This window comes from Ostrea edulis, chromosome 3 (genome assembly GCF_947568905.1).
Source record: "Ostrea edulis chromosome 3, xbOstEdul1.1, whole genome shotgun sequence".
NCBI classification, from domain to species: domain Eukaryota; kingdom Metazoa; phylum Mollusca; class Bivalvia; order Ostreida; family Ostreidae; genus Ostrea; species Ostrea edulis.
This window is the reverse complement of record NC_079166.1, coordinates 60385158-60521783: the sequence shown is the minus strand read 5'-3', so window position 1 is coordinate 60521783 and position 136626 is coordinate 60385158. Positions and strand designations below refer to the sequence as shown.

The 136626-nt window shown below is 35.4% G+C and overlaps 11 protein-coding genes across 15 annotated transcripts in view; 2 read left to right on the top strand and 9 right to left on the bottom strand.

Moving 5' to 3' along the window:
• Window positions 1-9296: 9296 nt before the first annotated feature.
• On the bottom strand, window positions 9297-19861 carry LOC125674040 (metalloproteinase inhibitor 3-like). Its single transcript, XM_048911064.2, has 6 exons — window positions 19704-19861; window positions 16971-17079; window positions 16515-16609; window positions 15246-15339; window positions 13378-13486; window positions 9297-9464 (listed from the first exon to the last, which is right to left on the bottom strand). Exons 1-6 carry the CDS (start codon window positions 19707-19709, stop codon window positions 9428-9430), a joined length of 450 nt encoding a protein of 149 aa, XP_048767021.2. The 5' UTR covers window positions 19710-19861; the 3' UTR covers window positions 9297-9427.
• Window positions 10264-27056, top strand: LOC125674041 (uncharacterized). 2 transcript variants are annotated; one of them, XM_048911066.2, is made up of 4 exons: window positions 10264-10374; window positions 23753-23893; window positions 25546-25650; window positions 26872-27056. In XM_048911066.2, exons 1-4 carry the CDS (start codon window positions 10270-10272, stop codon window positions 26998-27000), a joined length of 480 nt encoding a protein of 159 aa, XP_048767023.2. In that variant the 5' UTR covers window positions 10264-10269; the 3' UTR covers window positions 27001-27056. The 2 variants fall into 2 exon arrangements, with proteins under 2 accessions (XP_048767023.2, XP_048767022.1); XM_048911065.2 differs by lacking the exon at window positions 10264-10374 and adding an exon at window positions 21957-22112.
• A 17111-nt stretch (window positions 27057-44167) lies between these two features.
• LOC125677401 (uncharacterized) lies at window positions 44168-48935 on the bottom strand. Its single transcript, XM_048915444.2, has 4 exons — window positions 48805-48935; window positions 48030-48158; window positions 46150-46251; window positions 44168-44369 (listed from the first exon to the last, which is right to left on the bottom strand). The coding sequence occupies exons 1-4, from the start codon at window positions 48844-48846 to the stop codon at window positions 44241-44243; spliced, it is 402 nt and encodes a 133-aa protein (XP_048771401.1). The 5' UTR covers window positions 48847-48935; the 3' UTR covers window positions 44168-44240.
• Window positions 48936-58083: 9148 nt separating this feature from the next.
• LOC125677047 (uncharacterized) lies at window positions 58084-61866 on the bottom strand. Its single transcript, XM_048914955.2, has 4 exons — window positions 61583-61866; window positions 60988-61110; window positions 59443-59547; window positions 58084-58279 (listed from the first exon to the last, which is right to left on the bottom strand). Exons 1-4 carry the CDS (start codon window positions 61622-61624, stop codon window positions 58151-58153), a joined length of 399 nt encoding a protein of 132 aa, XP_048770912.2. The 5' UTR covers window positions 61625-61866; the 3' UTR covers window positions 58084-58150.
• Window positions 61867-67681: 5815 nt separating this feature from the next.
• LOC130052690 (P2X purinoceptor 7-like) lies at window positions 67682-68968 on the top strand. The gene is made up of 3 exons (XM_056158405.1): window positions 67682-68006; window positions 68376-68597; window positions 68740-68968. The coding sequence occupies exons 1-3, from the start codon at window positions 67783-67785 to the stop codon at window positions 68891-68893; spliced, it is 600 nt and encodes a 199-aa protein (XP_056014380.1). The 5' UTR covers window positions 67682-67782; the 3' UTR covers window positions 68894-68968.
• A 3340-nt stretch (window positions 68969-72308) lies between these two features.
• LOC130052689 (uncharacterized) lies at window positions 72309-78590 on the bottom strand. Of its 3 annotated transcripts, none has more exons than XR_008801070.1 (2): window positions 72999-76596; window positions 72309-72957 (listed from the first exon to the last, which is right to left on the bottom strand). XR_008801070.1 is itself a non-coding variant. In XM_056158402.1 (2 exons), exon 2 carries the CDS (start codon window positions 76555-76557, stop codon window positions 75547-75549), a length of 1011 nt encoding a protein of 336 aa, XP_056014377.1. In that variant the 5' UTR covers window positions 76558-76562; window positions 78490-78590; the 3' UTR covers window positions 72309-75546. The 3 variants fall into 3 exon arrangements, 2 of the variants coding, with proteins under 2 accessions (XP_056014377.1, XP_056014378.1); XM_056158402.1 differs by adding an exon at window positions 78490-78590 and having other exon boundaries at window positions 72309-76562; XM_056158403.1 differs by adding an exon at window positions 77788-77921 and having other exon boundaries at window positions 72309-76562.
• On the bottom strand, window positions 72309-80590 carry LOC125647123 (uncharacterized). Of its 2 annotated transcripts, XR_008801071.1 has the most exons (5): window positions 80497-80590; window positions 80056-80152; window positions 79590-79803; window positions 76239-79301; window positions 72309-74117 (listed from the first exon to the last, which is right to left on the bottom strand). XR_008801071.1 is itself a non-coding variant. In XM_056158404.1 (4 exons), the coding sequence occupies exons 1-4, from the start codon at window positions 80563-80565 to the stop codon at window positions 78755-78757; spliced, it is 927 nt and encodes a 308-aa protein (XP_056014379.1). In that variant the 5' UTR covers window positions 80566-80590; the 3' UTR covers window positions 72309-78754. The 2 variants fall into 2 exon arrangements, 1 of the variants encoding a protein (XP_056014379.1); XM_056158404.1 differs by having other exon boundaries at window positions 72309-79301.
• Window positions 80591-98064: 17474 nt separating this feature from the next.
• On the bottom strand, window positions 98065-104979 carry LOC130052688 (uncharacterized). Its single transcript, XM_056158401.1, has 4 exons — window positions 104893-104979; window positions 104116-104244; window positions 100005-100106; window positions 98065-98266 (listed from the first exon to the last, which is right to left on the bottom strand). Exons 1-4 carry the CDS (start codon window positions 104932-104934, stop codon window positions 98138-98140), a joined length of 402 nt encoding a protein of 133 aa, XP_056014376.1. The 5' UTR covers window positions 104935-104979; the 3' UTR covers window positions 98065-98137.
• A 3371-nt stretch (window positions 104980-108350) lies between these two features.
• LOC130052687 (uncharacterized) lies at window positions 108351-111990 on the bottom strand. Its single transcript, XM_056158400.1, has 4 exons — window positions 111889-111990; window positions 111297-111419; window positions 109630-109734; window positions 108351-108500 (listed from the first exon to the last, which is right to left on the bottom strand). The coding sequence occupies exons 1-4, from the start codon at window positions 111928-111930 to the stop codon at window positions 108372-108374; spliced, it is 399 nt and encodes a 132-aa protein (XP_056014375.1). The 5' UTR covers window positions 111931-111990; the 3' UTR covers window positions 108351-108371.
• Window positions 111991-119144: 7154 nt separating this feature from the next.
• Window positions 119145-123840, bottom strand: LOC125665758 (uncharacterized). The gene is made up of 5 exons (XM_056158399.1): window positions 123485-123840; window positions 123161-123227; window positions 122707-122940; window positions 122035-122179; window positions 119145-120185 (listed from the first exon to the last, which is right to left on the bottom strand). The coding sequence occupies exons 3-5, from the start codon at window positions 122901-122903 to the stop codon at window positions 119379-119381; spliced, it is 1149 nt and encodes a 382-aa protein (XP_056014374.1). The 5' UTR covers window positions 122904-122940; window positions 123161-123227; window positions 123485-123840; the 3' UTR covers window positions 119145-119378.
• Window positions 123841-135886: 12046 nt separating this feature from the next.
• Window positions 135887-136626, bottom strand: part of LOC125676097 (fibrinolytic enzyme, isozyme C-like) — a 5398-nt gene continuing 4658 nt past the window's right edge. Inside the window, exon 7 of the mRNA XM_048913992.2 lies at window positions 135887-136076. Within this exon, the coding sequence (XP_048769949.2) occupies window positions 135924-136076 (153 nt within the window). The 3' untranslated portion in view covers window positions 135887-135923. The remainder of the gene's footprint in view (window positions 136077-136626) is intronic.

Sequence of the window (136626 nt, the reverse complement as noted above, 5' to 3'; positions counted from 1 at the left end):
ATTGAGAGTTTTACATACGTTATTTGAAGAAGCCAAAGCTAGTCTATACTTGGATTTTTCAACATCTCAACATAGACTGAACTCTATGATTATGTATATTATCAATCACAGGCTCTTTAAACCAGCACGGGTCATGGATGATATTCCTTTTAAATCATGCCGCCAGTTCCCTAAACTCAAATGTACAAACAAAGGAATATATGCCGTCAACATAAGCAACATTCTTTGTCATAAAAGGGTTCAGTCGTGTATTCCAAATTATTTCAAGTTCAAGTCGACACCCTGTATTTCCTACAACTATACTTCTACTATCGCATCCAAACTTTTCAAATATCATCAAACTTTGCAGTGCCTAGATATAGACCATTTTATACGTAATCCACCAACGTGTTTTTGTTCTTCATCTTCCTTCAGCTATAGTCCAACTGGACACCTCTTACTGATGATGTTAATATAGTTGAAATTGAGGACCCCAGATCATTTATTCTAAAACGTCCTAAATACAGAGAACCTCAGTCTTTGAATTGGCGACATAACTTCATCTCTATTATAAATTATGTCGAATATTATGCCAGGCGATGGGCTATATATGAAAAAGAACTTGATACATTGTCGGAATGGGTTAAAAGCATAAGAGGAATATTAAAATCCCGCATTAGACATCTTAAAACAGACGTACGTACCATCTATTCTTCTGTGTAAAGTAAACCAAAAGTGATAAAAGAATGAGATACATGTAGGTTACATGAGGAATATGTTTTGGTTCCAGTTGACAAAGCTTGTAACAACATTGTCGTTGTTTGTAAGGCTCATTATTACAACTGTATTTAAACGATTTTGGCATTAAGTCCACTTTTGGAAATCGTACTTATACTCTAACTAAACTTTGAAAAGATGACATTCTTCTAAACCATGCTTCTGTTTTAGACACATTTAATATCCCAGCCAATGGGTCGAATGAATATTAGTTATCCTATACAGGATTCCTAAACTACATAAAAACCCTTACAAAGATACATTGCTGGATCCGTTAAGTGCTCTACGAAGCCCCTATCTTTGTTCCTCACGAAAATATTAACAGCTGTGAAGGAGAAACTTCAAACGTACTGTACGGCTACATATACCAGAAGTGGCGTAAATCAAATGTGGAATCTAAAAAAAACTTGAAATCGCAAAAATTCCCAAATCAATAACATCAAAAGCTATGACTTCACAAAACTTTACACGATCATTCCTCACGATAAATTAAAGACTAGACTTGTTGACATCATAGACTGTTGCTTCTTCAACGAAAATGGAAAACAAAAAAATTATATCTACTGATCAGTCATCCAAAAATTACTTTGTTAAACACCACTCTGATTACTCGCACAAGTACTCTGAAGTTGAAATAAAAACTATGCTAGAGTTCCTCATTGACAATATTTTCGTGGTCTTTGGTGATCAGATCTTCCAACAGTCTGTTTGAAAAATCATGGATACGAATTGTGCTCCTTTGTAAGTTTACCTGTTTCTATATTCATATGAAGCAGAATCTATTCAAACACTTCTACGTGAGAAGAATGTAAAACTTATACGGTACCAATTTTGATGCACCAGATGCGCATTTCGACAAATAATGTCTCTTCAGTGATGCTCAACCGAAATGTTTGAAATCCGAAAAAACTATGAAGTTTTAGAGCTAAATATAGTAAAAAACAGCGTGACAAAAAAGTGGAGCCAAATTCGTCCAAGGATAAGAGCTATGCATGAGGGAGATAATCCTTAATTTTGAAATGAATTTCTAAATTTTGTAACAGCAATTAAATATACATCCGTATTTTCAAGCTAGTAAAAAATCTCTTATGCAGCCTTCAATTCGACATTTAGATATATTGACGACGTTTTGTCTATTATCAATAATAACTCATTCGTACGTCGATTCGATATATCCCTGCGAGCTCGTAATAAAAGATACCACAAAGTCGTCCACTTCTGCTTCATACTTAGATATCTTATTGAACGTAAACATTACGGACAAACTGACAGCTCAACTATATGACAAACGGAATTATTTCAGCTTCTCCATCGTCAACTTTCCATATTTATGTAGCAATATTCCATTAACACCTTCATATGGTGTTTATATTTCTCAACTGATTCAATACGCATAAACTTGTTCTGCGTATGGTCAGTTTGTAGATCAAGACAAGCTAGTGACAAACAAGTTGATGGTACAGGGGTTTCAACAGTCTCGATTAAAGTAAGTATTTCCCAAATGCTATGGTCGTTATAACGATCTAGTTCGTCAATAAAACCTATCACTGGGTCAAATGCTGTCTGTCGTGTTTCATACCAATTGTTATGCCGTTCTTGGCACACTAATATTTGCCACGGATAAATCCGTTTATTTGATCAAGATATAGGCTCACGGCGGGTATAACTGGTCGACAGGGAATGCTTACTCCTCCTAGGCACCTGATCCCATATCTGGTGTGTCCAGGGGCCTGTGTCTATTTTGCATTGATTATATGAGTTCTGAGATTGATCAGGTAAACATGTCAGCACCCATGTTTACACGGGCAGCTCAAAGACGTTGGGTCCGTATAAGTTTTACATTCTTCTCACGTAGAAGTGTTTGAACAGGTACTAGTCACCGTAGGACCTATACATGAACATTGCACACTTAATACACAATGCAGATTTAGCACTGGTGTTTATACACCAAAACGTAACTTTGTTAACATACAAATACATGTAACGGTACTTAAATCCTCGTTATATCAGAATTACTAAGTCTAATGTACAGACTCAACAGCGTCATTTGTAGACAGACTATTACTTTAGGACCATAACTGAACACCATACTAAACAGATATCTAAATATAGACCATTACGAGTACTCATAGAAATTTACAGATTAAAAGAAGTTACGTAAATGAACGATTTTAGGACTAAACATTCAAATTGAAATTTATAGTAAAAACAATAAACAAATGCATAGAGGCTTGTATAGGCCTTTATCGTACTGTATGAAATAAGGTTTCAAATCTTTTAATACTCGAAAGAGATGTTTATAAACGTCAATGATATAACTCAAAGCATAACACAAACTCGAATTAACTGGTTTTAATGAGACAGTAGGGTCAGGTACCTAGGAGGAGTAAACATTCCTCTCGACCGTTCACACCCGCCGTGCGACATATATCTTGATCAGGAAAACGGAGTAATTATGGTCAAAATTAATGTGCTAAGAACGGTCTGACAGTCGGTATGGAACACGTCAAACAGCATTTGACACAATGATAGGAGATTTTGTATGATAGGTCGACAGGGGATGCTTACTCCTCCTAGGCAGCTCATCCCACCTATGGTAAATCCAGGGGTCCATGTTTGCCAAACTCTCTATTTTATATTGGTTATAAGAGTTATGAGATTGATCACTGTTCGTTATCTTCGGCTTTAATGCAATTAGAAAAACTGAAGAAACAAATCATAGAATGTGCTTTCGAACTATTAAATTATATAAGTATGCATTTATTTGATGCAGTATTTGATTTGTATTACTTATATATGTATTGTGTTGACACGAATAAGCACAACTAGTTGATGCAACTAAATCGTAAGTAAATATCAAGTTAAAAAAGGTCAAGGTATATAATCATGGCACCTTCCTAACAAGCACTAGGACCTCATTCTGTATTTTAAGTGTCATAAACCCTATTCCATGTACAAAATGAAATATACTTTTAAAACATTCATAACATTACAAAAGTTAAGTGTGAAACTTTTTAAGTCTTTACGCCGTGCCTTTTAGTTGTTTCATTTGTGAGCTGTCGTCAACTTCTGCTTCATGCTTAGATATGTTATTAAAAATAGAAATTAACGGCAAACTAACAACTCAACTTTATGACATGAGGGATGATTGCAGTTTCTCCATCATCAACTTCCCATATTTACGTAACAATATTCCATGATCACCTGCATATGGTGTTTAAACATTATCTCTCAACTGATTCGATACGTATGGGCTTGTTCTGCGTATAATCAGTTTGCAAATCGAGGCAGTATACTGACAAACAAGTTGAAGGTGCAGAGGTCTCATTAGTCTCGTTTAAAGTCAGCATTTCGCAAATTCGTTATAACAATTTAGTTTGCCAATACACCCTAACATTGGTATGAAATGCTGTCTGGCTAGTTTCATACCGATTGTTAGGCCGTTCTTGGCACACTGATTTTGACTACTAATGGCTCAGTTTACCTTGGCAAAATATAGGGCTTACGGCGGGTGTGACCGGTCGACAGGGGATGCTTATCCCTCCTACACACCTGATACCACCTCTGGTACATCCATGGGTCCGTCTTTGTTAGATTCTTTATTTTGTATTGCTAATAGGAGTTGTGAGATATATCACTATTCGTTATATTTACATTTCATGCACAACACAAGAAAAATGGATACTTCTTTTAATGAATATTGGTATTAGCTCACAGGATTAATATTTCTATGAATCTATCATGTAAAATAATTTTATTTTACTCACTTGATTTCATTATATAACCCATACACACAGTCAATAAACACTACACACCTCTCGCACGTTTCGTATACAATTTATCCAGGGTGAAAAAGGCTTTATACACGCTTTATGGAATGATGCGAAGAAACAGACGAAATGCTTTGTTATCTTTATCAATATTTTACTCTTCAGCTATATCAAAGCGTGAAAAGAAATGGTTTGCTAATCTTCAGATACGATAAATTGAGATCACATTTTTTGAAATGTGTAAAAGTGTTGAAAAACATCTCAAATCACAACGATTCGTGCCAAAGCATTAACAAATCCAATAAACAGGAGTATAAATTTCGACATACCTTAGCTTTCTATTTAATGTTTAAAATCGTATTTATGGAGGGATGATATATACATGTATACATGGGATTGACCACTGTTCGTTATCTTCACCTTTTTATGTATAAATGGAATATAACCTGACTAAACATACCCGCAAAAGACCATTGTACATGTATACTTTTATAAAGCTCATTATTACAGCTGTATTTTGAAAGACCATGGATTAAATTTCCCATTTCGTAATTTGGTAATATCCACACTGGGAATTCTTTGGTAAGCACTATTCTGTAAAATTTAATTTAACTTTGAAATGTGAGTTCAAGTCTCCTAAAACTCATGTAATCAATGAACAGACGTGTGGTGTGACCTGATAATTTAAACAATATAACCGATTTTCTTGAAACTAGATATGCAACCATCTTCAACTGTACTAATGTTGCAGTAAACTTCACTTCCTCTAGACAGATCTGGAGTTATGTCCTTTACAGAGATCGAGTGGAAGACTTGATATTGTATGACTGAAATATAGTACACATAGGACACACTTAGGTCTAGTACAAAACTTCGATTTCTGAGATGAAAACGCATAGAACGATGTTATATCCGGTTAAAGAGAGAGAAAAAGAGAAAGACAGAGACATATTGAGATAAACAGATATACATGCGGAGAGAGAGAGAGAGAGAGAGAGAGAGAGAGAGAGACAGAGAGAGTCCATGTATTTCCAGTGAATTTCCACCAAAGCCGATAATATGGTGATGTAACCCTAGCATGGTATATTACTTACACTCTGATCAATTCAAACAACTTGTCTTTCGAAAAATCAAGGAACAGTCGTGGCATACTAACTTTCATAAAGTCAACCCTAACGCAAAGCCCCGTACTGAGTGTGTAGAGCATATCTCCCATTTCTCTGCTCTGTTAGGAAAATGAAGAACATTTCTCTTCAATCATTTTTCAAATCCGCATGAAATGTGGAGAAAGTTAGCTTTCTTCCAAATTAAAAGGGAAACTGCTTTATTACAAAATATGTTAATTCATACAATACTTCCATGAGTGTGATGTTAAAACACGATATTGAAAGCAATACATTGCTAAAATATGTCAGTTACTAAGAGGAATTCATCAAACTTTAGAAAGCCTGATCAGATTCGAAATAATTTTTGGAACACTTTTCCAGTTTGTAAAATGTGTGATTTTGATTTATTTTACTGTACAGATTAGCAAATCGCCTTTTATTGCTGAAAAATATAGTGTAGTGCTTAGTGTTATATACTATCCCCATGATTTTGATTTTGTCATGCATATTGACAGCAAGTGAGTAAATTAACAGTTAGAACCGACAAAGCATCATACATCCTCTCCCAGATAGAATTAAAATGGCTTAAATTGACGTACACTGGTGGCGTGATCATGTTGACAAGGTGTGAAGATTTGCTTGCCCAGAATAAATCCTAATAACAAGTGAGAGAAGGGTGTGTGTGTCTTAAGACACTTGGAGGTCACAATAAAGTAATCAAGCTTCGTATCGTCATATAATGTTTTAATGTTGTTCGCTGTTGATGTCCATTTTAGTTGTGTTGATGTGTATTACAAGGGAAAGAACTAAAAGACATGACATGAAGACATAGTTACTATTAACATGTCAGTAAAATTGTGAATTGTGACTATGAAATTCCCAGGTGTTATTTGCATTGTTTATAAGGACTGTTCGATGTCAAATACTACAGTAAATTTACTTTTCCACGTCTATGATTGCAGTTAATTTACTACTCTACAGTTATTTTACCGTGTCCTATTCTTTTGCTATCGTAATGGTCCAGATAGCCAGTAAATAGCTATTTGAGTACACGCTATGCTTTTACAAAAAGCAGAAATAAAACTTTTAATGTTTTACTGGAAACTGAAACTTCACAAAAAGGCTTACAAACAGTAACAATTCCCATTATCCATATAATTCCTTATGAAAATATTAGCTTCTGTGAAGGAGAAACTTCATATGATTGTGACGCAACATATGTGAGAAGTAGCATAAATCAGCTGTGGGTTCCTTTAGTAAATTCCAAATCACAACACTTTTTTTCAAATCAATAGCATGGAAACATGCGACGTTTCAAAACTTCACACCACCATTTCTCACGATAAAGTGAAGACTGTGCAGTTTTTAAAAATGAAAATGGAACTCGGAATTATTCAAGTATTTAGGGCTTCTCTGGAAAAATCGCAATGTTGTATAGATATTTCACAATATGTGACGTCACAAGGAAAAAGTACGACACGACGTACAAGTATTTACTTGTATAATAGGGATTTTGTCTCTATTTACTACTGCTATTAAGTGTTCAAGCTGTATGTGTGTCAAATTATTTTCAAACGATATTTTTGGTGTTTTTTGTTGTTGTTGTGATTATGTAAGTTTCTTACTTTTATGCATAGTATGTACACGTGTTATTGGCAATTACAACAAATAAATGCGGTGTAAGCGAAATTATATTCGAAAATCACGCGATGTAACGGAGGTTGAGAATTTTTTTATTTGGTGAATGTTTTTGTCCGACGTCAAGATTTTGAATATCCTTAATTAATCATGTGTTGCATTGTTTAAATAGAAATCCTTTCTATTGAAAAAAACTCTCAGGTGATATCAATAGATACAAGAATCATGAACACTTTCAAAAACATAATTGATAAATATATTAAAATTGAATTTTGAAAATCATTTTACCTAAAAGCAGACACAAACAATCTTTACATTAATATTTCATTGGATAGCTGATTTTATATGATTGAAAAAAATATAGGTTGACCATAAAGTCTTAAACTCTTTGTGTCTGAGATCATATATTTTGTGACGGAGGTTATTGATCAAAAAAGCAACTTAATCCACGAACATTTAAGAATTGTAATAAGCTTTTAAAGCATATAAACACAAAATATAAGAAGGTATACATGAAAATAGCAATTTTTGTGTTTCAGGGGATGGCGCAAGACAATATTTTATGTTGTTAGTAACGTCCGAATTAACAACACTTAAAATATCAAAGTTGACAAAATATTTCAAACCGTTACAACTAGTTATTTTGACATTTCGTTTATGATATGTTTCCTTACCGGTTTAGTGTGAAAGATTTAGAAAATGAATAAATTTAATGCCAAGTATTCATTTGCAAAAAAGTGATTATTTCAGGCAACAAAACTATACAAATTTCTTTTAATAAATATTGCATCAATATAACTTTTATTCGAATTGGAATTATCAACAACGTTGTTTGACAGTATGTTGAAAGAAATGAGAAGATACGGAACAATGATCAATCTCATAACTCCTATAATCAATGCAAAAATAGAGCGATAGGATATACGAGAGGCGCCTAGGAGGAGTAAATATCCCCTGTCGACCAGTATGTTAAACAAAGTTTCTTTAAGGATAAATATTAGATAACACAAATACTTCCTATATTTCTCATGACCGTTTGTTTGATGTTGTAACCTCCATTATGGAGATGTTACCACAGATGATTTTGAATTTTCATAATGAACAACTGATGATTATTTCACGTGTGATATTCTATTTTCTGTTTCATTGATGATTGGAGACGGAAATTGTTATATTCTTTTGTCCTAACTCGTAAGTTCATTTTTCAATAACGTGTATTTTGCAGCTAGTTGAATCATACGGGAATCAATGATCAAGATATAGGGTTCATTCCAAGTGTGACCGGTCTACAGGGGTTGCTTACTCCTTCTAGGCGCCTGATATCATCTCTGGTGTGTCCAGGGGTCAATGTTTGTCCAACTCTTTATTTGGAATTGCTTATACGAGTTATGAGATTGATAACCATTCGATATATTCACGTTTCACTAATATATATAAAAGGTGTAGGTAACGAACAGTGATCAATCTCATAACTCCTAAAACAATACAAAATAAAGAATTGGACAAACACGGACCCATGAATATACCAGAAGTGGGATCGGGTGTCTAGGAGGAGTAAGCATCTCCTGGTGGCAGGTCACACCCGTCGTGAACCCTATATTCTGAACAGTGATTCCCGTATAATACCTTCATTTTGTTGAAGTGTCTTGTAGAATTGATCGTTTTTGAACTGATCCACCACTTTATTTGTAATATTATATTTAATGTACATGACTGCAATAAGTCCTCCTTTACCCGCTTCTTTAATGACGATTGATCCCCTATGAAATTTTGTACTGATTTTTGTTGATGGATAGGAATATTTAATTTCACATTTTATCAACTACATTGGAATATAGCTCAGACAACAGAAAAAACACCTTCTACTATTAATAAGTATGTAGCTTAACTTTCATCACCCCCCCCCCCCCCCAAAGTATTTAACGAGCTTGGTATTATTAATAAAAATCAAATTGGGAAAAATTTAAAACACGGTTACAAAAGCAACAAAGGCTAATACAATGAGCTGGTAAGATCCGAGACAAAATGTAATTCAAAGTATTTTTCTTTAACTATAGAAATATCAATACACTGTATATTATGGAAAGTTCACAGGCTTTCAGTTTTAATAGAATGCAGCCATATTTGTTTCTCCTTTTCTGTAAGACTTCGTAGAATCTAAAACCTCAGAGGTTTAGGGTATGGTTGCGTTAACCTGTAAATAAATAAATGTTTCATCATTGATAATGTGCACTTTGTAAGTTACATCTAAGTTAAGGAGGTGTGCTACACCAGAGAAATTTGATGTAGATGAAAAGTGGAGGACATTTACAACAACATTTTGAAGTTGAATTTATTCAAATTTACTTTATTTTGTCAAAAAATACAGTTTTAGTAGTAAATAATGTGAAAAATATTTAAAACCCCTGTTGGACTCGAACTTGCGACCTACAGTTCAGTCGGTATGCTAACCTACTAAGCTACTCGTCTAGGTATTTAAATTGAAAAGGAAAAGTCAAATATTGCTGATATTGATTTTTCCTCCATGTTTTTAAAGGAAGTCAGCAATTATGATGATGTAGAGTATCTCCTTAAATTTTAACGCGTACCCAAATCACATGTTCAGGTTTATTTTACAGCTTACCTGGGTTTTTTTTCTATATACATTTGTACACAACTCTCATCTCATGTTCTGTTCATTTTCCTATTTGACATCGATTGATGTGGGTATAAAATCTGTAAAATTTATACTTCCCATTACTTGGGAAGAAGACATTGTGTCGTGTTAGCTACCGTACATTAGTATGCACCATTTATTTTTTTGTCGCTTCATTCTCCACTGTGGGTTTTTTATATAAGGAACTTATGTCTTTATTAATAATAAAATTCAAATTTACCCGTTTTGAATCATGTTTAATTTCTTTTAAATTATAAGTCATGTTCATGTCGATGAAGTTTGATCATTGTTGAAAGAAATTCATCAATATATTTGTTTTGTAAATTTTCATAGGATAAAGAGGATGAGAAAAGTAAAGATAATGAGCGGTGATCAATCTCATAAAGTTCTCCTATCAGGAATACAAAAGAGAAAGTTTGACAAACACGAACTCATGGATATACCAGAGGTTAGACCAGTTTCAAATTCTAAATTGTAATGAAAAAAAAATATTTTGGTCAAAACTTATTGTTTCAAATTTAAGTTTTAACGTATACCAATTTTGTTAAAGTACAACTATTAAGGCAATGCAGTTGTAAAACAAAAGTAAAGTGAAAGGTGAAGATAACCAACAGTAAAGTGGTGCGTTATTTGCATTTCATTCCTCTGCTTCTCGTCGTCTGCATTCTGAATCAAATCACGATCTTCGATTGTCAATATTATTCAATACATCTTTGTGAACATGTGCAACAAACTACCACAACAAACCATACTTTCTTACATAGTCTCAACACATTCTTTTAAGGAAATGTAAAGACATGCATCTTCAGCTTCTGTACCACTATTTAAGCATGTTTGTTTTTCTTTTCGAATAAAAAATCTCTGCCCTTATGTCTTTTAAATTATTTAACTGATTATTACTGATATTTATTTATATCAAGTGAAAGTCAAAATGTTTAGAGACTGTTTAAGGGATTTTTTCTTGTATATAATTGAAAGCACCACATGTACATAAACGGAAGAAATATATTGCAGTCCAACTGAACATGTGTATCTAGTTGATGTACAAACTGTATCAACTTTTAAAATTCTCGTTTCAATAAACTGTCAGAATTCTGAAATAGAAATGGTAAAATATACATAATTACATAATTTTCCTTTGGTCAGAACAGAGGTGATATTTTTAGCAAAATTATTGCAGATCACTATCCAACGAGAAGCCCCCGAAAAACATATTTGATATTGATATTAGAGTACATTAATACACAAAAAATATTTAGTTGATCCGGTATCATAGCTTATGCCACATTTTATGTGGTATTCTCGTAGATAAACTCTTTTTAAAAAATTAACCAGAGAGCGGGGGTTGTGGATTACCATGATTAAACAGAGCGTGAGTTTATTTTACACTAGAAACGAATCACTGTATGCTTCGCCACCTGTTCATTTAAAAATGATATGTCGAAAATTGAGGTTTACATTGAAGTAATATGAACATTTTGCAGTCTATTGAAAGAACCAGACAAACAGCTGTTGGACAACGTAGTATAGGAATAGGTTAAAGATCTGTTGGACACGGCCTAAAATGAAAACTGGTTGCAGCTATTGGAGTTAGCTTCGCATACTGAAAAGAATATAGGACACAGCTTAATAGGATCCGCTTAAACAGCTATAGGATATTTCCTTGATACAAGAACATGTTAAGGTTGATCGATCCTCATGTGATGTCATAGGTTTTTGCAAAATCTTCATTTAATTAATTTTGCGCATGATAGAAATATATCTTTCAGAGGAATTTTATTCACTGAATAAAATAAAAAATCTGGTAAACTTTTGATACTGAAAAAGTTTTTTTTATTTTCCATAGATAATCATTATTTATAATTTAAACAATGTTGTCAAGGGCAATAACTCCTATGCTCGAATTTCCTCTACTGCATGTCTATGACACAATGATTTCCTTAATATCCACAATTGATTTTTATATATCTATGAATTAGCAGTTTTCTCAAACTGTTGACATTTAAAATTTGTCATTTCAACAAGTTTTTATTAATTTTCATTATTCTGTTTACCGAAAATGTGTGGCTTTTTATGTTGATATATATATCTGTTTTTGTATGTCTGACATCTTTAAAAAGGTGGCAACATACACATTTTCTTTGGTTATTGATTAAATTAAACTATATTGAGTGGAAATTAATACAGTTTTTCCACTTTTAACCATTCATATTGATAAGTCACATGAGGATCGATCCACCTTAAACACCTAAATAGACATTGAATTAGAGAAATACAGGGTACAACCTAACATAAAAACCAGTATATCAGCTAAAGGACACAACCTATTACACAGCTATAGCACATTCCCGGTGACAGTTTTTATCAGAATTTCTATTTACTTAAATGAGTGATGAATATCAAATTACTAGTACAGTCTATTAAGCACGCTAGAGTAGTGATGATTAACCAATCGAAAGATTGATTAAATATATATATATAAATATATATATATATATATATATATATAAAGCACAAACAAACAATTATAACACCCAACCTTACGTTTACCCCTTGGATCTAAACGATACATGTGATAATCAATTAATTAATATATAAAGCACTAACTAATCACAATTAGGTACTGAAAATGTTCGCCCCAGCCCGGGGTCGAACCAGCGACGTATGGCACCCACCGCCTAGCAAGATTGTCAAACCAGTGCGTAAGTCCACTCGGCCACAACGATTTCCCTTGAGACCGCCTAGCAAGATTGTCAAACCAGTGCATAAGTCCACTCGGCCATAACGCCTTTCCTTGTGGCCGAGTGGACTTACGCACTGGTTCGACCCCGGGCTGGGGCGAAAATTTTCAGTACCTAGTTGTGATTATTTAGTGCTTTATATATATATATATATATATATATATATATATATATATATATAATCAATCCTTCGATTGGGTGTTTTATAACCATGATATAAATTATAGTTTGATATGATACACACTTAGATTATAGGCTTAGATTTTTTTTTATTTTACAATATTAGAAAAATGTTTTTCTATAGTGAAAACATTGACAATTTAACAAAATGCACATCTTTGTAAAAACAAAGATTTAAATATAAAAAGAGAGTAAAAGAAATAGTCAGCAAAATGATTTACAACAGTGATTTGATACCACAACAAAACCAATATTTGATTATTTGGCTTACGTATACGTTTGAATTTTTGTGTTTTTAAGTGATTGAAATGGAAATTTCATACTTTGAATGGGTTTCCGTATATGATATGATTTTAATAACATTTAAAATTTTACAAGAATATGTTTGGCATTTATTATACTTGTACAAATAGTTCACAAAAATACCGACAAGTCTGTGACTCACTTTAGTTTGATTTTATAGAAACCCCGCTAAAATAGTGTAAAAAGGTTAGCTATCATGGTATCTCGAATCGTGTGTGTTTGTTTACCATGGACCGCAGTTGCTTGTAAGTGTGGGGAAATCTGCACTCTCGTCTCTCAATGGCAACACTCGTATCATGTGACAGGAGTCTATCTTTAGCTCCCCGTTGTAATTACCTGAATAAATACAATGCCATCAACATGTAGTATTATACTATTTCAAACCTAATCCATCAAACAATAAGTTGGATTATTATACAAAAATCAAAACAATACTCTTTAAATAAAAAAAAATGAAATTTCTCGTTCATGCATATGATTAAGGGACCTGTGGGTCACAAAGCTCACATGGACCATCTCACTGACACAGAAATCAGACACTTTAAGTTTGATTTGGAACAGTAAATATAACAATAGAAATAACCCAAGACTTGACATAAGACAGAGGGAATGCTTACTCCTCCTAGGCACCTGATCCTACCTCTGGTGTGTCCAGGGGTCCGTGTTTGCCCAACTATCTATTTTGTATTGCTTGTAGGAGTTATGATGATTGATCACTGTTCGTTATCTTCACCTTGCACACAACGCAGGCATGTTAATGCAAGATATATCCCGATTATGCATGTAATTTGAACAATCTACAAAATTTGTGCTAAACAAAAGGAGGGAGATGCTAAGCATTTAAAATTTTATTGTGTGTATACATGAGAGTATTCTGTATCGCACAAACATGACAAAATTAATATGCGCCTCCGTCTGACGTTATTACATTGCTACTATGAATAAATCACGAATGTACCTTGATAAAAGTAAAAAGAGTATAACACTAACCAAGAGCTTAAATATTCATGTAACTAGCGATAAAACACCCAAACTTGATCTAAAGTGCTGCTAGAGTCCTACCATTTTCATGAAGAAATTATTATCAAACATTTAAACACGAAATCATCTCCATGGTTTACATTTTACAATGATTGATTGATTGAATATTGTTTAACGTCCCCCTCGAGTATATTTCACCCGTGTGGAGATGTCGCCACTGCCGGTGAAGGGCTGCAAAATTTAGGCATATGCTCGGCGCTAATGGCCAATGACCAGGGAGAGATCTTTATCGTGCCACACCTGCTGTGACACGGGACCTCGAGTTTTGCGGTCTCATTCGAAGGACCGCCCCATTTAGTCGCCTCTTACGACAAGCAAGGGGGTACTGAGGATCTATTCTATCCCGGATCCCCACGGGATCATTTTACACTGATGTTTGCTTTGAACTTTTTCTTAAAATACGATTCTAGCAGCAATTTTTGGTGTATGTGGAATGTGAAAATAACGAACAGTGATCAATCTCATAACGCCTATAAGCAAAAAAAAAAAAAAAAAAAAAAAATTAAAAAAAATGAGAGTTGCGCAAACACGATCCCCTGGACATACCAGAGGTGGGATTAGGTGTCTAGGGGTTATTTTGAAGTCAGAATCAGTTAAAAGTGTCCATGATGTCAACAGACTTAAAATTGTACTGTATAAATATGCTCTGACATCAATGAAATAATCAATATCCTTGATGACTTTAATATTTGTATTTGATTATCAGTGTTATCATATATTCTTATGTAATCTAGTATCTCAAAATTATCCGGGGACTACGATTCAAAGAAATCGGAAGGTCCATTCAGTCTTCTGAGGCCGTTCTTTATACACTGATTTTGAATATGGATAACTCCGTTTACCCGATATAGATATATAACCCACGGTGTATGTGACTGATCGAAGAGTGATGTTTACTTCTCCTAGGTACATGGACCCAGATCTGGTATATCCAGGAATCAGTGTTTGTCCTACTCTAATTTGTATTCTTTATAGGAATGATGAGATTGATCACTGTTCATTATCTTCACCTAGTCATATTACAAAGAAAAAACACATTATATAATATTCTCACCATTAATCAGGTAGACATCGCCAATATTTAAATTTACGCTGCAGAAGGGGGAAACATGAGTGTGAATTTCAGCAGACCCTCTGTTGGCTGGACCCTACAAAATAAATTACAGCAGACAAGTCGAGTTGCGAACAGTTCCCTGCGAGCTAATCGAATTGATGGATTTTGGAAAATGGTAATCTTTCATTTGTGTTCTCAAGCAAAAGTAACGAGACAACATCAAGTTACACTGTATAAGCAGTTTTTCAATGAAATATTTCACTTTTTCAAAATGATCGCACGATTTTAACATTTTAAGGAAAGGGGTAATTATGAAAGTTCGTTGTTAGTAAAACTGATATAGGGCTCACGGCGGGTGTGACCGGTCGACAGGGGATGTTCACTCCTCCTAAGCACCTGATCCCACCTCTGGTATATTCTGGGACCGTGTTTGCCCAGCTCTGTTTTGTATTTCTTATAGGAGTTATGAGATTGATTACTGTTCGTTATGCCGCCTTTCATTTAAGATACGCAAATATCTACATATAATAGACTTAATCATTTCTCGGTTACTCTATGATGATTTGATTTTGGCACTGATTATTTGCGAACTCCGTTTTTTGTGCTTGATCCCTTTGTAGATTGTAATGGTATTACAATAAAATGCATTCAAACCAAATCAAATAAAATCCAATTTTATATCAAATAAGTTAAAGGAGCCCGTGCTCGCCTTTAGTCCTAATATCCACTTCTTATACCAAATATTTTTCATTCGAATGGCACAGAGAGGTGTTAAGCGTCATGATTTGATTTGATGAAGTTAATGATTGATTGTCTTACGTCATGTCGAGAATTTTTCACTCATATTGACCCAGCAGCTGTAGGTGAATTACTACAAATTTAAACCTATACTTAGAACTCAGGGTCCTAACAGGGGGTGTCTTTAACGTGTCAACGCTTGTTGCGACACGTTATCTCCGTTTTTAATTAAAGGTAAAATAGAATTAATTGTAATTCACGTAACATAAGTTTAATCCAGCACTGTAATCAAATATAAACATTCAACCATATCATGGATGTGGATAATGTACTGATCGGGCACTAGCTTATTGATTTACCTTCAATATATCTGATAACAGTTTCAGATTTGGTGCGTTTAAGTCATAAAAACTGTTCTGTAATTTTGCCAGCTGAATTGCCTGTGATAGTGTGTACATTGTATGCAATATTAAATACTTATATCAAGAGTTAGAACTCAGCATAAGAATTGATGGATTGTTACATTAGTACCCCTTTGTAAACTCTTCGGACATCCACACTATAAGTGATATGTTGTGATCCACTGGGTAACGGGTCTCTCCTTCCGGTAACTTTAGCAAGGATGGCTATAATTGAATAAAACATTCCCTGAAATTTAGAATATATTTCTACGTCCGAAATACCTCGTGTATACGTGAGAGAGAGAGAGAGAGAGAGAGAGAGAGAGAGAGAGAGAGAGAGGGGGAGAGATTATTTTTCTACAACACTAATTTTGACTACGGATTACTCCGTTTATATGATCAAGATGTAGGGCTCAAGGCAGGTGTGACCGATGGACAGGGATGATTACTCTTCCTGGACACCTGATCCCACCTGGGTCCATGTTTGCCCAACTCTTTATTTTGTATTCCTTGTAGGAGTTATGAGATTGATCACTGTTCGTTATCTTCATCTTTCTTTATAAGGTCAACGTAATATTTTGCTTACCAAAGTCAGATCGACAGTACTTTTCTTGTGGTGATTGTTTCCTGGGGCATCTGCATCCATAGATACGTAGTGCGTTGATTAACATGATACTCATTGTCAAATAAAATAGCTGAAATACAATGGTAATCCTTAAAGGGACATTAGCTGTGAAACTGATGGCAACCATTTTTTCTAAAAGTCTCTCAATGGCATAGAAATATATATTAATGACTGATAAACATTTATTTTGTACATGAACAAAAGGAACCTAATAAAAATACGTTAGAAAACCGCTTCTAGCGTAATGAAATACATAAGGAAGAATTAATTGCTTGCAAGACAATAATCATTTAATCACCAAAATAAAACATTCATGTTCCTGCTTTGAGGTTAAAAAGTGTTCGAAATAATGAAATACTGATAATAATAATGATGATAATAATAGCCTTTATTTATCGAGGATAAGACAAATTAGCATATAGCTAATTTCCATTGTGGTCCTGCATTAAAACAAACATAAAATTAACATCTAAAGATAGTATCTAAATATGAATAAGATATAAAAGGAAAGGGGGAAAACATAGCATAAGATACATCTAATTAGTGGTAAAATTATTATCTAAATATGAATACATGACGTAAAATTAAAGAACAAAATAGCATAAGACACACACACAGTGTCATATCACAACTACATTTGGCACACCTGAATAAAAAGAGGAAAGCACGATGTTTAAGTGCTACTTCTATGAAATTATTCAATCAAATACACAGCTTAAAAATGATAAAAATGACAACTGAACCAGAGTTTCGAACATTTTGATACAGTTTGTTCCAAAGGAATGCAGAAGAGTAGCTGTATGAACGTTTATAATTTTCAGTTTTAGCTCTTGGTAAATATAATAAATTAGACATATAATCATTCGACCTGGTTTGGAGGCAACTCACATCTCTTGTATATTTAAACACGTTTAGGTAATTTGGCATTTGATTGTTTAAAACTTTGAACAGAATGACAATCTTTCTAAACATAAAGTAATCCTTAATTGGCATCCAGTTCAAACAAGAAAATGAAAAGCCAATAGAGGTCCTGATATCTCGAATATTTAAAACTATCCTTGCTGCCCTCTTTTGGAGCTTGAATTTTTTTTTTCTAAATATAGTTGATTTTGAACGTTACATCAGACAGTACAGCAGTAAATAAAATGTGGAAAAAGAATACTATTAAAAACTTTTATAAGTGTATTTGGTGGCATGGAAAACTCACTCTCTTAAGTACAGCAAGTGTTCTTACAATTTTCTTTGAAATAAACTCTACGTGTGCATCCCATGATAAAGTACTATCTATATAAACACCTAATAGTTTAGCCTGTTTCACAAATTCAATTTGTACACCATTAAAATCTATATTTAACATTCGACATTCCTGTAACCTTTAAGACCAATAAGCATACATTGTGATTTTTGAAGATTTATACTGAGTTTATTTTTAAGCATCCATTCTGCACGCAACTTAAGGTCTTCTTGCAATTTTGATTCAATTACATCAACAGCTTTATCACTCACGTCCTGTGAAGTGTCATCTGCATACATTGTAACTGAAAAGTGTTCAAGACATTTTGGATATTCGTTAATGTACAAAATAAAAATTAATGGTCCTAAAATTGACCCCTGAGGAACTCCTAAGGGTATACTTTTTTCTCTATATAACACATCTCTCCAACTGACACATTGCTTACGATTTGTAAGATATGATTGAAATCATTTAAAAGATTCGTGACAATTTCCAAAAGACATAAGTTTATGCAAAAGTACTTCATGGTTGACTGTATCAAAGGCCTTACGCAAGTCAATAACCAGAACCCCTGTAAGCTTCCCAGCGTTCATGTTTTTGAACCATTTATCAGTAACACCATTCAACGCTGTCTCACATGAATGATTTGGCTTAAATCCAGACTGGCTATCTATAATTCACTTGTGGATAAATATTCATGAAAGGAATTTAAGACATGTCGTTCAATAATCTTACCGACAACTTGTAAAATAGAAACTGGTCTGCAATTATTTACCAACTGTTCATCACCTGTTTTGTACAACAGGACTATCCAAGCTCTTTTCCAAGCATCAACATATGTACATGAGGATACGGATTTGTTAAAGATAAAATGTAAAATATCACCAATATGATTAAATGACAACTTTAAGAGTTTTACAGAGAAACCATGAATACCTACCGCAATATATATGTAAAACTTATACGGTACCACCTATAAATTATATACATACATATATATTCTATATGTATGTATTCTAAATATATCTGTAATATTTAACCCAATTGCAGAGATGTATATAAACAACTATATTCCTGGATGCGTTCTCAAATTTCATTCAATCATCTTATTTTTCTATTGTTGAAAATGTTCTTATATTTTGAAGAATATGATTGTATCTATTAGATATATTTCACCTCAACGGATACCCATAATCACATTAACTACGGATAATTCCGTTACCTGGTTAACATATAGATCTCACGGCGGGTGTGACCGGTTGACAGGGGATGCTTACTCCTCCTAAACACATTATCCCACCGTTGGTTTATCCAGGGGGTCTGTGTTTGCCCAACTCTCTATTTCATATTCGTATAGGAGTTGTGAGATTGATCACTGTTCTTTATTTTCGCTGTTCAAGTATCATAAATAAACATACTAAATAGGACCAAAATGTATGACAAGAAACCCATGCGCTTACCTTCATTTTGTATTTAGATATAACATCTATTCTCCACTGTGCACGGAACAAGGTAGTAGTTATCTATATGACACTTGCACGTGTTTATATACAAGTATAATTTAACATGGTTATAGTAATTTTGTAATTTGACATAAGCATTAAAATGCTTTGAAACTGCGCATTATGAATGTCATCATGTGTTGAAGTCCTGTGGCTCATGAAATAACACATATTCAAATTCCAGTGCACTTTTACAAATTGTTTATTCTATGAGTGTACCATTTTTTGTTTACGATATAGATTACCAATGGTTGTCGTTTTTTCGTAATGTGTAGTATCTGATATTTTTTTGTGCAATATGTGTCTCTTGATAAAAATAAATGTAACATAAACAACCGTCAAAAGGTTGGGTTTTTTTTAATCCTTTACGGGTTTTTTTTCTTTATAAACCGTGGTGATGTGTATTCTCTTGGCATCGCCATGATGTTACCTATTTCAAAAACGATAGTTAAACTTTGAATTCTATTAGGAAAAAAAAAAAAACCCAATATATTCTACTATCTCGAAAACAAATGGGAAATCCAATAAATTGTCTTAGTTAAAATATTTTCGAAATAAATTTTACAAATAAAATATGAAAATAAATATTTCATAACACTTCACAATTACAGTGTAATGATATTGATTTCTGATAAACTGAACATAATTATGATAATAGTCATTAATTTGTATTTTGTATTCATTATAAGAGTTAGGATCACTTTTGGTTAACTTTACTTTTTACTGTTGGTTATCTTTACTTGTCCGCTTGTATGACAGAATTGAGAGTTATGAAGAAGGCCTTCGATATACATCACACATCTCAAATTTTTGCAAAAGCTTCCATACTTAATTGATAAATTTTCAAGGACGTCTGACGCTGACATGATTATATAGTGTTCACTGTATCTTCGCCATGCAAAAGGGTTTTATTCGCGGTCTTACAATTTTCTACTTTTTGTTATTTTACGTCACGGAATTTACAGCTACGGGGATTATTAAGGGATATGAATAAATATCATGATATTGATGTTTACTCCTCCTAGGCACCTGATCCCACTTTCGGTATATCCAGGGATCTGTGTTTGCCCAACTCTCTATTTTGTATTGCTTATAGGAGCTATGGGATTGATCAGCGTTCGTTATATTCGCATTTCATCAATACATAAACCTACGTAAAATGGGAAAATGTGCAAAACATGAAAATTGAATAAAGTTAATTCTAGAATTCAAAATAAATTATTGGTTTTGCTCATTAGCATTACAGGTGCCCGGTGGCGTTCTCAGTGATGTAGAACCTGCGTAATATTATCAGACATAAAGGCACGAGGTAGCTCTACTCAATTCGTTCAAAGAGGTGGAATTGACAGTGAGATTTGATTGTCTGTCAACACATAAAGGTCAAATCTCTTTAGAGGAATCAAAATAATGATTTCCCACGACCTATGTATTTCAAATGTTGCCCTGTTTCTATTATCTACTATTTATAGGTTGATGATAGAACAACAGTTCTAATACGTATTTTTTGGGGGGTTATGATTGATACGTATTTACAGGAAAATTAACATATCACATTTCAAGTGTCATAAGCTTCCACGGTGAAAACAGCTAACAAAAGGAAATTTTAAGAAAATATGTCATCTGCACCACTCCACTTTTGCCGTGATGTTTGAATATAGATTGAACATATTTTTCTAGATACCCTTTATTTATTAGGCAGATGGGATTTAACTACATGTACAATTATAATCGGATAGTGCTCCTGTAGAACATCACTAAAAGTGATATGAGGTTCATAGCTAGCATTTCCAATTTATGATTATTCTTTTAAATATATTAAAGATTTACCTTTAGATACCTGACCTTAGATTGTAACCAAATCCAAATTTTTGTAAATATCTGCCATGAAAAAATAAAACATACCCGATCAAGATATAGGACCCACGGCGGGTGTGATCGGTCGATAGGGAATGCTTACTCCTCCTAGACACCTGATCCCACCTCTGGTGTGTCCAGGGGTCTGTGTTTGCCATACGCTGAATTTTGTTTTTTATAGGAGTTGTAGGAGTTATGAGATTAATCACCGTTCGTTATCTTTCCCTTTTCATTTTGCAGTGTACTTCAATTTCTGACGAAGATTTGAATTTGTGGGTACGTCCAAACCAATATATCAACTAAAATTATATGATTTTACAAAAGTACGATGGTTCTAAATTGCTCACGTTCTAACAAGATATGATATCCTCTGATAAGTGACCAAGTCTCGCCAGAATAGGTTGCCGAGACACGAAAGGCAGATTAATTGCATACGGGATTTATAAATTGGTAATACATTATACAAACGACACCATGTTTTCTTTCCTGGTCTTGACCTTTCTCACAGGATACGTAAGTATGCATTTAGATTTATTTAGAGTGAGGCCATCTCAAAACATTTTGTGCTTACAAAATAAAAATAAAATCTCACAACAGATCCGTTCATATTTGTCAACAAAATCCAAACTCACATAAGTAATGAGTAGTGACGAAAAATTCTAATTCCAGAAACTTTAGTTACTATAAGTGGAACGTTTAATACATGATGCATGTTTCAATTCCTAAATCGGACAAGGTCTTTACAATGTCAGAGTCCTTATTACAGAAATAGACATTGATAACTCTAATCCAGCACGATTGAACTATGTGTAGATAGTACTTGATTTTCGTCATCTTTAGCTGATTTAAGCTGTAAGATGTTATATACGTTTTACAGATGCTATGTCAAATATAATTGCGTACTTTGTTCATCAGATGCACATCGTTGATATCCAACATATTCATTCGGCTAACAAAAATTGTAGAAGTAAAGAGATTAATATATATATATATATATATATATATATATATATATATATATATATATATATATTTCTCTGTGTAGACATACAGAGATAACTCGAAATGCAAAGAACCATAATATGATTTCGAAAAATCAGGAGTTGGAGAGATCAAATATGATATTGAATCCCCAAATTAAAAGTCAGGCCGCTATCAGATTTTAAGGTAATCGGAAGTGTATATTGACAAAAATCTGATATTGTTTTGACATGTCTCCAAATCGTTTTCTCAAAATCACTGTATCTTTGTAAAATCAAAAAATACTTCATATTTACACAGGGCTGTAATAGTACACAGCGATGTGATCGTCGTCAAAATTGTATATTTAAGCACTTAATTATTTATCATCAAATCGAAGAATGCACGTGCGTAAAATTGGTCTGTTAAAATAGTATCCATCTTTAAAAATACAAAAGGGGTTATTTCTTGTATGGTAGTCCATAAATAAGCCTGTGGTAACCCTGTCTTAAATAGTATGACGAGGAACATCAATATTGTAACGACACAAAGTAGATACATACACTGTCGTTTAATGTTTCTGTACCTCTTCATAAAAAGTTGATATAACCAAAAGTGATCAATCTCATAATTCTATAAAGAATAAAAAACAGAGTATGGCAAACAATGATTCCTGGGAACACCAAAGGATATAACGAATGTTTCCCCTGTTGGTCTGTCCCATTGGCCGTGAGCCCTATATCTTAATCAGGTAAACGAAGTAATCAAATAGTCAAATCAGTATTAAGTATAAGAACAGTTTAGCAATTGGTATCAACAGCAAACCACCTAATGACACATCGTATGAAAAGGTGAAGATAACGAACATGTAAAGATAAACAAAGAGATATTGTTTTCTCTGACATAGTTTTCATTTTGAACATGTTTTTATCACAGGCTTTACAGTCAAGGTAGAAGTTTATTTGCGGGTTTAAAATTATTCCCCCTCTTACTACAGATGTGCTATGCAGAGTTTCGAATTAGACACATCTCTTAGAAAACTTTTGTAAATATTTTCACCACCCGTTACTTTGAAGACATTCTTGTCAAAATCAGACACCGCGTGCAAAGCGATTTATTTGTGAATACTTCAATATTAGTGACTGTTGTAAATGTCCCCAGAAATATATAAGATGTATATTTTTCCTTTGTAGATGATACAGCCTGGGGATGGTACGACAACTGAATCCATGATTCAAACCACACACAGTAATCACCATCACGGACACCACCCTAAACCAACACACGAACCATCGGAACTGGAATCCTTTACTTTCTATTACGACTATAACACGGTAAGAGTTTACATCACCGATACAACAAAATTATGTAAATTATTTTCCATGAAACAAAAACACTACTTAGAATAAAACAAAACACAGTACAAAAAAGCATTACATCATGTCTAGTAGTATTTTGGGTCTATGTCATCTCATATTTCAGCGCAAATTTATTTCCTTTAGAGGAAATTAGCTTCTTGGATTTTGAATTGAAAAAAAAAAAATATGTCGTTTCAAATTTTGATTGACTACATTTTGTGGCGGAAGGAATTAATAATCAAAGTTTTTGAATTATCCAATGTGTTGTCAAATCTATACCAATAGGTGTGTATTTCAACTTAGTAATTTATGATACAGGTAGTAAAACCTGGGCCCAACGCAAATATTGTAAATCCATTACTTTCCGTGATATATATTTGCATATAATAGATTGGTCACTGTTCGTTATCTTCACCTTTCATATAGAACATCGATTCTTAAAAATGTCTATTTTGATTTACCCGATAATTTGTACAAATATTTAGCATTGTGGCTAATAATTCATAGATTTGATCTATAACTCCCACTCTTGAAGTTCCATTTTAAATGTCAAGGCAATAGTTTGTAGATTGTGGGCGATCGAAAAATTTGATAACACTTTTAATATGTTGTTTAAACATTCACATTCTATATGACCACCTTCTGTATGTCAGCTGCCAAATTGTTATCATTTTTTCTTATATACTTGCATTAAAATCCTGAAAATCTATACGGTTAGAAAACATGAATACAATATGTATTTATCTGACGTAATGATTGATTTTGATTGCCTATAGTTTATTGACATCAACAGAGAAATGAAACTTATGCATGTAAATTCAAAAGTGGGAAAAGTAGAGATTTCACACACTGTACTTCAATAGAAAGCACTCTTTTATTTCATAATTCTTCTGTAATGCATAATTTACAAACATACTTCCAAAATGACAAAACATTTTAAAAGAATTTTTTCTTCAAAATATGAAGATAACGTGCAGTGATAAATCCCATAACTCCTATAAGGAATACAAAATTAAGAGTTGGGAAACACAGACCACTTGACACACAAAATGTGGGATCAGGTGCCTAGAATGAATTAGCAGCACTTGCCGTGAACCATTTATATTTTAGTCAGTAAACGGAGTAATACGTAGCAAACATCAGTTGGAAAAGAACATCTGACGATTGGTATGAAACACGTCAAATATCATTTGACCCAATGGCAGTTTGTATTAGCAAACTAGATCGTTATAACAACCATACACTTTGGGAATATTTCAAACGATACTGTGCAAACTCTTGTAACATCAATTCGTTTGTTAGTAGCCTGTCTCGATTTAAAAAAGACCTTATGATACCCAGAACAAGTTCTTGTGTATTGAATCACTTGAGAGATATAAGCACCATATGCAGGTGATAATGGAATATTGCTTCATAGATATAGAAAGTTTACGATGGAGAAGCTGAAATCATCCCGTTTGTCTTAAAGCTAAGTTATTAGTATGTCATTAACCTTTATGTTCAATGAGATGTCTAGGCACAAAACAGTTGCGGAAAATGCTGTTGTGTCTCTTATTTCCAGTTCACTGGGATACAGCGAATCGACATATGAATGAAATTATAATATACATGCACGTTTTCTATTTCAGCACATTATTGCAGTGAAATCATCATTGCATATATGTTATTTGTACACTACGAATGGACAGGAACAGATGGACGTTCACACCCCACATGGACTACACACAATTGAGGTGGTGTAAAAATTTATGTATATTCTGAAAAAGGTATTCCTATTCCATAATCTTCAATATGCTGCTGAGCGTAAGTGTATGTCAAACGTGAACATTTCATTGAAAACGTCTCTCAACTTCATTTCAAGAGGGAACAACAGTGAAAATCCTGGGTCGAGGCCTCTGCTGGTGGACTGTTAGTCTCCTAGGGTCTCTACAACCCAGTAGCTAAGTACTTCGCTACTAGCTTGAAAATACGGATGCATATTTAATTGTTGTTATAAAATTTAGAAATTCATTTCAAAATTAAGAATTATCTCCCTCACGCATAGCTCTTATTCTTAGACGAATTTGACTCCACATTTTTGACACACTGTTTCCCTCTATAATAGCTCTAAAACTTCATTGTTATTTCGGATTTCAAAGATTTCGGTTGAGCATCACTGAAGAGACATTATTTGTCGAAATGCGCATCTGGTGCATCAAAATTGGTACCGTAAAAGTTTTTACATTTAATGACCAAATCAACTTATTCAATATGCAGTCCGTGCTATAGGTCGCAGTCCTTTGTGGCGCATTTGTCTTTTAATTTTGACTACAATGTCGAAATCGCCAACTTTCTTTTGAACCATAAATAAAAGATACTGTAAATACATATATACCAGTAGCATATTTCGTGTCCTTTCCTATATGCTGTACGGTTGTAGCTCCGTGCGTTAATAGATACTCACTGATCTGTACATTGCGGGTTAGTATCTTACATGGTTTGTTTTCCATGATTGATTCCTATCAAAACCTTCTACCTTTCACAATATAATCGAAAGTTCAAAGATTTCGAAATACCATTGTCTGTATCCATCACTATCTATTTATCACATTCTGGAGTGATATACATTCTTTAAAAAGGTACTCTTGTGGGTCACCACGGATAAGTTTCACGTAGCTTTACCAGTTTTAGTTGAAATACCACCAGCTGTGCGTGAAACAATCATATTCATGAATTGATGACGAAGCCGATTATGTCAACATCTCCTCTGTTTCCATAACCCATTTAAGCAAAAAACTTTGACATTCATTTCTTATAGCTATATTTTAATGCATACTTTTTTCATCTCAAGCTGAAAAGTCAGTACTTTAATAGAAATAGAATACATCAAGCAGCACATGTTTTAGCACACATTACTTATAAGCCACTGGTAATTTAGATTTCCCTAAGTATTTTCAAATACATTTCTTCTGTAGAGGAACCTGATTGCCATGATTGACGCTGGCTCTGCCATGCAGCCGATATCTAGGGACGATGCAACGACTATGGGAAAAGCCTTGGCACATTTCTGCAACCACATTCAGGTCTTCATGAAACTGAACTAGAATATGCTTAACTGGATACATTGTATCAAAATAATAAAGGTACAAATACGGTAAAATGAAAACTTTTATTTTATGTTCACGTTACACTGTCGTAAACATATATTAGTGTAACAGCTCGATAACAAAATATTTTATGCTCACACAGACAAAAATGATAGATCGACATATAGATACTATCAGCGGGCGACAACGTTCAGCCTTTCCCCCAGGAGTTAAACTTCCATTGTGTTATGGCAGCTGTCGCATCTGTCTAGTCAGAAACCATATATTTTCGAATAATTGTTCATTTGTGGTAAATCAATATGTAGTTTTCACAGACTTGTCGTGGCTGCTCAGTGGTTAGAGCGTTCGCTTCGTGGCCGGGAGGTTGTGAATTCGAGCCCCACTAGTGTCATGGCCTCGTCTAACCTTAAACGTGAACAGAAGTAGCGATTGCTTCTTCTCCAAAATTATCAGCATTTAAAGAGAAAATCACTTTGAATATGACCTTGAAATCGTTTCCCTTTCGTGACAGGCGACCAGGTGACAGACTGTTAAAGACCCCTCACTGATTTAGCACTAAGCATAGGCCTAAATCTGTAGTACTTCACCTATATCTGATGTATGTATCAATATTCATTGAAAAAAGGTACAAAACAGTTTTCGCACACTTAAAAATACATTCAAATATTTGAATTTGTCTATCTCAGCAACTTGTGCATATATACACGTGTTCGAAAGGTGTATCCGCACATGCCACAGTACATCCCTGTCACGGCGGTCTACCTCCGACTGGATTCCAGAGGGTACGCTTCGGAAAAATTTCTATGACACGGAGCATGACTACAGGTAAGACACACCTGACAGGAATAAGTGTGGAAAAACCTCGCAACTAGATTATACAACGTATTCGAAGTTCCATGTTCTGTATGCGTGAACTTGTAGATAACTGTGGCTCTAACAACACACCATGCACACAAAAAACTTAACAACACACCATGAAATAAGCATTCTCAAAGTATTGCAGAATTGCATAAGAAATGCATGTCCCCTACCGGCGGGGCATTAATTGGCGAATGTACTCAATATTCGAGGAAATGTACATTTAAAGTGGATTGACTTTGAACTGTGATGCGATACATTGATACAAAGTCACCATGTTTACCAGTGTCGAATTAAGTTAACCGATCGATAGGAGAAGCTTACTCCTCCTAGGAATCCGATCCCACCTGTAGTATATCCAGAGTTCCGTGTTTGCCAAACTCTCTATTTTCTTTTGCTTATAGAAGTTATGATATTGATCACTGTTCATTATCTTCACCTCTCAAAATAACTTAAAGTTCTTTAGAATATTGGCGAATCCATATTTGATTTACATCACTTCTGAAATTTTCATTTCACAGTAGTTAACTGATAATTTCGTTGAGAAATTAACAGATCATTTAGTGTATCCCGTGAAATAATTTTCTTTGTATCGGTATAAATTTCAATATCTAACTAGAAATGTATTTACACCAAAAACTTCAGGTTTATTGAATTTCACCGGACATTCAACACGATTATTCGTGAACATATTATAGTATATTATATTCCAGCGATGAGTCGATCCACATTGAGCGATATAATGAATGGCTTTACGAATATTTCAGGAAGACATCAATGATATTTAAGAGTAAAAATATACATTTTCTCTTGAAAACCCAGTTACAAGGCAATGAGGTTTAACCATGTAGGTATGTAGCAGATTAGTTGAGTTGATGAATCGTGTAGCGGGTTCCACACATCTTACTCAGTCTAGCACTCGTAGCATTCAGATTATCATGTGTTACAGTAATCGTGGGTGGATTGGAGTCAATGATGTCAATGACGTTTTTCTGGCAATTAAAAAAAGTTATTTAAAAACAATTACACAAACACACTTGATTTATATACATGTGTACCTGAATTTCACACAAGACCTGTTCTGTCATATTTTCTTTTGCATGAATCATATCATGACATATGATAACGTCATTATTGTTATAATTAAAAATCTGCACATCGTTCATTTGTACTCTATATAATCATTGAGGCAGGTCATATATAAATTCAATGCAACTATATCAGCTGCATTTCTGATAGTCTGTTATTTATGACGAAACTTCTTTGGTAAGATTAGAAGTGATAAAAGGTCAACCCGTTCATTTTAGGATTAATAATACGTCGAACCGTCTATTTCAGAATTGATAATGCGTCGACCCGTCAGTTGTGGAATTGATAATCCGTTGACCTGATTATTTTCCACGAATTTGTATACATACATTGCATGAATGTACAATTCAAGTCGTTATATGATTATTGGCCACCAGGAGGCGGTGGATTATATAATACGGTTTTAGAAAGACGTCCATAATTTACTGTGGACCTACAATACAAACCTATTTATACATCTATATATATATATAGCCCTCATTGTTATATGATTATATCAAATCGCAGTAGTTACATATATTCAATTACGATTTTGATAAATGATAATAATAGTGTTCGGGTATACGGATTCCATTAACTCGTTCTATTTATTTTCGCACTGCAAGATAATTCAACTTTATAGTTTTATATCAAGTAATCAATAGTCTGTAGTATTTAGTTTCTTCTTGTTGTGTGCTGTATTGTATACACTTTTTTCTATATCCATACGTTACTTTTAAGAATGCATCCATAAAAAAAAAATGAAATGACCATTCTTATAGCTAAATACATTCTACATGTGAGCATTGTTTTAAATGATGAAAATTAATGCATTGGGACTTTGTCAAATGAAATGATATCTGAAATGTGAACAAAGAACCCATATACGTAATTTTACGCTTTATGAATGAATAAATTAATAATAATGAACAAATACTTAGTCGGCCAGAATTAACTATATATTGAAGGACTAATGCAGGAGCAAATAAGCTTCGATATAAAACATGAAGGTTTCTAAATGGCTTGATTGATACAATTGTGATAGTCAACAGAGTATGCTTACTCCCGGGCACCTGCTCCCACCTGATATTTCTAAGGGTCCGTATTTGCCGTACTCTTAATTTCGTTTACCTTATAGTATTTTTATAATCTATTCGTTATCTAAGTTTTCACTTTGCATGGTTTTGATAGTTACCACGTAATTGCATGCCTAAATTTACACTTGCGTCAATATGTTTTCTTGTTGAATATGTAACAGCTATGCTATTGAATATGGACCACAGCATTTTCAAATGTTGTGTCCTTTTATTCACTTAATGTTTTGGAACTATTAAATGTAGATACATGCATATCATTGTAAATCAAACACACTTTGTTACTTACTTCAATCGTATGGAGTCCATGTGAAGAATGAACGTCCATTTGTTCCTGGGTATTTGTGTTGTACAGATAGCAGATACGATTATTTTTCACCAGTAAAATATGTTGTCAAAATATGTTTTTAAAAAACATTATGACAGGAAATTCCACGGAGCATTAGAATGCGTTTATCATAAGTCAACTGATCTCGATACACAATTTCCAGATATACTAGTACATATTTTAAAGAAATAGATTTTCTTTCTAAAATAGTACTGCAACTTATACAATGAATAATTGAGATTATGCAAAACATTAACTAGCATAGTGACATGCGACTCCAGCCGGAATGTGACTTGTGTAAATAGACTTTAATGAAGTGATAAAAAAATTACCTTGGTAAGTCTTACCAATATTCTAGATACAATCTATTAAGTTATCATTATCTAGATCACATTAATAATTTTTGGATCTATCGATGGCTAAGTCAAGCACCCTTACCGCTACCCAACCCCGACCGGTACATACATAATGACGTTTTACGTATAACACCATATACAACGCCACAATCGAGAAGTCGTCACTGGATCACGAGATCTTGACTCCGAATTACTCTCAATCAAACAAATCAAGTAGACAAAGTGATGAAAAGGCCGACAACTATGGGTTCAATTCGTTAATTGCAGCATTGTAGACCTACTCGTAAATAGGAAATGAAATGTTTGAGGTAAGTACGGGTTTTCTGAAATTCGGTGAGAAATTTGATTGATCAAGATTTATCTACGACACTTAATACAATATGGTGTTTGTAGAACTATTGTGTATTTTATGATAAAATCGATTCTCTACTCAGCGATTCTGCATTTGCTTTGCCTCGGAGCCGAGCCCTCGTGGTCCGCAATGACGACTCCTCGATTGTGACGTTGTATACAGTGGTATAGTGTAGTTTGTGTTTGCAAACATATATTTCAATCTAGAATATTTTGTCATGTCATTCTATTAATATGCATAAAATAGAGTCCAGATAAAAAGGAACCTTCTTAATTATTCACCTTTTCTTATTGTTACCGTCTGCAATTTCTGTCAATAGACAATTCTGTAGCGTGCAGCGGTCACCCATCCAAGAGCTGACCACGCTCACCGTTGCTTAACTTGCGTGATCAAGAGAGACTCAACCACATTACTAGAAAAGCTAGCTTTCTAGCGAGGCAGTATAAGTTCTCTTTATATTGCCCACTACACCCCCCCCCCTTTCGCTCGAAAAGCTTCATCCATGAAGCCTAGCGCGAGTTTTCTCTGAATGTATGGCACTTCTTCACCAACGACGGTCGTCGTTTCCAACGACAATCACCGTCGTCCCCGGACTAAACCACATCCGTACATGGACACAAAGTCCAAGAGCTCTGAAGACACACTACATGTACCTGAAAAAGGCCCACCAAACGTCAGAGTCGTTACGCTCCCACCACTTTGTAACGTGTAGCGGTCGCCCAATTAAGTGCTGATCACATTCGCTGTTGCTTCACTTGCATGATCAGAAGAGAGATTTCTAGCACATGAACAGAAAAGCTAGATCGCTAGCGAAGCAGTATAAGTTCCCTCCATACCGTCTTCTACTCAGTTACGTTCTAGAGCATGCCTGCTTTATGATACTAACTCAATGATCAAGCATGGCATAAGCTCTCTAAGTTGAACATCAAGAGAAATCTGTTTATATGTCACCATGCTGTCAACAAATTGTACGCGATTTCGTCGTTTTCCAAATTATATTGATCAAATGAGATGGATGATGATTGATATTTGATGAGTAGAAATATACCGTTTGGTAGTCATAGTAGAATGAGAAGCCTTCCGCTTCTGATGGCTCATGCGTGGGATGTGTAGCCTTAGAGTGATGATGACCGTGATGATGCGTAGAATGTGGCTGCATTGTGGTGGATGCCAAGGCCTGTAAGTGATGACAGTTTTAGAGTTACATGAAATTAATGTTTCATTTCATAATCCTATATATTCCCTCTGGTGTGGCCGGGGATCCATATTTGTCCAACTCTCTATTTTGTATTGCTTATAGGAGTTATGAAATTTATCGCTGTTCCTTATCTTCACCTTTCATATATAGACAGTCTATGGCCTTTAATGTTCCTTCGATTGGTTGGTTGGATATTGTTTAACACCCATATAGAGACGTTACCATTGCCGGTGAAGAGCTGCAAATCCAGGCCTATACTTGACGCTTATGGCCTTTAAGCAGATAGAGGGATCTTTACCACACCTGCAGTGACACGGGACTTCGGTTTTTGCCGTCTCATCCGAAGAACCGCCTTATTTCGGAAGAGAGAGAAACTTTTACAAGTGTGTGTATTATCTTATCTAAATGTACTCATACTGGCAATTCGGTGAGGTTGGTTGCATTTTTTACGTCCCGTCGAGAATTTTGATTGTTTTATCAATCTAATTAAAATCAGATCCTAAGACACGCTCACAATTGCTACAATAGGATCTGACATAACCCTTTGGGAGTCATGTCCATAGGACCTTCCGATTGGAATATTCATGAGAACTATCAGTCAATCAGATTGCGCCATAAATGGTGGTTACTTAGGCGATTCCCGACAATTCGCAAACAAGTTGCAATAATCTTTCTCCCACGAAGTTTATTCCACACTATAAAATTGTATATTTTTAAACTTTCGCAATAATGCCTAATCTATTCCGATCATACAAACAACAAAACGTATGATACAAAATTCACCCAAATTAAATTAATTGCGATTTGTGTATGAATTAGGATAGGTACGATTTGAATAGTTTTCAAGATGGTTTACTTAATTAATGCGAATAAAATAACGCTAGTCGACGTAAACGGTGCATTGTGATATCACATCTAGCTGCGATGTGCTTTCTTGCAAACCAAACAATCGCAGTCATTTTCCTTGAATTGAGAACACCGACGATTTCATAGGCGACGCACAAATTGGCTAACATAAAGTTCACATGAACATGGCCCCTAGTCGGGTTATGTCAGTTCTTCTCCCACAGAGTATACGGTGTGGATCTGAAAAGTCTGATTTTAAATTTTAGTTAGATTGATTGTTTTACGTCAGGTCGATAATTTTCAGTCATTTGGAGATGTCATCAGCTGTAGGTTAAGTGGCCAACATTTAGACTTTACGGCCGTAACAACGAATGTTTTTAAGAAGTTAAGTCTGCGACACAGAACATCCGTCTTTAAGATCAAATCCGAAAGACCCATATTCTCCCTTCCAAATTCTGAGAGTCATACTCGTACTTACCATGTAAATAAAGCTCGCGTATACGACAACTCTCAGCATTATCTTCATTTAGAACTTTGTGGAGAAATGTGAATCGTTGTTCACCAACCCTTCGTGATTATATATATAAAATCTTATCAGAATCCTCTTATCAGGATTTGTTGATGCGTGATTTTCCTTTCTTACAAAACGTACTCCATGATCCTTCACATAAGAGTACCTTTAGTCTGTGTCCGCAGTTCGTTCCGTACAAAAAAAAAAACCTCTACGATTGTGCAAACACAAAACCAAAAGCCTTTTCTGGTGGTCTACATTCATCAATATCACACGAATAGAACAAAATTATATTCTTAAAAATGAAAATTTGCGACATGTTATCATCGAAGCAATGTTACCTTTACTCAAATTAAGTAAAGTTGGTAAAAATGAAACTTCACAATCATTTATGTCACCATAATTCATATTGATATTAGATGATCATTAGTTAGATGAAATTAGATGCATGCAATATAATGTAGCAGATTGCCGTTTTCCTTGTTACATGATCGTAATAGTCACATGACCCGATGATACCAACTGTAAGAAGAAAGTATTGGTGGAAGCAACAATTTCATAGGCGGAAAAAATCGCCCACACTATGATTGTTTGCATAAACGTACACTCTGACACGTTGATTTAAATAGTACTATCTACCTTGGATTTTTTTTAAATATATATATATATATATATATATATATATATATATATATATATATATATGATTAAGCCATCATTAAAAATATTTTTCTTTGATATACTCCGACCCACATTTTTCAATTCGGGTAGGTAGGTCGGTATTTTTTTTTCTTTCTTTTTTTCTTCTGAAAATCAGATTTACCAATGTTCTTATGTTTTCATTAAACACATAAAGCTGCCAGACAGAATAGAGTTTAGAACAATCATTTTGTACACATTGTATATAATATACGTAAATCTTCCAATGTCTCCTTAAATTTACTCGGGACGTTTGGCATTTGACACGGATGAGGACCTCTACAGTTGTTAATAAATATATAAATTATTAAACGCCCATTTTTATTACCACTGGTCGATTATGACATTCATAATAGCAATCACTTTAATGTGATCCATGAATATCCAAGTGATTTGCATGATGACAGCAATTTACAAAAAGTCTTAATATTACCCAATATAATTTTAATGCCGATTTCTCCGCACCGTTCAAATTGTTGTGACGATCGTGTTCCATTCGTGTGTCTCAGTTTAAGATAAAAGTAAAAGTGCTGTTCACCTATTAAATCGTCATAACATTTAAATAATCCCATATCAAAATAATATGCGTGCCTTTTCAGAAATATAGACCAACATAAACGCCGACTCGTGGTCCGCCATAATTTTGGTGCGCTATCCCACGTGATTTTTTTTATTTAAATAACATTAACTTTCAAACTTTTGCACATAAATACGACCAGGCCTCGACGGGGGAGTTCGTAGCTCCTTGTTCTATCTTGTTGGTAGATAATGTGGTAATTTGGAGCTGTGATGCGGTATATTTGATCGTTCACATAGAAAAGTGTTTAAAAATTCCCGGATTAAGAAATGGTCATTATCAAAGTGAAAGTAGAACCGAAAGACGCCCTAAGGACATTTTGATAACAAGAATTCTGTAAAACAATTAGTCCAAATAAAAAAATAGCATCAAGTTTAATACTAATTCGAAGAATGTTTATTTTCCAGGGAGCAAATAAATAAAAATTAAAATTTCCAAGTGCGGAAAAAATGATCGGGTCGGGGTAAATTTCACGGGTCGGTCGGAGTACATCAAACAAATCAATTTTTAATTTAAGCCTATAGATATGCCAATTTTCTACGGATGTCAGGTACATTTATATTGAAGTTGGGCTTGTAAAGACTACAAATATTTTAGACAAGTTCAAGTTCAGTTTACTTGGAGTTTATAAAAGTATTGGTACATGAGGTACAAAACAAACATGTGTTTATCAATGTGGTGTAAATTTATCAAGAGGCTACAACTCAACTAGTGTTTATCATTTCGTTTAGTTTTTTCTAAGTTTTTATTACAATTTGCATTGAGTATACTTATTTCATTTTTTTGCATTACATGTACGTATACATTGGATGAAAGGTGACGATAACGAACAGTGATCAATCTCATAACTCCTATAAGCAATACAAAATAGAACGTTGGGCAAACACGGACCCCGGGATACACCAGTGGTCGGATTAGGTACCTAGGAGGAGTAAGCATTCCCTGTCGACCGGTCACACCCGCCGTGAGCCCTATATCCTGATCAGGTAAACGGAGTTATCCGTAGACAAAACCAGTGTGCCAAGAACAGCCTAACAATCGGTATGAAACACGTCAGACAGCATATGACCCAATGATAGGTTGTATTGATGAACTAGATCGTTATAATGGCCATAGAATTTGCGAAATGCTGACTTCAATCGAGACTGTTGAAATCCCTGTACCATCAACTTGCTTGTCAGTAGCTTGCCTCGATTTAACAAACTGACCACACGCAGAACAAGCTCTTGTGTATCGAATCAGTTGAGAGACATAAACACCATATGTAGGTGATAATGGAATATTGCTACATAAATATGGGAAGTTGACGATGGAGAAGCTGAAATCATCCCGTTTGTCATACAGTTGAGTTGTCAAATATGTATAATCTATCAAGGGCAGTTTATATCTGCAATGCTTTAGGTCCATTCAATATCTTTGAGTTGTTACTGTTCATTTAATAAATTGGATAGGTTAGCTCATTATATGATGTTACAAAGGCTAATCCAGGAATTTTTGAAAGGGGGGTTCTTTCGTGAAAGGTGAAGATAACGAAAAGTGATCAATCTCATAATTCATATAACCAATACAAAATAGATAGTTGGGCATACACGGACCCCTGGACACACCAGAGTCTTTATATTCCACCTTACACTTTTTGTAACTTAACTTTGTCCCCCTATGATTATGGTAATCACAAGGGTTAGAAAGATCTCACTGAGATCTATTTACAAAAGTTTGAAATTCCCACTAGAAACCCTAACCCCAGTCGATGGCAAAAACCAAAAGTGTACAATGTAACTTAACCCATTTGATCTACCATTTGAAAGGGGTTAGGGACCAAACGCAAAGGGTTGGGATGGTAGCAACATTGTCTATCTACCCCCTCCCCCTAACACCCTGCAAGGAAAACGTGGACGGGTTTCGAACTTTCGGTAAATATTGTCTTATCCAGGGGTATATCTGAATCTTCATTTTTCCCAGTCCACCTCTATTTTACCAAGTCCAGCTACACTAAAATGCTTAAAAACCGGGGGTTTCGATGATTTTTGGAGAGGCGTTGCATTTTACCATGAGATGCGTGGTGCATGTACATTTGTAGCAACGTAATAAAGTTTTTTGAATTTTACTCCTAAAAATGTTTAAAGTTGGGGCTGTGGTTACATATACATGTATTTAGGAATATTGGATTAAGTTACATTTTACACTTTTGAGCCCATCATAACTTTCTTATTACTTGAAATATTTTTGAAAACTTTATAGCCATGAACTCCATTTTTAAGGGTGTTTCAGCGCCCACAAATTTGAATTTCTAGGACGTCGTTTTTTGAAAAATAAAAAAGTGTAAAATGTAACTTAACTATTATATCATAAATGTATATCGATAAATATAAACTAAGCAGAGGTGCAGTTTTTAATAGGATTGTTTTCTGAAGGATTCTTTGCTTTTACAATAATAGGGAAATGATCGCTTCCACGCAAATCATCATGTACAGACCAGTTCAAATCCAATAGTAAATAGGGTTAAACTATACTAATATCAATAGAAGAATATGAACCATTCCCTGGATAAAGATACGTGTTAGAACCGTCGTTTAAAATACAGAGATTGTGGTGAGATATTGCATCTTCCGGGTTTTTTTTATATTTATTTTTATCACTATTTTGGCGTTGAAATCGCACATTTAAGTAAGAAAGTGGCTAGAAGTTGTTGTATTAAATCTATAAGTTCCCGAGATTGTAGTTAATAGTTTGGAGGAATACGTACAGAACAAAGGGTAATTGTTTTAACATGAAAAAGACAAATTGCAACTGCTTGAATATTTGTTTTCAAATTAATTTGGCTATGAATGTAGTTGTTATGGACTGCTATTGACGAACCACCAGATGCTCTGTCTGTTTGAGCGTAATGGTTTTACATAGTATGTTTTTTTAATATATTTATCTTATCTGTATCCGCGGGTAGGTTATGTATTCCCTTATAGAATATCACAGTGCACTTTATGCATTTACTTCTCTGAACTACCAATATATGACGTCATAATGGCAAACTTGACCTGTTATGACGGGGAGCATGTCGAAAACTTTAGACCTTATTTCAAACTGCCTATAAGAACACTATTGCAAAATTCACGTGTCTGAATTGTATTTTAATATCTTAAATGTCCGGATATTTTAAAATAGTTTGTTTAAATACCCTTGATTGAAATTCAGCGTGTTTACACTGCTTTCGAAAAATATACTTTTGAAATGTACTCTGTTTTATACCAGTGATAAGAGGTAGAATTTATGATGTGTTTATAAAAGAGTCTAGCGCAGGCAATTTATGAGGATTCATTTGAGATCTTTTACGGAAATCGTAAGAGGAGTTTGTTCTCTGTAAAGGATATAAGCCTCAAACTGTCCATTCTGTGAGAGAAAGAACTGATCGAGGCCCGTAGGGCCGAGATCAGTTCTTTCTCTCACAGAATGGACAGTTTGAGGCTTATATCCTACTTAAAATATTACATATTTTGTTCTAAGAATGGACAGTCTCAGGTAAACCCATTGACAATGATAATTATGAATAAAGCTATTTTGAATAGTCTGCCAATATAACCAGTCTTGCGTAGAAGTCTGTTTCTTTTGTTCACTTATTGGACAGTGTCAGGTTAGTAGTCTTCTACTGCAGGTTTTATATTCACTCACTCTATAGTACTGAGCAATATCAACATGTCTTCCTCTGATGGGGAGAGCATTTTCATTGCACAGTCAAAATTTAAGGATTTTAGTGAAAGTATTGCAAATATTCTGGATATGGAGGGTGAAAAAGTTATGAAGGCAAATTTTGTTCTGAAAAGCATTGTGTTTTTTAATATTTGGATGAGGAAATAATTAACGCCAGCCAAAAGAACCCAATACACCTATGTCGTGAAGTGGAATTATTGATGAAAGCGAAAATAATAATTCAGAATTAGGATATGCTAATAAAGAAAACATGAAAAAGCGTTGTGAAGAAGTTTCGGACTGTGCCTCTGAATCCAGCGAAATTCAAATACAGTATGGAAATATGTCTTTCAAATTTAAGTTTTGATGCGATATAGTAATGGCCAATAGAATTAAAAAATTGTGAATCTTACGAGTTGAAGTAGAGAATTCTACTAAAGGGAAATATCATTTTTAAGTGTTTTAGTGATTTTTCCGATATCTGTGTTGATTCTTACTTGTAGGGAATTTAATATTAAATTTGTATCTCTTTGACAAATGTATTGTCTTTTTCTTATTTTCAACCTACCAGTAGATGTCTAATAAGTTATTGGGTTTACCTGTAGGTGTCCAATAAGTTGACAATTAATGTCCATTATTTTTAAGAACGAACAGTATCTGTCCATTCTTAAAAATAATGGACAGCAATTGTCAACTTATTGGACACCTACAGGTAACCTTTTCACTACAAGTAAATTTCTTCTATATAAAAGCCTAAAAAGACAAAGGATTGCGTAACAAAAATGTTTTAAACCCGAATCTTGCCTGGTTAAATGAGTGGTGGCTTTGTTTGAATACAGATTACCCTCAAATGTGTAGGTAAGTGTGTCGGTAAGTTGAACTCTTCATGAAATACGTCAATTTTGTATGCAAGGTGAAGATAACGAACAGTGATCAATCTCATAACTCCTATAAGCAATACAAAAATAGATAGTTGGGCAAACACGGACCATTGGACACACCAGAGGTGGGATCAGGTGCCTAGGAGGAGTAAGCATCCCCTGTTGACCGGTCACACCCGCCGTAAGCCCTATATCCTGATCAGGTAAACGGAGTTATCCGTAGTCAAAATCAGTGTGCCAAGAACGGCTTAACAATCGGTATGAAACAGTCAGACAGCATTTGACCCAATGCGAGGTTGTATTGACGAACTAGATCGTTATAACGATAATAGAATTTGCGAAATGCTGACTTCAATCGAGACTGTTGAAATCCCTGTACCATCAAATTGTTTGTCAGTAGCTTACTTCGAATTAAAAACTGACTATACGCAGAACAAGCTCTTGCATATCGAATAAGTTGAGATATATTATCTACCATTTTTCCCAAGCACTTTTCGGATACACAAGGTGAGTTCATTTATCAAACAAAAAGTTTAAAATAATTGTTAAATGAGCTGCGCCGAAGCAATTTATGTGAAACACTTGAAACAATGATAAATGACCGTCACGTGATCAACGAAGTCATGTGATATCATAACATATATGCTAATATATAGCCGAGCGAACCTTCTATATAAATTGTCTGTACTTAAGTATATAAATTACAAGTGAAAACCAAAAACTGACCTCGCAATCCAATGAATGTTTTGAACGCATTCCAAACTCCGGGAAGCCTTAACATAGCTGCGTCTTTCAGATGTGTTTCTTGTAAACATATGGCTACCGGATGATGGTTCTGAATGAGTAACGATAGTTCATTGAAATTTACTTTAAAACCTCGACAATTCCATTGAATAAATGTTGGATGATTCATGATTTCTTATGTGTTAACGGAGATATCCTCTCTTTGTTATTTTTTGGAGAAAGACTACGGGTTCGTGATGAGGAATGTGATGGTGTATACTCCATTTCCTCCAAGACTCAAAATTTATTATGTATAACGATGGGATTGTCCACCCCCTTGGGCACCCAATCGCTATACTGTTTCATTGGTTTATTTTTAGGAGATGAGTAACATCTTGTAGATGGTTTGGCAGCATCTGCAGCTACGGGCTCCGCAGAGATTGCAGCTACAAACTTTGCGTTGATCGCAGCTACATTCTTAGCTGAAGGCCCTGATGAAGCAGATGTTGAATGCGTTGTGCCTTTGTCCTTGGACAACAAAGAAATTGTTTTTAATGACAGAGGTTTGTGGGAATGAATCATTCTCACAGACTTGAGTCGACATAACCTTCACTGAGGATGATTTTAACACTGTTGCATACATGTATGATGGCAGATTTGGTTTATGGACAGTGTACACATTGAAACGTTTTTTGACCTCGTGGTAAGTTAAGCGTTTGTTTGCCTTAATTTCCTGTATCTCTTTTTTCCAGATTGGACATTGTTTAGAGGAGGCCATGTGGTCACCTTTGCAGTTTTGGCATTTAAGTTCATTGTGACACCTTTCTCCATCATCCCCCATATCACCACACCTGACGCAGGCTTCGGAGACTTTACAATTTGATTGGCCATAGCCAAATCGCTGACATTTAAAACAAAGCAGCGGATTTGGTACAAACATTTTATTTTCATCTGGTAAAACCCGACTCTGATATTTGTTGGGAGTATTGGCATTCCAAAAGTTAATAAATAAATATTTGTTGATTCAATGTTCTCATTCCTTTTTTGTTTTGACAAACCTTTTGGTATTGTTCTCTAAATGATGTTCCAATTCTTTTTGGATTTCCTGTTCAGGAATGTCATCCAGGTCATGATCTCTGTCAAAAAAGATGCCTTTACTCTGATTTAATCTATCGTGGGTTTTACTAATGACACGTATACCAGCTAGATCTTTCAAGCTTAGCAAGAAAGTATGATATTGTTTTTTTAAACGTCTATAAGAAGAGCTCCATATTTCAACTTTTTGATGGATTTTGGAGTTCCAATTATTCCTTGTAGACCTTTTTTGAAGGGTTTGTCTCCTGTTTCCTGTTTGATATTTCTGCTTCAAGTGTGATGAGACGGGGCCAGTGCTCGGTAACAGGAGTAATCTGCTCCATATTTAGAGTGGTTTTTAAAGCTGTTCAGAAACAACGTTTTTTTTAAGTAGCCATAGTAGAATGAATAATATTTCAGATTCCTTCCTCCCCGCCCGCATCTCAGCGCCAACAAGGGCGATGTCAAGTCAAACGGACTTCCTGTAAGACTGACACCAAGAGGATAGAAGGAATATATACTCAGACAAAATTTACCCGATTGACCCTAAGGATACGAAGAATCTATACTCAGATAAATGTCCCTGACTGATCACCACTTGATATATGGATATCAACATAAAATTGTTGGCGTATTGGAAAATTGCAAAAACAGAAAAGTTTATTATAAGGGTATTGCACGTACATCAATACTATATCATGAAGATATCAGCTCGGCATGACCATCCGATTGATCAAGTCGGGTCAAACCTGACTTCCCGTCTAGCAGAAGTCGGGGCCAAAGTGGAGTGTTGGACAACAGACAATATAAACCAGAGTGTATGTAACCCATAGCGACCATGATCCCTCTCTTCGTCCCTTCAGGTTACAACCCACGGTAAACTGGTTGCCCCTATTTTATCGCCTCTTACGACAGGCAAAGTGGGTGCTGATGACCTATTCTTTGCACGCCAGGGTCGACACGGGGTACACAGACAGCAGAAACTGTGCAAAACTAAGAGATATTTGTAAAAGTGATACCGTTGTAATGAAAAGAGAAAACCACAAAGACATGTTACAACCAAAGATGGAACCAGGAATTGTGACGAACAAGAGAAGACTAATGATCACCATCGATGGACAGGGAACGCGAAACGTTTCACAATTCAGGAAAGTTAGTCCAGAAGCCAGAACAGATTTGTTTGAGAAGTCTAGGAAAAGAGACAATAGTGAAATAGAGATTGACTTACTGGTGCTACCCAAAGCTAGTCAAACCGTGCCCAGACACTCTCAGCAAAGTACATTGCCCAAGACACCGCCACGACGTAGTCAGAGGAACCGAGAGATGCCCAAGGAGTTGAAGGACTATATGTATGTGTTGTGCGGAAAGTGAATAATCTACTTTGTCTTGATTGTTTAAGCATGTTTTGCAGTGAATAGGGGCACAATAATCCACTGCAAGTACATAAGACCAGTAAGTCCTTATTATCATTTAATTTTGCATGGTTCATTGTAATTGTTAAAAAAATTCATGTATTCAGTGTGATAATTTGTCTTTTTTGCCTGGATTATCTCTATCGATTGAAACTCTAGTGACTTTGGTGAACTGACAGTGGATTCAAAATTTAATTGTGTCAAGTAACTAAAAAGGGGAGAGGTGTTGTATCTGGAAATATTTTTTCCTATTAGGTGTACTCAGGTTTTAGATTGGTACCGGAATTATTTTTTAATAAACGGGGCATGGCGCGAATTGTCATCTCTACCCAGAGTTCCGTGCACTCCTCGCACTAAACCTCTGTCAACGGCTTTCTACAGATATCTTGTAAAAGTTTCTAATATTCAACATGTTTTCGACTAAATACTTAGTCATACTATGAAATGTTTTTGGTGCAATTAAATTGATAATTACTGTAAATTGTTTAAAATCGCCGTTTTCTGATCCTGGAACTACTTCGTAACTGCGTATGAATGTAGGACATCCACGTAAAGATTTGAATGTAAACGTGGAAATGAAAATTAAGAAAGGCTGTAAAAATATGATAAAACTTGTGAAATAAGAGACAAACCGCCAAATGGTAAGTGTGTACTTAATCAAGTGTCAGTGGGCTATGAAAAGAGCCTGATACCATCATCTCCTACCAGAACTTTTAAATGGAAAGGAAACCGAGAATTATTGTTCCTATCATGTGATTATATTGTCACGTGATTCCAAGCGTTGACAGAGGTGTATGTGAAGCTTGCGTAACACACCCTCTGGTGAGAGAATGGCAAATTGTGTGTTGATAGCTATTCTGCATTCAAAATAATTCCAACGTCAAAAACAATTTCGATCTTATCAATGAAAAGCAAAGATGAAATTGGATATAAAACTCACGCCCCCACACGGGTTTAAGTTATGACCTGCGAAACCAAATTTCCTATAACATCATGTGACCAGCATGCTAGTGCACCCGAACATCTAGGCAATTTATAAAAAAATGTTTTTAATGACAACGTGGCGAGAATTCCATCATGTTTTAATCGGGATCGGAATTCTTCAGATTCGTATTGGTTTCATATTCAGGTTCGATTCATTTTCAGAGACACCTTTACTAAGGCCGGTATTTTGATTTATGTCCTGGCTAACCATAAAAGTACAAAACGTTACCACTGAATACATATTTACACCGGAAACTAAATTGTTATTGTTCTGACCGGCTATTCAAAATGTTTACTATGAAGAAATTGAGTACCCCATATTCCACCGATGAACTAATTGACATTGTGTAATGCATTAAAGATTGATTTAATTAATTTTGAAAATTAATTGATGATATCATTAAGTAAACAGACATTTTTCTTTGAACTAAGCAAAACGTACGTTACTTTTTTATAAATCAAAATAAACCTCTGATAAAACAGTTTCACATTTTCAATCAATTGGCTCTAACTCACATAGGAAGATTAAGATGTTTATTTCATAAAACCAAGTTACAACTCAAAGGAATCTAACAGTATAATGTGTAGGAGACTAGTTGAGTTGATGAATCGTGTAGTGGGCACCACACATCTTACCCAGTCTAGCACTCGTAGCATTCAGATTATCATGTGTCACGGTAGTCGTGGTTGGATTGGAGTCAATTATGTCGATGACGTTTTTCTGGCAATCAAAGTAAACAAAAGTCAATTAAAATCAAACCACAAATAAAAAACTTTATGAAGATGCCTATCGAATTTACACAGAACTTGTCCTGTCACATGCTATTTTTCCATGACACAAATCAGGAAACATCGTAATGTCATTATTGTCACTACGCACAGATCTGAGTTTCGTTCATCCTTACTCTCTTATCGTGGAGGTAATTCATATCTGAATTGAAAGTAACGATAAACTCCGTATTTCTAGTATTTCTAATACCACTATCATTTACGACTTTTAAGATCTTGCATATCGAATCAGTTGAGATATATAAACACCATATGCAGGTGATAATGGAATATTGCTATATATATAGATATGGGAAGTTGACGATGGAGAAGCTGAAATCATTCCGTTTGTCATACAGTTGAGTTGTCAATTTGTCGTTAATGTCTACTTTCAATAAAATATCTAAGTATGAAGCAGAAGTGGACGACTCTGTGGTGTCCTTTATTTCGAGCTCACAGGGATATATCAAATCGACATATGAATGAAAGTTATTATTGTTAATGAACAAAACGCCATCGATATATCGAAATTTCGAATTGAAGGCCACAGCGAGAGATTTTTGTCTTACTTACAAGTTTTTTTTTAATAAATTCAGCTTCATATGAATATAGAAACAGGTCAGCTAACAAAGGAGTACAATTCGTGCCCATGGGAATTCCAACATACTGTTGGAAGACCTGATCACTAAAGACCACAAAGATATCGTCAATGAGGAAATATAGCATATGTTTTATTTCAACTTCAGACTGTTTGTGCGTGGAATCAGATTGGTGTTTAACAAAGTAAGTTTTTGAATGACTGATCACTAGATATGAATAATTCCGTTTTCCATTTTTGTTGAAGAAGCAACTGTCTATGATGTCAAGAAGTCTAGTCTTTAATTTATCGTGAGGAATGGTCGTGCATATGGTGTTTATAGCTCTCAAATGATTCGATACGCAAAAGCTTGTCCTGTTTCTGGTCAGTATTTTAATCTAAACAGGCTGTTGACAAACAAGTTGATGATGCAGGGGTTCCAACAGTCTCCTTTAGAGTAATCATTTAGCAAATTCTATGATTTTTATAATGATCTAGTTTGCCAATATAACCTATCATTGGGTCAAATGCTGTCTGAAGTTCTTCATACCACTTGTTAGGCCGTTCTTGGCACACTGATTTGATTACGGATAATTCCGTTTACCTGATCAAGGTAAAGGACTCATGGCGAATATGACTGGTCGATAGGGGCTGCTTACTCCTCCTAGGCACCTGACCCCACCCCTGGTATATCCAGGGGTCCGTGTTTGCCCAACTCTCTATTTTGAATTGCTTATAGGAGTTATGGGATTGATCACTTGTTGTTATCTTTACCTTTCTTTTGGGTGTCTATTGAATATTGCAAACAGGACATATCGTTGTTGTTTGTAATTGTTTGATCTGAAAGACGAAGCCGAACTACATGTGACTTCACAATGCACGGTTTACGTCGGCTGAGGTTATATTCCCCGCGGTAAAGGAATAGATGGATCCTGTATCCCCCTTTAATATTTAGATGTTACTGGGTGTTTAGCGCAAGAGGAATTTTATAAATAATATACGGTATATATTTTAAATGAATTATAACTTACCGTACTTACCAGAATTAGGATTATCACTTGGGGCACCGTTTCATTAATTAAATGTTTTGTAAGTAGTACAATGTACATGTAGATCCAGTGAAATCATTGTAAATCAGACACACGTTGTTACTTACTTCAATCGTATGGAGTCCATGTGATGAATGAACGTCCATTTGTTCCTGGGCACTTGTGTTGTACAGATAACAGATACGCTTACTTCTCACCAGTAGAATGTGCTGTCAAAATAATGTAGAATATCACATGTTAATATTAAAATCAAATGTTTCCCCATCTCCCCAAATTGTAAATGCTCCCATTTACAACCCCTCCCCTTAATGTATTGCATGGAGGAGACAGCATACGCATGAACATAGACGTCATGAACTGCACTTTTCCTATTAAGGAAAAAGATGAAGAAAAGATTCAACAACGATGTAACCAATACCATTGTTGTACACGTATACTAGTATGATTAAAAAATAATTACTCTTATGTTCATTATTACCAGTAGGAAAGTGAACATAAATGACCAAAAACCTACATGTATAAAGCAATCCTGTTTGATCCACTGTAAATTGTAGGGAAATATTAGATCCCTGGTCAGAACAATGTAGACATCATTCAAGACTATCCCATAAGGCATATAGGAAGAGAAGAGTTCACTAGTTAGTGTACATCCTCCATCCCTCTTAGACTCACTATACCGTTAAGGATAACATTGGATCCCAACGATCCGGCCATATGCACATCTAGCTACCAATAGAAATGAGGTATTGTACAAAATTTCAAGTATATTCGATAAGCCATATAGGAGGAAAAGTGTTCACAAGCTATTTTGCATCCTCCTTCCCTCTTAGATCCATTATCATTTTCATGAAAATAATAGGATCCTAGCCTCCCACCAATATGTACATTGTAAAACGTATCAGGTCTATCCGATAACGCAAACAGGAGGAGAAGCATTCACAAGATTTCACGCTAGACGGACGAATTGTCAGACGGAGAAAAATTACACTTTGCCGTTTTCATGATTTTTTTAAAATTTTAAAACATGTTTGATAAGTGATGTTGCCCCGAAATCATGTAACACACTCAAACATAGATCAAATTGTAATCACCTTCAAGATGTTTGTTACTTTTGATTGGTTGATTACTTATTGTTAAACGTCCTTTTTGAAAAGTTTTCACTCATATGGAGACGTCACTATTGTCGGTGAAGGGCTGCAAAATTTAGGTCTAAGCTCAGCGCATACGGTCTTTGAGCAGGGAGAAATCTTTATCGTGCCACATCTGCTGTGACATGAGGCATCGGTTTTTGCGGTCTCAGCCGATGGACCACCCCATTTAGTCACCTTTTACGACAAGCAATGGATATTGAGGATCCATTCCTATATTGTTTTTGAAATGAAAGAAATGAAACTCTTAATTTGCATACAATACAAACCTGATGAACTAATAATAAAGTGCAATCAGCATATTTGCAGCATTAGTACTAAAATATGTGATATATAGATATGTATATGTTTAGTTTTTCCCAATGATATCGTGTGTATATTTTATGTATATATTTTATATTATGTTATATATCTTTCCAATCTCTCATTTATCTGTCTGTGAATGTTTTATACAGGACCACAATGTAAACTAGTCATTGAATAGTAATCCTGCTATCCTGTCTAAATAAAGAATATATTATTATCATTATTATATTATTATCATTATAAACATTGCGATGAAATGATTGAGAAGTCAGTCGTTCCAAAATTGTACTTCATTATTATTTAATTAGGTTTGTATTGTATGCAAATTAAGAGTTTCATTTCAAAAACAATATAGGAATGGATCCTCAATACCCCTTGCTTGTCGTAAAAGGCGACTAAATGGGGGTGGTCCATCGGATGAGACCGCAAAAACCGGCAAGGGAGTCTGTCGTAATGAGGTTTTTATTTTGACTGAAGCTTATGATGTTTAATAACCCTGGAGCCAGTTGAAATTAGCAATAAACTGAAAATACCGTGTGATAGTCGTAGTAGAATGAGAAAAATTCCGCTTCTGATGGCTCATGCGTGGGGTGTGTTGCCTTAGAGTGATGATGACCGTGATGATGCGTAGAATGAGGCTGCATTGTGGTGGCTGCCAAGGCCTGTGTAAGCAAAGACATTTCTTCACTCCAAACGTCGACATTAATACAATTTAAAGCGTCTTAACGACGACGAAAAACCCATACATATACCAACATATAGATAGATAAAATCGTACAAATACCAACAGATAGATAGAGAGAATCGTACAACTACGTTCATTTTCTTATCTCAATATACTGTACGCATAACAGCGATTTGGTGAGAAGAATAATTATATGATAGTGGTGAGTAAGCAAATAAATCCTTTAGATTGCGAACCATTGCCTCTGCTATAAAATACAGTGTATTAGCAAATGCAAAATGCTATTTAGACGAATGATGTCGGAAGTGGTTAGACATTTCTTTACATATTTATTTTGATCCACACTTGCCCTGTTCTTGATTTTGTATTATTTATAGTGTGATTGGGGTTGACCAGTGTATATCTTTGCATTATTGGTAAACTTCCGCATGAATATTGATTATATATTGATATTATTGAAGAAATGTTAAAAGTCTAATAATGACAAAGCTATGAAGGCTGTAAATCGAAAAGACTAAAACATTGAACTGGATTTCTAAAGCCATATTAATTACTTTATTATTTCCTTTTGAATTATTTTCTAATTCAATTTATTTTTAAAATAGTTCGTACGTCATACTCACCATGTAAATACAGCTGGTGTATACGACAACTTTTAGCATCATCTTCACTTAGAACTTTGTGGATAAATGTGAATCGTTGTTCACCAACCTTTCGTGACTTTATATGTGATCTTATCAAACAGGTTTAATCTGGATTTGTTCAATCGTGATTTTCTGTCCTAACCAAGTTACAGAATGTGCTCACTGACCTTTCACACAACAGTACTTTTAGGCTGTGTTCGCAGATCGTTCCGTACATTAAGATATTTATAAGAATCGCGTACAAATACAAAACGTAAACACATTGTGTTGGTCTTTATCACTTAAAATCACACAGATAGTTCTAGTTTCAAAATATGAAAAATATATGACATGTTATCATATTTTTTTGTGTTTAAGCCACCTGAATTATACTATACATGCATATACAATGATATATTTCAATTTTATACTGAAAAAAAAAACCACCCAGATGTTAATTTTCCCACTTTTGTAGTTAATTGAAGTTGATACGGTGTATCGTGAACCCTCTGACATCCCAGAGAACGTATAATGTAGAACATATAGTACAGGTCACGAGTATTTCCCATCGCACGGTGGAAAACACGGTGTAAAACGGTCCGTGTTACACCGTGGCACGGTGTATGTGTATTTCGAATACACACGAAGACCGCCTTGTCTGAAAAATCAGTTCCTGATATCCATCGTGTCTATATGAGATCGTATAAAAATGACATTGAAACCTGGATTTTATGTCAAATACCGCAAATGAACCATTCGATGGCATTCTTGAATCCAAAAATTTTGATGAAGTAATAGCGGCTTAAAATCAGTGAAGCTGCAGGGTATGGTCATTTTGTAAGTTAACATTTTTCATCGACTTTCCCCGTGTACAATTATTTTTGAACTGTCAGTAAACGATGCATTCTGCTACAAATTGTATGAGGAGTTTTATCTCATATTTTCTACAAGAAGAAAAACAACCTACAAAATATAAAATCTTAAATTGAATAATGAAAAGTGATGGGTTTTAACGGTCACCTGAGTAGCATGCAGTAACCGTACCATAAACAGATCGAATTCGCACACACCAAGGTCTTAATTATTTTCTTAATGAAATAAAATTAATTAATTGTCCTTATATTTCCTTATTTAGGTCTTTTCTATATCCAAAAGTATATGAGCATTTAAAAAAACATCTACTTTGCTTTCACACTATGGTTTTACTCCTTAAAACCAATAACTTGTTAAAGGGTCATGAACTCCTCAACCTTTGATGTAACGATTTGCACTTAATATAAATTATTGCTTTTATATGTATATCTTACCTAGTTATGATTGTATTTATAGCCTCCAGAAGTTCTGATTTTCATGTATTTAGCATGTTGTTTTCATGTCAAATAATTTAGCTATTATCCATTATTTATTGTTGCTGAAAGCACTGCTTACTTTCATTTTTAAGTTCATCCAGTTGCGTTGTAATATTTAATTTTTAGATGTATTGGTTCGTCCTAGATGTGTCCGTTTAAACATTTCAAGTTACGTCACGATAGATGTTATCTATAGACGATAGTCACCTTTTCTTTGGATCTATTTCAGGATCAGAAATATTTCACTTTATCGGAGTTATCGCTCTTGGCAGAAATAAGACGTAATTAAAACTTGCAATTGAATGCTTTTACAGAAGTCATATAAAATATATTCAGATCTAAAATCATTCATTAGGAATATTCCCATAAATTGCAGGGGGTGCGTGTGAACAGATGTTTTGTAAATTCGTACTGTGTTTCGATGTACTGGAGGTATCGTTGAAACTAATTATTTCCAGTTAAAACTTTACCTTAAAATTCATATGGCCTCAAATTTCAATTATTTTGTCTTTTTGTCTGCAATTCACCCCTCCGATTTTCTTACCCTACATGTTTTGTATGCTTTATTTGTCATTGTTTTGCTGTTATTTGCATGAACTCATTTATTTTGAAATGTCTTGTATTACTACCAAGGTAGTAATGTACTCATGTGAATTGTTGCCTTGTATGTATTTGTGTTTTTTCTCTTTTTTCTCCCATACCATTTTGTTTACTTACAATCAAACCTTATGTGCAGTTTGTCATGCAACCATATTTATATATTCTAGGTCTTCAGAAATACATGTCCTAATATTTAAACCCTCAACAGGAAACATTTTCTATGATTGCAGCTACATATTTTCAAATTACATATTCCAGAACTTAGATAATGGATAACTCCATTGAACAATTCCGAGCTGCAATCGGTCTTTTCTATTTATCAGGTAGAGGTACTTACAAAAGACAACGTTTTATTGTGTTACCGTTTTCATGTTTTATGCATTTCCTCAAACACATTTTAAAACTACTCACTAGTTGTTCGACATTCATTAGGCTTAGATCTGTGTTTATCAATTTTTATCTTCAGTTTTTCATATTTGTTTTGTTAGCTTGCGGCGATATAGAGTTAAACCCGGATCCTACTGCTGAAAATGTCCTTGACATATTACATCTGAATATCCGAAGTATTAGACACAAACTAGGTCATTTAAATTCTTTTGTTCATGACTTTGATATTTTATGTTTTTCTGAAACCCATCTAGATAGTTCAGTGAGCAACGATAAATTACTTCTTGACGGCTTTAATAAAATAATTCGTAAAGATAGAAATTGTTTTGGAGGCGGTGTTATGATACATTTGTCAAATCAAATACGCGCTACAAGACGCCCAGACTTTGAGCCCGCCGATCTTGAGTGTATATGGATTGAAGTAGATAACAATACCTGTGTTTATCATCTTTGCTGTATTTATAGGCCTCCCAGTTCCGACAGCTCTTTTTGGTCCAAACTTTCGTGGAGTTTAGACACAGTTAGCGAATATTCCGACAAAATAATTATAGTAGGCGATTTAAATGCAGATTTTCTTAATGCTCCATTGTCACACAATATTCGTGAAATTATATCAACTCATGGTCTAGTAAATAATATAAATGTCGCTACACGGAACCTGGCACTGCTTGACCCAATGTTAACCTCTACAGAGATTCAATCGTGTGAATCGGGTGTATTAAAAATCGAACCGACGATCAGTGATCATAGTGCCACATACATCTCCCTCTTTTCGAACATAAAGTACAATCGTGCATACACGCGTAAAGTATGGATTTATAAAAATGCTGACTTTATAAAACTCAATTATTTAATTGAAAATTGTAACTGGGCAAATATTATCAACGGAGCAGATACTTTAGATTTGGCAACCAAACATTTTACATCCGAATTTCTTTTTCTTGTGTTCGTCAATGTATACCTGAACAAATTATAACAGTTCGCCCGCGAGATAAACCATGGTTTGATTCTATGATACGGAAGACAATCAGAATTAGAGATCGACTTCGCAATAAAGCATTAAAATCAAAAAATGACTCCGACTGGTCTGCTTATAGAAAAGTTCGGAATTCGGTTAACAATATGAAAAAACACGTGATAACAAATTATTATGACAATATAGAAACCTACTTAGCCGATTCTAGTAAAGACAATAATAAGTTATATTGGAAGCTGATGAAAGATTCGTTTAATATTAAATCATCGAATGAAATACCTCCAATACAAATTAATGATAACAACGGCGATAACAAGTTAGTATATTCTGATTCTGATAAAATAGAAGCATTGAATGCATATTTTTCATCAATTACCAATATTGATGACACCAATGAAACACTACCAAACATGTATTGCTTATGTAATGGTTCCTTAAATAGCATTATTATTGAAGAACAAGAAGTATCGGATATTATTACAATACTCCCAGTTAATAAAGCTGTTGGCCCAGATAGCATTAGCCATAAAATGTTGAAATCAACAAAAACTACCATTATCAAACCACTTACTATACTATTCAACAGATCATTGTCAGAAAATATTTTCCCATCTTTTTGGAAAATTGCTCACGTCATTCCTCTTTTTAAGAAGGAAGACCCGTCAATAGTATCTAATTATAGACCTGTCTCGCTATTATCATGCGTTAGTAAAATTTTGGAGAGAATTATTTTCAAACATGTATATAATTATTTTCATAGTAATGATCTATTTTATCGATATCAAGCTGGATTTTTACCAGGTCATTCTACAGTTTATCAATTATTAGAAACTTATCATAGTATTGTTCAAAGTATTGATGAAGGGAAATCATGTTGTATGATATTTTGTGACCTATCAAAAGCATTTGATAGAGTATGGCATAATGGTCTTATTTTCAAATTACAAACTTATGGTATATCTGGTAGTCTTTTACATTGGTTCAGAAGCTACTTATGTCACAGATCACAAAAAGTAATGTATAAGGACCTTTTATCGTCACAACTTGATATATTTGCTGGTGTACCCCAAGGTTCTGTTTAGGACCTTTACTATTTGTGATTTATGTTAATGATGTTGCTGTAAATATGCTATCAATGTGTAGATTATTTGCTGATGACAACTCACTCCAGCAGTCCTCATATAATATGCTGGAAATTGAATACAAGCTTAATTATGATTTACATATACTAGAAAAATGGTCAAATAAGTGGTTACTCAAATTCAATCCATCCAAGACTAAAGCTGTTTATTTTTCGAAAAAAGATAACTCTATTTTACCGAAATTATTTTTCCAAGGTGATAGATTGGAGTGTGTTCCAGTCCATCGTCATCTAGGCTTATTATTGTCACATAACCTCAGTTGGTCTTTATACATTGATTCCATAGTTGATAAATCTTTTAAAAAATTAGGGCTTTTAAAAAGGCTTAAGTTCAAAATTGGCAGAAAACATCTGTCAAAATTGTATATAGCTTTTATTAGACCTACTCTTGAATATGCTTCAATTGTTTGGGATGGCTGTTCTGTTCACGATACTGATAAGCTTGAAAAAGTACAATTACGTGCAGCTAGAATTGTTACTGGTCTTCCTATTTTTGCATCTAGAGAATCCCTTTATTCAGAAACAGGCTGGCTAACTTTAAAAAGTAGACGTTATATTGCAAAAATGACTACCATGTTTAAAATTTGGAATGGTAGCGCCCCTGATCATTTAAATGAAATTATTCCACATAAACATGAAAATATATCCCTTTATAATACTAGAAACAATGATAAGTTTTACATTCCAAAATGCAGATTAGAGTTATTCAAAAAATCATTTGTACCTGACTCTGTAAAACAGTGGAATTTATTAAATGTAGAAACCAGAGAAGCCATCTCAATCAATTCATTCCGCAAAAATATAATAACAGACATTACAATACCACCATCATATTACTCTTTTGGAAAACGATATATCAACATTATTCATACAAAGCTAAGATACAACTGTATACTTAATTATGATCTTTATAAATTAAATATTACAAATTCTCCGTTTTGTTCATGTGGACATACTAATGAAGATATATATCATTTCTTTTTTGCTTGTAAAAATTACTCCAGGGCTAGAAATGATCTTTTTAATCGCCTTTTCATGCTTGACTTGGTTAATATTGATACAAAATTGTTATTATGCGGTGATGTCAATTTACCTCTGCAAACTAATATAACTATTTTTCAGTTGTTCATAAATTTATAGAAGAAACTTGTAGATTTGTTTAATCATTGTACATTATACCTGTTAATTATTACCTTGCATGACATATTGTAATATTTTAGGAGAGGGACTTGTAAGTTGTCAGAACTTGTTCCCAATCCTTTTGATTTCATCAATAAAATATGTTCAAAACAACAAAACAAACTAATTATTGAGTTTTTCTAATTAATTTCTACGATTATGTGGATCGCTACTAGGTCATAAAATGTATATCTGGGATCGCTACCAGATGAAAGGTGAAGATAACGAACAGTGATCAATCTCATAACTCCTATCTATTTAATTGATCAAGGCCATAGGCCGAGTTTTACTAAAAGTAGTAAGCTTAAACGTAGACGTAATTCTAGACGTAACCGTAACGTGCGAGTTCTTTTTGTGTTTTAGTAAAAGTCGTAGCGTACGTTTACGTGGAAAATTACGAGAAAATCTACGGGTGCTTTTAGGCTTACTTAGATCTACAGGTGACTTTTAAAACTGTATGAAAATATTAACTAAATTGATAATTGACAGGAGAATTATAAGAAATCTGATTAATATGTTGTCATTATGAGATTATTATTAATTGCGACAAGATCGTAATCAATGGCATAATCTTTTTCTATCTTCAAAGTGTTCCAAAACCGGCAATCAGCTCAATTATGAGGATAAAAAAAAAGTATTAATAGAAAAAAGGTGGTACTCAATATTTGCTCCAAAGACATAGCCATATTTAGATTATTGATTTTGATATATGTTCTCATGCGCACGTTACGTTTACATCTAGGTTTACGCCTACGTTTGAGTTCACGACCTTTAGTGACACTCCGTCTGAGATCGCAATTCCTATCAGTTTGGAGTTCCTTAACTGTTAAGTATCCAAATTAGCAGACGTAGGATCTGACCCAGAACGCTACAATAGCGCCTGACACATATAGAATATCACACTCTGATGTTGATCTCGGACCTGGGATTGGCCCCGAGAGTTGATCTCAGCCTGAGCCCGTAGGGCGAGGGCCAAGATCACTCGAGGGGCAATCCTAGGTCCGAGATCAACATTAGAGTATGATATTGTTTATATCATATACCTAAAACACAACAAGTTAATAAACATTTTTTTAAAAATTGGGGGTGGGGGTGGGTATTGACCCAAATATGAATACATGGTATACTGTACAAATGGCAACGATATTTGACTATAATAATTTCATTCCTTCAGTGGATTTACATGAATGGTTATGTTTCCAGTACTGTTGGCATTGTGAAACATGCTAAAGTCTGAGTTTTGTAGCTTTATTCCATTGCTGGTCACGCTAATTGGATGATTAATTATGGACATCCAGAATCTGGACGTTTCAATTAACTGAACTGCTTGACTGAGAAACTCGTCACATCTATCGTTGTGTTGTTCATGTACATGTATATACTATTAAGCAGCTCCTTGGAGTTTACTAATTAATACGAAATTGGAAATAAGTGAATTATTATTATTAATTTTTTTTTTGAATTTACCAAACTTGCCCATTTTGATTATTTCATATAATTTGTAAGAGTTATGGAACTTTGTTTACGTGGCGTCATCGTATGAACTGGAATGTTTACAGATCTGATGCTGTTATTTATTTGCTTAGGGAATGTTACCTTATATTGAAGTATTTTTTTTTACCGTTTCCCATCTGTTTAGTATATATAAGTCGTTGGAATACGTCGGAAGATATTGGTTCTGCTTTTTTTGTTTTATTGCCAAGTCCTCGGGATTTTAGATTTCAGAAATCGTTTTAAAGCGGTTTTCTACATCTAAATTGCCGTAAATTAACATTTTGATCTCCACTAGGACCGGGAATTTTTGAAAATGCTTCAGTCACCCTCCATAATTTTCCTACTGTTTTCTATCGCCAAGAACGTTGATTATTTTTTATTTTTTTAAATTGAAGTTAAAACGTGGTATTGTTCTAAATAAACAATTGTTACTTGGGCTACCCCGTTTGCTTAGATACTCGCTACAATTTAGCGCTGTTTTTGAAAACGTATTTATTTAATTTTTCTGCTTAAATTAAATTTTGTCGTGGAAGAAAGTATTATATTTGGGGGGGGAAATTGTGTGTATGATCATGTTTTCATGTAGTTTTGTTAGATTTCAAAAGATTAAAGAAGAAATAGCCATTTGAAATTTGATGGAAGACAGCCCCTTGACAAAGGGCCGAGACAGAGATATCTCGGCAATTAGGGCTAGACAGCCCTACCTCCTTGCAGCTGTCTCACCCTAGCCAAGATAGGTGTATCAGGGCTGATACAGTACTAGGTATATGATATAGAACGCTACAATATCATTCGGAAGATCACACAGTTGTGGCGATTCAGGGCACATTTAGAATCCGTATTTGCCAAGCTCCTAATATAAATTATGAAATTGGTCACTGTTCGTTATCTGTACCTTTCATTGATCACTGTTCGTTATCTTAACCTTTTTCATTCATGTGAAAATAATGCTAAAGTTTTATACATTATATACACTTATGCTGCGCTTATAGTAGGTATAATAAAATGCACCATATTTTTCATTAAAATGGAGACAGTTTATAGCCTTATGCATATACAATTATGTAATATTGGCAAATACATAACTTCGGGGTTGCTTTTAAAGGGACTGATTCACGATTCCCCCCAAAATCTTCTTTTTCACTTTTAATGATCAAATTCTAATGTCTAAAGTGTGTAAAGAATTTCACATAAACATTAAGGTTATACATTATTACAGAAGCTCATTTTAGAGAGTTTATTATTTGTTTTGTAAACAAAGATTGCGGTATTGTATTGTTTACGAAATTTTTAAAAGATATGGAAATCGATCCATGTTTATTATATATTTCACATTTCAAGCAGTTTTGAGATAAAATGTGTCATCTAAAAGTTAAAATTTGTGACTATGCAAAATTAAGATGCTTTATATTACAAAACCAATCTTCCACTTTGTATGTGTACATGAAAAAGACTCGAGTCTTTGTTTACATAACACTGATTTAAGGCTAAAATATTGCTTTTAATCTTGCATTCAGACGGTCAAAAGTTTGGCTGTCAACATTAATTGAGTTATATTTTTAATGTTTAACATCAAAGATGAAAAATGTTTTTATCAAAACTCGTGAACCAGTCCCTTTGATTTCGAATATATCTTTGTTTCTTTTAATATATTTTTGTTTTTAAAAATCAAGGTTGGTTATGATATGAACGAATTCACTAAAAACTAAACGTTGCGCTATGATATCTATCTAGTTTAAGCACACACTTTGAATAACAGTTCCATGGGCAATTCCATTCACATTAGTACACTATATAAGATCCTATTTACTGGTAACACACAATGCTCCTAGAGTCTGACTTTAGTCTCATTGATTTATTTTGGAAGAATATCTTCGCTCATCCATGTGCAGTTTCTCTGAATACATATTGCATTGTTTATAGATGATTTACTTTCTTATTTTTGCCACAGAGGCTAGGCCCGTTTTGGGCCGGACCTCTGCGATACCATATATATATATATATATATATATATATATATATATATGGTATCAAGAGTTCGGGCCCAAAACGGGCTTATCCCCTGTGATTTTCCCGTACTTTCCATCGCTATTTCAGACTACAGCTGGTGAGGTATCAGTTTTGATGAAAGATTTTCGAATAAAACAAACAAATAACATCACGCCTTTTCATTCCACAACTGATTCTAACAAGTGAATGGTGGCTTTGGTCCAGGACAGCCTAGTTAATCTGATAAATTGTGTTCATCTCGCCACACTTTTTTCCCAGTATGTTACTCATGGCCACCAAATCATCGTGCGTTACAGTCGTCATAGGAGCGTTGGAGTCGATGGTGTCGATAACATTTTTCTAAAAAGAAATCGAAGTGAACCCCATCATTAAAAAAATGTGTTTAGATAAAAACTGTCCAGATATACAATGGATTCCAGTTCTCTTCAAAACCTGTGTTTTTTCCTCAATCAAATCAATTTAAAAGCGGCATAGACACGATTTGAACTGAAAATTGTCAAACTTTATTTTCTACATTTCTAATGGTATAATGCTTAACTAAGATATTTTTAAACAAGGCGCCTGCCATATTTTGTTTATATATATATATATATATATATATATATATATATATATATCCATGTATTGCTTAATAGAAAATATCAATTTTCAAAGCAAACGAGATGTGACAAACACTAGAAACTGTTTAATTATGTTCAGAATTAACTTGTTAATTGAAAATTCTGCTTTAAACTAACATTTTACTAGCATATTTAACCTATCTAGAAAAAAAAAAACCATGAGACAACCCGAATATAACGAGCAGTGATCAATCTCATAATTCCAATAAGCAATACGAAATAGAGAATTGGGCAAACACGGACCCCTGGATATACCAAGAGTGGGATCAGGTGTCTAGCAGGAGTATGCATCCCCTGTCGACCGGTCACAGCCCGCCGTGAGCCCTGTATCTTGATCAGGTAAGCGGAGTTATCCGTGGTCAAAATCAAAGTGTCAAGAAAGGTCTAACAATCGGTATGAAACACGTCAGACAGCATTTGCAAACTAAATCGGTAAAACGACCATAGAATTTTCGAAATGTTGACTTTGGGCGAGACTGTTGAAACTCATGCACTATCAATGTGTTTGTCAGTAGCCTGCCGCGCTTTAAAAACTTATCATACGTAGAACAAGCAAAAAGAATTGTGAGCTCTATATTTAAAAATAAAATTAATTTCATTTCTGAAAACACATGAGGATATCAACTGCAACGTTTTACGCCGACCGACGATTTAAATTCATTTCGTCAACTATTTTCAAAACCTGGTAACCTGGTCCCATTTCTAGTATGTTAAGGAGTCCGTTGTTGCCCTACTCCCAATTTTGAATTCTTTATGGGAATAATGACATTGATCAATGTTCTTTATCTTAACCTTTTCTTTTCAATATACGCCTTTGTATTCAAATATGTATGAAAGTATGTCCATGTATTGAAATAAATGAAGATGTTCAGCTTTACTCACCTCAATCGTATGGAGTCCATGTGATGAATGAACATCTACCTGTTCCTGTGCGCTCGTCTGATAGATGTAGCACTTATGTCTGGATGCTCTGACTAGTAGAGTATGCTATAAAATAGAGACTGTATAAGTACAATCATTTTTCAAATGGAAAATTCAGATTTTAAGTCCCATATCTGTTTCACATGATATAGGGTTCACCGTTGTTTGACCGGACGACAGGTGATGCTTACTCCCCCCTAGGCATCTGATCCCACCTCAGGTACATGTATATCTAGAAGCCCGTGTTTGTCCAACTCTCCATTTTGTATTCCCTGTACGAGTTATGAGATCGGTCACTGTTTGTTATCTTCCCCTTTCATATAGCAAAAGATTGATTGTATAATTGTTAAACATCCCACTCGAGAACGTTTCACGTAAACTTCACCATTGCCGGTGGAAGACTGTAATATTTAGGCCTATGCCCTTTGAGCAGGGAGGGATTTTGAACATGCAACGCCTGCTGTGACAAAGAGTCTTGGTTTTTGCGGTCTCGTCCGAAGGACCGCCTCATTTAGTCGCCTCTTACGACAAGCAAAGAGTACTGAGGACCCATTGTAATCTGGATCCCCACGGGACTAAATTTACTTGGTGATTTAGATATATCAAGTAACAGTACTTATCTCCATATGTTGGTTGGTTTCATATTTTTAACATTTTCACTCATATGGAGACGTTTCTACTGCTGATGGAGTGCTGCAAACTTTAGGCCAATGTTCGGCGCTTACGGCCTTTGAGCATGCATGGAGGGATCTTTATCGTGCCACAGCTGCTGTGACACGGGACCTCAGTTTTTGCGGTATCATCCAAAGGACCGCCCCATTTAGTCGCCTCTTACGACAAGCAAGGGGTACTGAGGACCTATTCTAACCCCCACGGGATAACTCCATTCATATTGAGAAATCTCAAGGAACTTGACTTACAGTTCGCAAACGCACTCTATAATTGACCTACATTTAAACCTTTTAATTTAGCCAAACACCTACAAACTTCAGACAAGAAAGTTATAATTTACGTTTAGTTCAGTTTCTGACGATTATTTCGGAACGTCAACCATGACATCACCGACCTACTGAATGTTTCCTTCTTTCACGAAGTTATTATTGATGGTTGATTGTTAGTTGTGAATTTCTCACTCATATTGAGACGTCACCAGCTGTAGGTGAAGTACGTGTACTACAAATTTAGAGCTTAAGGTCATATCGAAAAGACCCGTTATTCACACATCTAAATGCCGAGTGTTTGGGGAAGGAGCAATTGTTACCTATGTTTGCGTAGACTTCATTGTATAATTCTAAGTGAACTCAATCGAGCAGTAATCAAAATTTTGAAAATTCTTACATTGAATACATTAATTGATTTTCAATGGGTTTTTTTGTCATACATATTGAACATTCATATATTTCAATAGCCAAGCTAATTATGTATGTTAATGAATATGGCTTAGAACTATATGTATATGAATTTGAAACTATCAGATTTGAATATTTATGAAAAATTCATGCATACCGTGTGGTAGTCATAGTAGAAAAAGAAAGACTCGGATACTGATGGCTCATGTGTGGGGTGCGTTCCTGTGTGGTGCATGTGTGTGGAATGAGGATGTGGATGCTTTGTCGTCGCAGCCAATGCCTGTAGAAGTAAGAAAAGCCCCGAATGTCACATAATACATAACAGCGTCTGTAGAATTCAGAAAATTCCCGAGTGGAATCTATAATAATAAGATATTATACATATGTACCTGTTATAATAGAAACTACATCACACGAGAAATTTCTTTCATGGGTACATGCACAGAATGGTACATGTAAAGGGACGGTATTAGTAGTTTTAACTACCATAAAGTTCATAACATTAAATGTCTATTAAATGTATATATTTGATCAATATTCACATCTTCAAATATATAACTTCCCACAACCCCATTCTTTATGTGTGTCTTTTGTCATTATCTACATATTGTATTATGGTTAGCGAGTTTATAGATATATAAGTTATTTCCTTCAAAAACTCGTCAAATGTTAAACGGGGTATCTATCTGGCATGATGATGGTAACGCAGTCTTTTAGCTGCTTTTCTTTTCATTACCGTGCACTGTACTTACCATAGAAACACAGGAGACATACAAACAAATCTTCAGCATCATATTCACTCAAATCCGATCTAAAATGTGAATCGTACTTCGCCAAGACCTATGTACTATTCCGTACGATCTTATCTGACGTGACTTATCAGGGCCTGTTCCTACTTGTACTTTGTGCTCTTCTGACGAAATCGTACGCGTTCTTTTCTGATTGCAGGTGTCTGTTCTTTACATTTGCACTTTATATCTTCACTTGTTTATATAATGGAATGGATGAGGAAACAAGGCTTTCGATCTTGGCAAACACCTAAAAGAAAGATTTACAAAAATAAAACTCAATTCCCTCAATCTTTGTCCATTTCCTATCTCATAACGGTCGCGGTAGCACAATGGTAGAGCATTGCTTCGTAACCAAGAGGTCAGGTTACATAACAGATCCATTTAAAGAAGTCAAGCCTATATAAAGTACACCCCTTACTGGGAAGCTAAGAGTTGCTTCTTATGGCGATGGTCATGTACATCACAGAGAAGTTATCAAAGCAGGTGTTAACTTGTGAGTTGTTTTGACAAATTGGGGATTGCAGTCGTTATGTAAGATGACTTCCACTAAGAAGAGTTCCTTATCAGGACCAGCAGATACGCCAACACAAAAGAAAAGGATACTTGTGTATCTCCAGCAATTTTGGAAAACGACTTTCCATGAATAAGGAAAGTCAATGAGGACACCATGGAACTTACTGTCCATTGTGTAATGCGCACTATTGGGCCTGGAAATAAAAATAATCTGACAAAACATGCCAAAATGCAAGATTATGTAAAAAATACTTTAGCACAAGTAATCTAATCACTGTCGTTATTTTTACCAACACCTTCATTAATATTTTAAAGAAAATTCACACTGAATTCAGATCTGAACTAAAGAATGAAACATGCCACTGTCAGTTACAATGCTTCTCTTCAATAAATACACAATATACAAGTTTATGTTGTAATTATTTTGAAAATATAAACACTTATAGCACATATAATCCTAGTAATTATGTCGTGAATGCCATTACGGATTATGAATAGATTTTTTGCTTTCCAAAGAGGGTCATGACCCTCTTTTTACATGTTGGAGGTTGGCAACTATGGTTCCAAACGTCACCATTGTCGGTGAAGGGCTGCAAAATAACAACAACAAAACACAATAAACCAAAGAAAGGCCCATGTGACAGCAAGTGTAGCACGATAAAGATCCCTCTCTTCTCAAAGGCCATAAATGCCGAAATAGGTTTAAATTTCACAGTCTTTCACTGGCAATGGTGACGTCTCCATAAAAGTGAAATATCCTCGAGAGGAACGTTACACATTATACAACCAACCAAAATAGATGTCAGCTAATCCAGGTATCATTGTTTTGGGTGTTTGGTTTTTTCTGAAACAAGAAATTCCGATTTAATTTAGATGCACCGTATATTAGGTTTTTATGCCTCCGAGGTCGAAGATCGGGGGGCATATTGTTTTTATCCTGTCTGTCATTCTGTCTGAAACTTAAATCTTGCTAATAACATTTTGACCCCGTGACCTTGACCTTGGAGTTTGGCATACTTTTTGAAAACTTTAACCTTGCTAATAACTTTTGAACAATAAGTTATAGAGCTTTGATATTTCACATTAGTATTCCTTGTGACAAGACCTTTCCATTGGTATTGAACCTTTTGACCTTGACATTTGACCTACTTTTAATTTTATTTTTACATTGGTCATAACTTATAAATGGTAAATATTAGAGCTTTCATATTGTACATGAGCATTTTTTTTGGACAAGATCTTTCTACTGGTACCAAGATATTTGCCCTTGTGAAATTGGCTATCTTCGGAATTGGCCATTATCAGGGGGATTTGTGTTTCACAAACACATCTTGTTTCTGCGTGCATTCAATTTCCGCTTTGTTCGCGACGATTTCCGAATCGCTGAAAAAAACCCGGCGTAAAGTGGATAAAGTTTTGTCTTTGTCATAGAGTTATAAAATATATAGATACATGTAATAGTGCGGTGGTAGTTCTGTGTTCAGTGTGCTTTTTTATCACATGAAAGAAAAATTACTGCATTCGCAAGATGTATATCCATGACGGGGTATTGAAAAGAATTGTAAAGAAGCCTGACCAATCCTACAGCTCATATATGAGATAATATTTTTACGGAGGTCCATTATTGTTGTTGCCTTGTATTGTTTTGTTAAGTCATACGCACTATATTCGTATCCTTATATATTGGAATAAAAGAGAAGACAAGAAAGACCACTGTCCAGAAAACACACACACACACACACACACACACACACATATATATATATATATATATATATATATATATATATATATATATATATATATATTGCAGCTGATGAAAAATAAATTAACAAATGAATAACAATAACAAATATCTCTTTCTCATTTCTCTCATACATGCTTTTAAAAATACAATTAAATAACATAATAAAAATGTGACTGAGTTGAATGATTTATGTACATGAAAATAAATTTTAACTATTGATATAGAAAAAAATAACAAAGAGTGGGAAGGAGTCAATGGTAACAATCGGGAGATAAGGGGGACGCGAGAGGCCGGCCAAGATGAACGAGAAGGCCTCAAACGTTGCAAAGTTATTTTGTAGAAGAAAAGACACACTTATTGAAAAGGTACAGAAATTAGTTATGGGAAATCGGAAATATTTTTGTATATATAATGAATTACAGAATGATCAGACACATGATAATCGATTAATTTTAAGTAAATATTTGATTTATTGGAGAAATATCTAGTGAGTAAATATCATAGTTATATATAAGTTAATTCATCTTGTAGAGTAATGAGCATATGTACATGTACCGTCAACCGTACAGACTCCCAAGATTTGTTTAAAACTTTACATATCCTTCTTTTTTCCCTTCTTAATTTCTTTCCACTCAATGCTCATTTTTTCGTCCAGGTCAAACTGTTCAATCTTTCCTGAAGCTGTTTCTTCGTCATGAAGTTAAAGTCCTCCGACTTTTCTCGCTGTTTTTTGGAAATGATGATAGGATTAGGTCGTAGGCGTTAATCCAGGGAGTTGGTTGCCGATACATGTCCAGCATATGCATACAAATTTTCGTTGCATAGCTCTGTAATTTTCCTAATGCCCTCTTCCAGATGTTCTCCACACAGGTCATCTAATTTCTCGCTACATAGGATGCCATGATCTCTTATGATGGATCTTTATAACAAAATAAATATGTATTTTTAAAAATTACTTTTATAACTAGTTAATAGTTGATACAGACAAAAAATGGAATGAAATACTAGTGCATGTACCTGAACTCAGTAACTTCCTTCATTCCGTAGGCATAGCTGTAGTATTGATCAGACGATTCGGCAATACCCTGTCTCTTCACCATGTGTTCATGAATCTAAATATATATATATATAATTTATTCATTAATAGGCAAGAGACTTAAAAGTTGCCACAGGTGCAAAGGTCAACTTGGAGGTTAGAGGAACCTCAGGATCCAAGTTTTTTATATGGACAGGTATATGTTTTATTTCAACTTGAAATATTTTCATTTTTAATCCTTTTGTTTAATTTGTCTTCGGAACATCCAACGTATCTTTTTAATGGGGGGATGCGTGTGTTTTCTGATTGGATTATTTCTGTCATCGAATTAACATTTATGTTGTAGTGTGATACACCAGACAGTGCTCGAATTGAGCCAGAGACGAGTAACGCCGCAACGCAGACAAATGGGGACCTAAAAAATGCCGGAAATTTGGGGAGGGGGAGTCAGAGAAGTCAGTGAAGTGGATAGTGTGTGATGCCAATGGCAGCAAGAAATCATGCGAGTATTGGTGCCATTGTTATTGCCTTGGGTTTAAAGTCAAAACCCAAGTAGCACTATCCAGGCTACAATGGTTCTTCCCCTCCCATCGGTCAGAGGCGTGGAAGTGACCTGATCTATTCATATTTATGATCCCTTAACGAAGTCAGGTAGCATATTGCTTTTACTTTGTTTCTTATAATCATTTGTCTCCGGTACTTTTGTTTGTGGGTATTCTCGGAAACTACACAATATTGAAAATATTTTCATATGAATATGAAACCTCTTTAGATTATATAGTATATCATTTGTACATGGAAATAACTAATGTAATTTTCTATGAAAATGCATGCTCGTGCATTGGACGTTTGGAATACTAATTTTGAAATTAGTCTTATCTTTTTTGTCACCACTCTTTAGGGGGGGGGGGTGTTTAGAGACATCCGTAATAATCCCCGTTATCATAGCTAGTTGTTATTAAATGTCATGAGGGAAAGCTTGAATAGAAAAATGTGAAGTGATATAGAAATTTCTGTGTAATTCAAAAATAGAACGTTATTAAATATGCACCTTTGCCATTCTATTTGCGTTCCTACATGCCCGAATCCAATCTTCATCGTCTGGCATTGTGGGCTTCTAGTGCAAAATCGCCTCCCTCTCCCTTGCAGTCATTGCCAGACAAACTGTAAGACTCATGTCTTTGCAACATGCGCAACAACTCATTTGTACCTCAAGACCACATCCCTAAAAAGTCTCCATATAGAATAGCATACTCAGTTTATAAAAAAGTGGGGCAAACTGTACTTTGCTGGTGTTTATTGTCTCCGTATTGTTCCTATTTATACCAGCCCTGAAAACATGGAGTGACAGGCAGTACGCGAAGACAGCCTCTGATAAAAATACAAACATGTGTTGCCTCCTAGGTACCCAATTAAAGTACCCCTTAGCTGATGGCATCTCTTACTGAAGGTGGGCATCCTCAATGTAGTGTCGCAGAAGCTCACACGCCATGTTATACATAAAGATCTGGATAATCTGCCAGCTCTTGTGGTGATCTATATGGATACATTTATATTATATATAATGCGCATATGTATGTTTACAATATCATTAAATACGTTTCAATTTAGACTGTGTACCATTTGCAGATTGACATGATAGCTGTGCTTTAGGGGAGGAAAATCCCAGCATTTTAGGAAGTCTAGAAAAAAATAAGATTTTAATAACAAATATATCTAAAATTATTAATTTTCACTTCACATAGTCAGTATGAGAGAGAGAGAGAGAGAGAGAGAGAGAGAGAGAGAGAGAGAGAGAGAGAGAGAGAGAGAGAGAGAGATACAGATACCTTCAAAGTCCCACATCCCAAAGAAGCTTAAACAAAGCCTTAACCATGTTGATTTTGCAGTGTCCTAATCCTGTATTTAAAATACGGTATTTTTTTTCGTTACAAGAAATTTTAAAATAATTTTATTTTATTGCAACGAAAGACATACCGGGTACGAGCAATAGGTCCTGATATTTCCTGCAATTGACAGGATCCCATTGGTGTCCAATTTTCTATAAGTGGTCCAGAAGGTGTTCAGAGGACAGAGATTCTTTACAACATTTTGGACAACTGTGGATATTCTCCAAAACTCGATTTCCGAGAGAAAATGGGAGGGCCCACAATTGTCCAAACTCTGTCGCAATTGTTGACAGTGTCTTTCAGAATTTCATCAAATACCTGTTTTGATACAACATAACAAAATCAGCTTTATAATATAGATAAATGAAACATCTCATGGTAATACTAATTAAACTTCAAGGTATTTTACTTTTTCCACGGATTCATAAGAGCATGGATTCTCCATAATAGGTTCCCCCATGGTTACTGTGGGTTTCACATCTGGATGAAAACTCTGTACAGAAGTGTACCTGAAAAATTATATGTGCGAAAATAAGTTATCGTAGCTTATGAACACGTATTATTACACATTACAAGAATTAAATCATTGTATATTACCCCCCCCCAACGATTTTTCTGACTCGAACAAATATTCATCCAGTAGCATCTTTATGAGATTGTCAACAAATTTCTCCCTTAAAATTTGATTAATAAATTCAAGATTTATTTCCCCAAATCTTTGATATACATGTAATAGATTAAAAAAAAAAAAAATTAAAGTGTCCATGAAGTCAAAATATAAGTTAGTCTGAACTGATGTATCTTTATTAATAAAATACAGAGTCGAAAATCTTACGCTTCTAAGTGCCTTTATAAGCGAGATATCCACGGTTAAAATTGCCGATTTTCGCACCTCCTCAAAACCAATCAGCGGCACTTCCGGTTTTACTATATATAGCGATTGGGGTATGTGACGTCACAACACATCAGTTTCAAAATGGCCAACGTAAGACATAGAGATAGCAGATCGTCAACTTCTTCCGACATCGGACTTCACATGTCGTTTGAAGTCTCATCTTGTGACGATAGCGACGGAGAAGACCTGCAGGACATTGTTCCTTACCAGTTTGAACCTGAGGCTTCTGAATCGAATGAAAGCGAGCAAGATTCCTCGCTTGGGGGAAGCGACGAAGATCAGCCGAGACTGGACAACACCGATTGGTATATTGAAATTAACTCCTTACAATTTTTTCTACTCCAAAACTTTATTAGTTTTCAAAAAGTGGTACATTCTAAATAAACGAATATAAAAATTCGTTTCTTTATCTGTTTTTAACTGCTTAAATCATTTTAACGATAGAACATTCTATCTAGGGTATACAGTATATATCTAATGGACAAGCGGATAGTCGTGTATCCAAGCCGTATATTTTCTAATATAGATTGTTTATTGGCTTCAGATTTGTGAGTTACGTCCATAACAACAGTAACAAAAATACTAAATACCGTTAATAATAGAATCTTGTAAATAAAGATAAATATTTAGACTTGCATAGACACGGAATTTGTGTATAACTATATGATTTGTAGGTGTACTTGTGGATACTGTGTACTAATGCCTACACAGAGGGAGAGCATCTGCTGTTGTGAAATTGACAGAGTCAACAGCAAAAAGGATTCATCCGACCGAAAGCTTTCCTGCATCACTCAGCATCCTGGATTCTCATTGGTGTGCCTAGATGTGTATGTGCTTGAGACAGCCTACTATCAGTACCGCTCCCAGTATGGAGAATTACAGACCAGCATTGAAGAGTAAGAACTTTTACTGTATTTCATTTTATAATCATCCTATCTTTACTTCATTTTAAATAGTCAGGAAACAAAGGTGTACATGAACACATTCATAAGTGTTTATACAAATAAGTGGTTTTCTAATGTATACAAACTTTCACAGAAGGAACAGATATACATCATATCGACAACTTGTGCGCTGGTGCTGGGGCTACCTTGGGAAAAATGTCAGAGTCCCCTTACCATCTTGCGCTATTCAAAAGATAAGAGCTGCATTTCCATCTGAGGACTATGAGGGTTTCAGGGACCCACAATAATGCAGGTATGTGCAAGAAATGCATTTTCATTTTAAATTCAGCCCTAGTTCTCTACTTACAATTTGATACAGCTGAAAAATCAAAATCTAAGTCCTTGAAATTACTCAATTTGGGGGGTCTCCGTGGCCGAGTGGTTAAAGCATCACATTCAAAATCACACAGCCTCTGGTCGGCGCGAGTTCGAATCCTGCTCGCGCCGGTAAGTGAGAAAGTTTCCCAGTTTACTTACGGAAGGTCGGTGGTCTCTTCAATAAAACCTGGGCGTCACCAGATAACCGAAATATTGTTGAGTGTGGCGGAAAATAGCAAAAAACAAAACAAACTAAATTTTGTAGTAATCATTATTCGAGAAAAAACAATAACATTCACAGTACATGTGATTGGGATATGAAAAGCTAATTACACCTACTGTTATTAATCATCATTATGCTACTAAAATATTGACAAACTGAAAAAAGAAACCTGTTCACTGTAAAGTTATGAAAAGGAAAGTATCGGCTACAAAAATAAATTTGAATCATGGAACGGGATGTGGACCCTGCTTTCATGTTCCCATTAAAGAGTCAAGGGATAGGGTAAGAAGGGACAGGAGTTTATATACAAGCAAAGTCTCTACAAAATGTCACTAGAGTAAAATACACAATATGCTAACTTATCAATTTACAATAACTAAACACTGTATATATACTAGGAAAGTTTACAACTAATCTATCTATAGCAATATATACAATGTCATTTCCTATCAAGTCCAACTAGTTACTACAGGTCGAAACTGTCACACACTTGTCTCCTTCCTACAAAACCGTGACTTGAAATTACACACTGCCTCTTCTTTTTCAGGGTGCATGAATGCGCTGCACAGAGGAGGTGGTTTCACTGATGGCAGGCAGGCAATGGGTTCCAGCATTGTCGCAGTAGCTGATTTTAGGGTTTCCTTCATCAGTGTTGATGTGTATTCTGAAATGTTAAAGGAAATCAGAAACATACATATTTAAAGTTCTTTTGCTTTTGATGTTATTTTTTTTATTGTACTGTACAATACTGTTATATATCAATAAACAATTGTTAGTCATGATTTCATTTCTACTTGTCTTGATAAGGCTAAAAAATGTATGTTGGTTTCCACTTTATTGTCCAACCCTAAAAATGGATTCATCGGATTATCCATGACAGTATATTGGGACGCACTACCTACCTGAACTTTCAAAAATCCTAATTTACCTTACCAACATAAATTTTGTATTAAGTCTACGTTCATGCTTTTGCATCTCGCTGTGCGTAAGAGTTGCACAAAGGGAAAGAACTATTGGGCAACTCGGAAATTGCATATTACTAGCACCGGCTGAAGTTGACTGAATTTCAATGCACGAAGGTTCTTCGATCTTCAATCTCTGGGGCATAAGAATAATTCAACATATAATAAAAACCAACAACCTACCTACCTACCGTTAAAAATGTTGAGGTGAAAGTGGAAACCAACATATATATATTTTGGCATAAGTGACCATAAGAAACTGATTATGTGATAGGTACCGTATGTAGGCTCCACTGTAACCTTCCGAACACTATAGTCGCCCTGCTTAAAATTTGGGAAACTTATCTTGTACTGCAGGTCACCATCTCTAGTAGTAGCTTGTGACCTGGATGCATTCTCGTTGTAGTGAATGGCAGCCATCATTAGCCTATAATATAATGTATATTTTTGGTAGTAAAAATCTAATCATAATTTTTATGATTTACCAGGTACAAAATAATATAGCGGGGAAGGGGGGGGGGTCATTTCTTGTTTGAAATAATATTATGGATATTTGTTATTATGCATGCTTACCTACAATACATGCCATGGTATGAAAATGAAACCATCTTTGGGGCAAAATGGTTGATGGTGCTGTGGAACGCCTCAATCTGGGAAGTCTGGAAGAGGGGGGGGGGAGCTTCGGGATGTCCTTCTTCATCTGTTTGGAGAGTATCAGATCTGACATCTTCTCACTGGCTTTTGATCCTATCCAGAAAGAAGAAAACAAATTATTTTAAAAGCTAAAAACTTGTTTACTCAGTTGTAATATTACAAAGTGAATAGGTAGCTTTGCATCAATCCATAGAATATCTTTGTATTCTTTATCAATTGGAAGTATAAATCAAATGAGTAGAATATTTTACCTGCTTTCAACCACTTCTTCTTCTGCTCATTGCCTTCAAGGGTGCTGTGGGCACATGTTGGAAATAAAGTGTTGTGGCCGGTGTGGACATTGTGGATGTGGTTTTCGACTGACTCCCATTTGGCCCACATCACCTCTCTATTCCCATCTGGTGTGGAGGCCGCAACCCAGTACATGTGGTTGGTCAGACTCTTGCACCACTTGACCAGCTCTGCACAGTCCTTAAGCTTGGATGCTGCAACAATTTTCTTCTTAAGGCCTGAAATATTTTAATTAAAATGTGAAAAGATGTCTTGAATTTTTTATATAAATGAACAAACAATAAAGCAGAGAATTTTAATTCCAACTAAACCCCATTGAAAAAAACAACAACAACAACTTCAGTTGCTATTTCAAATGTAGTTTGTTATCATACTTATGTCCTTTCTGTGTAATTTATTATTCCTAAGGGTTGTTTAAAATTGTTTTATACGTTATTAGGGCAATTATATCATTAATTATATCATTGCAGTAGGCGCTATATATTAATAATAATAAATATGCATTTTAATTCTGACACTATGCATATTTTATTCACATGTATGTGCACATCGTAAAGCACTTTAGAGAACTAAATAAATGATGATAGGGCGCTATACAAATCTTTTGATTACAATTATAATCTTTATCTCCAACACAGGACAATTGAACAATACAAGTAAAACTGAATAAGTGAAAAACAATGCCAAAATCAAATCAAATTCAATATGTTCCCAAACTTTGTTTGGGGAACATAATTAAATCAATTTCATTATCATAATGATAACTGTGGTATACCTTTAGCTACATGTCAGACATCATAATAATGCACAGTGTTGGGCAAGTTCTCTCTGATCCATTTCTGGATTTGGGGATGTCTGTCTGTGACGATGGTCCCAACTTGTAACTCGTGGACTTGTAGCCATTGAATAGCCCGTTCCAGTCCCTTTTTTTCCATGCCATTGCTGTTCTTCACTTCATTGTTCTGTAAATCAAGATCAACTTTATGAATCAAATAACAATAAAAGAAGTGTGTTAAATTTGTAATAAGTACATTTTAACAAACTATTAAGAACTGAACTGCACAAAATATATGATACATAAACTTGAATTATAGGAATGTGATGCACTATTTCACTCTTACTTGAACTAGCTTTATGTCTCATACTATTTCCTTTTCAAGAGGACAGCTCACCGAAGCTTGTTTTTGCTTTAAAAATCAACACTGTAAAACTGTATGAGAATGAAATATGTCATTTATTTTAGACAACAAATGACGAAGATAAAGGTTCATACAAAGAAGGGGGGAAATCAGCGATCCACGAACACTGTCATAATCTTGCACAATATATCAAACCATCATTTCTGATTTCCCCCATATAGATAATTTCACAAATAAATATGGTACTGACCAGTTCAAACAGGGGAAAATCAGTAGATACATACAATGTAATTACATAGGATTTCAACACATCTGTCCTGATTTTCCCCATACATGATTATCACAAATAACAAACAATGACTAGTTAAAATACAGACCTTGGAAACTTGTTCCAAAGTGTACAACAAGCAAAAAGATGGCGAACAAAAAGGGCCAAAGATATGATTAACAAATCATATTCAGAGCCATCCAAGGTGAGCTGTCTTGTAAATTGTGCAACAAATTCAAACATTTATATATATAAGTTGTGAAAAACCTAACTACAATTCAACCATAACGGAGGTAATTAATGGATATTTCGGTTGGACCCTGTTGGTGAGTCAGCACGCAAATATGCCTAAAACAGGTACTTTAAAGTGGGAAGGGAAATGGATTGGGTTTTTTTCCACAGCAGTTAAACACTGACCTGCATGGTGACCCCATTGTTGCAGCAGTTAAACACTGACCTGCATGGTAACCCCCGTTGTTGCAGCAGTTAAACACTGACCTGCATAATGACCTTATAATTGCGACACTTAAACATTGACGTGCATGGTAAACCCCATTTTTTGGGAAGTAGGACACTGGCATTTTTGGCAAAAGTTATATATGGTGAAAAATGGGCCTGCATAGAAAGATACCGGGTACAGCCAATGAGTGAAATAAGCCAACAACTTGATGCAGCAGTCAAACACTGACCTGCATAAAATATTTGAACTTCACCAACGAATGAGCTGATTCAGGAGAGGTGAAGTGATCAAAGAGAAAGTGTAGGTATGCGAATATAGCGTTTCAAGGCATTAGAGTTCCAGCGACCTAATTGTTGGATATAATTCTCCGAATACCCTTTTTGTGCTGCATATGTTGCTGCCCCAATGCGAAAACTGTGACCTTTGTATAGTGCAGGATTGAGACCCACATACTTAATGATGTTTGAAAGTTCTTTGGAAACATAATTGTACGTAATCGGAGAACCATCTCTATATTGAAAAAGTGGACCAGATGTATGACTGAATGCGACAGATAACGGTGTAATGTTTTGACTGGGCAATGGTCCAGTGTGGGGGAGCCCTCTACACAAATTGTGACAGGCTTCTTCATTTTTTTGGGTTTTGAAATAGCGCAATACTAATTGCACTCTAGAGGGAGTTGAGCCATTGTATTGAAACTCTACATCTTGAAGGTGAATGACTTTATCTGATGTAATGCCTTGTTTTACTGTGACCTCACCAAGTCTAAGGAAAGCATGAAAACAAATAGAGAAAAGGGCTTCTAACATGATACGATAATCCAAAACAGAAATGGTGTGGGGTATAGCCTTGATAATCTGAAGCAAGATATCTCTGGTAATTGGCAGGCGTGAATCCACTGTGGGAGACAACCTGTGACAACCCCTTAGTATCTTTTTCACAATAAACATCTGTGTAGGGTCCGGTAATGCAAGTATCTTGTGTACATAGCCTATGAAATGTATGCAGGAGTTGCCATGATCGCCGGTACGCTAATTGAGTTGATAATGCCAAGGATGCAGATAAAAGTGTCCGTGCCCCATGTGCTAAATGTGTAGAAGAGAGTGTGGAATGGGTATCTGACATTCCTCCAGATACGGTGCTAGCTGCCGAGCTGCCTGGAATTGAAAACGAGATAGCTTGTCTGCAATTACATTCAATTTTCCCCTAATATGTTTGGCTTTGAAGTGAATATTGTTGTAAAGGCAAGCAAGCACAAGCCTCCTGATAAGTCTCATGATAGTTTTGTCTTTGCTAGATTGTTTGTTAATGATTTGTACTATTGCCATGTTGTCAGTTAGAAAAAGAATCCTTCTATTTTGTAAATGTCCTCCCCATATTTCTAAAGCCAAGACAATGGGAAAGAGTTCCTTAATTGCAATCTGGAAATGATCAAGTTCTTTCGACCAACACTGCCGCAAAGCCAATTGACCCTGACGCATTCGTGTACAGACTTATGTAATCAGAGGAGTCCCATTGTTGAGGGAGGAAAACTGATTTTCCATTGAAGTGCGAGATGAACTGGAACCACATACTTAGGTCAGCACGTGCCTCTTTGGTGAGATAAACAAAATGGAAGGGCTTTGAGATGTTGCAAGTTAAATCGATAAGGCGTCGCAAGAAAGCCCTACCTGGCACTATCACTGTACAAGCAAAATTTAACAGGCCTATAAGGGATTGTAATTCACATAGGTGTACCTTCTTCCGATGACAGAAATCACTGAGCTTGCTGCTAATTTTTATAATTTTCTCCTGGGGCAACCTACACTCCATGGCGAGAGAATCAACTTCGATGCCATATATAATTAACTGTGTTGTAGGGGCAACAGTTTTGGCCATATTGATAGGTATATTAACCTGGTTACACAAAAAAAGGAACCGTGATAAGTCCTCCCGACATTTTTCGACACTGGATGAAATGAAAAAGAAATCATCAAGGATATGGGATATCCCCGATGCATGATATTTGTTGAGCATGATCCAAACCAGAGCCTGACTTAACTCCTCAAATATTTTGCATGAGCTACTGGCTCCCATGGGGAGGCAGCGGTCATAATAGTATTTACTTTTCCAGGTAAACCCAAGATGATAGTCTGATGGATGTATGGGCACTATGCGGAAAGCATCCTTAATGTCAGATTTTGCCATAAAAGCCCCCCGCCCAAAATATTGTAGTAGTGAAATAACTTTGTCTATCGTATCATATTGAACTTCGGAATTTTCACGAGGAATGTATGTATTAACTGACTGACCTTCGGGGAATGATAAGTCATGAATGACTCTATATTTACCTACTTCTGATTTGGGAACAATGCCTAATGGTGATGTAACAAAATTTGTTAAAGGTGGATATCAAAGGGGCCTGCTATTCGTTGTGCTTGTATTCCTTTCAATATGTACTCATTAATGGCCTCCACATGGTCCCTAGTTGACTTATGATTCTGTGGTGAAGATCCCAAGGGTGCGCCTACACAACCTAACCTAAACCCTCTACAAAATCCCTCAACTAAGTATTGTGATTTATTTGAATCATAACCTAGTAGCTCCTTACGTAGTATTGCTGGTTTTACTGGGGTTGGAAGAGGTACGGGATGGTTGGTGTGGCTGGGGCTTGGGTTTAGCAAAACACTTTGTTCTGGGATGTCTATTGCCACATTCCTGACACACATGGACATATTTACATGGGGAGACTGAACATTTATCACCCCGGTTGTAGGCGAAACACACCTTTTGGGGACGAAAATTAGACTTCTTAGCATATGGGGGATGGGACTTATCTGAGAATTTTGGTCCCATGACAGCAACCCGCAACCTCAGTTCCGGTACTGGCTGCTGCCATGGAAGTAAGGAGGATTCTCTTAACTTGCGAAAAGTTTCATCATATCCCCGCCATGCCTCGTCAACATGCAATCTGCTAATCTCCCTGATGTATGCACAGTATTTTAGGAGATTGCATGCCTCCGCTGGATATCTCTGAAGGTATATGGACATAAATGTTATAAAAGCATCAATCCACTGGTTGATGGAGAGCGGAGACTTTTGTTTTTGGCTCTGCTCTACATCAATTTTCCCTGCCTTTATGGTGATTGAAAGGGGATCATCTGTATAATTGGGCAGTAGTGTTCTGAGGTCAATAAATTCATTGGCCCAGATTTTGCACTTGGTTTTCATAGGGACTGTAGCCCCTAAGGGTATGTTATCACTGATTGTAATGGGTGTGGGATTGCGTGCCGACTCACCCTGAAATACTGCATCAAGGATGGTGGTGACATTGTCACTCGAAATGGCTTGGTTGGAAGTGGTGGGTATGTCCTCGCAAGTCCCATCTATTTGGTGCCGTGAATTGGGAGACGTCTGTTCTGGGGGAACGTTTGCATTTTGGGCCCGTGCCTGCTCCTGGACGATGTGTCTTGCCAGTTTTTCATAGTCTATGGTGGGTGTCAACTCTGCAGGCTCTTGTTCCACAGACGGGTTGTGTGTACTGTGACGACTGGACTTCTTTGGAGCGGGCCGGGGTGAAGCTGGTCGCTTCCTTGAAGTGGCTTTGCCCTTTGGCATGTTTGCTAAAACATAATTAACCACAGTAAATCTGGGCATCAAGGAAAAAGGGGCAAGTCAACTTCCAACAAACTTGATGAGTGAGAAAGTTGGCAAACTAATACTACTGTAAACACCAAACAGTATACCACATGACATCCAGTATAGATATAAACAGTTCGCCTGTATAATAAAATGGACTTGTACATCGCAACAAGGGCTATTGTTCATGATAACTGAATTTGACTGAAATTCAATAGCCCAAAGAACACCTCTAGGCACAATAATATATAGATAATATAACTTGATAGAAAGAAACTAAATGCCAAATCTGGAGGCTGTTTTTAGTTATCAAAGAATATAAATATAGTACCATAAGTAGGTGCCAGGGAAATATGTAGTAATAGTAGCGTCATACCGCTAACCTTTCCCTAATTTTAAATCATACTCATGTTAATTGATAACAATGGAATATCATACTAAAATGCCTCTCAGTGTAATAGACATTGCATTTTATGTATCTCTATAGCACAGGCCTTGCACTCTACCCTGCTGCTACTTTAAAATATAGACAGATATATAGTTTATATCTATATAACTCTGCAACCACACACTAAATGTTTCCGTGCAATAATGACACATTATACTGAATGCTTCGTGGTAATTATGTAAACATTATACTGAATGTTTCTGGGTAAGTATGTAAACATTATACTGAATGTTTCCTTGCAATAATGAAACATTATACTGAATGCTTCCTGGTAATTATGTAAACATTATACTGAATGCTTCTTGGTAATTATGTAAACATTATACTGAATGTTTCCTTGCAATAATGAAACATTATACTGAATGCTTCTTGGTAATTATGTAAACATTATACTGAATGTTTCCTTGCAATAATGAAACATTATACTGAATGCTTCCTGGTAATTATGTAAACCTTATACTGAATGCTTTTTGTTAATTCTGAAAACATTATACTGAATGGTTCCTTGCAATAATGAAACATTATAGTGAATGCCTCTTGGTAATATGTAAACATTATACTGAATGTTCCTAATAATAATGAAACAGTATACCGACTGCTTCTTTGTAAAATGTAAATAAACATTATACCCAATGTTTCTTTGAAGATATTGAAGAATGCTTTTTTAAAGTGTTTCAAACACCAATAACACCCATGGCCTACATAGGCAAGGCCTAAAATAACTCAAGTTTGCATTTAATTTTTGATGTGTTTATACTGGCCTGAGATCTTTGGCGTTAATAATTATGGCGTTGCGTATACTCCGCAGAAACTTCCTTATGGGCTGATCATTGGCTTGAGTACATAGCAGGTGTACTCCATCTGGGCCGATGTGTGACAGGGACTCCCAGAATCCACGGTGTGGCCAAAACACAATCCCTTGTACGTCCGATAACTTTTCTTTCAGCAAGTGGTTCACTGACTGTACCATCTCGTTAAACCGTGGACAGGACGCATATGGCAGCCGACGCAACAACTGGCCAACGATAACTTTTTTTACGCCAACTCCGTCGCGCAGATAACAAGCCAGCGAAAAAATGTCCTCTGAGATTTTCCCTGGTTCGCTACGGGGCGATATGTCATTTTCACCGACCTGCATGAAACATATATCGGGGGTTGTGTCAAAGTGCAGAATTTTTGCATTGAAACGAATATGTCTAAGACATAAACCTCCCTTTCTCCGTAATGAAACTTGGAATTTTTCGTTGTCCAAACGTAAGTTCATTATGTTGTGGCGTTGCAAATAAACATCCAAACGGCGCACATATGAATGTCCTATCACCATCGCCTTGCACGTTTGATCCGCCATCGTCACTGACGCGACGCGTCTGCTGAGCGAGTGCACAAAGTTACTGTACCAATGATTCAACCCACGAGGATGTTAACATGTACTAGTTAACAAAACAAAACTGCAAGTCACTTACACTTAGTGCAAATCTCCAATGCACAAACTATAAAAAATTACTGGATTTCTCAAATTTCAACAGCTTTCTACAAGTCCAAACAATCAAAACTTTCTAACAGAAGTAGACACGTGATCTATACACAAGTTTCCATTGGTTCAGATACAAACTGTGCTAATGTTGAATAGGGGTTCCCGACGGGGTTTAATGTTCAGAGGTACAATACGGGTTACCCGGTACTAACTAATATAAATAATATAAGGAAAAAGTTTCGCCATAAATGTTATTATATACATAATAGATATTGTATGTCGATGACAATGCCTTCCTCTAAGTCAATGGTGCTGTATGAGCCATACTTGGCAGAGTGGCCAGGAGAATCAGCTCGACCATCCCCACCAATGACAAGAGGCTGTCCCTTCTGCTGACATCGTCTAACATACTCCATCTGTTGGCTGTTCCATACACGGGCAATGGAAGGGAACAAAATGGAGGAGTGATGGGTGGCGAAGGTTCTCCGTGAAATGGTGGCAACCCCCATACACTGCAGGACACGTAAAACCTTTGCTGCCAGGGCTCCAGAAAACAGGATGCTGGCAGACAGGGCAAGGTTCCCAGCTGGTATGGTTCCAATGGATGGCTGACTGCACCACTGCCAGGAGTATCCACAAAACATACACTCCGTAACAATCCGGACCATGGTCCCAACTACCTGCTGCACATCTGCTCTGGCAAACCGATGGCACATCTTGCAGCAGTTGAACAGATCAAGTAGCTGAGATTCGCTCACAATGAACTTCCTTTCTTCTAAAGGGTTGTGTGGTACTTCACCCCTAAGATAAATAAAACACACGAGATATTCAATAATTTCATAGATATTCCATTCAAACCAATTTCTAGCTTCGTTTTCTAAAATTATATGTATATTAATTAATAAACTTAGAATATTTTAGAATATCAAATACTCTCATTGAAAATTTGAATTTGAAAGAATTAGACTAAACGTGTTCATGAGGAGAGGATATTGACCACAAAATTTAAAGCAAAAATTTAACTACCAAAACTTTGCCCTAAATGTAATGGTAATTGCCCTGTCTCTATCAATAAATAACTAAACTCACTCCATATCAAGCCGTGATTCATCTGAACTGGAGCCTGATGGTTCATACATGGAGGCAGCTTCACTGTCACAAGGAGTAGCCATAGATTGGTCACTACTAGAGGAGTCATGTGTCAAAGCAGGTTTTTGTGCTGATTGCGAGTCTGGGATATCATCTCTCCCATTAAACTGCACTCCGATACTCCTCATTCTTGGTTGTAGCTCTGCTTGAACACCTTGATAAAAGACAGAGAGAATGAGTTTACTGTCTGTGACCTACACATTCTGTAACATTTTAATTGGTTTATAATCATAGATTTGCATGCATCTTTTAATTAAACAATCACCTCTTATTAATCATATTCATATTTTTGTTAATGTACTGTATTATATTTGACAATATATTTATGAAAATTGCTGTTAAAAATTTAAACATAAAGATCCAGTTTAATAACTGGAAAACAAACTCTATCAAAACAGAAACATACCTTTCTCTTTCAAATTTGCAGATACTTGCACTCTGACACTTCTTGCACGAGGGCCTGTTGTCTGGCATGGTGAGGTTTTTTTTTCTTCATGTTGATTCTGATAAAAGAAAATATATTTCATGAGACGAGTGATAAGGCAGATGAATTACAATGTCTAATTATCAACACACGCAAATAAACCTTAGTAAATACACCTCAACACAAACATCTTGCTTTGTCTGGGTTGTGTATTCATGGTGTCGAGATTGTAAGATCCCGAACCCGATCATAAATGCACACAATACCTAATCGAGTAATGGTACCAAATGTACATGAACTGATATGGGAAATATCAATTTAGTAAATAGTAGTGTTGTTCATTAAATCATATAGAGATCAACACATACTCATTTTAAAATACTGACTTTAACCCCTCTCCCCATCCCTTTAGTTATTACTTACACATGTAGCTGGATCTGGACCAGATGGACCCAGAGTGTCTGCGGCTACCATCATACATCCTGTATCCATGCCCTCATTTTCTCTTTCCTCAGTGGCTTGATCAGGACCAAGTAAATCAGCTAGAACCTAAAATATACAATACAAATGTTAGGAATCAATAGTAAATATACCATTAATTAGCCAAAGGAATATTACATGTATATATACTGAACATTTGCCAGAATGTACTTCATATTCCTAATTTTCCCACGATGTGTTGCAAGTCTAACTCTAATTATGGTTTTCAATTGTAATCATAATGTATATACTGCTTTAATGCTATATAGCAAAAAGGATGCCCCCAGTTTCTATTGGCCTGTATTTCAAGATTAATCATGGTAAAGATTCTCTTGTAATGATATCTTTGATAGTTTGAAAATTGTATCAGTAAAGACAAACCCTGTTTCTTTCCCGTTTGGCTACAACCGAGCGCTCTGGGGTTGGGGACGACAAGAATGCCTCGTAGAGGTTGTCCCGTTTTCTTTTGGGGTAGATGGACGGTACCGATCCTGCACACAAACGTCTCTTGACCGTCATACCAAACTCCCTCATCAAGGAATACTGGGGTTCAAAGCAATCGGGGTTGAAATGTGCGGAACAAATCACGGTGTAATTGGACGGACCACTCCATTCAGCACGTGTAAGTTTTACGAAACGAGTCCACGCAGCACGCTGTCGATCTTCCTTCGGGAAAACGTGCACGGAAACACTGTCTGATGGTCTATTGTTGCAGCCTGCAACAACACACATACGTCCAGATACTTTAGCAGTCATTCTTCCACGATTACCTCCACGATATAAACAAACTCAGATTGCGCCAAACATGTGTTGTGACGTCACGTCCGGAATACCAGCAACAGCCTCGTTATAGATGTCGTAAAGGTGTGCATTCGAGCGAAGATCACTTTTTGACCTATATCTCGCTTACTAAACAGAAAATCAACGTAATTTTTCGACATATCGTTTTTATTTATTAAACTGCGTCAAAAAACATACACTTGTATTTTGACTTCATAGATACTTTAAGCAAAATGAAAAAATGTTAAAATCAGGGAAAACAGAATATGCATCATGAATTATACCTGTATTGCGTGAAAATGCGCTGGTTCTTCTCCATTTTATTCAAAATTCCTCCAACTTCATCTTTGGTGATGGTTGGGGTCCACCATTTGGCAGGAGGAAAATGCTCCTCTTTCTGATAGTTCATATCTTCATCGGCCACTATATGGACAACCGTTGTTACTACGCTGCATTTGGACTTATAGTCGCTTGGACATGCCATTTTCTCTCAATAACCTATATAACCATGTATAAAATATTGCTTCAGGTCCATCAATAAACTTGCGCCCATTTTTGCGTTATTTAGTGAAAGTTATGTAAACTGGTTCTCCTAATGCCACTATTAATTTGGACTAGTTTATTGAAATTCAACTAATATCAGTAACGTTGAGCGCAACTTGTCAAACCTGATTATTGTCGATGAAAGTGACAATGTCTCCATGTAAAGGTGCGTGTAGGGGTTTGGTTCTTTTCAAATAATTTATCACAGTTGTGTAAGAACCAGAAGGATAACCTAAAATAAGATTTAACATATTTTAATTATCACCTTTACAAAAATGACATGTTTGCTCTTTTTTCTTAATTTTTTATCCGCCACACTCAACAAATTTTCAGTTATCTGGTGGCGCCCACTTTTTTCTTATTAAAACTAATGTTGTATGCTGTATTTTTAATCAGAATTATGTGTATACTTGTAAGTATATGATGCATATTTTTAATAGTGGTGTAAATGTATTTTGGATATCGTTACCTGAATTAATTTCAACTCTACTCTTACTACCAGTAAGGAAGTACGTTAAAACATTTTGGATAAAAGCATGGGGTGCAACATATCTTCTATTGCCAAGGCAATATACTGCATCCACAGTTTTGACTACTTCAAGCTCTCTATCAAGACTCCCGTTACGTACGCCTTCCAAGAAGGACAAGAGAACTCTGTTTCTTTGTGTGATCTATTCTAGTGATATACATTATTTTTAGTTATTTTTATGAGAAAGAAGAGAAAATGTATGTGTTCACAAACAATATGATTTAAATATATTACTAAATTTCATTAACTAACCAGAAAGTACAAAGTCTTCGATAAATTTTTCATCATTGCAAGGAATGGAGCATTTGTTTGCATCTCTGCTAAGGTATGAAGAGATCTTTGACCCAATGTACCTCAAGATCCGCATCATCTCATTCTCATTGAACTTGTTGTTTTCTATTGCCTCCACGATGTCATTACAAGATATACCTGTGCATCTATTCCCAAATTGAAATTAATTATCTTAAATGTTTTTATGCTGCTGATATGCGTCCACAATTCAATGAATGTAATATACAAAAAGTTGCAAATTTATCGTAATTGAAATTTTTTCGTACCGTTTGTTTTCTGTTTTTTAATGGGCATGATTTTTTTTCCAGCATAATGTGCGCAACCCTCGCAGATATAAAGGGCTCTCTCCGATAATGCTCCCTCATTTACCAAGCTGGTAACAACAGCTTTCTTAACCTTTTTCCCGTCTCTTCTACAAACATCGTTGCTTCCTTGGAAGTCACTGCAAAATTCTTGGTGTCTTTCGCAAATGCACACTAATTTTCGTTTGGATGGCATTTTACTGTTAAAATATGATACATAATTGAATTGAAGACCAGGGAAAGATGAAACGCACCTTGACTTAAGAAAACTGACGTTTAGAAACCGAACCTTATTTCCACTTTTTCAGGGGGTAGATACATGCCTTCTAGAACGCTAAATAATATATGCTTATACACTTACATATTGATAAATACATGTATATATTTAGTATTTAATGACGTATATTATTCATATAATTCATGTATATCTCTCAACGTTATATAGGACTGTCGGCTACCAAGATGTATTTCTCAATCAATAAACAATATGGGTATACTATGCAAGGTGAAGATAACGAACAGTGATCAATCTCATAACTCCTACAATCAATACAAAATAGATAGTTGGGCAAACACGGACCCCTGGACACACCAGAGGCGGGATCAGGTGCCTAGGAAGGGTAAGCATCCCCTGTTGACCGGTCACACCCGTCGTGAGCCCCATATCCTGATCAGGTAAACGGTTAGAACACCTATTTCAATCTAAAATAAACATCTTTAATATATTCATACAGATGCAAGTACGAAATATGTATGCATTTTTGCTTTTCAAAGTTATTTTCCTAACGTCCTTCCGTACTTTCTTAATTTGTCCAAAGATGAAAAGTTTCAGCAGATATCATTGGTCACTGCAGCACATGATCTTTACTTCCTTTGCACATATGAAATATGAGGTGGGATGAATATTTTTCAGGTACATTTTGTCGTTTTATACCATTTTTAAGCCCGATAACACTGAAAATGTAGATATCAAAACAAAGGTACCCACGATTTGCATTGGAAACCAGCCTCCTTCTCTCTTACGCACCAACGTTGAAATGAAATTCCTTGGCTGTGACCTCAATTTAGAGAGGCGATTCGCGCCACGTTGGTTATATTTTTGGGGGATTTGCCATTATTTTCAATCAAAACACCTGTTTATGGTAATGTTTATTGCCTCGCTAAAGAGGAATAATCGCGTTTTAGCGAGAACATCTTGTTACAGGGGAAGTGTTCCCAACCTGTTAAAATAGATCCTCAGTAGCCCTTGCTTGTCGTAGGAGGTCATTGAATGAGGGCGGTTCTTCGGATGCGACTGCAAAAAACGAGGTCCCGTGTCACAGCAGGTATGGCACAATAAAGATCCCTCCCTGCCCAATAGGCCGTAAGCGCTGATCATAGGTCTAAATTTTGCAACCCTTGTAATGATGACGTCTCCACATGAATGAAAAATTCTCGAGCGGGATGTTAAACAATACTCAATCAACCAATACCTGTAACAGCACATGGTTTATGGCTGTTTTAAACTCTTAATACAATTATCGATAAATATTTTGCATTACAACTACATTCGCTGGAGCTTGTTCCATATGGAGGAGTTCACTGCAAACTTTTCTCCAAATCGACTAATTTACGTTACTTATGCAAGATGAAGATAATGAACAGTGATTTACGTTACTATGCCGCTAAATGTACATATTTGCTTGAGTGTAAACAAAGGTGCAAAATTGTTTTTGAAAAATGGTACGCAGCACAGGTGTGTGATCAGCTGAGCACGTCTTCTGAAAATGGCGAGGTGAAGATCGATCTAGGACTCATCCAGATGAAGCCACTCGGAGGAAATGGCTGACAAAGCTCTACGATTACATGCGAGCAAAACCCGAAATCGACAGAGATAAAATTCAGAGAAGTAGGAATATAATCCATATTGAGATTTGGTTGTAAAGTAACTCAGAAATCGTGTAAAACATTTCATTGTCTGAATTTTTGCATTAAACATTTGGCTCCAGCTTTTTGGCACTCTAGTTTTCCTTTTAGCTCCTACAAGTTTATTGTTATTTCGAATTTCCAAATTTCGGCTTGAGCATCACTGAAGACACATTACTGGCATTTGTCGAAATGCGCATCTGGTGCATCAAAATCGGTACCCTATAAGTTTTACATTAAAAGAGTTAAACGTAAAAATGCCCCACCCCGCCAATTCTTTACTTAGTTTAAATAATCGTGAATTATATTTTCGATGTGACTATGAAATAGTGAAATAAGATTCGCGTAAATTTAATATACTGTTTTAGATTCTGATTCACGGAAAGAACCTGATATACACTGGTTTTGACGATGGGTTGCTCAGTTTACCTTTTAAAGAAACATAGGGCTCACGACGGGTGTGACCAGCTGTTAGGGGATACTTACTCCTCCTAGGCACCTGATCCCACCTCTGGTGTATCCAGGGGACTTTATTTTGCATTCAGTGTAGGAGTTAATGAGATTGATCATTGTTTGTTATCTTCAACTTTCATTCAATCAATCATCACCCAATCTTCCTAAGATGATGAGGGCTGTGCGATTTCTCTTTCTCTATGGTACTGCCTACTTCGTTCTGCTTATGAACATTTGTATATACTATCTAGGTACCCCTTGATAAATGGCATTCCATGTAATGATCGATGATAAAATAAATATGTTGGGTAAACAGTTACCAATATTTAATTGCTTCAATCTCTAAATGCATGAAGACTAACTTTAAAACACGCCAACATGTACACTGCACAGTTACATTAACTATATAGACTCAAACAATTGTTATATGTACTTGTCACACTCATTCTGAAATATCAAATTCACATTTGCTGCGCCCCCCCCCCCCCCCCCCTAAGTCCGCCATTTTATAATTTTCAACAAAAGTATTTCTGTAAATCTCGCAAAATGCATACATTTACCGTGGGGAAGGGGGTCAATATATACACATAATGCATGCAATTAATGAAAATGTAATTAGTAAGATATTATGCATTCAACATGGCGGATTGATGTAGCATTCAATCTGTTTGGGTTTTTTCTCAATTAAGGTGGAAGTTCATATAAAGATAGAATAAAAGGTGAAGATAACGAATAGTGATCAATCTCATAACTCCTATAAGCAATACAAAATAGAGAGTTGGGCAAACACGGACCCCTGGTTATACCAGAGGTGGGATCAGGTGCCTAGGAGTAGTAATTATCCCCTGTCGACCGGTCACACCCTATATCTTAGTCAGGTAAACGGAGTTATCCGTAGTCAAAATCAGTGTGCCAAGAACAGCCAAACAATCGGCATGAAACACGTCAGACAGCATTTGACCCAATGAACATCTTAACTTCTCTGCAGAGTTCATTGCAGCTCTAGTCGATTGATTGATTGAATACTGTTTAACGTCCCTTTCAAGGCTTTTTACACTCATATGGAGATGTCACCATCACCTTCACTTTGACTTTCTTCGTTGTTGTCGGTGAAACAGTTTCTCCCAAACATATCGATTTTGTTTCTGATAGTTTGTCGATCAAAACCTTTGTTGATTTCATCATCACTGCCATCATCGCTTACATCACCGTCGGATACATCTAACCTAGGATTGTATTTCTATAATCTTGTAGGCCTATGGGAGAAATACTTATCGTCTAAGTGTCCTAGATCCTGTAAAGTGAAAAGTATGGATATCAAATTAGTATTGGTGTTAAAAGACAGCAATAGGGTCATATTCTTTATTTAATGGGTGGGTGTAAATACAAAATTAATGTTTGTAGTGGTTAAAGTATATTGCCTTTTTAAATCAATTTTGAATATCTATTTATCTTTCATCGATACCAAAATATACTAGTATAGGGAGAATCGATTTATTCTTTTAGTCTGCCTACCTTTCTGACAATTAATTTATGTTATTGTGATTTCATAGTTTTAGCTACATGTATAATACATTTTTCAAAAATCAGTTGTTCTTTAGGCAAAATTATATATTTAGAAGTACATGTAAAGTATTGAAAAAGTAGTATTTGGAAATAATATATAATATGCATTATTAGGATTTTTAAAATGCAAGCGCCTTTAACTTCAACAAAGTTACAGTTCATTTAAAATCAATTAAAAACAAATCACTGCTTGAACGTTATTTAAAGAATAATTAATTCGATATCTAAAGCAACACCTTATAAATAATCATTCCTATGAAAATACTTTAATGTTTATATTAACTTTGAAAATAAAAGATAATAATGTTGAAGAAAAAAATGAATTTGCAATTTAAAAAAAGAAGAAAAGAAAACGCGCAATTTTGAAGAAAAAAATGTTTCCCATCGGAATTGAACCGGGATCTTCGTGTCAGAAATTGAGAACGTTCCCATTTGACCATTTCGACGTTACATAACCTCGTAATAAAATTAATACAGTATTGTCAGAAAAAAAAAGAATCTTTGGATAAACATTTTGTTTACTGTTGTCAAGTGCCTCTATTAAGTTCATAATCAATAGTTCTTTAAATATATCCGTTTATTAGGAGAATGTTTACCCATTATTATACTTATTCTACGACTATTATCATTAAATAACAGTGCCGACATCGTTGGTTAGTGTTGTCGTCTGTTTCCATCAGATCACAATATTATCGTAAGCAATATACCTAGTAAGTCTTACATATTTTAATATATAGACATACATGTAGTTTTGTGAACAATATTTCTTTAATGGGAGTAAGCTTATTTTGATTATGTACAAGAATATATAGGCCCTATGTAGATCCATACAGGCATAAACGTACACTGTGTTTTACGGGGACAATGTAACACAATTTAAATCTTAAACTACATGTCATTAAAAAATTAATGCGCTACCTGTAGATCCATGGGATGCCAGTAGTGGTATTATCTCTGTTGAAAACTCTTTTTAGCGGTCTCGTTTTTTCCCCCCGGCAATTATCGTCTGTACAACAACGTTACTTTTTTGATCGATTGTGACGTTTTTCCATGAACGTCACGAAGGTCCCTTTTCGCTTGACGCAACTATATATATGATTAGGCCATCATTAAAAATATTTTTGTTTGATGTACTCCGACCCACATTTTTCAATTCGGTTAGGTAGGTCGGAATTTTTTTTTTTTATTTTTTTTTTTTGAAAATCAGATTTACCAATTTTCTTATGTTTTCATTAAACACATAACGCTGCCAGACAGAATAGAGTTTAGAACAATCATTTTGTACACATTGTATATAATACACGTAAATCTTCCAATGTCTCCTTAAATTTACTCGGGACGTTTTGCATTCGACACTGATGAGGACGTCTACAGTTGTTAATAAATATATAAATTATTTAACGCCCATTTTTATTACCACTGGTCGATTCATAATAGCAATCACTTTAATGTGATCCATGAATATCCAAGTGAATTGCCCGATGACAGCAATTTACAATAAGTTTTAATGTTACCCAATATAATTTTAAAGCCGATTTCCCCGCACCGTTCAAATTGTTGTGACGATCGTGTTCCATTCGTGTGTTTCAGTTTAAGAGAAAAGTAAAAGTGCTGTTCACCTATTAAATCGTCATAACATTTAAATAATTCCATATCAAAATAATATCCGTGCCTGTTCAGAAATATAGACCAACATAAACGCCGACTCGTGGTCCGCCATAATTTTGGTGCGCTATCCCACGTGATTTTTTTATTTAAATAACATTGACTTTCAAACTCTTGTACATAAATACGATCAGGCCTCGACGGGGGAGTTCGTAGCTCCTTCTTCCATCTTGTTGGTAGATAATGTGGTAATTTGGAGCTGTGATGCGGTATATTTGATCGTTCACATAGAAAAGTGTTTAAAAAGTTCCCGGATTAACAAATGGTCATTATCAAAAAGAAAGTAGAACCGAAAGAAGCCCTAAGGACATTTTGATAACAAGAAATCTGTAAAACAATTAGTCCAAATAAAAAAAATAGCATCAAGTTTAATACTAATTCGAAGAATGTTTATTTTCCAGGGAGGAAATAAAAAAAAATTAAAATTTCCAAGTACGGAAAAAATGATCGGGTCGGGGCAAATTTCACGGGTCGGTCGGAGTACATCAAACAAATCAATTTTTAATTTAAGCCTATAGATATGCCAATTTTCTACGGATGTCAGGTACATTTATATTGAAGTTGGGCTTGTAAAGACTACAAATATTTTAGACAAGTTCAAGTTCAGTTTACTCGGAGTTTATAAAAGTATTGGTACATAAGGTACAAAAGAAACATGTGTTTATCAATGTGGTGTAAATTTATCAAGAGACTACAACTCAACTAGTGTTTATCGTTTCGTTTAGTTTTCTCTAAGTTTTTATTACGATTTGCATTTAGTATACTTATTTATTTATTTTACATTACATGTACGTATACATTGGATGGAAGGTGACGATAACGAACAGTGATCAATCTCATAACTCCTATAAGCAATACAAAATAGAAAGTTGGGCAAACACGGACCCCGGAATACACCAGTGGTCGGATCAGATGCCTAGGAGGAGTAAGCATTCCCTGTCGACTGGTCACACCCGCCGTGAGCCCTATATCCTGATCAGGTAAACGGAGTTATCTGTAGACAAAATCAGTGTGCCAAGAACAGCCTAACAATCGGTATGAAACACGTGAGACAGCATATGACCCAATGATAGGTTGTATTGATGAACTAGATCGTTATAATGGCCATAGAATTTGCGAAATGCTGACTTCAATCGAGACTGTTGAAATCCCTGTACCATCAACTTGCTTGTCAGTAGCTTGCCTCGATTTAAAAAAACCTGACCATACGCAGAACAAGCTCTTGCGTATCGAATCCGTTGAGAGACATAAACACCATATGTAGGTGATAATGGAATATTGCTACATAAATATGGGAAGTTGACGATGGAGAAGCTGAAATCATCCCGTTTGTCATACAGTTGAGTTGTCAAATATGTATAATCTATCAAGTAAGGGCAGTCTATATCTGCAATGCTTTAGATCCATTCAATATCTTTGAGTTGTTACTGTTCATTCAATAGATTGGAGAGGTTAGCTCATTATATGATGTTACAGAGGTTAATCCAGGAATTTTTGAAAGGGGGGTTCTTTCGTGAAAGATGAAGATAACGAAAAGTAATCAATCTCATAATTCATATAACCAATACAAAATAGATAGTTGGGCATACACGGACCCCAGGATACACCAGAGTCTTTATATTCCACCTTACACTTTTTGTAACTTAACTTTGTCCCCCTATGATTATGGTAATCACAAGGGTTAGAAAGATCTCACTGAGATCTATTTACAAAAGTTTGAAATTCCCACTAGAACCCCTAACCCCAGTAGATGGCAAATACCAAAAGTGTACAATGTAACTTAACCTATTTGATATACCATTTGAAAGGGGTTAGGGACCAAACGCATAGGGTTGGGATGGTAGCAATATTGTCTATCTACCCCTCCCCCTAACACCCTGCAAGGAAAACGTGGACAGGTTTCGAACTTTCGGTAAATATTGTCTTATCCAGGGGTATATCTGAATCTTCATTTTTCCCGGTCCACCTCTATTTTACCAAGTCCAGCTACACTAAAATGCTTAAAAACCGGGGGTTTCGATGATTTTTGGAGAGGCGTTGCATTTTACCCTGAGATACGTGGTACATGTACATTTGTAGCAACGTAAAAAAGTTTTTGAATTTTACTCCTGAAAATGTTTAAAGTTGGGGCTGTGGTTACATATACATGTATTTAGGAATATTGGATTAAGTTACATTTTACATTTTTGAGCCCATCATAACTTTCTTATTACTTGAAATATTTTTGAAAACTTTATAGCCATGAACTCCATTTTTAAGGGTTTTTCAGCGCCCACAAATTTGAATTTCTAGGACGTCGTTTTTTGAAAAATAAAAAAGTGTAAAATGTAACTTAACTATTATATCATAAATGTATATCGATAAATATAAACTAAGCAGAAGTGCAGTTTTTAATGGGATTGTTTTCTGGAAGATTCTTTGCTTTAACAATAATAGAGAAATGATCACTTCCACACAAAGCATCATGTACAGACCAGTTCAAATCCAAAAGTAAATAGGGATAAACTATACTAATATCAATAGAAGAATATGAACCATTGCCTGGATAAAGATACGTGTTAGAACCGTCGTTTAAAATACAGAGATTGTGGTGAGATATTGCATCTTCCGGGTTTTTTATTTACCTTTATCTGTTATTTTGTCACTATTTTGGCGTTGAAATCGCACATAAGTAAGAAAGTGGCTAGAAGTTGTTGTATTAAATATATAAGTTCCCGAGATTGTAGTTAATAGTTTGGAGGAATATGTACAGAACAAAGGGTAATTGTTTTAACAAGAGAAAGACAAATTGCTACTGCTTGAATATTTGTTTTCAAATTAATTTGGCTATGAATGTAGTTGTTATGGACTGCTATTGACGAACCACCAGATGCTCTGTCTGTTTGAGCGTAATGGTTTTACATAGTATGTTTTTTATATATTTATCTTATCTGTATCCGCGGGTAGGTTATGGATTCCCTTATAGAATATCACAGTGCACTTTATGCATTTACTTCTCTGAACTACCAATATATGACGTCATAATGGCAAATGACGTCAAATCACTGCAACCTTGACCTGTTATGACGGGGAGCGTGTCGAAAACTTTAGACCTTATTTCAAACTGCCTATAAGAACACTATTGCAAAATTCACGTGTCTGAATTGTATTTTAATATCTTATATGTCCGGATATTTTAAAATAGTTTGTTTAAATACCCTTGATTGAAATTCAGCGTGTTTACACTGCTTTCGAAAAATATACTTTTGAAATGTACTCTGTTTTATACGAGTGATAAGAGGTAGAATTTATGATGTGTTTATAAAAGAGTCTAGCGCAGGCAATTTATGAGGATTCATTTGAGATCTTTTACGGAAATCGTAAGAGGAGTTTGTTCTCTATAAAGGATATAAGCCTCAAACTGTCCATTCTGTGAGAGAAAGAACTGATCGAGGCCCGTAGGGCCGAGATCAGTTCTTTCTCTCACAGAATGGACAGTTTGAGACTTATATCCTACTTAAAACATTACATATTTTGTTCTAAGAATGGACAGTCTCAGGTAAACCCATTGACAATGATAATTATGAATAAAGCTATTTTGAATAGTCTGACAATATAACCAGTCTTGCATAGAAGTCTGTTTCTTTTGTTCACTTATTGGACAGTGTCAGGTTAGTAGTCTTCTACTGCAGGTTTTATATTCACTTACTCTATAGTACTGAGCCATATCAACATGTTTTCCTCTGATGGGGAGAGCATTTTCATTGCACAGTCAAAAATTAAGGATTTTAGTGAAAGTATTGCAAATATTCTGGATATGGAGGGTGAAAAAGTTATGAAGCCAAATTTTGATCTGAAAAGCATTGTGTTTTTGAATATTTGGATGAGGAAATAATTAACGCCAGCCAAAAGAACCCAATACACCTATGTCGTGAAGTGAAATTATTGATGAAAGCAAAAATAATAATTCAGAATTACGATATACTAATAAAGAAAACATAAAAAAGCGTTGTGAAGAAGTTTCGGAATGTGCCTCTGAATCCAGCGAAATTCAAATACAGTATGGAAATATGTCTTTCAAATTTAAGTTTTGATGCGATATAGTAATGGCCAATGGAATTAAAAAATTGTGAATCTTACGAGTTGAAGCAGATAATTCTACTAAAGGGAAATATCATTTTTTAAGTGTTTTAGTGATATTTCCGATATCTGTGTTGATTCTTACTTGTAGGGAATTTAAAATTAAATTTGTATCTCTTTGACAAATGTATTGTCTTTTTCTTATTTTCAGCCTACCAGTAGATGTCTAATAAGTTATTGGGTTTACCTGTAGATGTCCAATAAGTTGACAATTACTGTCCATTATTTTTAAGAACGAACAGTATCTGTCCATTCTTAAAAATAATGGACAGCAATTGTCAACTTATTGGACACCTACAGGTAACCTTTTCACTACAAATGGACTTTCTTCTATATAAAAGCCTAAAAAGACAAAGGATTGCGTAACAAAAATGTTTTAAACCCGAATCTTGCTTGGTTAAATGAGTGGTGGCTTTGCTTGAATACAGATTACCCTCAAATCTGTAGGTAAATGTGTCGGTAAGTTGAACTCTTCATGAAATACGTCAATTTTGTATGCAAGGTGAAGATAACGAAAAGTGATCAATCTCATAACTCCTATAAGCAATACAGAAATAGATAGTTGGGCAAACACGGACCACTGGACACACCAGAGGTGGGATCAGGTGCCTAGGAGGAGTAAGCATCCCCTGTTGACCGGTCACACCCGCCGTGAGCCCTATATCCTGATCAGGTAAACGGAGTTATCAGCAGTCAAAATCAGTGTGCCAAGAACGGCTTAACAATCGGTATGAAACACGTCAGACAGCATTTGACCCAATGCGAGGTTGTATTGACGAACTAGATCGTTATAACGATAATAGAATTTGCGAAATGCTGACTTCAATCGAGACTGTTGAAATCCCTGTACCATCAAATTGTTTGTCAGTAGCTCACCTCGATTTAAAAACTGACTATACGCAGAACAAGCTCTTGCATATCGAATAAGTTGAGATATATAAACACCATATGCAGGTGATAAAGGAATATTGATACACAAATATGGGAAGTTGACGATGGAGAAGCTGAAACCATCCCGTTTGTCATACAGTTGAGTTGTCAGTTTGCCGTTAGTGTCTACTTTCAATAAAATATCTAAGTATGAAGCAGAAGCGCAAGTAATACTACCATTTTTCCCAAGCACTTTTCGGTTACACAAGGATACGGTGAGTTCATTTATCAAACAAAAAGTTTAAAATAATTGTTAAATGAGCTGCGCTGAATAAATTTATGTGAAACATTTGAAACAATTATAAATGACCGTCACGTGATCAACGAAGTCATGTGATATCATAACAGATATGCTAATATATAGCCGAGAGAACCTTCTATATAAATTGTCTGTACTTAAGTATATAAATTACAAGTGAAAACCAAAAAGCAACCTCGCAATCCAATGAATGTTTTGAACGCATTTCAAACTCCGGGAAGCCTTAACATAGCTGCGTCTTTCAGATGTGTTTCTTGTAAACATATGACTACCGGATGATGGTTCTGAATGAGTAATGATAGTTCATTGAAATTTACTTTAAAACCTCGACAATTCCATTGAATAAATGTTGGATGATTCATGATTTCTTATGTGTTACCGGAGATATCCTCTCTTTCTTATTTTTTGGAGAAAGGCTACGGGTTCGTGATGAGGAATGTGATGGTGTATACTCCATTTCCTCCAAGACTCAAAATTTATTATGTATAACGATGGGATCGTCCGCCCCCTTGGGCACCCAATCGCTATACTGTTTCATTGGTTTATTTTTAGGAGATGAGTTACGTCTTCTAGATGGTTTGGCAGCATCTGCAGCCACGGGTTCCGCAGACTTTGCGTTGATCGCAGCTACATCCTTAGCTGAAGGCCCCGATGAAGCAGATGTTGAATGCGTTGTACCTTTGTCCTTGGATAACAAAGAAATTGTTTTTGTTGACAGAAGTTTGTGGGAATGAATCATTCTCACAGACTTGAGTCGACATAACCTTCACTGAGGATGATTTTAACACTGTTGCATACATGTATGATGGCAGATTTGGTTTATGGACAGTGTACATATTGAAACGTTTTTTGACCTCGTGGTAAGTTAAACGTTTGTTTGCTTTAATTTTCTGTATCTCTTTTTTCCAGATTGGACACTGTTTAGAGGAGGCCATGTGGTCACCTTTGCAGTTTTGGCATTTAAGTTCATTATGACACCTTTCTCCATCATCCCCCATATCACCACACCTGACGCAGGCTTCGGAGCCTTTACAATTTGATTGGCCATAGCCAAATCGCTGATATTTAAAACAAAGCAGCGGATTTGGTATAAACATTTTATTTTCATCTGGTAAAACCCGACTCTGATATTTGTTGGGAGTATTGGCATTCCAAAAGTTAATAAATAAATATTTGTTGATTCAATGTTCTCATTCCGTTTTTGTTTTAGTAAACCTTTTGATATTGATCTCTCAATGGTGTTTCAATTCTTTTTGGATTTCCTGTTCAGGAATGTCATCCAGGTCGTGATCTCTGTCAAAAGGGAGGTCTTTACTCTGATTTAATCTATCGTGGGTTTCACTAATGACACGTATACCAGCTAGATCTTTCAAGCTTAGCAAGGAAGTATAATATTGTTTTTTTTAAACGTCTATAAGAAGAGCTCCATATTTCAATTTTTTGATGGATTTTGGAGTTCCAATTATTCCTTGTAGACCTTTTTTTAAGGGTTTGTCTCCTGTTTCCTGTCTGATATTTCTGCTTTAAGTGTGATGAGACGGGGCCAGCGCTCGGTAACAGGAGTAATCTGCTCCATATTTAGAGTGGTCTTTAAAGCTGTTCAGAAACAACGTTTTTTGAAGTAGCCATAGTAGAATGAATAATATTTCAGATTCCTTGCTCCCCGCCCGCATCGCAGCGCCAAAAAGGGTGATGTCAAGTCAAACGGACTTCCTGTAAGACTGACACCAAGAGGATACAAGGAATATATACTCAGACAAAATTTATCCGATTGACCCTAAGGATACAAAGAATCTATACTCAGATAAAATGTCCCTGACTGATCACCACTTGATGTATGGATATCAACATAGAATTGTTGGCGTATTGGAAAATTGCAAAAACAGGAAAGTTCATTATAAGGGTATTGCTCGTACATCAATACTATATCATGAAGATATCAGCTCGGCATGACCAGCCGATTGATCAAGTCGGGTCAAACCTGACTTCCCGTCTAGCAGAAGTCGGGGCCAAAGTGGAGTGTTGGACAACAGACAATATAAACCACAGTGTATGTAACCCATAGCGACCAGGATCCCTCTCTTCGTCCCTTCAGGTTACAACCCACGGTAAACTGGTTGCCCCTATTTTGTCGCCTCTTACGACAGGCAAAGTGGGTGCTGATGACCTATTCTTTGCACGTCAGGGTCCACACGGGGTACACAGACAGCAGAAACTGTGCAAAACTAAGAGATATTTGTAAAAGTGATACCGTTGTAATGAAAAGAGAACACCACAAAGACATGTTACAACCAAAGATGGAACCAGGAATTGTGACGAACAAGAAAGACTAATGATCACCGTCGATTGACAGGGAACGCGAAACGTTTCACAATTCAGGAAAGTTAGTCCAGAAGCCAGAGCAGAGTTGTTTGAGAAGTCTAGGAAAAGAGACAATAGTGAAATAGAGATTGACTTACTGGTGCTACCCAAAGCTAGTCAAACCGTGCCCAAACACCCTCAGCAAAGTACGTTGCCCAAGACACCGCCACGACGTAGTCAGAGGAACCGAGAAATGCCCAAGGAGTTGAAGGACTACATGTATGTGTTGTGCGGAAAGTGAATAATCTACTTTGTCTTGATTGTTTAAGTATGTTTTGCCGTAAATAGGGGCACAATAATCCACTGCAAGTACATAAGACCAGTAAGTCCTTATTATCATTTAATTTTGCATGGTTCATTTTAATTGTTAAAAAAATTCATGTATTCAGTGTGATAAGTTGTCTTTTTTGCCTGGATTATCTCTATCGATTGAAACTCTAGTAACTTTGGTGAACTGACAGTGGATTCAAAATTTAATTGTGTCAAGTAACTAAAAAGGGGAGAGGTGTAGTATCTGGAAATAATTATTCCTATCAGGTGTAATCAGGTTTTAGATTGGTACCGGAAGTAGTTTTGATAATCGGGGCATGGCGCGAATTGTCATCTCTACCCAGAGTTCCGTGCGCTCCTCGTACTAAACCTCTGTCAATGGCTTTTTACATATATCTTGTAAAATTTTCTAATATTCAACATGTTTTCGACTAAATACTTAGTCCTACTATGAACTGTTTTTGGTGCAATTAAATTGATACTTACTGTAAATTGTTTAAAATCGCCGTTTTCTGATCCTAAATTTGGAACTACTTCGTAACTACGTATGAATGTAGGACATCCACGTAAAGATTTGAATGTAAACGTGGAAATGAAAATTAAGAAAGGCTGTAAAAATATGATAAAACTTGTGAAATAAGAGACAAACAGCCAAATGGGAAGTGTGTACTTAATCAAGTGCCAGTGGGCTATGAAAAGAGCCTGATGCCATCATCTCTTACCAGAACTTTTAAATGGAAAGGAAACCGAGAATTATTGTTTATATCATCTGATTATATTGTCACGAGATTCCAAGCGTTGACAGAGGTGTATGTGAAGCTTGCGTAACGCACCCTCTGGTGAGAGAATGGCAAATTGTGTGTTAATCATTATCATTTATGTGTTGATAGCTATTCTGCATTCAAAATATTCCAACGTCAAAAACAATTTCGATCTTATTAATGAAAATCAAAGATGAAATTGGATATAAAACTCACGCCCCCACACGGGTTTAAGTCATGACCTGCGAAACCAAATTTCCTATAACATCATGTGACCAGCATGCTAGACCACCCGAACATCTAGGCAATTTAAAAAAAATGTTTTTAATGACAACGTGGCGAGAATTCCATCATGTTTTAATCGGGATCGGAATTCTTCAGATTCGTATTGGTTTCATATTCAGGTTCGATTCATTTTCAGAGACACCTTTACTTTATTTTGATTTATGTCCTGGCTAACCATAAAAGTACAAAACGTTACCACTGAATACATATTTACACCGGAAACTAAATTGTTATTGTTCTGACCGGCTATTCAAAATGTTTACTATGAGGAAATTGAGTACCCCATATTCCACCGATGAACTAATTGACATTGTGTAATGCATTAATGATTGATTTAATTAATTTTGAAAATTAATTGATGATATCATTAAGTAAACAGACATTTTTCTTTGAACTAAGCAAAACGTACGTTACTTTTTTTATAAATCAAAATAAACCTCTGATAAAACAGTTTCTCATTTTGAGGATAATCAATTGGCTGTAACTCACATAGGAAGATTAAGATGTTTATTTCATAAAACCAAGTTACAACTCAAAGGAATCTAGCAGTATAATGTGTAGGAGACTAGTTGAGTTGATGAATCGTGTAGCGGGATCCACACATCTTTCCCAGTCTAGCACTCGTAGCATTCAGATTATCATGTGTTACGGTAGTCGTGGTTGGATTGGAGTCAATTATGTCGATGACGTTTTTCTGGCAATCAAAGTAAACAAAAGTCAATTAAAATCAAACCACAAATTAATAACTTTATGAAGATGCCTATCGAATTTACACAGAACTTGTCCTGTCACATGCTATTTTTCCATAACACAAATCAGGAAACATCGTAGTGTCATTATTGTCACTACGCACAGACCTGAGTATCGTTCATCCTTACCCTCGTATCGTGGAGGTCATTCATATCTGAATTGAAAGTAACGATAAACTCCGTATTTCTAATACTTTTATCATTTACGACTTTTAAGATCTTGCATATTGAATCAGTTGAGATATATAAACAACATATGCAGTGATAATGGAATATTGCTACATAAGTATGGGAAGTTGACGATGGAGAAGCTGAAATCATCCCGTTTGTCATACAGTTGAGTTGTCAATTTGTCGTTAATGTCTACTTTCAATAAAATATCTAAGTATGAAGCAGAAGTGGACGACTCTGTGGTGTCCTTTATTTCGAGCTCACAGGGATATATCGAATCGACATATGAATGAAAGTTATTATTGTTAATAGACAAAACGCCATCGATATATCGAAATTTCGAATTGAAGGCCACAGCGAGAGATTTTTGTGTTACTTACAAGTTTTTTTAAAATAAATTTAGCTTCATATGAATATATTAACAGGTCAGCTAACAAAGGAGTACAATTCGTGCCCATGGGAATTCCAACATACTGTTGGAAGACCTGATGACCAAAGACCACAAAGATATTGTCAATGAGGAAATCTAGCATATGTTTTATTTCAACTTCAGAGTGTTTGTGCGTGGAATCAGATTGGTGTTTAACAAAGTAAGTTTTTGAATGACTGATCACTAGATATGAATAATTCCGTTTTCCATTTTGTTGAAGAAGCAACTGTCTATGATGTCAAAAAGTCTAGTCTTTAATTTATCGTGAGGAATGGTCGTGCATATGGTGTTTATAGCTCTCAAATGATTCGATACGCAAAAGCTTGTCCTGTTTCTGGTCAGTATTTTAATCTAAACAGGCTACTGACAAACAAGTTGATGATGCAGGGGTTCCAACAGTCTCCTTTAGAGTAATCATTTAGCAAATTCTATGATCGTTATAATGATCTAGTTTGCCAATACAACCTATCATTGGGTCAAATGCTGTCTGAAGTTCTTCATACCACTTGTTAGGCCGTTCTTGGCACACTGGTTTTGATTACGGATAACTCCGTTTACCTGATCAAGGTAAAGGGCTCATGGCGGATATGACTGGTCGACAGGGGCTGCTTACTCCTCCTAGGCACCTGACCCCACCCCGGTCCGTGTTTGCCCAACTCTCTATTTTGTATTGCTTATAGGAGTTATGGGATTGATCACATGTTGTTAACTTTACCTTTCTTTTGGGTGTCTATTGAATATTGCAAACAGGACATATTGTTGTTGTTTGTAATTGTTTGATCTGAAAGACGAAGCCGAACTACATGTGACGTCACAATGCACGGTTTACGTCGGCTGAGGTTATATTTCCCGCGGTAAAGGAATAGATGGATCCTGTATCCCCCTTTAATATTTAGATGTTACTGGGTGTTTTATAAACGGTAAATAATATACGGTATATATTTTAAATGAATTATAACTTACCGTACTTAACAGAATTAGGATTATCACTTGGGGCATCGTTTCATTAATTAAATGTTTTGTAAGTAGTACAATGTAGATCCAGTGAAATCATTGTAAATCAGACACACGTTGTTACTTACTTCAATCGTATGGAGTCCATGTGATGAATGAACGTCCATTTGTTCCTGGGCACTTGTGTTGTACAGATAGCAGATACGATTACTTCTCACCAGTAGAATGTGCTGTCAAAATAATGTAGAATATCACTTGTTAATGTTAAAATCAAATGTTTCCCCAGCTCCCCAAATAACAAATGTTCCCATTTACAACCCCTCCCCTTAATGTATTGCATGGAGAAAACAACATAAGCACGAACTGCACTTTGCCTAATAAGGAAAAATATGGAGAACAGATTCAACAACGATGTACCCAATACCAGTGTTGTACACGTATACTAGTATGATTAAAAAATAATTACTCTTATATTCATTATCACCATTAGGAAAGTGAACATAAATGACCAAAAAAGCTACATGTATAAATAACGCAATCCTGTTTGATCCACTGTAAATTGTAGGGAAATACTAGATCCCTGGTCAGAACAATGTAAACATCAATAAGACTATACCATAAGCCATATAGAAAGAGAAGAGTTCACCAGTTAGTGTACATCCTCCACCTCTCTTAGACTCACTATACCGTTAAGGATAACATTGGATCCCAACAATCCGACCATATGCACATCTAGCTACCAATGGATATGAGGTATTGTACCAAATTTCAAGTATATTCGATAAGCCATATAGGAGGAAAAGTGTTCACAAGCTATTTTGCATCCTCCTTCCCTCTTAGATCCACTATCAATTTACATTTCGGGTCTATCCGATAATGCATATACGAGGAGAAGCATTCACAAGATTTCGCGCTAGACGGACAAACTGGCAGACAGAAACATTACACTTTGCCGTTTTCATGATTTTTTTAAAAACATGTTTGGTAATTGGTAAGTGATGTTGCCCCGAAATCATGTAACACACTCAGACATAAGTCAAAATCTTAATCACCTTCAAGATGTTCGTTACTTTTGATTGGTTGATTACATATTGTTAAACATCCTTCTTGAAAAATTTTCACTCTTGTCGGTGAAGGGCTGCAAAATCTAGACCTATGCTCAGCGCATACGGTCTTTGAGCAGGGAGAGATCTTTATCGTGCCACATCTGCTGTGACAAGCAAGGGATATTGAGGATCCATTCCTATATCATTTTTGAAGTGAAAGAAATGAAACTCTTATTTTGCATTCAATACAAACCTGATTAAATAATAATGAAGTACAATTTTGGAACGACTGACTTTTCAATCATTTCATCGCAATGTTTATAATGATAATAATATAATAATGATAATAATAGATTCTATATTTAGACAGGATAACAAAATTACAATCCAATGACTAGTTTACATTGTGGTCCTGAATAAAACATCCACAGACAGATAAATGAGAGATTGGAAATATATATAACATATAATATAAAATATATATCTGAATATATATATATATTATATATATATATATATGTATATGTATATATATATATATATATATATATATATATATATAAAACACTAAATAATCACAACTAGGTACTGAAAATTTTCGCCCGGGGTCGAACCAGCGACATACGGCACCCACCGCCTAACAAGATTGTCAAACCAGTCGTTGTGGCCGAGTGGACTTACGCACTGGTTTGACAATCTTGCTAGGCGGTGGGTGCCGTACGTCGCTGGTTCGACCCCGGGCTGGGGCGAAAATTTTCAGTACCTAGTTGTAATTATTTAGTGCTTTATATATTAATTAATTGATTATCACATGTATCGTTTAGATCCTAGGGGTAAACCTAAGGTTGGGTGTTATAATTGTTTGTTTGTGCTTTATATATATATATATATATTTATACATATATATATATATATATATATATATATATACATACATACATACATATCTAGCTATATATATATGTAGGACTCCAAAGTGCGATGGTCACGCCAAACCCCGTCCGTAACGTTAACAAACCATCGCACTTTGAGGTAGTACCTATAATGCTATAAGTTAAAGAGCAATCAATCAAAAATGGCACAATCGCTGATAAACTTCATTCAAAGTACCCCACAAATATTCTTCAACGGTAACCAAACTCGTTAATGTATGAGCAAGTACAGCATCGACCATGTTTGATAAGGGAACGGTCATTTAACTTGGTTGGTTGGTTGGGTTGGGGTGCTGGGGGGGGGGGGGGGGGGGTTCGCGACAGAAATTTTTCCGCACTCACCGGACGACATTTTTTTTCCTTCTTTTTATTAATTTACGCTTCGCGACATTTTTTTCCAGTTTAATTTTACATTACTTTTATCTGTGACTACTAATAGTGCAAAACCTTGCTTCAGATAAATTTTTTTCCTATTTTTTCTACGCCAATTTTCTTTCCCGTCAGCAACAGCATTTTAAAAAAACATAGCCCCTTTCCGCAAGTTACATGGTTGGTCCCTAGGCAAAATGAGCAAAAAGAATTTTTACACACCGAAAATAACAGATAAATCAAATGAATGTATTAGCATGATCGGTTTGTCCACTTCATCTTTTCTATGATTGATACTTTGTTAATATGGCTATTCTTTTTGCTTTCTTTGATCCAGATATACATGTAGCAAAAAAGCAAATTTATATACATTCATTGGTTAAAAAATTGAATTTTCAGACGAATTTTGTGTTACATTTTCTTCCTCAACCATTTCTCCTGCTGCCATTTGACCTGGTGCTTATATAATAGATAATTACTAATATATGACAATATGTCTTTAGTTTTAAATTTCAGCTTGAATAAAAACTAAAAATGAAAAAATTCGCTTGCTCGCCTCCCCCCTTTTTGCCATAAAAATTCCAAAGAATCAAAACTTAAATTGGCATAGCCTTAGTAATAAAAATATTTCAACATTAAACAGTGAAATTAGATATTTTTCTGAATTTCACAATAACAATTTTCACAAAAATCGGAAGGAAATGGCCTTCAGCAGATTTTTGTTGTTGAAAAAATGTAATTTTATATGAAGAAATATGAAAATTTCGACGTGTTGCAACACTTATGTATATCATGCATATGCAGACAAGAACGCGTGACATGATATTGAAATAATACATGGAAGGTAATTAATTGGTATTAATTGTACTCGGATAAAACAGACTCTAGAGCTCTGAAGATCACATGAAAATTTTCCAGGAGAGTTAATTCCAGCAGAGTAATTGAGTTTACGTAGTATTGCAGCATAAAAATACCAAACAAATCATGTTTGTCAACGTATCCTAAAGAAATACCTGGTAGAAAACATCCCCCAGATATTTATGTACATTTTACACACCCCCCCCCTCCCCCGCCCAAAAATAAAAATAAAGAATTATTGAAAATCTTTATACCTGAAAAATATGAAACATTTTACTCCAAAACACACCAAAATTCAAAATTTGTCCTCCCAAGAATATAGGCATAGTATTTAAATGGTTCAAAATTTGGAGTAATACCCTCCCCAGGGTAATGCTTACTTGGCAAATTATTAATTCGAATATAATATCTTTATTTTAATCTATTAATGGTATTATTCGACCATACATACAGAGAAAGATGTTTTACAAAAGTGATTTGCGTACAAGTAGGCCTAGATGCTAATATTGACAACGAGAAAACAACATGTGTATCAAACCGAAGTATCTTATTGTGCACGTTGACTTTCTATTCCATAGAAGGCTGAAAACAGTGCTGTGATGTAAATTTAGAGAGAGAGAAAAAAAAAATAGTTCCGACATCTGGTTGTCAAGGGGATGTGTCCCCATACCAAACCAGGTTATACAAAAATAACTTCCGTTCCTCAATTGGAATTTGACCAATAAGAGACAAGGATACAATAAGAATTAAATTATATATCTTTATATCACTTATTTGAGTAATAAGGCTGCAAATATACTGATTGCACTTTATTATTATTTCATCGGGTTTCTATTGTATGCAAATTAAGAGTTTCATTTCAAAAGCAATATTGAATTGGTCCTCAATATCCTTTCTTGTCGTAAAAAGCGACTACATGGGGTGGTCCATCGGACGAGACCGCAAAACCCAGCAAGCGAGTCTATTTTGACTGAAGCTTATGATGTTTCATAACCATGGAGCCAGTTGAAATTAGCAATAAACTGTGAAAATACCGTGTGATAGTCGTAGTAGAATGAGAAGCCTTCCGCTTCTGATGGCTCATGCGTGGGATGTGTAGCCTTAGAGTGATGATGGCCGTGATGATGCGTAGAATGTGGTTGCATGGTGGTGGCTGCCAAGGCCTGTGTATAAGCAAAGACATTTCAGTTTAAGTTACACATCATTTTTTCACTCCAAACGTCGACATTAGTACAATTTAAAGCGTCTTAATTACGACGAAATAAAAAAAACAAACCCATACATATACCAACATATATAGAGAGATAATCGCACAACTACGTTCATTTTCTTATCTCAATATACTGTATGTATAACAGCGATTTGGTGAGAAGCATAATTATATGATAGTGATAAGTAAGCAAATAAATCCTTTAGTTTGCGAACCATTGCCTCTGCTATAGAATACAGTGTATTAGCAAATGCAAAATGCTATTTAGACGAATGATGTCGGAAGTGGTTAAACATTTCTTTACATATTTATTTTGATCCACACTTGCCCTGTTCTTGATTTTGTATTATTTATAGTGTGATTGGGGTTGTTCAGTGTATGTCTGTGTATTATTGGTAAACTTTCGCATGAATATTGAGTATATATTGATATTATTGAAGAGATGTTAAAAGTCTAATAATGACAAAGCTATGAAGGCTGTAAATCGAAAAGACTAAAACATTGAACTGGATTTCTAAAGCCATATTAATTACTTTATAATTTCCTTTTGAATTATTTTCTAATTCAATTTATTTTAAAATATTTCGTACGTCATACTCACCATGTAAATACAGCTGGTGTATACGACAACTTTTAGCATCATCCTCACTTAGAACTTTGTGGAGATAGGTGAATCGTTGTTCACAACCTTTCATGATTTTATATGTGATCTTATCAAACAGGTTTAATCTGGATTTGTTGAATCGTGATTTTCTGTTCTAACCAAGTTACAGAATGTGCTCACTGACCTTTCACACAACAGTACTTTTAGGCTGTGTTCGCAGATCGTTCCGTACATTAAGGTATTTATAAGAATCGCATACAAATACAAAACCTAAACAAATTGTGTTGGCCTTTATCACTTAAAATCACACAAATAGTTTTATTTTTAAAATATGAAAAATATATGACATGTTATCATAATTTTGGTGTTTAAGCTACCTGGATTATACTATACATGCATATACAATAATATATTTCAATTTTATACTGAAAAAAACCCAGATGTTTATTTCCCCACCTTTGTAGTTAATTGAAGTTGATACGGTGTATCGTGAACCCTCTGACATCCCAGAGAACGTATACTGTAGAACATACAGTATAGGTCACGAGTATTTCCCATCGCACGGTGGAATACACAGGGCGTAAAATGGTTCGTGTTACACCGTGCCACGGTGAATGTGTATTTCGAATACACACGAAGACTGCCTTGTCTTAAAAATCAGTCCCTGATATCCACCGTGTTTATATGAGATCGTATAAAAATGACACTGAAACCTGTGAAACCTGGATTTTATATCAAATGCTGTAAATGAACCATTCGGTGGCATTCTTGAATCCAAAAATTTTGATGAAGTAATAGCGGCTTAAAATTAGTGAAGCCGCGGGGTATGGTCATTTTGTAAGTTAACATTTTTCATCGACTTTCCCCGTGTACACTTATTTTTTTAACTGTCAGTAAACGATGCATTCTGCTACAAATTGTATGAGGAGTTTTATTTCATATTTTCTACAAGAAAAAAAAACCCTACAAAATATATAATCTTAAACTGAATAATGAAAACTATATAAGAAACTGATGGGTGTTAACGGTCACCTGAGTAGCATGCAATAACTCTACAATAGACGGATCAAATACACACACGCGAAGGTCTTAATTATGTTCTTAATGAAAGTGAATTAATGAATTATCCTTATATTTCCTTATTTAGGACTTTTCTATGTCCAAAAGTAAGGGAGCATTTAAAAAGCATCTACTTTGCTTTCAATCCTTAAAACCTATAACTTGTTTAAGGATCATGAACTCCTCAACCTTTGATGTAACGATTTGTACTTATAAATTATTGCTTTTAGATGTATATACCCGGTACTTTACCTAGCTATGACTGTATTTATAGCCTCCAGAAGTTCTGATTTTCATGTATTTAGCATGTTGTTTTCCTGCCAAATAATCTAGCTATAATCCATTGTTTATTGTTGCTGAAAGCACTGCTTACTTTCACTTTTACATGTAAGTTCATCCGGTTGCGTGGTAATATTCAATTTTTTAGATGTATTGGTTCATCCTAGTTGTGTCCGTTTAAATATTTCAAGTTACGTCACGATAGGTGTTTTCTATAGACGCCAGGCGCGGATCTAGATATTTTTTTCAAAAGTGGGGGGTTGAAGAGGAAATGTAGGGGTGGCTCCAGGAATTGCTGTTACGGGGAGGGGGCCGCCACTTTATGAGGCAAGGGGTTAGGGGCCGCCTTGAGGCTCCCGGTGGGTCCAGGGCGAAGCCCTGGTGGAGGCCAAGGGGCGAAGTCCCCGCAGGCTCCTGGATTGTACAGGGCTTAAAATATGTCTCCTATTTAAGTCACTTTTACTATTTTCTATCATTTTTAATAAGGTAAAATTAGTAAAATGACGCAAATTTTAAGGGTTTTGGAAAAAATTAAGTTCTCCCAAAGAAGTAATTCAAGAAATCAAAAAGATTTTGTCATTCATTTCTCTGGGAGTGGAAGAAATTATTGCTTCTTTTATCGTAAAGTACATTTGTCTAAACAAGATACCACGATTTACCTTAAATTTGAAAATTTAGAGGGCGCGCCGGCTGCGCCCCTTAAATCCGCCACTGAAATGAGAGTTGTTATAACGTACGTTAACATAGTTAAACGACAACTTAACAGGAATGCTATCAATTTGTATTTCTAAATTCAAATTTGGATTAATGTTATTGTATAATTATCACACATAGATTTGTCACTCTTGATTTTAAAACGAATCCTGTTTTAAAATGCATTCCGATTTACTCCCAGTAATTCGATTTTTTAAAAAATAAAATGAAATATTACAGATACATACTATATAAAAGATAATTTGAATTAGAAATATTGACGCACAATTGTATAAACAATTTCCATCGCCTCGGATTTTAATAAATCTATAGTCATTCTCTCTCTCTCTCTCTCTCTCTCTCTCTCTCTCTCTCGTGAATCCAAAAAAAAGGGGGGGTTGCAATCCCCGTATCCCCCTTTAGATCCGCCACTGGACGCTAGTCACCTTTTCTTTGTATCTATTTCAGGATCAGAAATATTTCACTTTATCAGAGTTATCGCTCTTGGCAGAAATAAGACGTACAAAAATGTAATTAAAACTTACAATGCTTTTACAGAAGTCATATAAGATGTTATATTCAAATCTAAAATCATCCATTGGGAATATTCCCATAAATTTCGGGGAGTCCGTATGAACAGATGTTTTGTAAATTCGTACTGAGGGTATTGTTGAAACTTATCATTGATTTTTTCTAATTAATTTCAACAATTGTGTGGATCGCTATTAGGTCATGTAATGTATATCTCGGATCGCTACCAGATGAAAGGTGAAGATAACGAACAGTGATCAATCTTATAACTCCTATCTAATTAATCGATCAAGACCATGGGCCGAGTTTTACTAAAACTAGTAAACTCAAACGTAGGCGTAAATCTATACGCAAGCGTGACGTGCGAGTTCTTTTTGTGTTTTAGTAAAAGTCGTAACGTACATTTACGTGGAAAATTACGAGAAATTCTACAGGTGCTTTTAGGCTTACTTAGATCTACAGGTAACTTTTAAAACTATGAAAATATTAACTAAATTGATAATTGACAGGAGAATCATAAGAAATCTGATTAATATTTTGTCATTATGAGATTATTATTAATTGCGACAAGATTGTAATCAATGATATAATCTTTATCTTCAAAATGTTCCAAAACAGGCAATCAGCTCAGTCATGAGGGGAAAAAAATTATTAATAGGAAAAAGGTGGTACTCGATATTTGCTCCAAAGACATAGCATATATTTACATATATTTATGGTATTAAGAGTTCGGGCCCAAAAGGGGATTATCTATCCCTGTGATATTTCCATACTTTTCATCGCTCTTTCAGACTACAGCTGGTGAGGTATCAGTTTTCATGAAATATTTTCGAATAAAACAAACAAATAACTTCAGGCCTTTTTATTCCACATTTGATTTTAACAAGTGAATGGTGGAGTTGGCCCGGGACAGCCTAGTTAATCTGATAAATTGTGTTCATCTCGCCACACTTTTTCCCCAGTATGTTACTCATGGCCACCAAATCATCGTGCGTTACAGTCGTCATAGGAGCGTTGGAGTCGATGGTGTCAATAACATTTTTCTAAAAAGAAATCGAAGTGAACCCCATCATTAAAAGAATGTGTTTAGATAAAAACTGTCCAGATATACAATGCATTCCAGTTCTCTTCAAAACCTGTGTTTTTTCCTCAATCAAATCAATTTAAAAGCGGCATGGACACGATTTGAACTGAAAATTGTCAAACTTTATTTTCTACATTTCTAATGGTATAATGCTTAACTAAGATATTTTTAAACAAGGCGCCTGCCATATTTTGTTTACATATATATATATATATATATATATATATATATATATATACATGTATATATAAGCAAACGAGATGTGACAAACACTAGAAACTGTTTAATTATGTTCAGAATTAACTTGTTAATTGAAAATTCTGCTTTAAACTAACATTTTACTAGCATATTTAACCTATCCAGAAGGAAAAAAAAAAACATGAGACAACCCGAATATAACGAGCAGTGATCAATCTCATAATTCCAATAATCAATACGAAATAGAGAATTGGGCAAACACGGACCCCTGGATATACCAAGAGTGGGATCAGGTGTCTAGCAGGAGTATACATCCCCTGTCGACCGGTCACACATGCCCTTGATCAGGTGAACGGAGTTGTCCGTGGTCAAAATCAAAGTGCCAAGAATGGTCTAACAATCGGTTTGAAACATGTCAGACAGCATTGGCAAACTAAATCAGTAAAGCGACAATAGAATTTGCGAAATTTTGACTTTGAGCGAGACTGTTGAAACTCATGTACTATCAATGTGTTTGTCAGTAGCCTGCCTCGCTTTAAAACTGATCATACGTAGAAAAAGCATAAAGAATTGTGAGCTCTATATCTAAAAATAAAATTAATTTCATTTCTGTAAATACATGAGGATATCAACTGCAACGCTTTACGCCGACCGACGATTTAAATTCATTCCGTCAATTATTTTCAAAACCTAATAACCTAATCTCATTTCTAGTATGTTAAGGAGTCCGTTGTTGTCCTACTCCCAATTTTGAATTCTTTATGGGAATAATGACATTCATCAATGTTCTTTATCTTAACCTTTTCTTTTAAATATACGCCTTTGTATTCAAATATGTATGAAAGTATGTCCATGTATTGAAATAAATGAAGATGTTCAGCTTTACTCACCTCAATCGTATGGAGTCCATGTGATGAATGAACATCTACCTGTTCCTGTGCGCTCGTCTGATAGAGGTAGCACTTATGTCTGGATGCTCTGACTAGTAGAGTATGCTATAAAATAGAGACTGTATAAGTACAATCATTTTTCAAATGAAAAATTGAGATTTTAAGTCCCATATCTGTTTCGCATGATATAGGGTTCACCGTTGTTTGACCGGACGACAGGTGATGCTTACTCCCCCTAGGCATCTGATCCCACCTCAGGTACATGTATATCTAGAAGCCCGTGTTTGTCCAACTCTCCATTTTGTATTCCCTGTACGAGTTATGAGATCGGTCACTGTTTGTTATCTTCCCCTTTCATATAGCAAAAGATTGATTGTATAATTGGTAAACGTCCCACTCGAAAACGTTTCACGTAAACTTCACCATTGCCGGTGGAAGACTGTAATATTTAGGCATATGCCCTTTGAGCATGGAGGGATTTTGAACATGCAACGCCTGTTGTGACAAAGAGTCTTGGTTTTTGCGGTCTCATCCGAAGGACCGCCTCATTTAGTCGCCTCTTACGACAAGCAAGGAGTACTGAGGACCCATTCTAATCTGGATCCTCACGGGACTAAATTTACTTGGTGATTTAGATGCAAGGTGAAGATAACGAACAGTGATCAATCTCATAACTCCTACAAGCAATACAAAATAGATAGTTGGGCAAACACGGACGCCTTGACACACCAGAGGTGGGATCAGGTGTCTAGGAGCCTATATCAAGTAACAGCACTTATCTCCATATGTTGGTTGGTTTCATATTTTTAACCTTTTCACTTATATGGAGACGTTTCTATTGCTGATGGAGCGCTGTAAACTTTAGGTCAATGTTCGGCGCTTACGGCCTTTGAGCATGCATGGAGGGATCTTTATCGTGCCACAGCTGCTGTGGCACGGGACCTCAGTTTTTGCGGTCTCATCCGAAGGACCGCCCCATTTAGTCGCTTCTTGCGACAAGCAAGGGGTACTGAGGACCAATTCTAACCCCCACGGGATAACTCCATTCATATTGAGAAATCTCAAGGAACTTGACTTACAGTTCGCAAACGCACTCTGTAATTGACCTACATTTAAACCTTTTAATTTAGCCCAACACCTACAAACTTCAGACAAGAAAGTTATAATTTACGTTTAGTTCAGTTTCTGACGATTATTTCGAAACCTCAACCATGACATCACCGACCTACTGAATGTTTCCTTCTTTCACGAAGTTATTATTGATGGTTGTTTGTTAGTTGTGAATTTCTCACTCATATTGAGACGTCACCAGCTGTAGGTGAAGTACGTGTACTATAAATTTAGAGCTTAAGGTCATATCGAAAAGACCCGTTATTCACACATCTAAATGCCGAGTGTTTGGGGAAGGAGCAATTGTTACCTATGTTTGCGTAGACTTCATTGTATAATTCTAAGTGAACTAAATCGAGCAGTAATCAAAATTTTGAAAATTCCTACATTGAATACATTAATTCATTTTCAATGGGTTTTTTTTTATCATACATATGGAACATTCATATATTTCAATAGCCAAGCTAATTATGTATGTTAATGAATATGGCTTAGAACTATATGTATATGAATTTGAAACTATCAGATTTGAATATTTATGAAAAATTCATGCATACCGTGTGGTAGTCATAATAGAAAAAGAAAGACTCGGATACTGATGGCTCATGTGTGGGGTGCGTTCCTGTGTGATGCATGTGTGTGGAATGATGATGTGGTCGCTTTGTCGTCGCAGCCAATGCCTGTAGAAGTCAGAAAAGCCCCGAATGTCACATAATACATAACAGCGTCTGTAGAAGTAAGAAAATTCCCGAGTGGAATCTATAATAATAAGATATTATACATATATACCTGTTATAATAGAAACTACATCACACGAGAAATTTCTTTCATGGGTACATGCACAGAATGGTATATGTAAAGGGACAGTATTAGTAGTTTTAACTACCATAAAGTTCATAACATTAGATGTCTATTAAATGTATATATTTCAATATTCACATCTTCAAATATATAACTTCCCACAACCCCATTTTTTATGTGTGTCTTTTGTCATTATCTACATATTGTATTATGGTTAGCGAGTTTATAGATATATAAGTTATTTCCTTCAAAAACTCGTCAAATGTTAAACGGGGTATATATCTGGCATGATGATGGTAACGCAGTCTTTTAACTGCTTTTCTTTTCATTACCGTGCACTGTACTTACCATAGAAACACAGGAGACATACAAACAAATCGTCAGCATCATATTTACTCAAATCCGATCTAAAATGTGAATCGTACTTCGCCAAGACCTATGTACTATTCCGTACGATATTATCTGACGTGACTTATCAGGGCCTGTTCCTACTTGTACTTTGTGCTCTTCTGACGAAATCGTACGCGTTCTTTTCTGATTGCAGGTGTCTGTACTTTACATTTGCACTATATATCTTCACTTGTTTATATAATGGAATGGATGAGGAAACAAGGCTTTCGATCTTGGCAAACACCTAAAAGAAAGATTTACAAAAATAAAACCCAATTCCCTCAATCTTTGTCCATTTCCTATCTCATAACGGTCGCGGTAGCACAATGGTAGAGCATTGCTTCGTAACTGGGAGGTCAGGTTACATAACAGATCCATTTAAGGAAGTCAAGCCTATATAAAGTACACCCCTTACTGGGAAGGTAAGAGTTGCTTCTTATGGCGATGGTCATGTACATCACAGAGAAGTTATCAAAGCAGGTGTTAACCTGTGAGTTGTTTGACAAATTGGGGATTGCAGTCGTTATGTAAGATGACTTCCACTAAGAAGAGTTCCTTATCAGGACCAGCAGATACGCCAACAAAAAAGAAAAGGATACTTGTGTATCTCCAGCAAATTTTGGAAAACGACTTTCCATGAATAAGGAAAGTCAATGAGGACAGCATGGAACTTATTGTCCATTGTGTAATGCGCACTATTGGGCCTGGAAATAAAAATGATCTGACAAAACATGCCAAAATGCAAGATTATGTAAAAATACTTTAGCACAAGTCATCTAATCACTGTCGTTATTTTTACCAACACCTTCATTAATATTGTAAAGAAAATTCACACTGAATTCAGATCTGAACTAAAGAATGAAACATATGCCACTGTCAGTTACAATGCTTCTTTTCAATAAATACACAATATACAAGTTTATGTTGTAATTATTTTGAAAATATAAACACTTATAGCACATATAATCCTATTAATTATGTCGTGAATGCCATTACGGATTATGAATAGATTTTTTGCTTTCCAAAGAGGGTCATGACCCTCTTTTTACATGATGAAGGTTGGCAACTATGGTTCCAAACGTCACCATTGTCGGTGAAGGGCTGCAAAATAACAACAACAACAACAAAACACAATAAACCAAACAAAGGCCCATGTGACAGCAAGTGTAGCATGATAAAGATCCCTCTCTTCTCAAAGGCCATAAATGCCGAAATAGGTTTAAATTTTACAGTCTTTCACTGGCAATGGTGACGTCTCCATAAAAGTGAAATATCCTCGAGAGGAACGTTACACATTATACAACCAACCAAAATAGATGTCAGCTAATCCAGGTATCATTGTTTTGGGTGTTTGGTTTTTCCTTTCAATCGGAGGAACAAGAAATTCCGATTTAATTTAGATGCACCGTATATTAGGTTTTTATGCCTCCGAGGTCGAAGATCGGGGGGCATATTGTTTTCGTCCTGTCTGTCATTCTGTAATTATGTCATTCTGTCTGAAACTTAAACCTTGCTAATAACATTTTGGACCCCGTGACCTTGGAGTTTGGTCTACTTTTTGAAAACTTTAACCTTGCTAATAACTTTTGAACAATAAGTTATAGAGCTTTGATATTTCACATGAGTATTCCTTGTGACAAGACCTTTCCATTGGTATTGAACCTTTTGACCTTGACATTTGACCTACTTTTTAATTTTTTTTTTACATTGGTCATAACTTATAAATGGTAAATATTAGAGCTTTCATATTGTACATGAGCATTTTTTTTTTTGACAAGATCTTTCTACTGGTACCAAGATATTTGCCCTTGTGACCTTGGCCATCTTCGGAATTGGCCATTATCGGGGGCATTTGTGTTTCACAAACACATCTTGTTTCTGCGTGCATTCAATTTCCGCTTTGTTTGCGACGATTTCCGAATCGCGGAAAAAAACCCGGCGTAAAGTGGATAAAGTTTTGTCTTTGTCATAGAGTTATAAAATATACAGGTGCATGTAATAGTGCGGTGGCAGTTCTGTGTTCAGTGTTTTTTTATCGTATGAAAGAAAAATTACTGCATTCGCAAGATGTATATCCATGACGGCCATTTGCAATCAACTTTCACATTGTAAAGAAGCCTGACCAATCCTACAGCTCATATATAAGATCATATTTTTACGGAGGCCCAATATTGTTTAAAATCTATATGTTGATGCATTGTATTGTTTTGTTAAGTCATACGCACTATATTCGTATCCTTATATATTGGAATAAAGGAAAGGACAAGACCACTCACCAGAAAACACACACACACACACACACACACACACACACACACACACACACACACATATATATATATATATAATCCAAATAGAAAGAGTTGATACCACACAGTCAAAATAATTCAATAAAAAAAGCAGGAAAATATACAGTTCCAAAATATATTTAAATCACTAGCGCTTTCTGGATTTTAACATCTATCCTCAGGTGAATACAAATTAACAAATTAATAATATTAATTTGTATTCACCTGAGGATGGATGTTAAAATCCAGAAAGCGCTAGTGATTTAAATATATTTTGGAACTGTATATTTTCCTGCTTTTTTTATTGAATTATATATATATATATTGTCACCACTCTTTAGGGGGGGGGGGTGCTTGGGGACATCCGTAATAATCCCCGTTATCATAGCTAGTTGTTTATAAATGTCATGAGTGAAAGTTTGAATAGAAAAATGTGAAGTGATAAAAAAATTTCTGTGTAATTCAAAAATAGAACGTTATTAAATATGCACCTTTGCCATTCTATTTGCGTTCCTACATGCCCGAATCCAATCTTCATCGTCTGGCAAATCGGATGATAACAGCAGCTTCACCGTTTTGTTGTGGGCTTCTAGTACAAAATCGCCTCCCTCCCCCTTGCAGTCATTGCCAGACAGACTGTAAGACTCATGTCTTTGCAACATGCGCAACAACTCATTTGTACCTCAAGACCACATCCCTAAAATAGAATAGCATACTCAGTTCATAAAAAAGTGGGACAAAGTGTACCTTGCTGGTGTTTATTGTCTCCGTATTGTTCCTATGTATACCAGCCCTGAAAACATGGAGTGACAGGCAGTACGCGAAGACAGCCTCTGATAAAAATACAAGCATGTGTTGCCTCCTAGGTACCCAATTAAAGTACCCCTTAGCTGATGGCATCTCTTACTGAAGGTGGGCATGCTCAATGTAGTGTCGCACTTGTGGTGATCTATATGGATAAATTTATATTATATATAATGCGCATATGTATGTTTACAATATCATTAAATACGTTTCAATTTAGACTGTGTATAAAACCATGTATCATTTGCAGATTGACATGACAGCTGTGCTTTTGGGGAGGAAAATCCCAGCATTTTAGGAAGTCTAGAAAAAAAAAGAGATTTTAATAGCAAATATATCTAAAATTATTAAAATCACTTCACATACTCAGTATGAGAGAGAGAGAGAGAGATACAGATACCTTCAAAGTCCCACGTCCCAAAGAAGCTTAAACAAAGTCACTTGGAGCTATTACGGACTTCATTTTATGAATTGGGGTAAGAAATTCATTTTAGAAATGATATTTTATGCTGCACATTCTATTTGATAGCTTGTTGCAATGCTCAAACACTCTGTGTAGTCGTATAGTGCCAGGGCCCAGCTAAAAGTGGACCAAAAAATAATAGGCATTTTTCTGAGTTCATTTCTGCATATCTTGGGAAGTATACGGAATTTCGGGATGAACTTTGGTAGTAATGTAGATTGATTATGTATGAATAAATGAAAATACAAAGTAGAATTTTATATCAATTAATTTATTATTAATTTATTGTTTTTACATCAGCTAACTTGGGTACCCTTTATTTAGAGTTCTATACCTTTACTCTTTATATAGTAAATTCGACCCCAAGCGATGCAATTGCCTGTGCACTGTACAGTTACATTAACTATATAGACTCAAACAATTGGCGGATCGCCGAATTTTTGAGTGACGGGAGCATTAGCCAATCAGAGAGCTCCATTTACACGCGCTTTCTGAAGCTAAGGACGCGCCGCCATTTTGCCCGACAACAAGCGAAAATTCGACATTTTATCGGATTGTTTACATTGGTTTATGACAACGCAATTATGGTGAAACGTTGCTGTTGGGGCACTTGTAACACTGATAGCAGATACCCAGATCGGCTTCAAGGAGGGATAGTGTTCATTCCTTTTCCAAAACCTGGAAGAAACTTGGAAAAAGCGAAGAGGTGGATACGCTTGTGTGGTCGTCCCCATTATCAGTTAAATGAAGATATACTCAAAGAAAGAGGGAAAGCGAAACATTTATATGTGTGTTCAAAGGTAATGTGCTCACCGATACTTGTAACGCTCATTAAAATATTATTAAACTCGTAAATAGAAAGTACAAAGGGGACATAGGCCTAGCTGCAGATCTGGTGCCCGTGCAGGTCGACTGCATCATCACTGCATGATGACTCGTGTAAATACAAGTTTTTTGTCATGCACAGTTACATGTAAAGTGCTAGGTAATATGAACTGCAAATGAATAGGTAGGTATATCAAAATATTAGTGATTATGTTATACATATTTATGCAAACTCATGCAGTTAAATACGACCTGATCTGATGACTAAATATAGCATGGAAGGATCCAGGATTTTAACAGGGGGATCAAAATTTTGGCAAAATAACCATTCTATTGGTATTCATTTTGTTTTTATTTTAAGCTTCTGTCATGTATAACCTGAATTTTTTGTGAAACCTTTTAAACATATTAGACAGTAGAATTTGATCACTAAAACTTGTGAAAAATAAAATTATGAGGAAAATCTTGAATCAGTCCCTTTAAGACTTAAGTACTATACATGTACACAATCACTGTGACAGTAGATTCAGGTATTCTATAATCATATAACACGGATACTGAAACATGTATACATATTCTACAATGATGCCAACCAGAATTCTGTTTTAGCAAATTGCACTACATATCAGGGTTGGCAAAAAAGTGGTCAATATGAGTATTGACCGGGCCGGTGGTCAATACTGGTTAAAACCGCTCAATAATGGTCAATACTGGTTGATTGAAAATTCTTTGGTCATTATAGTCTGTGTTGTTGGTTATTTTAAATGTTTCAGTGGCCATCATTATGGTAAATACTGTAATTCATAACATGCACTATCAGTTTATAATATACTTGCAAGTCATAATATTAAATAAATAATGTAAATGACTCTGTTAGATTGGGATAGTATGATGGGGGAAGTGTTTTCTATTTCTGTTCAAATTCTTTAGTTTATCAAGAACTATCTATTGTTTCAAATCTTCATTTAACTGTTAAATAAACATTTGAGGGGGTGTGTTGGTGATGTTTTCATAACAATAACATGTACACTGGTCCTCTCTGGTCCCAGAGTATGCTAATTAACACCTGTCAACCTTGTTTCCTGTGCTCTGGTACATCTCCTGCTCTGTACATTGCAACACATTGTTTATCTAGAGCACCTGTCACCCAATTCATATTAAATCACTGTGTTTATTTAATGTCCAGCTACCTGTTATTCTTAATCTGTTCAGGTACATGTATAAGCAGGTCTGTCTCCTATTGTCTAGTTATGCTATATGTGACCCTCTTTTATAGTTCTGAAGATATTATGATCACAGCTTCAGCAAACCAAATATATTAAACTTATGAAATTACATCTAATTATCTAATGAAAATTATTGATAACCAATTGATCCATATATTATAATGAAAAGACTTAATTTATCTTTGCAAAAAATGTACAAAAATAGGAAAATGGTCAGTTTAAATCTCAATTGACCAGTATTGACCACTTAGGGAGTATTGATCGGGACGGTTAAAACGGGGGGCGGTTTTAACCGCCCAACCCTGCTACATATGCACATACCCTTTATTTAATGTATAATGTCCCACCGCTTTCTTGATTTCATCATATTGTTTAGTCATCATTTTTATTATTATAAAATTGGATGATTTAATTGTTACAATATTTAAAAGATAAATTGGATGTTTTTTAATGTGTTCCTTTTTTCAATTATCAGCATTTTGTCAATGGCCAACCATCTGAGATTCATCCTGATCCAGTGTCTGCAGTCAGTTATGATGCATTGACACCAGCTCGAAAACCACCCACCAAAAGAGGGTCAAGTTCAGAAACGAGAACTACATCTAAGCGACAGATTTTGATGGACACTAGTACTGATATGTAAGTTGTAGTGCATGTACATACAACAGGGTGTCAATTTAAGCCACTTTGGGTCTAAAAAATATGGGATTATAAGGAAAACAATTTGCAGTTTATAGGGCAAATATAGGGATTTTACAGCAGATTTATAGGAATAAATAGGGTTTTTATTAAAGAATTTGTATAAAAGTTTATTGTTTCTGCATAGTATGTTTCTGGAGAAGAAATAATATTAAACATAAAGAAAGACAAAATCCTTTCAGATGTGGACAGTTTTCCATCCAACAGACAGTTCTTATACAATGATCATAGTTATTCTCTTCATAACAGTCTAACTAAATATCAATCTAGCATCAGCTCTCTCTTTTTTGTTTCTTTCTTCTTTTTTTTTTATCATTTTTGAAAATAGGACTGTCATTTTTTATTATTTTTTTTTTTGGATATATAGGGCTTTATAGGAATTTTTATAATGACTGGTAGGGTATATATAAGAACCTTTGAGTTTATAGGAATAAATAGGGACTTGACACCCTGAATTATAACTATATATATATAGTATTGCATGATACATCTGCAAGATAAAGCATTTTGAAGTAAATATTCTCACATTAAAAAAAATGAGAACACATGTACAGTGTACTATATTTAAGCAAAACCTTTACCCAGTCTGACAAAAAATTCATCTTTAAAAAAATATTTGTAAGAAAAATGTTTCTTTGTAATCCATATCAAAGGAATCAGCACAATGAAGCTGGCAGTGATGTGTTAAAGGCATCTTCTGAAATCCAACATGTTTCAACGACTGCAACTACATTTTCTCAAGCATCAGCAACAGAAAATGTGAACCCAATTCTTCCTGGTAATTATGTTCTATGATTGAATATTAGTATCAAGGAGCAGTATTTGCAAATGACATGATATCTATGCACCAAAATAAAAAAAAAAGTAAATACTTCACTGAAAGTGTAAAGAGAACTTCACTCAACTGAATTTGAATTATCTAGTACATTTATATACAAATTTAAGTGTATGACAGCAAACAGAATTTTATCTCCAATACTCTCTACATATATCTACCATACAAAGATGTTAATGACCTGTAAACAAATCTTTCTGTCACACTGAGTCAGTGTTTATTGTGTCCTTGTTGTTATGAGGGGAGGGGGCATATTATGTCAGGTACAAACACATTCTTGTTTTCATAGTTGGTGTGGTAAATCAACATTATACATGTAGATCAGAATCACATTTGTGGATAAATGGCTTAAAATGTTGGACATAAAACTTAGCTAGTTTCTGAACTAACACATCCATAGTAGACTTGTTTGGATAAACTCTTTCTACATATAAGTCTTGTTTGGTATATGTAATGAAGTCACAAAATGGAGCTCCAGTAACTAGAAGCTGTCCTTGGACTTGATACCAGTGGGAATGCTCATGTTTTAAGCTGAAAGTGTTGCCATTTCTTTGGAGGAAGAAATCATTTCTTGTTTCACATGCTTCACTGATGGTCTTGTCTCTGACAGAGTAAGGACATTTAATTTCAATCAAGCCACTTTCAGACTTATCACACACTATGCCATCAGGAGTAGCACCTAGAAATGGTAGTTCTGTGTTTACAATCAATCCTATATCATGAAGGTGGTGTCCGGTTTTCTTAATGTACATTTGCTTGGCAATGTGTTCATTCACTTTACCATATGATGTAGCAGAAGATGTGAAATCATTCTTTTGAAATGTGTTCTTTAAAAATTTCTGGTTTACATCTTTTTTTCTTCTTATGATTAGTCCGAAATTGGATGCCGTTATTCTCTTACTTCGTTCTGTATGCCATATTTGGTTCAGACTCTGAGATCTTGTTGATTTTTCCAAATTAATTGCATCACTCTGTGTCAAATTCAGCTCAGTCCATTCATGTGTAAGGTTTTGAATGCATTCAAGGTCAACGCAGGTATGAAGGGCTTTTGGGAACACAGTACTTCCACAGTTTTCTGCTGCACGGGGTTTTGTAATAGGTAAAATCAATGGTGCCTGAAATTATGCGATAATAAATACATTGCGATAATAAATACATTGTAATGATAGACATGACATATAATGTTGAGGGTTATGTTTAGGATCTCCAATGAGTTGTGATCGGATTTGACTTTCATGGAAAAAAGTGTGTTTTCTATCGGGATCCATGTTGAGTTGTATATAATTTATAAATCATGTCTAATGAAAAACCATTCACGATTATTTTTATCATATATGTTTTACATTATTGTACTACCCATGAATACTAAATAAAAAATAATAATATTAAATTTTCTAAATATATTTCAGGTTGTAATCCACTTGAAATACTGGCCATTATTGCTGACAATACTGCATTAACTGAAGAGAAGGAAAAACTGCTCCGAATTAATTTTGAACTGCAACAACAAGATTCAGGACGATTTGGATATAAAAAACTGAAGGACACTGATTATCAGTATTATACAGGGTTTTCTAAAGACCGGTTCAATGTTTTATACTCATTTTTAGTACCAACAGAAGAAGATCCTATTATATGGAGTAAAACTCTTAAAGGTGCAAAATCGTTGTCAACAAAGGATCAGCTCTTGCTTGTTTTGATAAAACTGAGACAAAACTTTGACTTTAAACATATTTCATATTTGTTTGATATATCTGTGCAAGACTGCAGTGCAATATTCACCCACTGGATTAATTTGATGTTTTTTAGACTAGGTAGTGTAGATATATGGCCTCATCGTGAAGTAATAATCGAAAACATGCCTGAAAATTATAAGAAAGATTTTCCAGACACTTTCGTCATTATTGACTGTACTGAGTTAAAAGTACAAAAGCCCAGTTCTCTCAATCGACAGAGTCAATGTTATTCTGACTATAAGTCATGCACAACTTTGAAAGGACTTGTGGGCATAGATCCAAGGGGGTCTGTAATATTTTCTTCCATGTTATTCTCTGGATCAGTATCTGATAAAGTTATTACAAAGGAGAGTGGCTTCCTTAAAGTATTGTCAGACCTTAAACAATGTGGGAAATTACAAAATGGTGATGGAGTTATGGTGGACAAAGGGTTTAATATTGAAAAGGAAATTGAAGCTATTGGTCTTCGACTAAACATTCCACCTTTTGCGTCATGTGCAACACAGATGAAAGCTTCAGAGGTAACAGAAACTGTCAAAATAGCCAAACATCGTGTGCATGTTGAACGGGCTATTGCTCGTATAAAACAGTTTAAAATACTGTCGGGCAAAATTAGTCTTTCTCTTTTTAGTATTGTTGATCAGATATGGTTAACTTGTTGTGTATTGACCAATTTTATGCCATATTTAATTCAAGATAAAGAAAACTGCTAAACTTCATTCACTAAATGTGTTTTGTTGTAAATTTTCATAATATCAACGAGGTTTTCCTACAAATGGATTTTTTTAAATGAATCGATTGCATGTGGAAAATGTAATAATCATTGATATTTACTGTATAATGCTACACCAAAGAAATTTGATATGGATGAAAAGTGAGGATATTTGCAACAATATTTTGAAATTGAAAACTTTAAAATTTACTTCATTTAGTCACAATATGCAGTTTTAGTATAAAACAATCTGACCAACAACAAAAATTTAAAACCTCTGCAGGACTCGAACCCTTGATCTACAGTTCAGCGGTCGATATGCTAAGCTACTCAGCTAGACGATGATTTTTGAAATGAAAAGACAAATATTGCTGATATTTATATTTCATTCCATGTTTTAAAAGGAAGTCAGTCATTGTGATACTGTAGAGTACCTCCTTAAAAAGTTTAATTCATATATTTTGTCTGAATAAAGTTTAATTCATATATTTTGTCTGAATAAAGTTTGTAACTTACATGATAGCTGAGAGGAGATCCTATGTAATGAGCACCGAATGGAGTGTCAACAGTTGGTCCTGCTGCTGTGGATACCAGATAGGAAATTGGGGCTTGTTTAAACTTTTTCAGGATTTCCATATCCATTTCACTGATTTCAGTTTTCCTGAAAATTGTTGAAAATAATTTTGAATTACCATTTAAAAGAACTTTATGTTGTAGCAAGTGTTCAGTGCCAAACACTTGGGCGTGACTTGGCAGCTGTGTAGTTTGGAGTCTTTTGGCTGAGACCTAATTATTACACCTGTAAAAACTTGTTAGAGGTCAGGGGCCCGTTTTACAAAACAACTTGTGGCAAGTCTTGAATTGTATTATACAGTTATTACTTTAAATGAATGAATTAAAACTTTTCTAAGGCTAAATTTTCAATATTTTCTTTTAAAAAATTTTGCATTCGGAGAGAATGATTTACGATAAAGTTGAAAATTTTGTCATAAGTCTGAAGTTCTTTTGTAAAACATACCCCTGGTGTCCTTGTAGGTGCTTTACAACTAAGTGAGTCTTTTCTACTGAAAAGCCTTAATTTGGCCAAAACATAATTTAAAGACTGTCTCCATGACAATCAGTCATGCAAAACAATTAGAAAAAAAATTAAGAGAAAACATTGATTGAAAGATGTACACTTTTTTTTACCGTGTGTCCACAAAGGAAGCCACAATTGGCTTTCTTTTTCTGTTTAGGTTTGATGGGTTGGAAATGATCATCTGGGACACTGGTTCTGGTTGAATCTTGTCACCTCTTGGCTTATCCCACTGTTGGGGTAGGGAAGTTGATGACAGCATTGAGGGAATTTCAACAAAACCAGAAATCTTCCACTGCTCCAGAATCATGATAACAGCTAAGACATGTGCACATTGGCCTGCCTCCCTGTAATATGTACCGTGACAACATGAAAAAATAGAAACCAATCCCCACACCAAATTTGCATAATATACATTTATCAAATTAACAATAGCATTATAATACTACATGTACCACAATACAAAATTATTTTACATGTATATGTGTAGTATAATTATCTAAACAGGCTTTTGGGAAAGGTGTGTACCTGTATTTGGTAAAGATACTGAATCATAGTTACACTGACCTGGTATGTGCACCCTTTAGTTAGCAAGTAACTGGAAACACAAACATTGGTAAAATGCACCGAGTTACTAAAAGGAACAAAAATACAACAAATGAAATTTGAAAAAAAGAATAAGAATAACACTGAGCAACGTTTATGAAATATGAAAAAACTTTTCCGAGTGAGGTTGTTTACAAACGCTCTCTATTTATACTTGAGGCTGATGCACGCATGTACGTAGATCTATACGCTTCAAGAACAATAATTTAAATAAACAAAAACGTAAAATTGAAATTATAAACAAGTAAAAACTATTTCAATAACTCAAAATAACCGTATACACACCCAGCTTTGCAACTGCAATGTGCATCGTCTAATTTCTTCCCATCAAAGTTGACATCAATGTTGATCTTGTGTGGGTCCTCCGTTTTCCTCTGACTCCGATATACTTCGGCTTTTATTAGCATATTTTCGCGTTCTTGTGCATATAATTTGACTGATTTAACATAGGAATCCTTCATAAACGCGACAGCCCGTTGTTTTTGCCGAAGGGACGGTGTATGTAACATGTATGATGCGGAAAAATCGTCTGGTATGTCCTTTAACGACATGATCCGCGCCATGTTGTTTATGCGTTTAATGTCGGGCTAGTTACCGTCGTCATGGTGGGCGGGGCTTACACGAAAATCGGCGATCCGCCAATTGTTATATATACTTGTCACACTCATTCTGAAATATCAAATTCACATTTGCTGCGCGTCAGACAGCATTTGACCCAATGAACATCTTAACTTCTCTGCAGAGTTCATTGCAGCTCCAGTCGATTGATTGATTGATTGAATACTGTTTAACGTCCCTTTCAAGGCTTTTTACACTCATATGGAGATGTCACCATCGCCGGTGAAGGGCTGCAAAATTTAAACTTATGTTCGACACTAACGGCCTTTGAGCAGGAAAGGATCTTGATCGTGCCACACCTGCTGTGACACTAGGCCAGTCGAAGTTTGATCTTCAGGTAAACTGTTCCCTACCTCCCTGGAATGTCATTTATTCATAATAAAAAATAAGTAGGGATCGAGAAAAAGATTATCTATCTACATTGTAAAATACTTGCTATAAAAATGCATCACTGTAACGGACGAATAGTCTTGTCTTAAAAATAAAACGCAAGACCTCTTTTGAACACACCTGTACCGTGACTAACCGAACAAGTTCAGGGCTTGTTATTAACGAAGTTTGGAGACTAATTGTTTTTGCTCGGTTCTTCTTCCACTTCTTTCTCGCGCCTTAAACTGCCCGATACCGTTCTCCGTAACAAGTTGAGAAAAGTATTAGATATTCAAGGATATGAGAGGCCAATGCATGTAGAGGTGCAGAAATGTTTTTGATTTTAGATTGAAGGGGTTGGGGTACATTTTGGAGGGGGGGTTGGGTTAAAAAGGGATGGGGTTTAACATAGAACTGTATGGGGAAAAATAATTCCAAAATCCAACATATATAACTTGATAAATATGACAGAGAGAGTCCTGGGGTCTTCGGAAATGAAAAGAGAATGACAAGGCCTACAAATTAATATCAAGGTCAAGTGACCTTGACTTATGAACAATAACACTGGTATAACTTTAGAACTGGGGCTAATACCAACATGGACTCTTTAGAAATGGCAAGAGGATGATATAACCTATAAAAAGTATCAAGGTCAAGTGACAGCAATGACCTTGACCCCTGACCTTTGAGCATTAAATTGGTATTACCTAAGAACCAGATTTGATAGAGATATGGAGTCTTCAGAAATAATGAAAAATTGATGAGATCTACAAATTAGTATCAATGTCATGTAACTCCATGGCCTTGACCTCTTACTTTGAACATACAAACTTATATGAACTTTAGAACTGGAATCGATGGAGACATCGAACCTTTAGATATGATAAGAGGATGATAAGATCTGTAAACTAGAATCAAGGTCGAGTGACTCCAGTGACCTTGACCTCTGGCCTTAGATCATGAACTTGGTATTACTTAAGAACTAGATATGATAAAGAGATCTTCAGAAACAATAAAGGATGATTGGATCTACAAATTGGTATCAAGGTCAAGTTACTCCATTGACCTTGAAAAGAAATCTGGTATATCTTTAAAAATGGGACTGATAGAGACATGGAATCTTCAGAAATGATAAAAGGGTGTAGTAACCAACAAACTAGTATCTCTAGTGACCTTGATTTTAAAAAACTTGTTTAACTTTAGAACGGGAATTGATAGAGACATGGGATCATCAAAAATGATGAGAGGATTTGGGGACTTATAAACTAGGATCAAGGTCAAGTGCAAGATTGTTTTTGTTTTTGAGATCTAGATTTGTCAAATAAAGTTAAAATTGGCAGGATTTTGTCAAGGGAGGAAAATAGTAGTACTTGCAAAAAGCTGCTATTGTGTGCACGAACCATTTCCTCGGATTACATTCAAATCACCAGTCTTGGTACTATTCATAGCTTTTGTGACTAAGTTTTGTTGACGATTTATTAGTACTAACTATGTTTTAATTTTGATTTTATTATATCTTGCAAATGTAATGAAATACAGTATCTTCAAATGTTGCTCCATCAGCTGTCCATTACGATTACGTAACACATTGTCGTGTTAATAAAACGTAGCTCTATAGACTTAAGGTAATCCATCGCATAATAGACTTGATAAAGAAATCAATACAGAGTTATTGCCCTTGGATTCAATATTTTGAAACGTATCATTGATTATTAGATGTTAGTGCTCTAACGCCTTAACGGCAGCTTGCACTGTATGCTTCCCAGGAAGATGAGAAAGTTCTAGATTGATATAAGGTCTGCCGGGTTAATAATATATTGTAAAGCGCTTTGAGCAGCTGGAAAGAGCGCTATATAAAACCAATCATTATTATTATTCATCTATAACTTAGACTTTCATTAAAAATATTTTATTTTTAAGAAGTTTTTTTACAATAACTATTGGAAAAGACTCCAACAAAATTTATGTTCCTATCATGCATAAATCTAAAAAAAAAAATCATTGATTTTGCAAAATCTGATGACATCACAGAAGGGTAGAATTACTTTAAACGTTGACAATTTGGTCACAACGATAAATGATGCACTGTTTGGTGTTCTTAGATGCTGCATTTTAAAAACATTTCCTATTGAAATTTTATGAGATTTGTAGAGCAGCTGAGAAGTTACAGAAGAGAAAATTATTCAACAGATGTCATTGCATCACTTTTTTTAAGATATAAAACTTTGTAACAAGGAAGTTTTGAGGAAAGCAAAATTGTATTCCCCTGTACAGAATATTATTTCTGTATGAATACTTGACATAATATAATACTACGTACCTGAACAGAAATGTTTCATTATATGCTGTATATACGTTCAAAGGTTTTGATTGATTGATTGAATATTGTTTAACGTCCCTCGAGAGAATATTTCACTCTTGAAGACGTCACCACTGCTGTTGAAGGGCTGCAAAATTTAGGCCTATGCTCGGCACTTATGGCCATTGAGCAGGGAGGGATCTTTATTGTGGCACACCTGCTGTGACACGGGACCTCGGTTTTTGCGGTGTCATCCGAAGGACCGCCCCATTTAGTCGCCTCTAACGACAAGCAAGGGGGTACTGAGGACCTATTCTAACCCGGATCCCAAAGGTTTTGAGTTTTTATCATCAGACTCATAACACTATCAGTAATGTTTGGTTTTAATGTTGCATGGAAAAGTGTTAGTAATATACATGTATCTATGAAAATTCATTTAACTTGGTTTCACAATCAAGTTCCAACATTATTACGAAAGAACTCTGTATCTGGCGGGAATTAAAAATCATTCAAGTCTTTAATCTACAGGTCTTCAATCTTCATTAATCATTTGCATACCATACTTCCAATACCTATGGACCTGAGAAGATGAAGTAAACTTGAATGATAACGGGAAGTGTTAATTAAAACTTTTATTCCGTAATATGTGTGCAAGTACCTTGATTTTGTACATTTGTTTAAACGCCAAGAGATTCTACATTTAACATTACATTAATATTTAAATACAAACACATTCACTATTTAACTGATTGTCAACATATTTACTGGTAAATGAAAGGTGAAGATAACGAACAGTTACCAGTCTCATAACTCCTATAAGCAATACAAATTAGATAGTTGGGCAAACACGGACCCCTGGACACACCAGAGGTGGGATCAGGTGCCTAGGAGGAGTAAGCACCCCCTGTCCACCGGTCACACCCGCGGTGAACTCAATATCCTGATCAGATACTTTGGTTAGTAGGTTCGATTCCCACCCAGGACTTATGAAGACAAGAGTACATGATTTTTAAGGGAAAACATGTTGAATTTATATATGTTTTGAAAATTAACAAGTTTATTGAATATGCTACTGTTACTTTGTTTGTCAAAGCATTTGTCACATGGATATTGTTATACATCCAGACTACAAAATTAAAACAGTACATATTTCTACTTTAAGCACTTTCCATTCTAAATAAATCATGCACTTTTCTGGTTAAGGAGAAAACTGCCCTGTGCCTCCACCAGAGTACCTGCTGTATACATTGGAATCTTAATATATTAATAACAATATGAATATAACATTATTGTATTGTTCAGATTTACATGTAAATTGATAGAAATGAAATGTTCACATTTACACCCACAGGTACTAAACCTCTCAGAAAACAGTTGAAGGAAAATGCTATTCTCGGTGTGTTTTCTTAGAAGCAAAGTGCTGAGAGCTGTCAAATTCTGGGAGAGACTATGCCTGCGATCAATTCATTGTCACCACTTCTGTTGAGCTTTCTCCTGTTGACGAATCCTTCAATGAAATAGTAGTAGAACAGGAATCGCCCCCAATTCCTTTATTGTCAGAGCAAACAGTGGAACCACAGCCATTCTTTTCAGTGACAATAGATGCACTACCACCCAAACTCCAACCAGGCCAATTTTTAGTATTGAGAAGTTCACCAACGATAATGCAGGCATCATGTTTTATGCAGGTCTTTCTTCCTACCATCATTTCACTTTTGTGTTACAGACTTTGGGTGAAAGTGATTATCACCTTAATTAGTGGAAAACACGAGCATTGAGGATCAGTTTTTGTTTACACAAATTAAACTTCGGCAATACAAAACAAATTTTGAGCTTAGCAGGTTGTTCAGCATTTCTGAATTTTCAGTTGCTAACATCTGGATAAAATGGGTGGACTTCATGTCCTGTCAGTGGAGAGAGATATATTTGTGGCCAGACAGGGATGTTGTTAAATTCTTCTATCCCACAGATTCTCGCATCAAATTCCCTTCAACCAGTGTAATCATTGATGCAGACCATGCATTGTCCCTAGATATGCCTAATCACTTGAAACAAGTGATCTATTGCTATTGACCTTGTCCATCGTCATCTATCAACAATTGAACAGGTTTTTTTTTGGGGGGGGGGGGTCGTAATTTCAGAACTCTTGCACCCCTAGGGCCTTAGCTAAACCTAACCAATTTTCAATCATCTTCTCTACAATTACACATCTTAAGAGAAACTTAAGGCATTGTCATGTAAATATGTATACACTGTATATATATAATATTATGTAAAGAATATTTCATCAGTATGCACACCTTCTGGGGCATTTGTGTTCTAAGAACACATCTTGTTTTATACTGCTGATGAATATTAGAAATGAGCTTAGATATGCAGAATAAGAATTATAGATTTTGGAGCTAGTGATACTTTTAACTTGCATGTATCCTCAGGTGACCAATAAGGCATATAGACCTTTTGTTTACAGGTACAATGTACCATTAACAAAACTGGATACTGCGTAGATTGTTTTGATATTGATCTAAATGATTTATTCACTATTCCTGGCAGTACCTGTTATTCTAACAATTTACATTATAATTACTTCAAGTATGACTAAAATGACTTGCTGTATATTGTATATATTTCAGTCATAGCATCCCTGGGATGGCAAATGTCAAACTAGAAAATCATAGAAGTGAAGATATGTTTTTTCACAAACATTTATGTAGAAAATAATCAAAGTTATATAATGGATCATTACAAGTAAATATCATACCAACAGGTAATTGTATACAAATTATAAATAAACATAAGTTATAAACATAAGTTGCAACAAACATGAAATGATCCCAACCCCAAATGTGTCTGACATCATTAACATTCTGGTTTATGATCAGTTAAACTCAAATGGGTGGATTTGATGATCACTCAGAATGAGTAATCATAATATTGATGGAAGTAGAACTTTTCTAAGACTGCACGTTTGAAGTACATTTCATAGAAGCATTCAAGTTTCTTAATCATTTCAGAGATGAAGTACTCATCTCTCTCAACACAAACGATTTTCATATTTTTAAATGTGTAAACAACAAAGTCAGATACATTTTTCTTGCGGCAAAAGAGCTGACCTTGTATCTGAAAATAATAATCATGGACAGGATCTAATGTAAGCTTCTCATCTATGATCTTCAAATAGGGCACAGTTTGTGGGGTTATCATTTGGTTTTTTGAAGAAAAGGGACATTTTATTTCAACGAGTTGCTTTGTTTCTCTAATATAGGCATCAGGGGATGCTGCCAAGAATGGATGAGTTTCACTGACAAATGTTCCACAGTTTGTGGTGACTTTGCCAGTGATCTCTTCATATCTAGCCAGAGTTACTGATTCATACTTTTGCCCATGAAGTATTGGCACAACATGAATTTGTTGTAACATGGTCAAAGATCGGGCCAATTCTTTATGATCAGTTGTATCTGTAGCTTTACATATGCGTCCAAATCTTGAGGAATGCAGCCGTTTACACCTTTCGGTCAACCAAAGTTTGATCTTAGATTGACCAATGGTCTCTTTCTCAAACTCATATATTTCCTCAGAAGAAATTTTTGAAATTGTTCTTTTTACCACATATCTGAAGATTTAACAGAACTGTAGTCATGGTCAAGGTCTACTGCATACATGTAGGTGTTTGCTGGAGAAAATAGTTGAGATATGGGTAATTTGTTTATTGTTGAATGATCAATGCAATAATTCCTAAAAATCATCTTTGTAACCCTTTCTCTTTTTGAACTTGTTTGGACAGGCATCAAAGTATATGTTTAAATCTTGTCTTGCTAGGGGAAGATCTACATACTTTATTGGGCTTCCAGAATACTATCTACAATGGTGCAATGTTTGAATATGATGTGTGCACGTTTCCTCATTTAGGATGTCCTTTGCAGGTGAAAACTTAGTTGTAGCAAGCAATACTGCACACACATGTTTACAATAGGCTGTTGGGCCCATGCCAGCGGCACATTCACATTGGGTTTCAATCACACATCCATCTTCATCAACAGACACATCAATTCTATATGACACATTCCTTTTCATTTGTGCACTGCACTCACTCTTGAAAAAGTACATATTCTGATGATATGGCATATGCTAACCTAATGAACTTTAAGAATCTATTCTCGTACAAATTTTCGGCCGTTTTGTCAATATCTTTATGCACTTGCTTGAGGTAAAACTCAATAGCTGACAACCTTTTTTCAATACATACACTGTTTTCATTTAAATCTTAATATACGGAATGGTCTGGCAAACTCATAATGTATTCTTCTTTATCTATGCTTTCAGGTTGTTTTCCAAAGTTGTCATTTTTATCATATGCTTCTAGCCTAAATTGAAATATGAAATATTCATAAGAAACAGTATTCTACAAATGTACTTTGATTAAAAGAATTATCGAAAAATTATTCAGCTTCGTAATAACACAGTGCTATACATGAAAGTTACAGATTTAACTCAAATGAACAAGATCCACAAGCAACTGACGTGTGGATAGCATGTATTTATTATTGTTATGACCCCTATGTGAAACAAAAGTAGATCTGCTAATTACTTCAAAATGTGTGAGTTCCCCATTAACCTCATTCATATGCCATTCTGATTACTCAGTTTTGCACTTGCTATAAACTTACGAGTTGACCACTCTGGAATACATATATCTAAATACAATTCTTAGTACTCCATCGTGATTATTTTGTACTTATAACAAGTACAAAAATGTCTGAATCAGAATGACTTATAAACAATATCAAGTTTACATATGATCATATATATACATGTAATTTCTATTTCACAAGCAAAGGTGGGTATTCATATTAAACATGTTGCATGCTATCCTAATAGTTTAAGCTGGCTTCTTCAACCACTTCTACGTATGCAGAAAATTATTCACTTTTATGTTTGATAATTTGTGACAAGTCTAGGTCCAATTTCTTAACAGTTCCTAACAATAAACACCCCGTAATACGTTATGTTCACAAAACTATCTAGTTCCATCGCCAAAAGCATCAGGTGTGAATGTCACGGGTCCTTGGGTATGACCCATGTCACTGTAGGTGTGGCACGCTAAAGAACCTTCACTGCTCAATGGCCGTAAGCGCCGAGCATAGGCCATTCACCGATCTTGGTTACGTCTCTATTTGAGCGAAAAATTCTCGAGCGAGACGTTAAGTAAGATACAATCAATCACTCATATACGACTAGTATACCATTTCGAATGAAATCGATCAATTGTTAGCCCACAACTAGTCTTCATAAAACCGATTAATTTTGTCGGCATTTTAAGTGAGAGACTTTTATCACAATCAGCTGATCAGTAAATGTGTCATACATGGTGCCTAAAACATCGAATTCTATTGAAGATATACCTAACAATTACCTTTCAATTAGTTCAGCCTCTCTCCGCGATACTCTTGCCCCCACCCCCCACCCCCATCTTACGCAAGTTTTCCCTTAGCTGGTTCAGGCTCATTCCTTTATATCGTCCTGTCTTCCTCGTGTGTTTATATTTAGCTGTGTACGTAGCCATTTTTTCTAGGACCTCAATATGCGAAGCGCCCTCTAGAATTCCGGAGAGAGAGATAACTCTAACGGTACAGTGACAATTGTAGGCCATTCTTTGAGATGAATTTTTCTTCTCATTTACGTCGACGGTTGAAATAGGCTAGGACTGGCATTCGCTTCTTTGACGTATTGGACTGTACTTCCGTGGGCAGTTGATATAAAGATGACGTAACAAAATAACCATGTTTATGCAAACTTTGATAAAGTAAAGAGTTCAAGTTAATTTACAATTCAGTCATTAAAATCGTAAACAAATTCTAGGAATGTCCACTGCCTTACAATTACAGTCTGATTATAGTAATTCCCTTACTACATTCGCGTCGTCTTATAGAGTGACAACGGAGAAGGGGGGAGCTCAGACTGCTGTCAGCAACCGTGTTCATTCATATTTTGACGACCTTGGCTACCTCTAATATTTATTTTTAAATGAAATCTTAAATATGTTTTTGTACCATATTCCGTTTTTATATTGATGACTCAAATTCCCCATAGGGGGAATTCGAGTCATGTAATTATAAGATCATTGATGACTACCACTAAGAATTACTAAAATTTCAGCATAAAACGTTAATACCGATCTACAGGGCAAATGTTCAACCCACCGCAAATACTTTCTGCAACAAAGTCGTCAACTGATAATCTGTGTAGTCGGACTTAATTAAGACTGAGGTGTTTCTGGCGTACGACGCTGCGTAGAACTTCAAACGATCGTTGTCGCTGTTTCGTTTGATGGCAATGAACCACTTGGTTTTTTTAAAGCTTCATTCTTGGGAAGCCTATCCTCGCTCACTGTTTGCACAAGACAAAGGTTACACTCTCACAAAAATCTTATGTACACCGGAAGTCAACAGGGACGTAAACGAGTCTTGCGCCACCTATGTTAAATTGTGTATAAGATAAATCTGCTCACCGGAAGATTATTAATAGATACTCAAGTGTTATTAGGGAATATTTAGTATTGTTACCTACATGTAGAGTTAAAATCTATTGTACATTCCATAAACTTAATCTTCAGAATCTTTGCACAGCCCTATCTCGTAAAACTGCTGCAGATGCTAGTATGAAAGACGCAAGTAAATGATGGTCATTTCCACCTCTGGCACAACAGTCTACGTAAGTGGTACCCTCTCATCGATGACCACGTTGTGAAGTCTAAAGGCTCATTCTATGATTTTGGTACACTTTGGTGGTTTGTATAGTAAATATCCTCCAGTTGTGTACAAGCAGCTAGTGAAATACATATAGAAACAATGTATTGTCCGTGTAGGTGTGAACTTTTCTGACATAATTCACTTTTTTATTGTTATGAATTTTATTCAGTTGTTCCACCGTTGTATATTCTTTGAATCCGTCCTTCAAATCCGACAGATCGTTATATCTGTGAATCAATATTGCTCTTGATATTTCAAAGACTGACATACAATTTTTTTTTATTTTTTTTGCTTTATATGATCGACAAATGAAAGGTGAAGATAACCAATATTCATAACTCTTATAAGCAATACAAAATAGAGAGTTGGACAAACACGGACCCCTGGATATACCAAAAGTGGGATAAAGTGCCTAGGAAGAGTAAGCATCCCATGTCGACCGGTCACACCCGCCGTGAGCCCTATTTCTTTATATGATTCTTAAAGCTGTATGACCCGATGTTCATGTATTATTTTTGTACATAATTACTTTAAAGCAGATTAATTACTTTATAAAGTTATTAACTTTCCTTTAATTACATGCTTGAAAACATCTGCATGTAAAAGAAAGCAGTGCGAATATTATTTAGAAAGTAAATATAGTGGCTACATATATAAATCATCCCATAATAGACGTCTATAAATAGACCCACGCGCGTCAGGGGAATCCCAACATGATGTATTAACGCATACGCAAATGTCTAGTTTTAAGGCTGAAAGAGCGTAAAACAACGAATTATTAAGAGGTATTTGATATTTTTATTTCTATTAAACTTATGGCACGATACTGTTATAACAAAATACACAGCTTTACACAGTTAAGACCACCGATGATTTGAAAGTTTGAACTGGTCACGTGACTGTCACTTGAAATGGCAGAGTGACGCGGTTATTTGTAAACATTGATTTAAAATCAAATTATTTGGGTTAAAACAGGTGAAATAATTTATGATATGTCGTACAGTCTCATAACTACATACGCGCGATGATTTAATAGCGTTTTTACGAGATGGAAAAAAACATTGTCATTCGGACCATACTGCTTTAAACATTCGGAGTTTGAACCAGAATATTCACTGTGCTGGCCTATCATGTTATTGATATAAAAGCAAGCGATCAATCTAATTGAAATCAGGTCCTAAAATACGCTCACAATCGCTACGCAGAATGTACGGCGCGGATATAAGAAGTCTGATTTTAATTAGATTGAGCAAGCGATGAGAATATAAAGATCTTCGGTAGTTGGGATTGATAGATAATTGAAATTATATTTTTGAAATTAGTTATTATTGAAGGGGAAAAAACTCGCAATGACTTAGATCCACTAAAGCTTTACTCACTCTTCTTTTTCTTTTTTCTTTTTTAAAAAAGATTAAAAAGTAGGTTTTTAATTAAGTTCTCAGTAATTTCTTATCAGGTAAAATATATAAAAAGGACAAGGGTATATACATGAAAGGTGAAGATAACGAATAGTGATCAATCTCATAATTTCTAATGTACATTGCGATCAATAGGAATATACACGTTATACACAAATCATGTTGTTACTCACACACATAGAATGAACAATACACATAATTTCTAAGTTTCCTTTCAAAACTTGCACGCTGTAGCTGGATGTTCAATTTACGGAAATATTAAATTTAGGTTTTATACATGACGAATATACTACATTGTACATAGTCGGACGAAGAATACACTACAGAATACCAGCTTTTCCAACATTGTAAAAATTTATCCGCTAATATGTTACTCGAAGATGGTCAGTAGTAGTTATTACTCTCCCTCGGACTGAGGACCACTAGTAACACTGGTCAGTAGTAGTTATTACTCTCCCTCATAGTGAGGACCACTAGTAACACTGGTCAGTAGAAGTTATTACTCTTCCCCGGAGTGAGGACCACTAGTAACACTGGTCAGTAGTAGTTATTACTCTCCCTCATAGTGAGGACCACTAGTAACACTGGTAAAGTAGTATTTATTAGATACTCTCCCTCATAGTAAGGACCACTAGTAACACTGGTCAGTAGTAGTTATTACTCTCCCCCGGAGTGAGGACCACTAGAAACACTGGTCAGCAATAGTTATTACTATCCCTCGGACTGAGGACCACTAGTAACACTGGTCAGTAGTAGTTATTACTCTCCCTCATAGTGAGGACCACTAGTAACACTGGTCAGTAGTAGTTATTACTCTCCCCCGGAGTGAGGACCACTAGTAACACTGGTCAGTAGTAGTTATTACTCTCCCCCGGAGTGAGGACCACTAGTAACACTGGTCAGCAGTAGTTATTACTCTCCCTCATAGTGAGGACCACTAGTAACACTGGTCAGTAGTAGTTATTACTCTCCCCCGGAGTGAGGACCACTAGTAACACTGGTAAAGTAGTAGTTATTACTCTCTCTCGGAGTGAGGACCATTATTAACACTGGTCAGCAGTAGTTATTACTCTCCCCCGGAGTGAGGACCACTAGTAACACTGTTGTGTGGAAATCTAATCTGATGGCGACTGTAAGTGAGTGGTCGGTGCCTGTTTCCCTTTCCCATACTGTAAAATATTCTATCTAAACCTTCTGGTTATAAAATAGATATAACACTATATACGCTCGAAGTCCAATTTTATTCATGAACCAATATAATGAAATCCGATTTAGAGGTAATTGGCCATCCAGTCCAGATACTTGGACACTCTAACATACACACTTGGGAGCGATCCATCGCAGGTGCTGATGCCCCACGAGGTCACTCCGGCCAACATGTAACCACCATTCTTCCAGCAGACGTAGGGACCTCCGCTGTCTCCCTGAAATTCAGTTGAAAAAAATAACTGTAAGTGATCTATTGAAATATCTCTCAGCTTAGAGACAACAGCGCTGTCTTCCTGTAGTGCAGCAGATATTAGAGTGAACTATGAGAATGTCTCTATTATATTCCCTGATTATCGGTTATGTACATGTATATTGCATTAATGCATGGCTGTTGCAAACTTGTTCGATCCGGTTTTCAGTACATGTATCACTTGTCTGTGTAATCATTACCAAATACATGTACGTAACATCCTCAATGTCAAAGGGTGCATTGGCTGCTCCGTTTAATGTAGCGAATGGGTCAACCATATGATATTTAGTACTTAAATCTAGTTTATATTGACTTTAAAATACGCGGGTTATGATTTTTTTCTGCAATACTAGCTACCTTCATCACCCGATGAAATCATATCCTTGGTCATAATTATGCAGATTCTGCACTGCGTGATACGGGTGACGTCACAATAGCCTATATCAACGACCGGTCGAAAATCCATATATCTCATATCAAACCGGCGTGCAAAAATACATATCAAGCCGGAAATT

Coding starts and splice junctions, on each gene's coding strand:
- LOC125674041 (XM_048911066.2), top strand. CDS start 10,270: ATGAGAAAAGTAAAGATAATGAGCGGTGATCAATCTCATAAAGTTCTC. Junction 10,375..23,752: donor AACTCATGGATATACCAGAG/GTTAGACCAGTT, acceptor TTTCCTTTGTAG/ATGATACAGCCTGGGGATGG. Junction 25,651..26,871: donor ATGGACTACACACAATTGAG/GTGGTGTAAAAA, acceptor TTTCTTCTGTAG/AGGAACCTGATTGCCATGAT.
- LOC125674040 (XM_048911064.2), bottom strand. Junction 16,610..16,970: donor GTACTGTCGATCTGACTTTG/GTAAGCAAAATA, acceptor ATTCAATTATAG/CCATCCTTGCTAAAGTTACC. Junction 9,465..13,377: donor ACAAGCAACTGCGGTCCATG/GTAAACAAACAC, acceptor ATTTATTTACAG/GTTAACGCAACCATACCCTA.
- LOC125677401 (XM_048915444.2), bottom strand. CDS start 48,846: ATGATGCTAAAAGTTGTCGTATACACCAGCTGTATTTACATG. Junction 48,159..48,804: donor ACACCAGCTGTATTTACATG/GTGAGTATGACG, acceptor TTGCTTACACAG/GCCTTGGCAGCCACCACAAT. Junction 46,252..48,029: donor TCTACTACGACTATCACACG/GTATTTTCAGTT, acceptor TTATTTTGACAG/CACATTCTACTGGTGAGAAG.
- LOC125677047 (XM_048914955.2), bottom strand. CDS start 61,624: ATGATGCTGAAGATTTGTTTGTATGTCTCCTGTGTTTCTATG. Junction 61,111..61,582: donor ATGTCTCCTGTGTTTCTATG/GTAAGTACAGTG, acceptor TTACTTCTACAG/GCATTGGCTGCGACGACAAA. Junction 58,280..59,442: donor ATGGACTCCATACGATTGAG/GTGAGTAAAGCT, acceptor ATTTCTTTTTAG/AAAAATGTTATCGACACCAT.
- LOC130052690 (XM_056158405.1), top strand. CDS start 67,783: ATGGCCAACGTAAGACATAGAGATAGCAGATCGTCAACTTCTTCCGAC. Junction 68,007..68,375: donor AGACTGGACAACACCGATTG/GTATATTGAAAT, acceptor TATGATTTGTAG/GTGTACTTGTGGATACTGTG. Junction 68,598..68,739: donor TTACAGACCAGCATTGAAGA/GTAAGAACTTTT, acceptor AAACTTTCACAG/AAGGAACAGATATACATCAT.
- LOC130052689 (XM_056158402.1), bottom strand. CDS start 76,557: ATGCCAAAGGGCAAAGCCACTTCAAGGAAGCGACCAGCTTCACCCCGG.
- LOC125647123 (XM_056158404.1), bottom strand. CDS start 80,565: ATGGATACAGGATGTATGATGGTAGCCGCAGACACTCTGGGTCCATCT. Junction 80,153..80,496: donor GTCCAGATCCAGCTACATGT/GTAAGTAATAAC, acceptor TTCTTTTATCAG/AATCAACATGAAGAAAAAAA. Junction 79,804..80,055: donor TGCAAATTTGAAAGAGAAAG/GTATGTTTCTGT, acceptor TCTTTTATCAAG/GTGTTCAAGCAGAGCTACAA.
- LOC130052688 (XM_056158401.1), bottom strand. CDS start 104,934: ATGATGCTAAAAGTTGTCGTATACACCAGCTGTATTTACATG. Junction 100,107..104,115: donor TCTACTACGACTATCACACG/GTATTTTCACAG, acceptor TTATTTTGACAG/CACATTCTACTGGTGAGAAG. Junction 98,267..100,004: donor ATGGACTCCATACGATTGAA/GTAAGTAACAAC, acceptor TTTGATTGCCAG/AAAAACGTCATCGACATAAT.
- LOC130052687 (XM_056158400.1), bottom strand. CDS start 111,930: ATGATGCTGACGATTTGTTTGTATGTCTCCTGTGTTTCTATG. Junction 109,735..111,296: donor TCTATTATGACTACCACACG/GTATGCATGAAT, acceptor TCTATTTTATAG/CATACTCTACTAGTCAGAGC. Junction 108,501..109,629: donor ATGGACTCCATACGATTGAG/GTGAGTAAAGCT, acceptor ATTTCTTTTTAG/AAAAATGTTATTGACACCAT.
- LOC125665758 (XM_056158399.1), bottom strand. CDS start 122,903: ATGATTCTGGAGCAGTGGAAGATTTCTGGTTTTGTTGAAATTCCCTCA. Junction 122,180..122,706: donor GCTTCCTTTGTGGACACACG/GTAAAAAAAAGT, acceptor AACAATTTTCAG/GAAAACTGAAATCAGTGAAA. Junction 120,186..122,034: donor GATCTCCTCTCAGCTATCAT/GTAAGTTACAAA, acceptor GCATAATTTCAG/GCACCATTGATTTTACCTAT.